This window comes from Ochlerotatus camptorhynchus, unplaced genomic scaffold, assembly GCF_037179485.1.
Source record: "Ochlerotatus camptorhynchus isolate MF236.1 unplaced genomic scaffold, CSIRO-AGI_Acam_v1.1 ptg000220l, whole genome shotgun sequence".
NCBI lineage: Eukaryota > Metazoa > Arthropoda > Insecta > Diptera > Culicidae > Ochlerotatus > Ochlerotatus camptorhynchus.
Window position 1 is genome coordinate 2,904,213 of NW_027040710.1, and position 121,896 is coordinate 3,026,108.

General features: G+C 39.5%; 3 protein-coding genes across 3 annotated transcripts in view; 2 read left to right on the plus strand and 1 right to left on the minus strand.

Moving 5' to 3' along the window:
* Nucleotides 1-663, minus strand: part of LOC135703651 (uncharacterized) — an 831-nt gene extending 168 nt beyond the window's left edge. The window contains exons 1-3 of the mRNA XM_065224931.1: nt 572-663; nt 298-517; nt 1-233 (exon numbers count right to left, since the gene is read on the minus strand). The exon at nt 1-233 is cut by the window's left edge and continues 168 nt beyond it. Coding sequence (XP_065081003.1) covers nt 1-233; nt 298-517; nt 572-646 — 528 coding nt within the window. The 5' untranslated portion in view covers nt 647-663. The remainder of the gene's footprint in view (nt 234-297; nt 518-571) is intronic.
* Nucleotides 664-35,656: 34,993 nt separating this feature from the next.
* Nucleotides 35,657-102,259, plus strand: LOC135703734 (short-chain dehydrogenase/reductase family 16C member 6). Its single transcript, XM_065225049.1, has 8 exons — nt 35,657-36,400; nt 64,293-64,446; nt 78,639-78,763; nt 91,465-91,575; nt 92,091-92,216; nt 92,287-92,408; nt 92,472-92,588; nt 101,662-102,259. Exons 1-8 carry the CDS (start codon nt 36,266-36,268, stop codon nt 101,870-101,872), a joined length of 1,101 nt encoding a protein of 366 aa, XP_065081121.1. The 5' UTR covers nt 35,657-36,265; the 3' UTR covers nt 101,873-102,259.
* A 500-nt stretch (nt 102,260-102,759) lies between these two features.
* On the plus strand, nt 102,760-116,305 carry Itgbn (Integrin betanu subunit). The gene is made up of 7 exons (XM_065225012.1): nt 102,760-102,868; nt 102,934-103,013; nt 113,756-113,954; nt 114,014-115,139; nt 115,206-115,397; nt 115,462-115,826; nt 115,890-116,305. Exons 1-7 carry the CDS (start codon nt 102,799-102,801, stop codon nt 116,237-116,239), a joined length of 2,382 nt encoding a protein of 793 aa, XP_065081084.1. The 5' UTR covers nt 102,760-102,798; the 3' UTR covers nt 116,240-116,305.
* The last annotated feature ends 5,591 nt before the right edge of the window (nt 116,306-121,896 follow it).

Consider the following 121,896-nt stretch of genomic DNA (forward strand, 5'->3'; position numbering starts at 1 on the left):
TGATTTACTGGTCAGCACAGTCATCGTTTTGCCCGAGGGAAGGTTGATGATCAACGAGTTGTACCCGTACCCATCGATGAGATCGCTCTTGGTGTAGTACGTGTCACCCGTCTGGAAGGAAAGATTATCCGTTGCATACCGGGAAACGCCTTCGACTGCACGCCCGATCGAGTCTATATACGGTCCAAAGCGGTCCGCGATCCACTGTTCGATCATCGGTTGCACCATTCGTCCTTTACGGGGATAACAACTTAATTAGTAACATGGTAGCTTCATTCTAATTTATACCGATCCCACCGATTGGCGTAAGAACAACTTTCAGCACTGGCATAACCGTTCCATAACGGATATAGGGAAGATCGTCGTCAAGCTCTGGCCGGATCTCCGCTAGGGCTGTCGTTAGTTCTCCATCTTCAGATTTTTCTTCCGGGCTCAAATATTTCATCAGTGGAAGAGCTGTGGATGTGTGCAGGACAATCGACACCAGCAGGAACATACTGAATGAGCTTGATGGTTGCTAGAAGATCACAAATAGTGATGCAGAAAATAAATGCTGTGTAAATTCCCTTACCATGATGGATGTTGTGGCAGCTTTCTTATGTCTATACTGTGCAACTATCGGTAAACTACTAACTGGTTCAATCATTCAAAGTGTTAGACTAGCCTGGAATTTCACTTTCTACCTGAAATTGAAAAGTTTATTAGGGAAGGGATAGAATTTTAATTGCCACTTGACGAAGCGAGTTGAATAACTGGTTAAGCTTGCTAGTAATAATGCGGGTGGGAAACCATCTTTTTGTGAGTCGATTCACAGGATTTGTAACTAAGACTTTGGGAAAGTCTTGAAACTGACTATGGCTTAGCAAATGCCACACGCTAAGGTAGACTTCAATACAAAAAATACAATGAGCCGTTCCGTATAAGTAAAATAATTGGATTGAATTTTTGATCAAATAAAATCGATTCAGGAAATGGATTCACAATGGATTTTATTCGGGCAAGTTGCCACAAAGATTTGTCTACACGGGGTGACATTTGCGCCAGTTTAATAAAGGTAGGGGAAGTGCGCCAGTTATGACCCAAATTGGCTTAATAATGTTCAAAATTAGTCTTCCCGCGATGTTCAATGTAGGCATGCAGAACAGCATAAATTCTTGTGGAAGAAATTATGAACCTGTTAAAAAAAATTGAGGTTTTACGTATGGCCAATTAGTTGACCACAAATGCTATAACTGATGCGCTTCCCCTATACTGATGGGCTAGAGGTCGACTGTAGAGGTTCAAACTATATCTGATTTCGGTTTATCAGTCAAATTCTCACGTTTGGTATTCGGTCCAACTTCTCAGCACTTCTTCAGAGGAAAATAGGATATATGTTTGACTTTCGTATAGTGACCGTTTTTAATCTGAACACGCTAATCTGCACGCCGTGGAAATTATAAATAGCTCAATAATTTTACACACAATAATATCACTGCTTCATTCCAATTTCAGATAGTAAAATGGGTGCGAAACTACTTTCGACTGACGAGGTTTTAAGTTTACATAGTATCTAGGTAAAGATTAAAAATAAGGCTTAAGACCAGTGTTGGCAAAATTATCAATCAATTCAATCAAAGTAACATAAAAAACACTTTGAATGTAACAACTCAAGGCGGGAGTAGCCGTCAACAATGCTGATGATGGTACAGCACGCAACAACCACCCTACTGCTTTCTCTCTGAGATGATCACGTTGGTCATGACGAGAGGAGCAACACAATAGTTGGGTAAAGAAGAACTGCATTATAACACACCATCGACTGGAAATGCTCTCGCAACGTGGGGCTTTAGGTAGTGATGAAAACGTCGCTAGAACTATTCCACAGCCGCAGTCAGTTTATGAGCAACAAGAGGGACGCACATTTTTGCCTGTGGACTTGGAGACATACTTCAAGTCCCCGCGTACATCGTACGGGCTAGGCAAAAATGTGCGTCTATCTTGAAAACTGTCGCTTTAATGGCCCTTCGCTCATTTTCAACTTCTATTCAATTTTCATACTGCCGTACTCTAACGGAACTATCCACCTACCCTCTTCTAAAGATCATTCTCTAGCTAATAAATCATCACACTAAAGCTTCATGTTAGCATTTCCAACGAACTCTCAATCAATTGATATTATTCCACTCTCATACGCTCTCAATATCACGCGTGATATTGGAACAAAATATCATGCTTGATTTTGATTTTACAAGCTCCTTTGATATTGCGAGACTATTCACAACATGCATAAATCAAGTTGAGAGTTGACTCGACACAAATTCCGTTGCACATCGTTTTCTTAGAAAGAGAAAGTATAGCTTACTATCTCTTTTAACTCTTCACCGATGGCAAAAACGAAGTGGCGTTCGAGTGTACAGCAAAAATCATGAAACTCAATCTCACCACAGTTTGTTGAGATTTGCAGCTGGTGAGTTAAGTTAGCTTGATTTTCCGAGCTGCGAAATCACAGCTGCCAAATCAACCGCAGTTGTATGCTTGTTGATTTTTGTTTACGAAAATCAAGCGTAATCTTGGGAATTGATGAGATTTGATTTTTTTGAAATTTTCCCAACACTGCTTAAGACAAAACATGTAAAAATATATGCATCTATAAAAATTGTTACTAGACATAAATTCCAATAAATGATTAATTAAAAAAAAATATCATTTGAAATTGAGACAAACATAAAAGAGAAATATGTCCAATCTTCTCGGTGTCAAAGGGTGACCTATAGGCAATTCTACGCATATCTTTTAAATTGTACCGCTGCAGATGAAGAATCTCTAGAAACTCATGAAATTGCATATTTTCGAGAACATTCCAATTTTCTAAACATTATTTTTACAATATATATAAAAAACGGCTACATTAAGGATGTTGGTCACCAAGATTATTTTTATTTGGTATGACCTAAAAAATCATATTCAATTATTATAATATTCTTATACATTCAAACTCATCAAATTAAAAAAAAAATAATGATAAGTTTTTCTTCCTGTCACTTTTTTATTTGAAATTGATTGATTTTGAATTAACCTTTATAAATTGTACGTTAAATTAAAAAAAAAATGGTATTTACACTTTATGCTTTTATTTTTATTTTTTGCAAAAATTCAACACTATTTTTCTTCAGTGTATATTTTTTTTTTTCCTATAAAATCGACAATTCTCTACAACTTCTTTCCAGACACAATTTCAAAACAATAAACGGTTTTATAGTTAGAGTTTTTTATTGAAAAATTGATTTGTGAAAACACGTAAGCCCTTTGTTGACACCATTGGGCTTCAGCTGTACTCGCGACCGGCCTGCCGTGAAGTGAGATGTGAGAAGCGAGATGTATGCGATGTATAGTTTCTTACTTTAGTGCTAATTATTCCGTGAGTAAACAAAATGAAATGCACTATACTTACTAGATGTGACATAACATATTTCAATATTAGGGTTGACTTTCTAAATCGGATGATTACCTGCCAGAAGCTGAAGATACTATCAGAATAGTTCCGTAAACAAGTTAAATTAATTGATTGATTGTGAGTACGTATAAATAATAAGATTAGAAGCAAAATAATTAGAAACTAAACTTACCTATTTAGAACTAGTGTTGGAACTGAAAACAGCAGCATAACCAGTGTCGTGGCACAAGGGATTAGAGGGGACTATTTCTTGTAAGTAATTTAGTAATTAATTCAAGGTGAAATAGTTCTTTATTAAAATATATATTACAGTTGAGCTGCTTGAAAAGTTGCTGCAAAAATTTAGTCAAATTCTATAATTGATCCGAACATCCTTTAAAAAATAGTCTTGAGTCAAAATAGTCTCGTGATCGGTGGAAAAATCTTAATCTCCAATGCTGAAAACATGTTGAAAGTTTCATTCAGATCGGAAAGAGTCGTGCCAGATTATGACTTTTGACGTAGAACTACGTCTGTGATTTCTAAATGGGGGTTCACTTTGTGAAAACCGAAAATGGAACATGTAACACAATTATGATAGATTTTTAACGTTAATAACTCAGCTGCTCCTGGACCAATTTCAATAATATTATCACCAATCGATCAGAAATATTTCCACGCATCGATAAAAATGGTTCTGATTGTCCAAATTAAAAGCCACTGGCCCCCAACGACCACACAAAATACTCTCCAGAGTTGTAATCTTGTTACCAAACTTGGAAGCATTCTAAAAAATTTTGTCCGAAACGAAGTCGTAAAAGAAATGCAAAAAAAAAAAATAAGTTTTGTGTTGATGTATTGAAAAGCTGGTTTTTTATTAGAATAAGGCTTCATAAATAAAGGTTTTCAAAGTTTTCATTTTTTTCACAATTTTTGCATTGAGAAGTCATGGTTGATTGAAGCATTAATTACAACAAATTAATAAATATTTTCTTTAATTCATCAGAGTGCCACCCCTACATTTATGCATAAAATTGTACAAAAATGTTATCCGCTTTGAATTGAAAAATACCGTTAAGTCAATATTTTAGTAGAATAAACAATAAAAGCAGTTGCTGGCATACTTAAGAATAGTAAATTGTTGTTTATAAATGAACATTTACCAGTTTCACTTCAATTTAAACCTATGGCCTTTTTGCCACATAAGAGTGGCCCTCTTGCCTCGTAGCGTTCTTAAGAGCAGGTACGACATGACATTTTGAAAAAAATCAGTAACATTTTTGATGGGGTTTAATTTTAATTTCAATTATCATACATGGAGAGAAGATTATAAACTTACAATTGCTGCATAAACTCCTATAAATATTCACGGAATCGCATATAACAACGCACTATCGTTAGGGGTATTCTTGCCCCTAGTTTCCCTAACTCGAATTTTAAGTTATAACATTAATTTAAAAAAAAATCCGTTAGATGTACCAACTAATTGTAATGCATGCCAGGCGCGTCACCCTCATTCCAAATAACATACAGCTCACCAGCCTCATCTGTCTTTAACACCCTAATAGCTCAGCATTACTCAACCATCACGACAAAACGGACCACAATTGATGAAAATTGTTCTCCAGTACACAACGAAAGGCTGCCTGTAAGCAGCGAGCTGCAGCCCACATGAGCATTAGGGTGCTTCATTCTGAAAAAAGTGATGAATTTCTGATGGGCCACCCTCCAGTTCGATTCATAGCCCCAAAATATGAACCTGTGCAAAAATTGGTAAAGATTGATGAAGGTTTAGAGGTCGCGCCAATGATTTGAAATTTGTATGGGAATTACTATGGAAGAATTTAAAAAATCGCTTATATCGCTATAACTTTGCTTCTACTTGTCCAAATGTCGAAAAAATTTAGTATGTTATTGCTATGGCAATAAACAAAAAGCCTACAGTTGCTACGCTCAGTTTTGCAGCGTATCAAGAATTATAAAAATGTGAAAAAATGGCAAAATAGGGTAAATTGACAGATGAATATGTACAAGGCAACAACGCCAATTTCATCGCAACAACAACAGGCTTGTTGATCATTGTCATGACAACCACATATTTTTTTTTCAACGTTTGGAAAACTACAACCAAAGTTAGAGCAATGTAAACGAAAATCAATAATTTCCCATACTAATTCACCAAAATCTCCATACAAAATCCAAATCATTGGCGCGACCTCTAAACCTTCATCAATCTTTACCATTTTTTGCACAGGTTCATATTTTGGGGCTATGAATCGAACTGGAGGGTGGCCTATCAAAAATTCATCACTTTTTTCAAAATGAAACACCCTAATGAGCATCCATAGAAGAAGGAAGAAGCCGCACCGCTATTGATCGGAATCATTAGCTCTTCGTGAGTCGCTGTGGGCCATCTATGGCTAGCGCGTCATACTAAAGAGTATAAACAGAGAGAACCCCGCTCAAATTCCTGTTCACAAAACACAAGCTCCTGCTGCAGTTAACAAATAACACTAAGTATATAAGACCACGTAGTCCTACGTCACCATTGTGTACAACCCCATGAGGCTGTCCCTTGTATTTTTTCTGGAAGATTTCACTTGGAAATGCTCATTTGGAAAGGGTGAATTTTATAAAGAAAATCGTAAATAGTGCATGATATTTAAGAGATATTTCACGAGAAATTTGAAATAAATAATTTATAACACAAAATGTTATGAAGCAGTTTGAGCAAAGATGAATACTAAGATGAAACTGTCGGAAGAAAAACTTTCTATTTTAGTGTCTTCTTTCACGGTCCCTTTCATCCAATGAGAACCCCCCGTATTCAAGGTAATTTTGTGGTTGTGCTGCCCCCTCGGAAGAGATGAAATTTTGCGCTCATTTTTATCAAAACAATTACACCAAAGTCAGAGATGTCCCATTTTTTAATTACTCGATTAACAACTAATCGATTATTTTTTGTTCGCTGTGCTGCCATTTTTATACCAATGAGAGTGCAGCACATGTTTGAAACGATCGGTGATGATCCTGCGGTGATGTTAATGCTTATATCGGCATGATGTAACCGATTATAAATAGTTTACTTTTCGGTTCGTTAATCGATTAATCGATTATTCGAATGAAAATCGGCCATCACTAGATGAATTTGAACCGTCATTTCAAATATATGGACCGTACATAAATAATGATACAATTTGAAAGGGACCGGGGCTAATCACAAATTACGTTCCCACGGTAACTGAAACAAACACGAGTGTTCACCGGTTGGTTTGAGTGTGTTGGTTTATTTTCTTTTAATTCCGTTATAGGGGAAATGGATGTAATGTTGGCCTAAATGCCCCTAATTTGGGCCCATACATGAATTCAACAATCGATTAAATTTTCAATAGCGACCAAAAATATCCATTAGTACCGTCCCAATGACGCGTTCATCTAGATAAAATGGAAAAATAGCAGATTTTTAGCGATGGGCCAAACTTAGATCCATAGGCCAACATAAGAGCCATTTCCCTTAATTGCTTATCTTTTGACAGATACGCGTATTTCGTCTACTAACGGGTGTTCAATAAAAAATGAGAATTTTTTCAGACCTATAGCTTGTAAAAAAAAATATTTTTGAACTTCAAATGTACTCAAAGTATATTTACGACGATCCACAATCAGATCATACTATTTAATTGAAACAGATTATTTTACAGATTTTTGTCAGCCAGCAACAGATTAAAAATATTTTTTACGGTGAAAATATAGATGGTACATGGAAATAATGTGGCAACACTGCGTCGTATTCGTATTGGTGCGATGCGTGCTGTTCCACTCAAACATCGTGTCCTACACCGTACCAAACCACCGCCCTCTGTTCGAATGAAACCTCAGACCATTCAAATCGAAACATCGAAATTGCCTTTCGAATGATAGCTGCAACCGAATGACGGTAGTTTTGAAATCAGATGGTTTTCTTCTCGAATACAGGATGAACATTGTTATGAAAAAGGATAGGGCCTTCAGTTGGAATACCTAATGCTCTCTGCAGAATGATAGTCATCTTAAATTGAAATGAATTTGGTATTGGTTCAGCCCCTTAGCGCAAATCATTCAAAACGATGATGTAAATAATTCTGTCGAACGTCATTTGCTGCTCTGAGTAGACAAACGAGGTAGAAGTATAGCCATCGGTATCAGAGGTGTTACGAACATTGGTAAAGCGTGGAAACCGTAAATTTTCTATTTTTTGATGGAGAAAGTTTCCTCTACCAACAATACATTTTTGTGTCCATGATGAATGGCTCTTCATTGCTATTCAATATGGAAATGTAAACAATCAAATTAAGAATCTAATCTAAAGCATTTGCGTGTCATCCTATGCTTGAATTGTTATCCTCTGAGCCCCGTATGTTGTACAGCCAATTTTCAAATAAATATCATTTTATATTTGGAGGACAGTCATAGGGATGCTCATCAGATGACGTATTCAATTATAAGGAAATCATCCGAAATTTGACAAAATATTGTTAAAGGGCTCGAGCAATACAGTAATCAGTCGAAGTATTGCGGATGCTTTAGTTCAGTGTACGCTTATCCGTCCGTTGCTCGAAAGAAAATGACGAAGAAAACTACTACTAAACTACTGAAATGTTTGTTCATTTACTTATTGTCTTGTGGTTTACAATTATTGTACATTATGTCTGTAACAAGTTACTGTTTTATTTTAGTTTGCTGTCGAGTGTTAGTTCGAGGTAGACTACCTCTTTGGACCACTTCACCACTGTGCCAGCAGATTTTGTTATTATCAGACGGAACAAGTCTGAGAGTGTGGAAAAATTATGACCTGGGTCATTGCCACGTTGATACGGATCTTCCAGCTGTTGAAATACTCAGACAGGACATCCAAGCCTCTCTGGAGTTTGGTAGTCAGAGCTCCGATGACCCTACCCTTACAGATGATGGATGTGTCGTCTGTGAACAAAGACAACGATCCACCATCAAGGAGAGCTGAAATATCGGAGGTGAATAGATTGAACAAGATGGGCCCAAGGATACTTCCTTGGGGCACACCTGCACCGATATTAAAGGCATCCGAAGTGATGCCATTCAGAGAGACCTGGAAAGTCCTGTCCGATAGTTAATTTTGTATGATCTTCATGAGGAACATCGAAAGACCGTATCGATGCAGCTTGTACACCAGGCCATCATGCCAGACATTGTCAAACGCTTTTTCAACGTCTGACAATGCCATAGCAGATGTTTTTGTTCCGTCGAAGAATGTGTGTTATTCGGGTCAGTTGGTGGACTGTTGATCGACCTTTTCGAAAACCAAACTGTAAGATGTTGTTTTCTTCGGCGGATGTTAGAAGCCGGCTGTAAACTGCCCTTTCGAAAAGCTTGGGTAACCCTGAGGGAAGGCTGATGGGTCGGCATGCTTGGCATACGCAGTTGTACACACCAACTGCTCATTTGTGAATAACTTTTTACTCAGTTGTTGAAATTTGTTTTTCTTTAAAGTAATTGATAGATTAGGATCATAGCTTACTATAGATATGCAAAAAAGTAGATAATTCTTAACATTTGAATCAACAGCAATGAATTTTTACTCTTAAAGTCCGAGATGTGCAGCGAGCATTTCTCACTTCATTCTTACAACGCAAAAGCAAATACTGTTTATTACTACAATTAAAATCTACTTTGTTTTATGTATCTACAACAAGCTTCAACTCTATTCTATCTACTGCTTCAAAAAGAACTATGTTTCGTCAACTCTGTGTAAAGTTATTAGCAAATGAGCAGTTCGTGACCAAAACTGTGTATGCCAAGCATGTGGGTCGGTAACTTGAAAGAGAGGAAGGATCCTTCCCAGGTTTCCGAATGGGGATGACTTTAGCTAACTTCCAGCACGAGGGCAAGTAGCCAAGTCGGAATGCCAAATGGCTGTAGAATCTGACGAAGAAAACAATTTGGCAAGCGTTTTTATTATCGCTGCCTTTCTCCTCCCTTCCTTCCATTGGTGAAATGGTGAGCGGTCAACCGAGCGGTCAGCTCGCTCATGTGAGCATGCGCAATGTGTCTTTTTTCAATTTGCGCTCTATCGTTGCGTCCGTGTTTGGGATTTTTCGTTACATATCTGAATTTTGTTTTTTTTTTAATGTGACTCATAGTATAGAAATTAAAGACGCAGTCCTACGTCAAAAAAGCCACGAATTACCCAAGAATGTCAACAGGGACGAATGACCGTTTACGGTTAAAGTCCCGTTAAAACAAAAACACACACACCAAGAATGTCAAAGTGACTATAATAAAAACAATCATCATGTTGAGAATTTATACAAAAATATTCAATCTGGAAAAACTTGCATGTACGCTACAATCCATTGTAAGAACTGTTATTACCTTTGTTGTAAGAAAAAATGCAGAAGATGTCAGGCATAACATTTGATAACGGCACAAAATCTTTTGTAAACAAACTTTTTAAGGCCCTTTACACGCGAACCGAAGTACGCTCACGCAAACCAACAACATCATCGGATAGGGGCAACTCTCACCTTTCCGAAAGTGGTATTGGTTTGCGTAGGCGTACTTTGGTTCGCGTGTAAAAGGCCTTAGAAAGTTTGTTTACAAAAGCTTTTATGCCGTTATCAAATCAGTGTCAACATTTCAAAGGGGCGTAATTGCATTTGTAAACAATGGCTTTAGCTTTCGATTTCTCGTGAATAAAAGCTCAATTATAAAGAATAATGACACCAGCAGATAGAGGAATGTTACCTTTAACCGCTAGCATTGTTAATTTGGAGAGGTGAACTTTTATTTGCGAGAAATGTCAACGGGATTCAAAGCATGATTCCAAAGAACCTTTGAAGGACATTGCTATGAAGATCTGGGAGCATTGCACGTTATTTTCGGGGTGAATGCAAAGTGAATTCTGATCAAAATTCAATGGGTGAATGTCTCCCATATATCTAGGTAAATATCTAAAAGTAGATTTGATTGGAAATGCTATCTAACATGGAGGTTTAGTGTGATAATTTATTAGCTAGATAAGGGTCTTAGAAGAGGGTAGGTAGATAGTTCCGTTAGAGTACGGCAGTATGAAAATTGAATATAAGTTGAAAATGAGCGAAGGGCCATTAATGCGAGCGACAGTGGAAGTCAAACGTACACTCTTTGCCTAACCCGTACGATGTACGTGGAGATTTTAAGTATGTCTTCAAATCTACAGGCCGAAGACATCCTACAAATTTCCGCGTACATTGTACGGGTTAGGCAAAGAGTGTACGTGTTACTTGCATTTCCGCATTAATGGCCCTTCGCTCATTTTCAACATCTATTCAATTTTCATACTGCCGTACTCTAACGGAACTATCTACCCACCCTCTTCGAAGACCATTCTCTAGCTAATAAATTATCACACTAAAGCTTCATGTTAGATAGCATTTCCAACCAATTCTGAAAATCGCAAATTTAGCGTATGAAGTAACATAAAAACACTTTGAATCTAATATTAGAAATTGTATTGAGATCTCTTCTTAAAACAGCTGTAATATATCACGATGTTGTAAGATGTAGATGTAGTGTTTGTTTAACTTTTCAATAGCCGTTGACTGATATGGTACCATTTGTCACCCCTAAACACACATACAGGCCTCCACTGTTCCTTAAATTTTGAACTATGGAACTGTTCGCTAAACCTTAAAAAATCCGAGGACAATTCAAAAATTAGAAAAAAATAGAATCCGAACAGACCAGTTAACCCCATTTAATGATAAAAAATAGAACTTGTCGATTTTATTGTTTTCTTACGTGTAACGGTCATTTTAAATTTCACTGACTTTTTCAGCTGTCAAATACCCGGTTAAATGTAACCGACTCCGGTGATCAAAATTCAGTTTGTATGATGTAGGTAAATTAAATAAAAGATCCCATTTTGATCAATAAGGCACAATATTTCCCAAAATACAAAGCATGTGTCCTTTTCAAAAATGTGTATTTTAGCAAGATAAAATACTCTTTTAACCTGCCTAATGCGTTCGGAAAAAATTACACAATGCTTTCAGGCCAAAAAAGATCCCAATACACTAGGAATGTTAAACATTCCAAACATCTTCAATATTTGATCACCGATGCATACGAAGATCTACCATCCCACAAATACTGGGAGAGAAATAAGATGCCAGCCAGATTCACGTTTAGTTTCTAAAAAAATCTCACGTTTCAAAATATGTCTAACCCAATGAGATCACCCTAATTTCGATGACACATCCAAAGAAACAATGCGCCCCTTGCTGGAACGTTTCTTATTAATCCAACGCATGCGCGGTACGTTTGTTTCGGTTGTCATCTGTTGTATACCACCGGCTTGTATATTGTTCTAGGCAAAAGTTAGCATACGTAGGGTGGGTGAGCCAGTAATGGAGGAACTTAGACAGTTGATTTATTATATTATTATTATATTATAAAATATAAATAAACGATATGCATATAATTTTCATACTTGAATCAATAGCATTGAAACCCTATTTTGCTACAAAAAATTTACATTAATAGGAACACTGTTCCAGTTGTTGTGGTAGTTGCTAACTTTGATTCCTATAATAGTAGAACGCGTTGGTTTCTAATGGATTCCACTATTATAGGAACACTACCGCAACCGCAAAGGAGTCAAAATCTCAAGAAAAATTAATTGTCTTCCGTCAATTTTGGCCCAAACTCATATTTCATGTGTGCAAATCTACTTTATTTTTGGGAGATTTACCTATGGAAAATAAATTCATCTGATCACGTCATACCGCAACTATAGGTACACCACTATTACTGGATAACCTACCCTATTAGGTACTCGTTCAAGCCTCCACCCAGTGCAGTGTCAGTGTTTTCAATAAATTGAAGAAGATATCAAACATTTTACGTGTTTAACGACCAATTAGTGAGTAGCATTCAAATCCGGTATTGGAAGATATCAACAAATATCAAGTTATAAGAAATGGTGTGATTTTGAGTAACCGTTTATACTCAAGGATCTTCCCTTTCTTCGTGAAAAGTGTACTATGATGAATCGCAAATATTGCAGCAATAATTTGCAGTTTGTTCGTATTTGTACCTGAAATCTAATAATGTCATGTGAAATAAGATAATGATTTCCCATCAGCCGGAATACGACGTATGCAAACGACCTTGAACCATTACGAAACGAATCCAAACGTGCAAGCAACAAGCACACTGGTCGATCAACCGGCTGCTGGGGTGGGTTGGGGACGGTTGGCCTTCCCCAGTGCCACGCGACAAACCGGAGCTAGCTTCTGACCAAACACAGAGACGGAATCTAATTGCACATAGCGATCCGCTTTGAAGAAGTGCAAACAAAAAAAGCGTTCAAGTGCTTCTCCGTTCAAAGCTCAAGCGCGTCCAGAAGATGTTCCTCGTGTGTGTTTTTTTTTGTTACTGGTGGCAGCAGTTATGTACACGGTCGGAATCTCTCCTCGACCTCTGCCAGCCATCCGTCGCGGACGGCAATGACTGAATGATCATAAATATACGATATGACACGGGTCGCGAAAGCATTTGGCATTCCGGCAGCATGTTCCTCCTAACAGAAAACAAAGTGGCACGGCGTGGCTTAGGATTTGCTTTGGTTGATCCGCACGTTCAGACGGCGACAGCGACGACGTCAGGCATACCTACCTGGCTTTTTACAATAGGGGTCCACGTAAATACAACCACAATTGTGTACCCAAGTCGTGCAGGCAATTATTACTGCTTGTTTCTCTTTCATTCACACTCCAATGCGAACCGAAATTTGCTATCTAAACGGTTTGTCTTTATTTTGGCTTTTACTTTCATCAGAAATCGTCTGATGAAGGGATGTTCCATTAAAAACAAATGTACGTCATACTCATTATTATGTTCCTTTGCTACGTTCTCCTCAATTTGCCTTAAATGTCTGGGTCTCAGTTTGTTGCAATCACATAATTCAAATCAACCGCAGGTTATGTTTGTTTTTCTTAACTTCCATAAGTTAGTGTAGGTAGGGTACGTACTCTTATTTAGAGGTGATGCATACATTATGTCATGCTCTAAGGGGGGAGGGGGTGTAAGATTTTTTTAAAAGCAATGCATTAGGTATAGGAAAAAAACGTGACAAAAGGAGGGGGTTAGATTTTCGTTAATTTAGCGTGACATAATTAAAGTATGGCCCCTAACTAGTACGTACCCGGTCGTATTACCTCTAAATCGCGTCTCATTTATTTTACACCCCAGCAGTTTTTTTTATTAGCTTACCTTGCAGATATTTCACAATCTCATACATCTTCGTTGGCGTGTAGTTTCGGTAAGTCTTGTGAAAAATCTTTTTGCTACTCCAAACAGTTGTAGACAAACACCAATGCAAACCAGTATCAACTGTGCGGCGTTCTTCTCACATTTCCATCCGAGTGTCCGTCCACCGTTGATCATATATCAAGATTATGATGTCAAATGTATCTGAAACGTGCAGGCTACTGTTTATTTTTCGGTCAATATTTGAATATTTTCGTCCAAGAAGTCTGCCGCAGTCACTATTGGACGACGAAAATTTAAGAAGATGCTTGAATTGTTATTATTTCGCACAAAATGACGAGAACTTTTTCCAATCTGAAGTGAACCAACCATTTTTGAAATTTGTTTGTACTAACTAGGTCACTTCGACAGTGAGCATGCATAAGGGCCTATACGCGATGATCGATTCTCTTCGTCGATTTTCTCTTTCGTTAATAACTCGCTAGATTGAACGTTTATCGGTGCGTTTGCTGTTGCTTTTGATATCCAATACAACCTGTTACTACTCTGCATTGAACAAATTCTAGAAAATTGTTTCGCTTAGCTGTAGCAATGCAAAGAGAAAATCGATGAAGAGAATAGATCACCGCGTATTCGCCCTTATGCATGCTCACTGTCGACTTTCATCTTAATATCGGATGTTTATTTTGCTCGAATTATTGTATCCGGATTCCTAGATGCTTGAGCATGGACAGTAAGAATACTGACCGCATATGTTTTCCTTATTAGCGACACAACGGTGTTCAGGAATCCGAAAAAAAAGAATACGGTCAAACATACCATCCGGAAATAAGGATTCCTCACTGTAGGTACTGAACTGGTTTAGGAATTATGCAATTTGAAAAGCTTGCGTTGTTACTGACATGGAATAAAAATCACCGATTCACAAATGATCAGTACTAACCAAATAATCATAACGAAAATTTCTAGCGGCGCCGGTGTTGTAGTGGTAAGCGTAACTGCCTCTCACTCCAGCAGACCTGGGTTCAATCCCAGTCGGTGCCACCGGGATGTTCTGAGGCATAACATCTCAGATCAAGGGAAGTAAAGCCGTTGGTCCACGGTTCATGAGTTGATGGGTCGATAGGTAGGATCCAGCCCAAGTAACAATTTCGGTTTTATAAGGGTTCTGTAGACCATGATTTAGCCTTGTAGCATGCTATAAAACCTCCATAAAACTTGCAATGTTACTTGGGAGGTGTGGGAGCTGCCTCCCTGGCGCCGGTAACATTGGTGCTCAGTACGGAAAACAACATCGGTTGAAAACAAATCAAGGAAAAAGAAACGGTAAATTATGTAAACGATAATGCGATGATCATTTTTGTTACGCATCATGATCAGAACCTGGAAGGGAGACACAGATAGCACATATGGCATTCATTTTATAGGTTTTCTGCATGTCATGAAAATTTGAGCTATTGCCTGTTTTACTTTGAGCGTGCAGTGCTTGTTTGACGTTGATAAGTGTGCATTGAGAAAATGTACTTTTCTGTTTTGTATTTTATTGCCACCAAATATTTTGACAAAAACCTTGGTTAATGGTATCATTCAATATGGATTGTAAGAGGGCGTTAACATCCATACCTCTCACGCCAAAGTCACGAGTCCAAATCTCACCCCCGAACAAGTCACGAATGACCCAAGAGTGTTAAAGTGACTATAATAAAAAAAAAATAAAAGAAATAAAAAATAAAAAAATATGGATTTAAGTATACATATGGCATATTCAATGAATGAATCTATAAAAATTGGTGGGGTTTTGTACAAGACATGACCGCATGGTTGACGTTGACTACGTTAAGCTGTGTAGTGAAATTCTAGTGCATTTGTCTAGATATTGATTTAAAATACAGTAGAAGTAACCTATGATTTCGGTCTTATGCACATATTTTGGATTTCCTACTTAGTAAAACTTGGTTAAATTCAGGACCTCATAAAAATGCGAATACATATTCTATTTTATTTGGTTCTAAATGTACAATCATATATGAGTAAGCCTTTCTTCAGGTGATTCATTGAAGCGTCCAACAATGACCGTCATGATGGCTGATATTCCCTATCACTTCAAGATTTCTAGGGCAAAAATATTTGGACGGTTGTGTTTGTGACATCACTGATGAAATTGAAACTTCTTGTGTACTGCACTGCAGCAAACGTGAAGTTCCAGTTTCTTTATTATAAGTTTTGTGATATTTGTACTCTTGAAATTTTTATGTGGTAATCAGATTGATAAGAAATAAGTTTTCCACAGCTATTCAAATTCTATGTTATGCAACATTTCGTAGTTGATCGGGAATATCTCGATTAGCCATAATCTCCAATAAGTTCTCGGTACATATTTTATCTGCCGATTGAGGAAAAAATACAAAATATTGCTGTTTTTTAAAGATTTCGTGCGTTTTGTAGACACACATGCATAATTTGGCAAAAGAACACTGGGCGTTTCTGTGATGGGAAAAAGTGACTTCCATATCTATCACAGATTAAAAATTCGACAGTGAGCATAAATAAGGACGTAACCGCGATGATCGATTTTCACTTTTGTTAATAACTCGCTTGGATTAACATTTCTCGGTACGTTAGCTGTTGCTTTTGATAACCAAAACAACCTGTTATAGCACTACATTGAAAAAAAAATTCAGATAATATTCAAACTGAACATTGCATTAGGTTCTATGTAACATTGATCGATTCTCTTCGTCGACCTTCTCTTTAGTTAATAACATGAACACATAACCGTTTCTTGTGTTTACATGGCCGAGGGGATACAAGGAGAAAGTCGACGAAGAGAATCTTGTCAATGTTAATTAGGACCTAATGTTATGTTCAGCTTGAATTGTTTCGCTTAGCTCGCTTAGCTGTAGCAATGAAAAGAGAAAATCAATGAAGAGAATCGATCATTGCAAGTAGGCCATTTTGAACGCTCACTGTCGAATTTCAGTACCTAGCACTGAAAAAAAAACTCGACGGTACCTCTATTTCTGCTAGGAGATATTGTCGTGCTTATGATAAATCTTCCAATCAACCAGTCGAAACCACCATTAGCGTTAAATTATCATTTGGTGACGGTCGAAGCGCGCCCCTCATAAGTGCGATGCAACCCCGCCCATAAGGACCATACACAGGCAGCGTTGCCAGGTTGCCAGATTTATCTGGCACAGCCAGAGAAATTTAAGCTCTGCCAGACAGATTTTTTGAGAAATCTGGCAGCTTCCTATGTTAATTTGATGTGTCAGATTTTTGCCAGATTTTTGCCAGACTTTTTTTTCGGGTTTTGCCAGATTTTTTTTAAATAAGCCTGGCATCTCTGTACACAGGTGTGTAACTTTCATAGTATTTTCTGACAGCGGCTTTAGGAGCGTATCCTGGATAAAGAGCCACCGTGTGTTAAATCAATGGGCGCAATCGTACGGCTATAAATAGAAAACAGATGATATAATCAGGCATGGAAAATCATTTGCATTGATTTCATACATTCATTTACATTCATTTGGCTCTAACTTTTTTCATCAACATCATTCCGCAAAATGATGTATTGAGCTTTTGTAGGTTTTGTTATTTGCTACAATTTTTGCTCATCATTTAAATCTGTATCTCTTATGCATCACGAACTAGAGCGGGCAGAACTTGTTACTGTTTTTCAGTGAATGTAAAATACATTCACTGAAAAACAGTAGTGGCTTCTGTTCGCCCTGGTTCATCGTGCATAAGAGATACGAATTTGACTTGTTGACAAAAGTTGTAGCTAATAACAAAACCTACAAAAGCTTTATACATCAATTCGCAGAATGTTGTTCGAAAAAAATTTAGAGGCAAATTAATGTAAATGAATGCACGAAATGAATGCAAATGATTTTCCATGCCTGGGTATAATGCCTTTTTGAGAAATTATCCTGCCACACACAATAAGCATTGTAAGTCCCTCCTACTCGGAGAATTTTACAATCGAACGGCTTGCTATGCCTCGTCCCCATCAGCAAACAATCTGGGATTTTATAATCCGTTCTATAGCATAATTTTCCAAGTAGGATGTACTTTCATAGCTTATCTAAAAGCATGAATACACAGCAAAAAAAAATGTAATATCGATCAATGTAATTCAAGTATGCAATAATGATGTAATAGCAAAAAGCAGATACAATATTACATCGATGGATGTAATTTTGTTTGCAAAATCGATGTACATCGTACAACGTTATATTACACAATCGATGGATTGACCTGGTTGCAGCAGTTTGGATGTAATATTCAATAACTTTTTTTTTCTATGTAGAGGTACCGTCTGATAATTGCAGTACTTGGTACAGAAATCTGTAATCTGTGTAGGAAAATCCTTTTTTTCACCACAGAAGCAGCAACCGGTGAACACTCGTGTTTGTTTCAGTTACCGTGGGGACGTAATTTGTGATTAGCCCCGGTCCCTTTCAAATTGTATCATTATTTATGTACGGTCCATATATTTGAAGTGATGGCCGATTTTCATTCGAATAATCGATTAATCGATTAACGAACCGAAAAGTAAAATATTTGTAATCCGTTATATAATGCCGATATAAGCATTAACTTCTCCAGAGGATCATCATCGATCGTTTCAAACATATGCTGCACTCTCATTGGTGAAAAAATGACAGCACAGCGAACTTAAAATGATCAGAGTTGGTTGGAATTGCTTACATGAAGCTATAGTGTGATGATTTATTAGCTGTTAATCGAGTAATTAAAAAATGGGACATCTCTGATTTTAGTGTGATTGTTTTGATAAAAAAAGAGCACAAAATTTCATCTCTACCGAGGGCGCAGCAAACCACAAAATTACTTTTCATATTCATTGGATGAAAGGGACCGTGGAAGAGGACACTAAAATAGAAAGTTTTTCTTCCGACAGTTTCATCTCGGTATTCTTCTTTGGAAACACCCCGTTTTTTAAGCGAAATCAGATGTGCGTTCACAAAACGCACGAAATCTTTAAAAAAAAAACAATATTTAGTATTTTTTTTATTCAATCAATAGATAAAAGATGTTGTTACGAGAATTATGTGGAGGGAATTCAAGCTAAAATGTTCTGATCGCGAGATATTCACGATCAATACCGAAATTTTCATAAATAATGTAGTAGTTGAGAGATATAGCAAAACACGCAACGAGGGGGAAGGGGGGTTAATTGGTCAAACAAATTCTACGTCATTTATGGATGGTGTCCCAAAGGGCGAGTTAAATTTAACTCGTGGTTAAAAGTGACGTTAAAAGTGATAGATGAGTTATCGAATAACCCTGCTATGGTTATTTTTGACCGACTATAAGTTAAATTTTTGCAACCCTGGCTGAGTTCTGTTTGAAAACCGGTCAATTTCCGGGATTTTCGAACATTGAAAATAACTTTCGAAATGTCACGTTTAACTACAAGTTAAATTTAACTCGGCAATTGGTACACAGCCCAAGAAGTATTTTTCATTTTTTTTTTCGAAGTGATATATCAGCTTTTGTAAACAACGTATGCGTTGGCGAGCTACCAGTTACGCCAAACCGACGATAAAATGCGTTATTTACAAAAGCGGATATGTCCTTTCGAAAAAGTAATCGAGATTTGTAGAACGCAGGATCGTTACCACTCAGGCAAGGAGGTGGATCCGCTAAGGAGCGCTTGCAACATTGAGGCGACGGCGCTGCCAGCAGCCAGTAATCTCGACGGGAACGACGCCCAAGGTTCGATGTGCAAAAAACTCGCCCTTGACAGGAACCGCTGCCTTCCTACTGCTGCTGCTACTGCTACGAAAATGGCACAAAAGCAGTGCTGTTTTTTAACTTTTCAGATTCAAGCAGCTCGATGTGCAACCAAATGGTACTCGATGACGACTGGGTTTGGGGATAACGTTTATTTCATGAAAACAGTAATAAAATGATCACTTTTCATTTGTACATTTTTCAGCAGTTAATGGAAAATTGGAAAAACATTCATTGTAGCAGAATTTGAGATTTATTTCCTATCGATTGGTGTATTTGTCATTTTTTAATTACATCTATAAATGACAAAGTTATAAGCGTTGAAAACCTTACACCTTTTCGTGACGGTCGCAATTTGAGATTTTTGATTTACCCCCAGTAGCTTCTCGTAAGATATAGTCTACGTCAAAACGGTGTCCTATTGAATAAGATAGCTAGAAACGACAGTTTGTCAGAAATAACTTTACGCAAGATTTCAAGAGATCGAAGTGTGCCCTGCTTCTGAAAGGTCGAAACAAATTTCAAGAGTCAAATTGTTCGTCAATGCGTTGTTTTCTTAAATTTTTAGTTGGAGGCACATTTTTTTCGAGAAAACTGTGCGAATATATGATCTAATGTTCAAACCAAGAATAGATGTGTTTGGTTTTCCACTGTTGTCGGTTCCGACGGAAGTTTAGTGTTTTCTACTACGGAAGCGGAAGAATCGGTCACCTTGTTTATGATGGAGTTTAAGATGATATTTAGTGTATGTTATGAAGAAGGAACGGTACTGCCTGTTGCCTGTTTAATGGAATTTCAATGACTACAACTTGTAATTGACAGGATGAGTTAATGTTTCCCTTTATATCAGTTCCATGAATAATTTTTACGGCAAATGCAACGCAGTAGGCCTGGGCGTTTGAATATTTGTGTCATGTCGCAGATATGCTGCAAATATCAATACTTACAACAACAAAATTATTTGTTTTTATCTAACTCAATCATTTTCCAGGATGCTTTCGTGTACTGGCTGCGTTTGTAGTAGATTGGATTAGATTAGATTAGACATCATGATCAGAACCATAATATCAGCCATTTAGAAAATAGTAGCACCGACAAACTGACATGAATGACCATAGCAAAAACAATAAAATTTCTAACCAAAGCACACTACGGACATCTGGCTCCGAGTTCGCGGGAAATATTTAGCTAAGTCATGAACCCGCCTCAGGCGGAAAAGACACAGCTACAAAGCAAGACCATGCTGGAGGTGGCTGGGTTCAATTCCCGGTCCGGTCTAGTAATTTTTCGGTTTGGAAAATTTCTCAACTTTCCTAGGCATAGAGTATGATTGTACTAATGCAAAAATGGTAAAGTCATCGAAAGCTCTCAATTAATAACTGTGGAAGTGCATCTAGAACACTAAGTTGAGAGCACGCAATAAGCAAATATGCCATACGCAATAAGCTTGAAATGCGAGGAAGAAGAAGAAGAAGAAGAAGAAGAAGAAGAAGAACCCGCATGCAAAAGTTATGAATCGGTTTGTGTCTGATCCATTTGGGACAAATTGTTTTTATCTAGATCAAAAAATCCTATGGTTTTGACAGTTTGGATCACTGCTCATTTAAATCGACCGGTTACGATTTTCGAGCATAAGTCAAGATTAAGTGTCATGTCGGTTTGTCGGTGGTCGTAGTCTTCGGCAAAGTTGTTCAGGTTGCTAATATTTACCGGATAGTGGAGATATTAGTTGAAAATTCATTCACTACGTAGCGCTTGTGTTTATGTAAATTTTTAGTATGCGCTGAATTTCGTAATCCTGACTGAACGGGAAGTAGCCATTTTCGGCAGGAAATTTAGATAAACAAAACCTTTCGAGTGGTGAGAAAATCAGTGTAGAATTTTGACACTAGTGTACATTTGTTATTTCAAAATGTGCTACATTTCGTGGTGTTTACTACCTGTGAGGCCTTCTACATGATGGACAGTGTGATAGTGATCTTTCAAAATGTGCTATATCTCGAGATTCTGATCACCTGGGTAATGTCGTCAAAATAGGTGTTCAAGTAACCAGAACCATTCAGAATGTTTAACTAATCTGTACTTTACGTAGAAGGCCTTGGTTTGCTGAACAACTTTTCAGAGGTCAGAAACTTTTGCTCTGAACATATCTTCTCATCATTCGCATGTCAGAATCTTAAGATATAACATATACTGGAATCATACATGCACATTAGTGCAGCATGTTGGCAGAATTCTGAACTAATCGGACCACCATTCGGAAGGCTTCGATTATCTGAACAACTTTACCAATTAGAACTTTACAACTTTAACAATTTCAAGATATATTACACAGTGATTGTTTTCATTTCAGTAGATTATAGTTTTGGTTGCTGATCATGATGTGGAACTGAAATGATAATCCATGATCTCAGTTCAATACTGATTATGATCCCGTTTACTAATTTTTATAATTGCAAAACATTGGAAACTACGATTTTTTTGGTTCTTATGTTCCTTATGTACTCCTTCTTGCTATTTAAAGTTCCGATAAAAATGCTCAAATATAATTTCAAGGTAGAGGAATCCAAACTATTTATGGATAATATCATCGTGGATATGGTTTTAAATAGTGGAGAATTTGATTTAAAATGTGTAGAATGTTGGATTTTACCGTATCCCTGGGGGTCTCTGGGACATGTGACCAAAGTGGTGCCGGACACTCAATACGACCTATATGACGATCTTCTTTCATCTTCCTCGCATTTAAAGCTTATTGCTTATCGCATATTAGCTTATTGCGTGCCCTCAACTTAGTGTTCTAGTTGCACTTCCACAGTTATTAATTGAGAACTTTCGATGCTTGTACCATTTTTGCATTAGTATAATTGTGTGGCAAGTACAATCATACTCTATGCCCAGGGAAGTCGAAAATTTTTCCAACCTGAAAAATTTCTAGACCGGATCGGGACAGAAATGAGTCTTGCTTTATTTCTGTGCCTTTACCGGCTGAGCTAAGGGAGGTCCGACCTATATGACGATACCTTGATCTTTAATTCTCATGTGAGTTGATGCGTTGTATGATAGAATGTAGCCCAATTCTGATGCTGGCCACTTCCACGGGGTACCCTGAACATACCTGGGTATGACTAATGGGGTATTGGGCACTCAATATGAGCACCACTGGTCTTGTTCTTGAATTCTCGTCGGATTGTATGTGTCAAAAGATAGGATTTTGCTCAACTCATAATTTCGTCAGTCGGGCAGTCAATGTAGCCAACAGTTATCTTGATTTGGAATGCTCATGTAGTTTGATGTATCGCACGATTGATGTTGGCTTGAATGTAGTCAGAATGTGGCCTTTCGCTTGGCGCTGGAATTCGAAGGTTGAGTCGGACTAGAAAGTTTTGAATTACCTGTGCCAACATGGCAAAAAAGGATTATTGTGATTCCATGTGCTGGGTGTATAAAAAAAATAAGAAAATGAATTCATAATCAATAAAAGAACAGTTCTAAAGGCCTTCCAACATGTTACAAGAACCAGGACCAACCTTCAACAATGAATACTATTCTCGCACTGAAACAATTTATCGATTTTCCAAATGGTTTTCAAGCATTATTGGTTCTGACGAGAATGTTAAACACACCTATAATTGACCCGCAAGCGCGAGGAAGTAAATCTAATGATAGTAATCCATCATCAGCAGCAGAATCAAGCCTTGCAAGCTATTACAGCCTCTATGCAATACCTCGTTCTTCGCAACTGAACGGTTGAAACCAAGCAGAAGCAGCACTTACCTACCACACCACCGACCGTCGCCACAACAGCAACAGCAACGATCGCTCCACCATCCAGCAGCCTGCCATGTGATAGCTAAGTGACGTATACGCCACCATGCACAATTTTCACGTTGTTGCATTTCCATATTCTGGTGAATTTTCACTTAAATTTGACACTTCGAAAATAAATTATAATCCCTCGATTTTTGGGAAAGTGTTTTTCAAAATTGATTGTTGGTCTGTCAGATATGAGTCTGGCACATTAGCAGGTTTGTTTGAAAATTTTCCATCTATCAAATTTAAGTGAAAAATCACCAAATGGAACACAGCCACAATGCATCAAACAGGACCTTATGGCGCCAAAACCTTTAATTTGGACCATTACTCAAACTAGGAAAGTTTGTTCTACGTTGCAGAATGTCCATTGGAGACAGCAAAATGACGTTCGTAGAAAAAAACTTTAAAAAAATTAAAGTCAATTTTTCCTGATGTCTTTTTGCGTGAGGATGTCAATTAGAGTTACAATTATTGATTGGAATCCAACTGCGGCTCAAATTGACCTATTTATTTATTTGCTTGAACTGAAAAAAGCACCTCCTGAACAATTTTGATTTTGGCGCTTACGTCACATTGCTGTCACACGGCAGCAGTAGCAGCAGCATTGCATTACGTGCTTGGTATGTAGGGGTACTACATATAGGAAGCCTCCAGTTCATAAGAGTTATATTCGGCTTGTGCAGCTATGGTAAGCAGCAATGGAGCAGTGAGAGCATAGCGCGTCTGTAGTTGCAGCCAGAAGAGCACACAGCTATAAAAAAAAATTGAAGCTCATTACCCGCTCTTTGCTCTGTCTGTACAGAGCACTTGCGGGCCGGCATGCAGTATTGATGCAGCTGCGGAGTAGAACAGCCGGGTTGGTTCGTCGTCGGTCGGTCGCCTGTTCGGTCTAGCAAAGTTCCGCGATTACAACCGCCGTGGTTCGTCGCTTGGAGGCGCGAGTTGTTCGAAGTGGATTCGATGTAGAAAGAGCTAGGATAGTCCGTGTGCGCCGCGTCGTGCAATTGTTCGTAAGATTGTGGAACCATTGCGGCTCCTTGGGATTACACACCAGGTATATTGGAGGCTTTGCTGCTGAGCGCTTGATCGAGGTTAGGGTAGAATGGAAAATTGCTTGTTTCCAAATACATATCTTGATTTGGTTGATCTAAATGAGCTAGCTTTCGGACTCAAAAGATATCATATCAATTTTCCATCCCATTTGAGGTGGTCGTCAAATCTCAACGTAAACTATGTACTATTTTTTTTTACAACAGCATGAAGCATGAACTCATCCCTGCGATTATTTTCTTGCTTCACCTTACCGACACCTTGTTGGTGGCTCTCAGAGTGCGCCAAGTGTGCGCGTGATTTGTACAAGCATCATTCTGATCTCGACAATTCATGACATCAATGTCATCTATCCAACACGATGGAAACCCGAAGGGTTGTCGTGAGGTTTCGCAAAAGGTTGTAGCACAGTTCTCGTACAGCTTCACGTGCGATTTATCAGTGATCGCCACATTGCTGTCTATTCACCTCAATTGATATCGGTAATAATTTGCTCACGTATGGACAGAGTATCACAAATCACCATACCATGTGGAGAAAGAGCAGCTATCATTTGCTCATTCCATTGCATTGTTAGGATGTGTGACCCCACCTGTCAGGGTCATCAAGATTTTCTCAAGCAGTAATAAAAGCTCTTGACTGGCTTATTTGCAGCATGCAACAAGTGCTTCTATTACTGTCATTGCAATGGCGTACAGGAAGACGTTGAGGAAGCGTAATAATCGTGCATGTTAGCTGAAAAGGTAAAAGATTATAACTCAACGCTGGACGGCAAGTACTTACTACGAAAGCAGTAGTGCAAAAAGTACTTGATTTTGTCGATGCTCTTTCGCCATTGCATTTATCATTTGGCACAGCCATATCGAAAAAAAGAAATCCAAAATAGTCGAAGATTTTAGTGAGTATTGATTATTAATTAGAATTTAACACTGGCTCTCTACTAACCGTTCTTTAAGCACATCCTCTGTTGTTTATTAGGATCATGCTAAGCCTATAACGTGGGTAGAGCACCTTTTCGTGGTACGCTACGGGATGTAAGATCTACCACCGATTCCTAGTCCTGACTACTTCAAACTGGGGGAACAGGATTTTTCAGTAATCAAAGGAGCACATCTTAGTCCTTGTTAATTGGTATGCATTGTCGATAGTGACATGACTCGGTTTTTTCCACAGAGGATGATCTTGAAACAAAGAAAAAATGAGTTAGTTAGTCTTCATCTATGTGATTCCTAATCTTCTATTCGTTGTTCCCTAGTTTTAAGTGGTTAAACTAGGGCTCTGATGCATGGTCATTATCGGTGTCATTCCTTAATTTTGTTGCTAAGGAATTCAATTTTGACTGACAAAGGGGCGCGCCTTTGGAGGGTGTTTCAACACTCCGAAGCGTATAAAGAGCGGGATCTTTCAATTAGAGGCTCGATTCCCGGTCTGGTCTGAAACATTTTCGGGTTGGTAAATTTCTCGACTTCCCTGGACGTAGAGTATGATTGTATTTGCATACAATTATACTAATGCAAAAATGATACAGGCATCGAAGGTTCTTAATTAATAACTGTGGAAGTATATCTAGAACAATATTTAAGTTGAGAGCACGCAATAAGCTAAATAAATATGTGATAATAAATAAGCTTGAAATACAAAGAAGAAGAGGAATTTATCAAAGAACCTAAACAACAAACAAGAAACCTCATAAATGCATTGATAACTTGAAAGTTGTTCAGGGAATCTCATCAAAATTTAAGGAATCTCAAGGAAATATAAGGCATTTCGTGAGAGTTCAGGAAATTCTGCACATGTTCATAAAAGGTTCTTGAAAATTTGTAGCCTAGATTAGATGATTTCACTCATAAAATCTGTTCCTAGGATGGGATTTGCTACTAAAAGTAACAAACCAGGTAACCTAGAAGACGCTACTTTTTTCATGCGGACACGACTCAGTGTGAAATTTGGGCTAATCTCTCTCTTCATTCTTTCATAAAACAATGTATTCCTTAAAATGTTTCGCTTCCGTCTATTAGTATGAACAAAAAAATCGTGCGATCGCAAGGATTTCGTGCAATGTTGATGCAAGATTGGCGCGAATTTTTTTTTTTAAATCAAATTTCGTTAAGAACTTTTGAAATGGTAGCAATTTTAACATTTTAGGTCAAACAACGCTAGGCACTTAGGTCACAGAGAAACGAACATAATCTTTCTCTTTAATCGTCGTACACGCATTTAACGATCAATTCATACATTATTTGTTGCGCGAATCTCTCACCACAGCGCTGTCATCGGATCAGTTTGACGTTGCTATATATTCTATCTTACTTGCATGCAAAATTGTTTGAGACATTAGTATGTAAGATTTTAGTGATTCCGTGACGGTATTTTAAGGGAAAATTTATTTTAAAAGTTACGTCGATTGTCTGTGCTTGCGCTGCCCTGGTGTCTGGATCGCAGTAATAATATCATTCTAGTTCAATTGTATTCATCATTATGATTTGTTCCCAGAATGAATGAGAAATAAGCAAAATGCAGCTATTATGTTCGATGAACATGTGTCACATCGAACATAAATACAACCATTTAAAATAGGAAGTGGAGAAAGGTAGATCAGGCCTGATTTAGATATTTCAATGCATTATTTTGCAATTATGATTTTAATATTGACTTTAGGGCTCTCAATATTTTGGCATTTGACAAAGCTATTGTTTTACGATAAAATTATAGATTGGGGATTTTTTGCGATTAAAATACATTCTGGCGTTTCAAATGCGATTTATGGCGCTTTTTTGGACCTTGTTCATTATTTGCAAATACAATTATCAATATTTATTTCAAATCCGAGTTAGGGCCTAGGGCCAAAAACTGAAGCACTAGTATGAAAACAGGCCATTATGTATTTGGAAGGCATTGTTGACATTTAAAAAATATTTAATAGAATTTAGGTCATTTTCTTTTAAATATCAGTTTTAGATTCTTTAATAACGATTAAAAAATAAAGATCAGTTTTGCCTAACAATACCCAAGTAACAATTTTGGTTTTATGAGGGTTCTGTAGACCATGATTAGGATTTCAATCATTGGTGACCAAAACACTGGCTGGTCCCTATAACCATTCCAATCATGTCCCAGAGGCCTTCGAGGGCATTCTCTGGCTTCTCCTGGCTAAAGACTATGACTTCCAGGAAGTTATTTTTTTTTTCATTTCCCCTCGTAATTTGCTTTTGTCAGATTTTCCTTTTTATTCTAGGAAACTTCTTCCAACTTACAACTCTTTCAGGTGTCGCCAGGCAGTGGCTACCTTCTAATATCCTTGCAAAAGATTCTTCTGGCTCCTCCTAGAAGTTTCTTCTAGGGGCCTCAAATCTATTCCAAATTTCTACGGAAGCTTCCATTAACTTTCTTAAGAGGAAGCTTTTTCAACTTCTACTGGAATTTTCCCAGAATTTTTCGTTCTCCCAGAAGTTGTTTTAGACTTCCTCTGAAAGTTTCTCCAGACTTGCCCGAAGATTTATCTCAACTGATACTGGAAGCTTCATCAGAGGTTCGTCTGGTTCTCCTGTAATTATCTTCCGACTTTCCGAGAAGTTGTAGCCCACTTTTGGAGGTGTCTTCCCACTTTTTTCCGGAATTTTTGTTTTTTCGACTTTTCCTGGAATTTTATTTTAATTTCCAAGGGAAGTTCCTTCCGACTTTAATTGTATTCCTCTTTATAAATACTTCTCACTCTCAATATCCCCATTGGTATAGCTAATGTCTGGTCACCTCCAGAAGTATCCAAGCCCCCTCCAGATTTTGTTTGGTGATTCTAATACCGACAATTTAAATTATATAAATCTTCATAAAAATCTCGAGGGTGCCTAAATCATTCTGGAGGGGGTCAGGCATCCTAGGCACCCCTGCGCTATGAATTTCATTAAGCAAATTTCCCAGAAGCATTTTCCCGTCAAAAATATATATTTCTGGACAATCAGGCAATCTCGGGGAATTTCATTCAAACTCAGGGAAATATTACTTAATCACAGAAACGTATTAATAGTTTTGACTGACTTCGCTAGTTAGCTGTGTAGCTTGAGGATGTTTGTTCATTTCAAACTTTAAACAAAGTTGCGAACTTGTGGTTGCTTTATGCTTGTGTTGCATTTTTGCAAGATGAGCAAAAATTACTCAAATAAAAGGGTATTTCGATGATTTAGGGCCTATAATGAATTCAGCTCCCACTGGTTGTTGGCACATTTCTGAGTTGAATTGAGATCCAGAGGGTTGATCAAATCCATTTCCGTTGACGCTAGACGTTGTTAGTTGTTGCAAGCAGGGGTAACATTTTTTACTACACTCGCTTCGTTGTCGTGTTAGACAGTCTGTTTGTATTCTTACTCTCATGCTCTGTCGTCGTCTCTCTTACACAACACAAACGGTAGAACAACATTCGAGTGTAACAATCAACGATTTTATGATTCCTGAGCGTTCACTCAGAGTGAGCGCTCGCGAGTCGTAACATTGCTAATTGTGACTATCTGAAAGCGAATTTGACAGGGTTAATGAGTCAAACACTTGCCATTGAACATCTTCTTGTGTCTAACAAGCACAAAATATCATTTTAACATCTAATGATTTCAAAATATCGAAAATCATTTTTATAGCAAGTGAGTGGAAGCAAGGCTGTTCACGGTGAAGTTTTATTATTGTGATCTTTCTTATTTCCGATTGAGATGGAATTTACTTACAGAATTTTGGCCACATTTTGCATTTGGTTAAGCGTATTCTCCGGAACAATTGTCTGATGGAGCTAGGTCTCAAAATGTGCTCAAGGAAAAAAAATACAATGGAATTAAAAACAAGCGTTTCATATGTAAGTTGTAGAAGAGCTGTGTGAATTTCAGCCCCAAGCGTTGAGTTCAGAAACATTCCAAAAAGAACTTCTAAGGCTGAGAAAATTGTCATGCGAAGGACGTCTCTCGTATCATAGAGTATATCGAAGTACGAAACGGATCATGAACTTGGTGAAAACTTTAAGCGACGAAGCAAGCCTTTTTTGTAGATTTATATCGAGTTGGATGCAGTTTCCTGCACAAATCGAAATCAATCAAAGTAACATCATAGAAGTAACTCTAAGACTAGTACTGCCCATAATCGCAAGTCAGTCCCATCTGTAAAAAACTGGAAATGGGAAAACGGTGTTCAAAGATTTTACAAGTTTTCTGTTTTGACACTTATTTTGGAGGGATAAATTTAAAAATAAACGTACAATGTGATATAATGAATCTATGTTTACCTAAAAGTATTGGAAAAATATCGTGAAATTTTTATTTCATGGTCAAAATCTGAGTGAGACTGACTTGCGATTACATTTAAGGTCAATGAGAAAAGTAACCGCAAGTCAGTCACAATTCCATGACGATGCTGCATTAGTTTAGCACATTATTGAACAGTAGAAAGATATCGTGGTCCCATAGAACGTTATTGAATGTTTCTGGATTTGTTCCGCTGGTTTCAGAGCAATGGCCGGAACATGTTCCGGTGAGTATGGCTCTTCATCAGACCAGAGCTTTTCATAAACGTGCCAAAACCACCATGCGATAAATCAATTCACATGAGAATTCAAAAACTAGACCAGTAAGAGTCATGGTGAGTTACCAGCATCATGTTGGTCACACCGGACATGTTCCGGGTATCCCCGAAGAAGTAGTAAATCCTTTTTAGATCAAAATCCATCTAGCGATACATAAAATCACATGAGAATTCAAAGCCATATTCCATTCGATACCGTCAAACTGAGTATCGTAAGAACTATATTGGCCACATCTGAACATGTGCCAGATACCCTTGGTGAAGTGGACAACATCTGTCTTGAGACAAATCTCATGATGCGATGTGTTGTTTAATATTTCTAACATATGTTTTTCTAATGGGACTTACTTGCGGTTACTTTTCGCTGTGGGACAATTTGACTTGGTATTGTTTTTCATTTTTCTTGAACAAACCACCTTTTTTCAATAGCACATCTCAAAAAACATAGAAAGATAAACTGAATAACGATGCTAACTCAAAATTGATAAAAATGCAGATGGGACTGACTTGCGATTACCAGCAGAGTAGGTCTCGAAGAAACGTGCTCAACTTTTTGGCTCAGCTCTGGTACTATCTTCGGTCCCAAGCTAATCGATTCACTCCTCGAAACATAATCCACTAACCCCTCAACACAAACGTTGTGTAGTACTAGAATTTCGACTACCGTATGCGTGATAATGTTTACATCATTGAGCAAGGTCAAAATTTTAAAAAAATCTCAAAAATTTCGTGTTCGAGTTTTTTTATTTATTCAAAGGGGGATGTTTCTCAGAGTCTTAAACTATGTTAATCGTCGATCGAGTTTCCACTTGCTGCAATCACGGCCTCCACACGCTTCCGGAATGCACGGCAGGTTCTAATAATGTAGTCTGGATCCATTTCTCTCCAGGTGCGGGTCAATGTTTGTCTGAGGCTTGCTGTACTCGGGTGGCGTTTAGAACAGACCTTGGCCTTCATGACGCGCCATATTGAGTAATCCAGAGGATTAAGATCGGGGTTGTATGGCGGCCACATATCCTTCGCCCAGAACGGAAGATGTTCCTGCAACCACTTCTGAGTGCGGTTCGAGGTATGGCACGGAGCCCCATCTTTTTGAAATACAACATTTGGCTTCAGCGCCGCCGGTGGTGTAGTGGTAAGCGTGATTACCTCTCACCCCAGCAGGCCTGGGTTCAATCCCAGTCGGCGCCGCCGAGATGTTCTGAGACATAATATCGCTGGTCACGCCGTTGGTCCCCGGTTCATGAGTTGATGGGTCGATAGGTAGGGTCCAGGTGTGGGAGCTGCCTCCCTAGCGTCGGTAGCATTGGTGCTCAGCACGGAAAACAAGATCGATGGAAAACAAATCAGGCCGGCGCCGGTGGTGTAGTGGTAAGCGTGACTGCTTTCTCACCCCAATGCGTCTGGGTTCAATCCCAGCCGAGGTCGGTGGGATTTTTCTGAGGCATAAAAATCTATGGTCACGTCTTCCTTCGGAAGGGAAGTAAAGCCGTTGGTCCCGGCCCATGTGTATATTGTGAATGGGTGCGATATTCTACGCAGGTGTGGAAGCTGCCTTCCTGCACATTCGATTGCCGTCAATGAATGGCAATCGATGTCCGTCGGTGATTGGCACTGCATTGCGGAACAGAGACCGACGTTAAATAATGGAAAGGAAAACAAATCAAAGGAAAAAAAAAACATTTGGCTTCGGACCGTACTGTTCTTTGATCCACGGAAGAACATACTTACTTAAAATCCCGATGTAGACCTCCGGGCTGACCTTGTCGCCTTCTGGAATGAACACCGGGTCCATTTTTTGCCATCGGAAGCCACCAATCCAAACACCATAACGCTATCAAGATGCTTGGTCAGATACACGTTCTTGTGCTCGTCGGCCATGTCTTTTACCGGAAGAGAACTAACATACCGGTCGGTTCAGGAATTTGATACGGGATCGACGGTAAACATGCTCTCGTCGGTGAACAGGATTACCGGATATTTTCGCTTAAAGAAGTTCAAGATTTTCTTGCATCGTTCAACTCGTAGCTCCCGGATGCGGTTGGTAATCATGTGAGTTTTTTTTCCGTGCCCTCGATTTTGCCTCACAATCTCCCTTTACGATCTTCCGTGCCGTAAAGTCACTGATCCCGTGTTCCTTTGCCATTTTCCTTATTGAACGCACTGGATTCACCCAAATCTTCCTTTTGATAGCAACGATAACCCTCGGAACACGAGCTGACCTCGGACGACCTGTGGCCACCTTCGCGGATAGTTGTCCTTTCTTTTCTCGGTCTAAAACCCTTTTGACGGTCCACCGGGACACTCCCATGGCGATTGAAATGTCTTTTTGCGACAAATGCGCGTGGGACAAATCACGAATACGCTGCCACTTCGTCATGGTGCAATTGTCAAACTAAGTAAATCATTTTCATTTATACACAGCCTACTACGGTATGAGCTATAGGTTACGTGCATGCTAAGAAAACCAAGGCATTATATGCACAGGTAAAACGGAAACCTTATTTGTACGATGGTGCAAACATTATCACGCATACGGTAGAATGGGGAACGTTAATCGATTTGCTTGGGACCAATAGGCTAGTCAAGTAGTAAGCCAATTTAAAATCGATAGTTTCGCATTGATTGTTGGTAACATCCCGGTTACTGGCGCTAACTCCGTTTAAAATTTGTTAATTTAGAAAAATGCGGTGCCTTCTGTCTTTATTTAATGTATGGATTAGAGTTCCGTGTGTTTTTTTTTCCTTGATTTGTTTTCCGTCGATCTTGTATTCCGTGCTGAGCACCAATGCTACCGACGCCAGGGGGGTAGCTCCCACACTTGGACCCTACCTATCGAACCATGAACTCATGAACCGGAGAACAATGACTTTACTTCCCTTCCGAAGGAAGGCGTGATCAGAGATGTTATGTCTCGGAACATCCCGGTAGCGCCGACTGGAATTGAATCCAGGCCTGCTGAGGTGAGAGATAATCACGCTTACTCCTACACCACCAGCGCTGCTAGAGTTCCATGTGGTATTTCATAAAAATAATCCAGAAAGCACTAGTACATATCATTCCTCAGATATGTACTAGTGCTTTCTGGATTTAATAGCTGAAAATTGGAAGCTAAACTAATCCAAAAAATGAATGAAATCTGATTCGCAATGTGCTTACGAATTATGACATGAACCAGCTACATTTTAGTCTACAGAAAATTCACAAACTTAAAAATTACTCAGTTGTATTAATTAAAAATTATATCATGCATCCAGCCATGAAAAGCTATGTCGGGATGGATACACTCAGTGAAATGAACAATTGAAATATATATGTTTTGCATTATGGTGAATGAATTTCATAAATATGTCTAGTGAGCGCTTCTCAAATGCCTTTAGCATCCTTTAGCCTCTTTTTTTACGCTTTTTAAGAATTCCAGAAGGCTCGATTGTTATACGCCTATAGCCATTAAATTTTCCCAAGCGTTGAAAGACGAGTGGTCAACACACAGGCTTCGTAATTTCAACGTCCATGGTTCGGTTCCAGTATGCTCCGTTTTATTATTTTTTTTTTGTCAACATTAATTTTCATAAGGCAAATCAGTGGAATTCATACTGATTTCTTGTGGCTAAAATTCATAAGTGTATCATTTGTCTCAGTGTACTAGAGGCGTTCAATCCTCTACCATTTATGATAGCGATGACTATTTATTCACCTCGTAAATGCGCCGACTCAGATCATTTTTTTTTTAATTTGCCATTGACGTACGAATGAGTTGTTTCCATCATTATTTTGAATGATTTGCGTTAAGGGGTTGAACCAATACCATTTGCATTTAAATTTGCGATGACAATCATTCTTGCAGCTAGCATTACGTATTTCAACTGAAGATCGAAAACTGATTTCAAAAAAATAATATCCATTCGCAAAAGCGATTCCGTTGTTTCTAAGTGCATGGTTTGATGATTCATGCGAATAGAGGATGATGTTTTGTTACAGTGTTCGCTCAAAAACTGTTCAAATCTAAATAGATTAAAAGTTATTGACGCATAACCTGGTATAAAGAGAACTGAACAAGAGCTACATTAGAATTTTATTCAATCCCTTAAAAAGCTTAATACATTAGAATTGTTGTTAAGCTATACACTGGTTTTAATCATCAATATTATATGCTTAAGAGGTTAACACTCTGAACACGATGGCTCTAGTAAAATGTGCAACGGTAAATGGGAAATGTTTGAAAAATCAATGCTCAATAATTAACCACTAGATTTTAAATTTATTGGCACCAAACAAAGTATAAAGTTTCAAATGGCACTAACAGATTTGAAATTCGTAAATAAATGGCTGAGCTATGATTGTTCACACATTGCAAGTTTGCTGTTACACATGTTAACAGAAGCATCGCGTTCGGAGTGTTATTAAAGGTTTACCGGGTTTAAGTACAACAGTTTTTCAGTTCAGTTATTGAAATCGTCAATATAACACTAGCTTAGCATTACATTATTACCTGTGTAGTCGAAATATAGATCTATTAAATGCTACAAATGTTACAAACAATTCAGCCACTGCAAAAAAGAATACCTACAACAGTCAGTTAAAAAATGACACGGTTAATAATCTTTTGACTGTTTTGAGATTTTCCTTTGCAGCCAAAAGTGTATATCCCAATATTTACTGCTGTTTGTGAAAAGGACTCAAACCGCGTTAACCTGAACCATTTTTTTCACCAATGGTTCTTTGTTGAGGACTATTCGATCGAAGTCTTTCCAACGAAAACTGCTGAGCTATGCCATCCACTTTTCTTAAGTTTTCAGTAGCCTACCAGCATATTTTTTATATACCTGTGTCTTTACTAACTAGGCATAGTAAATGTTGAATTTTGGTGAATCAGTCACATCTCACCTTAGTTGGATTAACTTATGTTTGTTAATATTTTTTTTATTTTTTTCAAAATTCATTTGTGCCTAAAATATTAAATATATAACTTCCAACTTACATAAATTACAAACGATCTTCAAAGTTCAACTATCCTTTCAAAGCCGATTTAAAGTAGTCAAATTACAATCATTATAAATCACGAATTTAAATTTACATCATTAAAAAGATAAGGCTATTACAGTTTACGGCCACATGAAAGTTCACCCATAGCAAAAGAAAATTCAAGGTTTCCGAGGCCTGTCCTTCTCGAGACTTTTTATCGGACCCTTGAAGAGTAAATTGCGACTCATTACGCACAAGATTCTAATAATTGGAATCTAATTGTACCAATTACTCACGAATATCATTAAATTGTCTCAGTTCACTTGTGTAACATGTCATTGCCTAAATGACTACTAGCTACATATTTTTTCACGATCCATCTCATAAAAGACCCCCTCAGTCCCAGCGCCGCAGCACTACTGTTTGTAGTCGATTTTGGAACAAGTGCCATTTGCAGTTCGCGAGTACGCATGTGCCATTGTGTAGAACTAGGTACTACTAGCAGTAACAGCACCAGCAGCAGCAGCAGCAGAAGCAACAACAGCAACAGCGCGCAATGAGAGCTTTTTATTCTCAATCTTCATGCCGCGGTTCATCAAGCTCATTCGAATCCTGAACGCGGACGTGAACGCACGTGGTCCTCCGTTCTTGGGCGGTCATCGGTCTTCGCTTATTGGATGAGCAAAATAGGAAACACAGTGCCTTCGATCGGTTACCTAATTCTTTCTCCGCCGAATCGAAGCAAACAGGAAGTTGCAGAAGAAGAAGGCAGCCAAGTGTAAAAGTGTGCAAATTTATAAAGAAAATATAAAGTAAGTACTGAGAGAGGCTTGACGACGACGGTTGAAAACAGTAAAGGTAACGACTTGTGCATGCACACCTTGAAGAAAGAAGAAATGAGCGCATAAAAGTGAAATGTGGAAACGAATGCTACATTAACATATATAACTATACTAAGCGCCCTCGTAGATGCGGTGAGGCAGATTGCAGTCAGCTGCTGCTGTTGTTGTTGTTGTTAATGTAGTTTATGCCGTGTGTCTCAAGAAGAAAAACTTCAAGTGGTGCCCACAGGCCTTCGAAGCCCGAGCCCAGAGCTGTAACCGAGAGTTTGCAAGCGCGGTGGTAGTTCAAGTGTTTTCAAAGTGTGCTCTTGCAGGAAATTTCAACGGTCGACGTTCGGTTAGAGAGGAAAACTAGTTTTTCCTAACCGCTTGCAGCACGTACACACACACATACACACATACATACTCACACACACAGAAAGAAGAAAAAAGTGCAATCGAAAAAAAAAATAGCGATCTACGTAACATCTAATGTCGAAGGCATTCCAACTGGCCTAAAGCCTTGTGTAGGAGTGCTGCTACTTGGTGCAATACACAAAATACACATCGAGTGATTTTCACGATTTGGTGGCAAGGAAAAACAGCAACCAGCAAGATGATGGCCACCAATGGGAAATTGTTTTCGTTCGACAAAACCGAGATCAACCCGGCCCGGAAAAAGGTCTCCATCAAGCATACCATACTGGATGTGGTGATGTTTCTGCTCACGTCATTAGGCTACATTATACAGGTGAGTGAATATGTGATTGCCGTTGGTGAGTGAGCTCGTGCGGAAAATTTACTGGGATGACTTTTTCAATTTTGGTGTAATCATTCTCGTAACATTTGACAGCCGGTGAAGTTATTATTATTTAATAACGTTGCATAATGTGCATGGATGGGTGTGAATCAGTCGGAAGATTGTTAATGAACTGTATTAGACTTAACCATCTCCTTCCCATGGTAGCATGGTTGTAAAACTACCATTAAATAGTCAGTTCTTATTTATGCTTCTCCATGTGTCCATTAATCTCGTCCATATCTATTCTTGAGGATATATCTGAAAACACAATTTGGGTTGTTTAATCTCGAAAAATATACCGATTGCTATATGTCATCTGATAGAGCTTCGTTTTCTGAGCACAACGATATTTCTATCGATCCCGAGACATTCATCTCGATTTTTAAATCAAGATTTAAATTTTTGGTCGTTGACACTAAATCTATTTGTTGACAGCTCGCTCCCATACAAAGTTCCACCAAGGGGCGCTAAGATGGTGATTTTTTGGTAATGCAATCGTACTTATTTAAAATAGTTCCAGTGTGCCAAAATTGATGAAATTTTGGATTTCGGTTCCATTTTTAATGCAAATAATGAATATGTATTTACCTCAATACCGCTATATAATCCAATTGGGATGCTATTGATTTGAAACATACACTTTTTCTGATGGATTCTTTAATTTTAGGCTGATGTAGCACTTTGTCCAAAAATACATTTTTGCATTTCAAAACAACCAAAAGCCTTATAGAAAATAAAAGGTTAAGGATGATGAATCCTTTACAAAAATCAAATGACAATGATTCCATAGAGGTACCCCAAGTAACACATAAAACATCTTTTTTGAATTAGAACGGCTTGTTTTATAAATGTATTATAAGTGATACAGAAAACATCCCACGTTATATATGAAGTTTAAAGATGTTTTAATGTTTTGATTTAAAAATCGAGGCGAAATTTTACGGTATCGAAAAAGAAAAAATATCGTTGTGCTCAAAAAACGAAGCTCTTTCAGATGAGTTTTTAAGCAGCGTAAATACAAATATTTGTAGTGGTTGTACCACTAATCTCACTAAAAAATGGTGTTCAAATAATCCAAAGCAAACTTTATCACTTTTAATTTGGCGTTAAAATAATTAATATATATATATATATATATATATAAGCATTACAGTCGGAGACAATGTCGGAGGACATTTTTTATTATCCATATCTTGAAAACTACCCTACTGAGATTTGTTTCGACTAGCTAGCTAGCGTTATGTCACGCCAAATTATCCTGAAATTTACCCTTTCCCCTCCTCCCTCTGTCATATATAGTTACAATTTCTCAACCACCTCCTTGAAAATTACGTCACGTTATCATTCCCTTCCCCCGCAATTGTTTTGAAATTTATTGTCAACGAGTGATCTCTTATTTATTTCTATAAAAGAGGCTTAATGGGGTACTTAATTCCTCCTCCTTTCTGAGCCGGATTTATGCTTCGCCTTTAGACAACTCTGCTTGGAGAGTGAAACTAAATTCGTCTATTTAAGAGCTACCTTACCTTACCAATCAAACTAAGACCTTGTTGTCCTCCGCTGTCCGAAGAAGTCAACTCCACTCTACTCAATCCATGGCCACACTTCGCCAGCCTCGTAGTCTGCGAAGGGTCCGCAGGTCACCTTCTACTTGGTCGATCCACCTTGCCCGCTGTGCGCCTCGTCTTCTTGTACCTGTTGGGTCGCTTTCGAGAACCATTTTCACTGGGTCGTCGTGCGGCATTCTTACGACGTGCCCAGCCCACCGTAGTCGCCCAGTTTTTGCAATGTGGACGATGGATGGCTCTCCCAGCAGCTGGTGCAATTCGTGGTTCATTAGCCTCCTCCACGTTCCGTCATCCATCTGCAATCCACCGTAGATGGTACGCAACACCTTCCGTTCGAAAACACCAAGGGCGCGTTGGTCCTCCACGAGCACTGCTGTAATCAGCGTCTTGTAGATAGTTAACTTCGTGCGACGGCGAATTTTATTCCTTTTATTTCGGAGTCCAATGTACACTGAAAATTAAATTTAGTTTATATAACGAAATCGTTCGTTTGTTTCATGAATACATTCGTTGTTATCTGCAACGAAATAGATTCGTACTATTTGCGAAGCTTGTTTCGTTTAAATTCATAAAATCGTTTGATTCGTAACTTTCGTGTATTTTACGAAGCGTTATCTCATTAGTTACGAATGTTTCATAAAACATACTTAAAGGGCGAACACGAAATTATTGCGACACATTCAACAGGGCATAACTTTTTTACCATTGGGTAAAAATCAACCAAATTTTGCACACTTTCTCATTGATGTGTATTGTGTACATGCTGTCAAACTCCAAGTCGTGTTTTTCGATTCAACGAAAATGGAGGTGAACCAACGCGAGTTGAGAGAACAAATTCTTTCCAAACACCTGGAATTTCCTGACCTGTCGCACCGGCAGTTGGGAAAAATGTTGAACATTCACCATTCAACCGTCTCCAGAGTGTTGAAGCGGTTCCAGGAGCGGTTGACGTTGGACCACGGCAAAGGAGCTGGAAGAAAACCGGGACCGGAGAACAAAAAGACGGAGGGAAAGGTGAAGCGGATGATTAAAGCAAATCCCAACGTCTCAAGCCGTGATTTGGCTAAAAAGATCGGCATGTCGCAGAGCTACGTCCAGAATGCAAAGAAGAGAGCTGGACTACATACATACAAGGTACAGAACTTCCCAAACCGCGATGAGCGGCAACAATCGACGGCTAAAACTCGGGCACGGAAGCTCTACGAGAAGATGCTGACAAAATATGGCTGCTGTGTGATGGACGACGAAACGTATATAAAAGCCGATTTTAAGCAAATTCCGGGGTTGGAGTTTTTCACCGGCAAGAGCAAGTTCGATGTGGACGACAAATTTAAGAAGAAGAAAATGTCGAAGTTCGCCTCCAAATATCTCATTTGGCAGGCCATCTGCTCTTGCGGACTGAGGAGTGAGCCTTTCGTGACAAAGGGCACAGTAAATGGCGAGATCTACAAATCTGAGTGCCTCGAGAAGCACCTTTTGCCGTTCTTGCAGCAGCACGACGAAGCTCCGCTATTTTGGCCAGATTTGGCATCATGCCACTATTGTTAAAGTGTCCTGGAGTGGTATGAGGCCAATTCTGTCCATTTTGTTTCAAAGGACATGAATCCGCCAAACTGTCCGGAGCTGCGCCCGGTGGAGCAGTACTGGGCAATAATGAAGCGGGAACTTCCTTTTGGTTTGTTTTTTCCGTCGATCTTGTTTTCCGTGCTGAGCACCAATGCTACCGACGTGCCAGGAAGGCAGCTCCCACACCTGGACCCTACCTATCGACCCATCAACTCATGAACCGGGGACCAACGGCTTTACTTCCCATCCGAAGGAAGGCGTGATCAGAGAGGTTATGCCTCAGAACATCCCGGCGGCGCCGACTGGGATTGAACCCAGGCCTGCTGGGGTGAGAGGTAATCACGCTTACCACTACACCACCGGCGCCGTTGAAGCGGGAACTTCGGAAGAGCAAGAAGACAGTCAAAGACGAGAAGGACATGTTAAGAAAATGGAAAAAAAAACGGAGAAACTGGTACCGGATGACACTGTAAAGACTTTGATGGAGGGCATCAAGCGAAAATGCGTTCAATTTTACACTCAAGGCTCCATCGATTAACTTTTCTTTTGATTTTTGAAGTAAATATATGTATAAAACTACCCTAAAATTTTGGTTTGATTCTAAACATTATAAGAAAATTGGCATGACATTTTCGGTGTCGCAATAATTTCGTGTTCGCCCTTTATTATTCATTTACTTCAAATAGTACGAAACATTCGTAGACTCAGAACACAACATATACATTGTACGAAATAGAACGCGAAGGCACACGAAACATTTGAGGGTAAATAAAATTGTCTATTTAGGAAATCAATAAAACTTTTTTTGAATATCTTCATCATTTTTATCGAGTGGAAGATAATTCAAATCAAAGATGGCTTGAGCTTTACCAGCATTGCCGAAAACCTTGCTTGAAATTTGATAATGTTTCTCATCCTACGAGAATGATGTAGCCGGCAGCCTTCAGAATGCCCGAACCTTCTTCAAGTGCGCCATCATTTTATGTCAAAATCCATCGCACCTTCGCAGGGGCAATTGAACTCCATATACCTTGTAGTTGGAAATCACGCAAACGTATTGTTTCGTCTGGGAAACGATCTTCAGACAGCGTCGGGGAAACAGAAAAGAAAATTAGCTCGGCGAGCTTTTTATCACACTGCAGGTGCTGTGTATGTAGATGATGCTCGATGCCGGGGATCGTGTCCAAGAAATTCCACAGTCACAATCCGACATGGTCTCTCACAAATCTATAAACATTCGCTTTTCTTAACGATATTAAAAATCTCACTCACAAATAATAACAAGTTCTACTGACTGTCATTCTCATATTGTACCTACCACAAACGAATCCAGTTCGTCAAATCAAAGAATAGTTTCATAATATTCACGAATGTCGCGCGTGCAATAGCTTGTATGCACAAATGTTTTTCGTAGGTGCACAAATTGTTGCACGAATTATATTCGTATACATTGCATACGTCCGTACGAAATACCGTTCTTGTATTGTACGAATCATGCGTAATGTTGGCATTGAACCTAGTGACATGGAATACGAATGTTTCACACAATTAACGAAAAATTTGTTTCATCAACGAAATCAGTTCTTACGAAATGAGTGTGAATAAATTAACGAAAATATATTTTCAGTGTAGGCACGATTCCCTGCCACAATGCGTCTTTGAAATTCTCTGCTGGTATCATTTTCGGCGGTCACCAGAGAGCCCAAATACACGAACTCGTCGACCACTTCGATTTCGTCACCGTCAATCTGAACTCGAGGTGGGAGGCTAACATTGTCTTCCCTAATCCTCTCCCTCTCATATTTTTCGTCTTTGATGCGTTGATGGCAAGTCCAATCCGCCTAGCTTCCGCCTTCTGATATACGTTTCCGCCATCATTTCACAGTTCCGTGCCATGATGTCGATGCCATCGGCGAAGCCAAGAAGCTGGATGGACTTCCTGAAGATCGTGCCACTCGTGTCTACCCCAGCTCTTCCTATCACACCTTCTAACGCGTTGTTAAATAGCAGACACGAAAGTTCATCACCTTGCCGTAGCCCCCTTTGAGATTCAAAAGGACTCGAGAGTGTCCCCGATACTCGAAAAACGAACATCTCGCGAGCCATCGTCGCCTTGACCAATAGCGTCAGTTTGTCCAGAAATCCATACTCGTGCATAATCTGCCATAGCTGATCTCGACCGATTGTGTCGTATGCGGATTTGAAATCGATGAACAAATGATGTGTGGGCACAATACTGAACCGCGAAAATTTGCTTTGTAGTAGCGCGGGCATCCGCCTGGTATTGCCCCACGAACTCTCTTGCGAATGTCAAAACCTCAGCATTTTCATTGATCCGTTGCAACAATCCAACTTGTTGCCCTTTTTGTAGATTTGGCTTACGACACCTTCCATCCATCCCAAATCTTGCAAATTACCCAGTGCAGCGCTCTAGCCAGTGCTTCACCACCGTATTTTAATAGCTCACTTGATAGTTGACCTATACCAGTTGCATTGTTGTTCTTCAACCGACCGATCTCCTCTACTAATTTTAGTATGACAGAAATTACAGGTTGACCAGCAGGATGTCAACGAAAACAAAATTGAATGCGACCATTTACAAAATTTTCATTGTCTCGAAAAAGACCCTTTGCAAAATTTGGGCTCAATCGGACATGATTGAGCGTGGTGCAAAATTGTCAAAGTTTTAATTTCTTTCATCTGAAAAATCTCCCAAAATGACTTACAAATGGGTGAAACGTCGAGACCTACTGCTAACTCGAAAAAAAAACTGTTTTGTCGAAAATCGGCACACTGCAATGCATGAAACGTCTGAAAAAAAAACTCTGTTGTCGTAAATTGACTTTCTGTGACTTATATTTTCTTCCTGAAATTCTGGAAAATGTCACTGAAAGCGGATTTACGACAAACAAAAAAAACGTGATAACACTAGATCTCGATTTCCTAAATTTAACTAAGTCACAGGAAGTAAATTTTTAGCAAAACAATTTTTCCAAACTAACACTCTCTTGATGTTTCACGCATTTTAAAATCATTTGGAATTAAAACAAAATTTTAGATTTCCGAAATTTCCTGTGTACATGTCCGATTTTGCTCAAATTTGGCAGTGGCAAATGGTCTTTTTTCGTGGTAATGAATATTTTGTATATCCCTGGGCTTTGGCAAAACCTTGAGGTAGTTTAATTAGGCTACCAGGTCCCAGGGCTGATCGGGATCTTTACCACATTGGAAAGATGCACACTAGTATTGCCAGATCAGAGTTGATGCTTACCAAAAGTGCATATGAACCAGTGATGGGCAACTGAACCAACCGGTGCGCACCGTGTGCTGGTTCGTGTTCAAAAAATACTCCTGTGTTTATGTAAGCGTGTACCCTGGTTCGGTTGAGTTTTAGTGTACCAGTGTGTTCTAAATCAAAACCGTGTGCCGGTTTTCGAGTTGATGTTCAGAACCGCAGCTTGAAAACCGAAAACCGGTGTGCTAGAATTTTGGTTTTGGTACACGAGATATAAACCGTGTGCAGGGTTCAATTATATGTTACCAAAACCGGGTATACCGTTCTTGGTTCGGAACATTGGCAAGAATTAAATAGCAGTGCTCCCAAAAAGGTGAGTACCAAGCGACAGTTATTAATTCAATCGCCAAATATTTTGATAGACAATATTGGTAGCGAAGGAACTAGAAATCATTTTGAAGTCTGACAAATACCCTTCGATATGAGTATTTTTGGAGTCCGCGTGACGCCTATAGTCTGGAAATCGATAACCGATACCTTCTTGAAATCCAGAAGGCGGCATCCTGTTGCAGATAAACTGAGAAATCCTGTCAAATACCCTTCGATATGGGTATTTCTGGAATCGGGGTGACGTATAAATACCGGAAATCAATGTCTGACGCCATTTTGAAATCCAAGATGGCGGCTTCTGGTTATTTAAAAACGGGGAAATAATGTCAAATATCCTTCAATATGGGTAGTTTTGGTATCGGGATGACGTATAAAGACCGAAAATCAATGTCTGACGCCATCTTTAAATCCAAGATGGCGGCTTCCGGTTGCATAAAAACTGGGAAATAATGTCAAATATCCTTCAATATGGGTATTTTTGGAATCGGGATGACATATAGAGACTGGAAATCAATGTCTGATGCCATCTTGAAATCCAAGATGGTGGCTTCTGGTTGTAGAAAAACTGGGAAATACTAGCAAATACCCTTCAATATGGGTGTTTTTGGAATCGGGATGACGTATAAAGACCGGAAATCAATGTCTGACGCCATTTTGAAATCCAATATGGCAGCTTCCGCTTGTAGAAAAACTGGGAAATAATATCAAATATCCTTCAATATGGGTAGTTTTGGTATCGAGATGACGTATAAAGACCGAAAATCAATGTCTGGCGCCATCTTGAAATCCAATATGGCGGCTTCCGGTTGTATAAAAACTGGGAAATAATCCTTCAATATGAGTATTTTTGTTATCGAGATGACGTGTAAAGATCGAAAATCAATGTCTGACGCCATCTTGAAATCCAATATGGCGGCTTCCGGTTATATAAAAACTGGGATATAATGTCAAATATCCTTCAATATAGGTATTTTTGGAATCGGGATGACGTGTAGAGACTGGAAATCAATGTCTGACGCCATTTTGAAATCCAAGATGGTGGCTTCTGGTTGTAGAAAAACTGGGAAATACTAGCAAATACCCTTCAATATGGGTATTTTTGGAATCGGGATGACGTATAAAGACCGGAAATCAATGTCTTTGGTTTGTTTTTTACGTCGATCTTGTTTTCCGTGCTCAGCACCAATACTACCGACGTGCCAGGAAGGCAGCTCCCACACCTGACCCTACCTATCGCCCCATCAACTCATGAACCGGGGACCAACGGCTTTACTTCCCATCCGAAGGAAGGCGTGATCAGAGATGTTATGCCTCAGAACATCCCGGCGGCGCCGACTGGGATTGAACCCAGGCCTGCTGGGGTGAGAGGTAATCACGCTTACCACTATACCACCGGCGCCGTTGGTAATCAATGTCTGACACCATCTTGAAATTCAAGATGGCAGCTTCCGGTTGTAGTAAAACTGGGAAATACTAGCAAATTCCCTTCAATATGGGTCAAATACCCTACAATTTAGGTATTTTTGGAACCAAGAAGACGTGTAGATGCCGAAAATCAATGTCCGTTGCCGTTTTGGAATCTAATATGGTGGCCATTGGGTTAAAAAAAAGTGTCAAAAACCCTACAATATGGGTATTTTTGAAATAGGGACTACGCGTAGATGCCGAAAATTGATGTCCGAAGCCATTATGGAATCCCCGATGCCGACCATATCGTATAATATTTTACACTTTTTTCTAAAACAGGTGGTCACCATCTTGCATTCAAAAATGGCGTTGTACATCGATATTCGGCCTACACGCGTCATTTCCGAGGTGATAATACCCATATTGAAGGATATTTGGCATTATTGCACAGTTTTCCTACAACCGGAAGCCGGCATCTTGGATTTCAAAATGGCGTCAGATTTTGATATCCGGTATATATACGTCATCCTGATTTCAAAAATACCCATAGTGAAGGATATTTGGCATTATTTCCCAGTTTTTCTAAAATCGGAAGCCACCATATTGGATTTCAAAATGGCGGCAGACATTGATTTCTGGTCTCAAGATGTCACCCTGATTCCGGAAATACCCATTTTGAAAGGTATTTGACAGGTGTTTGAAGGTGTTTAATTTTTTTCTATAACCGGAAGCCGCTATCTTGGATTTCAAGGTGGCGTTGGTTGATGATTTCCGATCTCCACGTCACACTGATTCTGGAAATACCCACATTGCGTAATGCATCATTTGAATTCACAGTTTTTCTGTATTCAAAAACCGCTATTTCGACTTGACACCGCATAATATTATTCATCAAATACAATTTCTGTTTAGTTATCTGCCATCACTGGCAATTCTGAATAATGCGCACCACGCACATAAACACACAACAGTACCGGATCGGTTCTTGAATTCAAAGCATCATCCTTGTGAACACAGAACACCGGTACTGGAAAATCAGAACCGCACCGTGTGCAGCGAACTGGTGAACACGGTGCGGTGTTACTTGCAACTACCAAATCGAACCGACAGCAGCACCATACACTCGGTACAACAGATCAGCACATTGGTTATGCTTTAGAAAACCGTACCGGTGCTGTACCGGTGTTTTGCCCATCACTGATATGAACCCGCTTATAAAAGCATATTAACAGATTTATCATCACCGTACACTGTTTTTTGCTCTGTACTATTAATAAATGGTTAAGCACAGTAATTGATATTTTAGTAGGAATGCTGGATTTAGTCACAGTAGTCACAGTAGAAATCATCTGATTTTTTTAGTAAATCCTTTATTGAATTAGATTTATTTCTATGGATATGAACGTTTGGAAAGTATCATCACAAAGATTCTGTACTCGGTCTACAACTTGTGGGCGGGAAACGTTGTTTTTTTGTATCTATTTATAGAGTCAATTCTTAGAAATATGAAGCGAAAAACAAATCAAGCATTAAGCATTAAGCGAAAAACAAATCAAGCATCAAGAAAGCTTCAAACCATCAAGTATTTCAAGAATATCTTGTGTCAATCTAATGGTGTTTAATCTTATTTTTGTGTAGTAGGATCAGTGTTGGCAAAATGATCTATCAAATAATATTTTTCCGCGCTCATACGCTCTCAATATCACGCGTGATATTGGAACAAAATTTCATGCTTGATATTGATTTTATAAGCTCCTTTGATATTGCGAGACTATTCACAACGTGCAACAATCAAGCTGAGAGCTGACTCGACACAAAAATGATTCCGTTCCACACCGTTTTCTTTGAAAGAGAAAGTAAAGTTTGCTATCTCTTTTTACTCTTCACCGATGGCAGACACGAAGGGCCTGCTGCCAGCCGTTTTGGAAGTTTCGGTTGCTTTCGGGTGTAAAGCAAAAATCATTAAACTCAATCTCACCACAGTTTGGTAAGATTTGCAGTTGGTGAGTTTTGTTAGCTTGATATTCCGAGCTTCGATATCACAGCTTGCAAAATCAACCGCAGATGTTTGTTGATTTTTGTCTACGAAAATCAAGCGTTATCTCGGGCATTGATGAGATTTGATTTTTTGATATTTTTCCAATTCAACCACTCCGGGTTATTATAATGCTGTTTAATCTTTTAAGCATTTTCCTAAATTTGGGGATACAAGGGTTTAAAAATTATGGATTATTGTTCTTTTTTGTATTTGGTGTTTAGAATCTAGGCGAGCACACTAAGAGAAGTATCGTCAGTTTTAAGGGGGTAGTACACTTTGAACGTCCAAAAAGTAAGGCATTTTCGTTAATTTTTTAAGCAATAAAACACTCAGGGAGGGCAAATATGTTACAACCCATTTATTAGTCATCCTTCGAACTACAGTTTGTATTTTTTTGAACTCGATTGGCGTCTCCCCGTGGCCGGTGCACGAGGTCGCGCGGGCGTTCTCGCGCGGAAGTCGGAAAACGGTGCGGGAAAATACTCCTTTCCATGTGATCCTGGAACATAAATCGAACAAAAATCCTGATTAGAAATAAAATTTCGGTTAGAAATACGTCTTCCATTTTTTTCAAAAGTTGTGGCCTTAGAAAAAAAAAAGTCAATTTTTTCACCCTAAAAATGCTTACAAAATCGTGGATTAAAAATCCATTTTTAACTAAATCGAAAATGTGGATACGTCGTTCTAAGCATAATTTAATTCTGAACAAGAAAACCTAGGCGATATACAAATTTGATGATAACTGGTTAGAGTTAATTCCCACGCCAGTTTGAAAAACCCCGTTTCGAGATAAACGCGTTTAAAGATTTCAATGCTCTCTCAGCGCGCCGGTACATGTTTTAGGAAATCGCTTCGTAAAGCGGTAAGGAATATTCTGGCGGACTTGGAGTCTTTTAAAAATTAAAGTATACATCCCAAGAAACATTTTAAGCCAAAAAAAAAATGCATTTTTTTGAAAAATCAAAGTGTACTCCCCCTTAAGTAACATAAATTTGATTCAAAGCAGAGCAAAACTCTCAGTCATGAATTGATGCTTAATTAAATAACTCATTCAAATTTCAAATTAATTCCAGCTTACACATTCCATATAATTATGCAGCATCGTAGCTAACTAAATCCAAAAAACATCCAACCACCTACCTCAATCTAATCATTATCCCTTCCCATGGCGATTATGTAGGCTGCATTTGGCGAGTCAGCCATTATCTCTCCTTTACTATTATCGGCCTTGGATTGACTTGCGCTCTTACTGCCCCACCCTGCGCTGCAAAATGGAAATGAAAATGAAGGAATATTTTGTATATGGTCGGTTTGAAAAATTCGATGGTCCCTTTTTCCCATACATTACATTGTCACCCTGTTGACAATCGGGAAAAAGCCGGAAATTCGAAATCCCCGAGCCCATAAACTCCGATGAAAAACGGGAAAAAATAAGGCTCTGGACCTTGAAAAAATTCCGTGACCTTTGGGCTGGACTAGATTTTTAGCATAAATCCCTTTGAAGTATTTTTAAGAGAATTTTGATAAAAATTCCATGGGAATTTTGATAAAATTGCCATCGGAATTTTAATATTTAACATGTCCATAGGAGTTTTGAGAACATTTCAGAATGAATTCATGAAGTGGTTCAGAAAAAAAAATCCAATGGAGTTTTGGGAAAGACTCTAAGAGAGTTTTAACAAGAACGGGAAGGCAATTGTGTGAGTTACTGAGAGCCTGAGATCAAATTGAAAACTAAATTTGATGTTGTGATGTTGCTTTTTTTTCCTCTGTTCGGGACCTTACACCACTGAGACCAGTAATTTGATCTATTGTAGTATATCCCGTGTCCTTAGTTTAGCGCATGTCGTATTACTCCATCACTATTGAGAAATGATAAAGTATTCGATTTTTTTACAGTTGTCATTCATGCATTTATCGCAAGGATCCGACTCTAATTGAAAGGTTCCGCTATTTAAACCCTTCGCAGTGTTGAAAGTTGAAACACCCTCCAAAGGCGCGCCCCTCTGTCAGTCAAAATTGGATTCCTTAGCAACAAAATTTAGAAATGACACCGATAATAACCATGCATCAGAACCCAAGTCTTGACCACTTCAAACTAGAGATCAACGAATAGAAGATTAGGAATCACATAGGGTTTTTGATCTAATTTCCGTCCTACTAAGCACAACCCGCGCTTTACCTCTCTTTGCTGGACGAGTTTAAACAGTAAATGGAATATTTCTGTCAAAGATAACTTATAAATTTATTCACCTTTCCATACGTACCGTTGGATTCGATAAAGAGTCACAAATTGTTGAGATATTATTTAAAATCTACTACTGCTTCTTGATTCTAAATTCGTTCTACGAATTTCAATTCCGTCCTAACGCATTGAAACGCCATTAGATTTTCTTCGTCCTACGGATAAACGTAGAAAAAGGGGATTCGCTAGGAGCGTTTCTTTTGTTTTGAGAACAATGAGCGTAAATGTTCATGTAATGCGCTCTAACAGGATTTATGTTTTAGCTAATGAACTAACGCATCGGAACAAACCTATTATTGATTTGTGCACGGTGAAATCATTGATATTATTGATCTTTTCTGATCGATAGAACGCAAATGGGCGATTACGACGAACTAGCGCTCTACCCTAGATGAAGACTAACTAACTCATTTTTTCCTTGTTTCAAGATCATCCTTGGTGGGCAAAGCCGAGTCGTGTCACTATCAACTAGGCATAAAAAGTAACAAGGACTAAGATGTGTTCCTTGAATTACTGAAAAATCCTGTTCCTCTAGTTTGAAGTATTCAGGACTAGGAATCGGTGGTAGATCTTACATCCCGTAACGTACCACGAAAATGTGATCTACCCACGTTACGGGGCGATGTCGCTGTTAATGATTACTCAGGTTACTGTCGTTTTGGTCGTTTTAACAGTTAAAATATCTAAATTGAATAACTTCCTATTCCTATAACTTCAAATAGAAAACTAATTCTGCTATTTGTTAGAGCAAACTGAAAACTCTATTTGATGTAAATTTTTCCTGTTGATAACAAAACGAGTATTCAATTTGATATGCTGCCAAGACAATGAAAAGAAAACTGCAACAGCATATTTTTGAAGAGCAAATATACAGCAAAAAATTTTATCATGTTTGTTACGCTCGTAAATTGAAATCAAATTATGATTTCGGTTTGATGTTGATATCAAAACTTAATTTTGACGCTCGCCTTTGCTCGGATAGTTAATGAAGCCCCTAAGGCAATTAAAACATAACTGCAACTACATATTTTTGAATAGCAAACCTACAACAAAACTGAAAACAAAATTTGCTATCCAATTTGTCAATCACGTGAACTGAAATCGAATTCTGATTTCAGTTAGATATTAATATCAAAATTTGCTGCACACAATAGTTGGGCAAAGAAGAATAACACACCATCTGGAAATGCTCTTGCAACGTGGGGCTTTAGGTAGTGATGAAACGTCGCTAGAACTATTCCAAAGCCGCAGACAGTAATGAGCAAAGGCGGGCGCACACTTTTTGCCTGTAGATTTGAAGACATACTTCAAATCTCCGCGTACATCGTACGGGTTAGGCAAAAGGTGTGCGTTCGACTTTGTACTGTCGCATTAATGGCCCTTCGCTTATTTTCGACTTCTATTCAATTTGCACACTGCCGTACTCTACCGGAACTATCCATCTACCCTCTTCTAAAGATCATTCTCTAGCTAATAAATTAACAAACTAAAGCTTCATATTAGATAGCATTTCCAAAAAACTCCATCAAAATCTAATTTCAATTTGCTGTCATTTTGATGCTGGACATTGCTCGGGAAGTGGATTTCAGCATCCGCGATAGGGGGTTCGGCAAGGAAAGGGAATCGAACGGACATTTCCAGAGGAGTTCTCAGAAGAGTTTTATAGAATTTAGCACATAGTCGAGCAGTTTTGGGACGACCTTCTACCGAATATTATAAAAAATAGCCAACTCATAGCTGATACTTTAGGGAGAGCTTAAATAAGATCTTATTTTCACGAGGTTCTAGAAGCCAAAATCTCAAAATAATGTTGTAAGGCAATGTTCGAATAGCTTGAAACGGCATGAATGTGATCGCAGCACCGGTAAGCTTGACTGCTTTCTCACCCCAATAAGACTGGGTTTAATCCCGGCCAGGTGTGTAAGCTGCCTTCCTGCACATTCGATTGCCGACAATGGATGACAATCGATGTCCGTCGGTGATTGGCACTAGATTGCGGAACAGAAGTCGACGTTAAATAAAGGAATGGAGAAGAAGAAGAAGTCAAACATATAGGATTGATATAGGGATGCCAGTTCCCTGGTTCTATCAGTCTCTAGAATCATCATTATTCAAAAGTCAAGCATAATTTATTGGTATGTAATGACAATATAATTACTGTTTGTTCACCAACAAAAAGCATCAAAGGTCAGTGCCATAATTGAGTACAGAAAATGTCATGAATCAATAACATGAATAACTGCTCGCACAGACCGAGTGGGAAGCGAGCCTCACCCTAAATTATCTCAAGAAAGTCATCTCGGAATCTGCCGTCTTTCCCCGAGTTTACCGGTAAATTTGTCAACGTCCATGGCCAAGGTGATTGGTGTGCTATGTTTATCCGTTACCGAATGTGTTCAAACAATCTTCAGCCAAGTTGACTAATAAATTGTTTGTCAAACATCAACAACAATCATTGTTTAGAGCATCCAGCGGCATGTGCACTGCACTGTGAGAGTGTGATACCTCCACAGGTATATGAATTGCTGCGCTACGGTGACGACTACGCCGCCGACGACGAGATCTCGCTGAAGATGTGACGACGGGCAAGGTCGACTTGCAACGAACAAAAACTGGAATACACAGCATTACGTGTCATTGATATGATTCTGTTCGCTGTAAGCCTGTCACTGCCATATTCTGACGACAAAATCCTGTTTTCAGCGAAATCCAGTATTGACAAAGTTGCAAACCTCCCCCATGGGCTCGTCTAAATGATGTTGTTTGTAGGATCGCACTTTAAAAGTATATATAACATGCAATTTGTAAAGCAGTTTGAAGTATTTAGCAGATATTTACTACTGGATGGAATATTGCCAATGAGCAAACGTACTGCTGAAGGCATTGCGGGGTGCATCTCGTGTTCTGCTGTGTGTACTTTAGTGTTGATATATGAGTAAATGGCAATTATTACAGGTTTTACTACTGCTGGAAAAACTGGTTGGCTGAGTACTTTATCGAGCTGCGTATGTACATAAAGATGACGGTAGATGAAGTAAGACTATACCAGCTGATTGCCATCTAGAAATGATGCAACCATATAGGTCACGGGGTCAAAATTCTCTTCACACTAGGGTTCCTCCAACCTGGAAAATATGAACCTGTACAAAATTCGAACAGTGTTGATTGAAATTGTGTGGTTGCGAAAACGGTTTGAAGTTTGTACTCGCTACAAAATCTGTTGATCGTGGACCGTCTTGCATGTTTGAAACTATCAAGCTGCAATTATCTTAAAGATACATGGGATAATTTATCCAATGCCAAAAATTAAGCATGAAACATAAAGCATTACCACTTTAATTTCTACAACCTCAAGGGTAACCATCCATTTTTTTTAAACATAATATTTTTTTTGTCTTCGCCAACATCAACGCGACTGCTTCCGAATGTGTAACGAACTTCCAGTCACTAAAAAAAACTATCCGCCATTCGCTTTAACACGATCGTAATTGCATACTCTGATCCGATATAATTTTCAAGTACATCATAACATATATTATCTCCCATCAGTCAGTAGTCTGTCGTGCGATAAAAATTCCACGGCGAAGGTCATCCTCATGGCGAGCACAATTTTTTGTTGACAAACAAAGTTAGTGAAAACAGTTTGGAGTGAACTTTTTCTGTCAACAAATACGACGACGAAAAAGTGCAACGGCCTATTGACCAATATATCTCGCCAGCCGTTTATGTATGTGAACAACGAGGCCGGTTTCTGTTGACGTGTTTTGTCGGACCTTCCAATCAAGAAAGAAAGTCACGAGACCAGGACACTGCACTTCCACCTACAACCGCACATGTGCCATAGTTTTAACATGGTTACATGCAAAGTAAACGACAAAAAAAGAGAGGAATGTTCTCCGAGAGCCGACGAACGTTCGCACACGTTTGGTACGCTCGACTTCCTCAAGTTACGTAACGCTCAATACTTGCATGCTTGCATGCAAATCATGTGGATATTTGTGTTTACATAGGCTCACGAACTTAAACATGTGTACTTAATGCTAGTACATTGTAACAAACGCGACGAACTTGCTGAAACACCAAGGTACAACACGCAACGATGAAGAGTTCGCAAGTTGTAGTAATGAGTCGACATAGATTTGTTTTTATCATAAAAGTAAACTAAATAGATCATCTAACGCCGCTGCCATAGGGAAATCCAATGAAAAGAATAATTTCAAAAATGGGAATTGTTTTGTATTTCACACTTAGCGCGTCGCAACGTTCTTACTATGGCAGCGACCTAAGATAGGGCCTTTGAAATGTTATGCGGGAGTTGCTCTGAAAGCTTCCCTGAACGAATACCAGATTAACGATTCTAATTTCCATTTAGAAAGCAAATTCCTATGAACGATAACTTATGTAAACATGCGCTAGTTAAACTCAAGTGCATGATTGCATGATAAATTGTTCCTAGAAACTATCTTTCTAAATGCAAATAATAGTTGTATAGGTAAATGGAATCATTATTTTCTTCTTCATCGAATTTCAAGCTTATTGCGTGCTCTCAACTTGGTGTTCTGGATGCAGTTACACTCTTATTAATTGAGGGCTTTTGATGCCTGTTCTATTTTTGCATAAGTATAATTGTGTGGCAAGTACAATCATACTCTATGCCCAGGGAAGTCGATAAATTTTCCAACCCGAAAAATTCCTAGACCGGACTGGTAATCGAACCCAGCAACCTCCAGCATGGTCTTGCTTTGTAGCTGCGCCTCTACCGCCTAAGCTAAGGAAGGCTCCAAATTGGAATTGGAAAAATTACTCTGGGCAATTTCTAAGTTGCATGTCAAATAAGCCTATCTTCGAAGATCGCTGATTTCTATCGGTGGTTTGCCATGATAATATGAACAAATTGCTTATAATTAAACTGGTTCACGCCATTCATTTTGTTTCACTCTTCGCGTTCGATTCTCAGTCAGTTCCTAATTTTTTTTTCCAAAATTGGAACTCATTTGGAAATTGCGCTGACCCTTTGCCCTTTTAAAATAATATTGAAATCACGATGTGAATGAAAAAGACGATAATTCAACTGATTTCGACAGCTCGAGCAATTTTACGGACTATCAACTCAACATCCTGCTTAAAATAGGAGTTTCGAATCTAACAATCTAATTGGGAAGCTCTTAAATCAATCAAAACGATGTAATACACCATGTGTAAGAATGCAGGAAAGCATGAAAAAAGGAAATTTGACTGGTCTACTGACCAGACCAGCGATGAAAAATGTAATTTTCAAAGACAAATCTCACGCGATATTTACAGAGATACTTCTGTCACTATCATCTGATGAGAAAACGATGATAGAGATTTTCATCCAAATCCCATCGATTTTTTTGTCATGACAGAACATGACAGTGTTGATCATTGCAATTACTAGCTCATTTATTGATTTAGTGTTACATGAACCGCGACAATATTAAGAATATATTCACTCTACAGATTACATACAGTTGCTTGCCTAAATTAATCTAAACCGTATGAGAATTATTCTCATGAGTGCATGATCATTGAAAAATGACAAGAAGGCTAATCATAGGTTGTTTCATCTCGTGATAGTGAGAGGACCTGTTTTCTCATTGTCACATAACGTTCGTGATATTTACCAGCTCTGGACCAGACACTGTCCGAGAAAATATCACTTTAAACTCTCGAATTAATAGACATACCTATGGCGATATCTAAACCATCTAACTTACTTCAATTCCTATCAAAATGCTCTAATCTGCAGTCGGGATAAGTTGTCAGAATATTTCAGAAAGATATCATCGTAGATTTCAGTGTTTACTCGGCATCAGCAGTTCTTTCAGTCGATGCGTCGTCGACTTTGGAAAACAACCATTTCGTGATGAACGTTTTGCGTCCATTGCTGCAATGGAAGCGCTTTGACCTCCGTTGGCGAATCTGCCATACAATGAAACCACTGGATGCGGCTCCTGTTCTGGTGGAGGAGGCTTATTGGATAGCGGAAGATAAAATGTTTATTGTGTTGTACCTTTTGACTATAATTTTTTCAGATGTATTGTATAGTGAACAAGAATCATTGGCTATGTAAAGTTAATTCGGTTGGGCCTTATCAAATAAATTAATAAACAAAACAAAAAAATCATCGTAGATTTGTATATTCAATATTCAATACCGTGGACCCCTGTTAATTTGAACTTCTAGTAACCTAATGAGCATCAGAAAATCGTGTTTCTGATATCATTATTTGCTGCGTGTGTTGATTCTCCATTCCGCAACGCATTGTTCCATCTCACTTTTCTCCATTCCATGTGCTAAATGACGTTCGAGCGATTTTAAGATTAAATGGCGTGCAGACTAGCGGTGTTCAAATTAAAAAGCGTAGAGATTTAAAGCATTTAGGTTACCATTCTTTGCAAAGTACAGTGCCTTCCCGTTTTTGGCAACATTACATCATCAGTCATTTTTTCTCCAATGTTGTGTCAGTCGTCTTTGATTACTAAAAAACCGTCTAGTAATGTCTAGTAAATTGAGAGATGGTTACTAGCTGAATTTTTATATGTACGCCTCTGATCGTTTTTAATCTGATTGTTTTTAATCTGATCGTTTTTAATCTGAACACTTTTTAGTTTGAACCCTGCTAATCTGCACGCCGTGCAAATAAAAAAATGCTCAAACGCAATTTAGCAAATGGAATGGATACAAGCGAAATGGAAAGATCCAAAACGGAATGCAGATTCAAAACAAAATAGCAGTGGTTGAGCCAATCAATCGTTTCAGCATAGAAATGTTTTACTGTTGGAAGGAGGATTCGAGCAGTTTCGAACTACAGAAGAATAATACTCAATTGCAACAGCCTCAGAAGACTGCAAAAAGTCAATACTGACCCAGACTGTTTAGCACATACATTTCAGCCTATAGACATAAACTATTAGTCTTTAGGCTTTAGTCTTAAGTTATCCGTGCTGTAACTACACACTTAGAAATTATTACCGACTTCGGTAATTTTGTACCGAACTTTCAACAGCTGAACGTTCGGTTAAACTTTGACCCTAATTTCAAAAGCTGTTTCACTAACTTTTAATTTCAAAACACTGTGCTCTGTGCTTGTTTTGAAGCTTTAAAACTAATAAATTATGCTTGATTTTTACCGATCAGTTGAGCTGTTGAAAGTTCGGTAAAAATTACCGATGTCCGTAATCATTTCTAGGTGTGTACCCTAATTACAATTAAACGTACTGTGCCCTAGCAAAGAAACAGTGGAAGATTCTAGTATTTCGTTTCCATGTCTTAAAGTGTATCCGCCAAGAACAGACCAAGATTCACGGCACCGACACAACAAACGTTTCAATGTGCGTCAACAAACTCGATTTGAATCCAGATCCTAACCTTGATAAGCCAAACCCTCATCCACCGTTCTATCCTGTCATAGTTTTTTTACTTGGCCAGATTCGTCTTAAACCAAAATCCTTACATAACACGTCAAATCACATACCCATGGGTGAGAATTTTCCTAAAGTTGTCGGAACTTCTCTGGAATATCCTAACCAGTGTTGGCAAAATCAGAAATCAATTGATATTGTTCCGCTCTCATGCGCTCGCAATATTACGCGTGATATTGGAACAAAATATCATGCTTGATATTGATTTTACAAGCTCCTTTGATATTGCGAGACTATTCACAACGTGCAAAAATCTAGCTGAAAGTTGACTCGACACAAAAATGATTTCATTTCACATCGTTTTCTTAGAAAGAGAAAGCATAGTTTGCTATCTCTTTTTAATCTTCACCGATGGCAGACGCGAAGAGACTGCTGCAAGCCGTTATGGATGGTTCGGTTGCATTCGGGTGTAAAGCAAAAATCATTAAACTCAATCTCACCACAGTTTGGTGAGATTTGCAGTTGGTTAGTTTTGTTAGCTTGATATTCCGAGCTGCGATATCACAGATTGCAAAATCAACCGCAGTTGTTTGCTTGTTGATTTTTGTCTACGAACATAAAGCGTGATCTTGGGCGTTGGTAAGATTTGATTTTTTGATATTTTCCCAACACTGATCCTTACTCTTCCAGATGTTAATTGATCGGACTTAAAGATCTCATAATTTTCTTGGTATTCTTGGAACTTCCCCGAACTTCACCTAACTTCTGTAAAAATTGTGAAGCTTTTGGGATTTTTTACAAAATTTTTGGTGCTATCTGAATTTCTCTGAAATTCTTTTATCTTCCCTGAAGTTCTCTGGACTTCCCAGAAGTTTTCTGGACTTTCAGTAATTCCCTGGACTTCCGTGAATCGCACAGAATTCCTTAAAAGCTTTCACAATTTCCAATTAATGGACCTGTCTAGAAGTCCTGAGGTTTTCTAACGGAATCTCCCTTGAAATCTCCAAATTTGATTGAACTCCCAAAATTAATCAATGCTGCACATTGTGCCGAAACATCGTGACACACTGATCGGCGGGTCATGGCACACGATGACAAGTATGACACAAAAGATAATATAAAAAGGCATCACTGTTTTGTGTTGACATTTTGCCAATCGTTGCTAAGGTTTACTTCTTCGTTTATTTCAAAGTAAGGGGAAATGTCAGTGCCATTTTCCAGCAAAATTGTGTCCAATCATAATAAGAGATTGTATAATTGATGAGACGCTCTTTGTCCTTATGCCTTCAGGGGGATGAACCTCTACAGAAAGTCCACGCGACTATTGAGAGATATCCATAGTTTCACGGAAGTCCAAACGAACTAGTCAGAGTTAGCACGCCCTACAGAATACGTCAGAATTAACTAGAATTAAGTATTAACTAGATGGCCCGAGAGTCAATTGTATGGGTAAGGAGCATTGCAGCGATAATGTTTGGTATCATCAACACCCTGGTGCCGAACGATCCTACCAATCTTCAGATGTATCTGCAATCGCTATTTCTCCCGCAGAACACCCCGGTACGATTGATGGTTCACCAATCAGTCAGCCGTACAGCTCATTCAGCTATTAAGAAAGATGCTTCATATAGAATTGTGAAGGTAACCACGAGTGTACCCCATTAGGCATAAATACGTTAGGCATACGGACGTTAGGCATACGGACGCTAGGCATAATGGACGTTAGGCATAAAGTCATTAGGCATAATGGACGTTAGGCATAATATACGTTAGGCATAATGGACGTTAGGCATAAAATACCTTGCTGCTGTGCAACTCTAGAAACCTGTTTCGAGCATGGTGAACAATGCTTAAATAAGGCTAAGCGTTGAATAAAAAATGATACAAGTTAAACAAGCACAGTTTCTTTAATAAGCACAGTATGGAATCCATTATTTATCATATCATAAGTGACGTAGCTACATATTTACTTAGATCCAAGATTAGTAGCGATAGCGGTTAAGTAATCTGGCAATGAAAACTCAGCATAGTTTTGAACTATAACTTGAAATCAATCGCATCTAGAAATAAAACAAAAATCACACATTTGATGTAATATATTCTTACACACATATTACAATTGTCGAAGAAGAAAAGATTTTCCTCAAAGAACAGCTCATGAAATGAAGAAAGGTGAATTCTGTGATTTTTCATTCAATAACAAAAAACAGCTAAGGTTGAATAAAATATGATGCAAAAGAACAGCTCATGAAATGAAGAATGGTGAATTCTGTGGTTTTTCATTCAATAACAAAAAAACATACCAGCTGCTGCTATACGTTTCGATACAACGATTCTGTTTTTGTTGTCATCAGAATGAAAACTAGCGGAACCGTCTGCTGATGATGTGATGTGAGCGATACTTCCATGAACAGTGACGAGTTGCTGAAACAAACAAGGAACTGTGGCAAACGTACCATCTGTAACCCAATACTTTGCCTGCCCAAGACGTCGCAAGTTTTCATGAGTTCCAAAAATTAAGGCTCTGTCATTATTGTCACCGAAGTCAGCAATCAAAGACGGTCCCCATTATCATCCTTCTGGAATTCATCGGGTAGATTATGCCTAACGTCCATTATGCCTAACGTCCATTATGCCTAACGTCCATTATGCCTAACGTCCTTTATGCCTATCGCACATTATGCCTAACTTCCGTATGCCTAACGACCGTATGCCTAACGTCCGTATGCCTAACGACCGTATGCCTAACGTCGTGTACCCGGTAACCGATACAAGGAGGAGATAGTTATCAAACGACTGCAACCAGAATCGAGATTCTAGACCGACATTTGGGTAAACCATGGACGGGGCAGTCAGACGAATTTAGTACCTAACCACGACTGTTGACACTGGAAAGCTACTGCAGGTCTATTGCTGCTACTACTACCGCCGGTGGGCATTTTAGGTCGAGTCCTTCCTATTTTTCAGATTGTAGCATTGCCCGAGTAGCATGATAATATTGCAGACAAGATTCATCTTCCACTTGTCGGTTGGTTACTTGGTTTCGGCAAACGTCTGCCAGAATGACGCACGGCAGAGAACTATCTTCTGCCATCAGTCACCCTTCTCCTTCTCGCAGAGGGGCTAATCTTCGAGTGCCATTTTCTTGAAGCGGATGACCGGCAACTAGCTCGTTGAATATTATATTGGACATAAGTTTCACGACTTGTTGCCGTCCTTGACTTGAAAATGTAAACACAATTTCAAAAGTCATAAGTGCAGGGTTGCCAAACTCTTGGGTTACTGGGACTGATAGCTTGATTGCCACACTTCGGCACGTTTGGCACAACACTTCACCAAATTTTCGGCACAGATAGAGTACTCGGCATAGATTGGGATGTGCAGAGTTAACAGTTCAATGTACAGCATTACAAGGTATTATGTTTATAGACCATTATTTCAGTCTTCCTTCGTATCAAAGGTCATTGCTCAAACTTTTCTTGATACACGGCCCATCATTTTTTTTTTGCACGAGCCCTGTTCCCACTTGTTTGGCTGCCAAATTCAATTTCCGATTGAAATCCTTTAGGTCAATTGCAGTTCCACCCATTTTCTTCAGTATGTGCTTCACAATTGAACAACATTCCTCAATTGGCCTTAGTTCCAGAGTATTGGCCGGATTTATCTCCTTGGGAACCACTGTGGCGCCATTTTCGTTGTACCACTGTTTGGTGGCTTTGAGTAGTGGCAGCATGGTAAGTCCGCCCAGAATAGGCAAATGCTGCTCCAGAAAAGGTCTCTTCCATAGGCACTTCTCCTTTGCTGGTTCACTGTCGCAAGTACACAGCAAAAAATAAATTTTAATATTACATCCAAGAGGATGCACTTCAATCATGTCGAAAATCTCATGTAATTTTTATGGCCACAACAATAAACAAATGCAGTGAAAGCAGCGTAATGTCAGTTCATGTACTGTATTAATGATAATTTTGTCCTTTTTGGCAAGTAATATTACACCATATTTTCGACACGATTAAAGTGCATTCAGTTTGATGTGATATTAAAATTAATTTTTTGCTGTGTAACGAAAGTTTCGTAGACTTTCAACTTCTTTTTGATTTTACATCCTTCCGGGGCACTCTTCCGCTCAACCGAGGTATAAAATTTCTGCCCAGGAATTTGATCGGAAACTGCCAGGAGTGGATAGCCCGGGATTTTCGTTTCGAGCGTGCAGGATGAAATCGCAACGTGCTTGCTCCAATGAAGCCATGATGTAAACAAATGATCTTATCCCGACAACCAATGCCTATTGTGATTCCATACACTCTCAGCTTTATTCGGTGAAATTTTGAAAAAATTTACTCAAAAATGCCTTGGATTTTTTCGTGTTCAACCTTTAGATGTTCTCGGAACTTCTCTTGAGGGAGCATACATTAAGTGCGTCACGAGCGTCATGTTTTTCCTATTCTTAATGCATTGCTAGTCACAGATCTGTTACACTCCCCTCCCCGCCCTTCCCCCTTAAAGCGTGACGTACTTAATGGATGCTCCCAAATATGCCGCTAAGTTCTTAATAGTCAGACGTTCCTGTTATTTTTCTGGAATTCTCGGAATTTCTTTGAACTTCTTTGGACTTCTGTGAAGTTCCTAATCTTTTCTGAAGTTGTATTGACTACTTTGGTTTTCTTTGGATTATGCTGAAATTGTCAGAACTTTTCAGATTACTTCTACTTACTTTTCCTACAAATTTTAATCAAAATAATATTACGGTGAAGTTCTAGAAATAGTATAGGAACAAATTCTTCAAGACCTTTAAACTAACCTGAAAGAATAGACTTTCCAAAAAAAAATCGGAGCTTCCCTGAAGTTATTGTAGCGACCGTAAAGTTCTGAACTTTCCTCTCTTCTTTCTTCAAAATCACTAAACTTCCCTGAACTTCTCTGGGATTTCCTGAACGTACCTATTGTCCCAGCAATAATTTTATGGAACTTTCCTTAAAAATCTTAAAACTTCCCTTTAGTTTCCTGTTCTTCCGATACATGTCTGATATATTGCTGAAATTTTCTAAAATTCTCAACTTATCCTTATAGGCTACAAGTCTGGACTTTCCTTACGTTCTCGGAATTTCCTTGAAGTTATCGAAACTGCCCTAATGATCTGTAAACGTCCTAAAACTCTTGGAACTTTTTTTTTCAAATTTCCCACAATTTTGAACAAGTTCTTTGGACTCCTGCGAAGTTGTCTGGACTTCCTTTAAATTATTTTGATATCCCTGAAATTCTCTAAATTTCATGAAAGTTCCTGTATTTTCTCTGAAGTTAACAAAACCACCTTGAATTTTCTGAAACTTTTAGGTAGTTCCTAAAGCATTGCAGAAGTTTTCCAATGTTCCAGAAGTCTGAATGCTGATGTATAAAACTTCTATGAATTTCTCGGAATTTGTTAATAATTCTCGTAACTTCTAATAGGTTCCTACATTTTTTGTAAAGTTAGTCCTACAAGCTTCACAGTACACCTGAAATTAATGGAATTGTAATAAAGAATCCCGAACTACCGTGAATTTCTTGGAACTAGTGTTTCCTACCCGGGACATCCCGGCAAATTTATCATAAATCACGTTTCCCGATTCCCGGGAATTTGAAAACAATTTTAGATGTATGTTTGGGTGAAAAATGTAAGAGTTGTCCCAGAAGAGCCATAAGAAACATCTAAGGAGGATTGCTACGACGTTTAACGGCTTTTTCAGTCTTAAACACTCTAACGACTACAATTCAATCTACGTTTCGGACATGGTCGGGCAGATTACATCGTAGTCGTTAGAGTGTTTAAGGCTGAGAAAGCCGTTAAACTAAGCAATTCCCCTTAAGCCCCAATCGTCATCATCATTAATCTAAGCAGAATGTTTGCAGAAACATCCAGAGGTAGTCAATATCTTCTAACAGAAATCGGAAGAATGCTCTAGGCGAAGTCAGAGGAATTTTCTAAGGCAAGCTAGAAGATATATAAGGGTGAGTCCACGAAAAACTTCCGAGGAAATCAGACGACAATTTCATGCGAAGCCAAAAAGACATATCAAGGAAGTTGGGAGAAGCTTCCGGAGATATCTAAAAACATTCTGGGGCTGTTAAAAATGATTGAACTGGAACTTCCAATGGCATTTAAGAAACTTGCTGAAGAAATTGGATGATCCTTTAAGCGGAAGTCAATAAAAGCTATCGCGGAAGCCAAAAGGAGTTCTGGAAGAAGCTTCCGATGAAATCAGATGATTATTTCTAGGAAAATTGGAAGAGACTTCTGGGTCAAAAAACTCCTAAGAGTGTTTTTATTCTTCTTTCTCGTATTTCAAGCACAATGCTTATCGCATATTAGCTTATTGCGTGCTCTCAACTAGACGTACTTCCACAGTTTTTAATAGAGAGCTTTCGATGCCTGTACTATTTTTGGATTAGTATAATTGTGGCAAGTGCAACCATACTCTATGCCCAGAGAAGTCGAAAAATTGTCCAACCTGAAAAAAGACCTGGACCAAAATTCCTAGTCGTAAAAAAAAATTCCAGAAGAATTCGGATGAAAAATCGTTGGCAGCTCGGGAAAATTGACTGATGGCAATAAAAAATGCAAAAATTAAGAGGTAAAACTATTTTCTATATTATAAATCGCAATACCGAAGTTCATCATCATCATCATTATGATGGATAAATGCCATGAATTCAAATTATTATTTTCCTGGACTTCACAAAAATATTTCGGATTCCCGGGAATTTCTGGTAAAGACCATCTGCCAAAAATGGCCGGGAAATGGAAACACTACTTGGATCTTCTGAGATGCTTCGATTTTTGTTTTATTTCTCTAAACTTTCCTGAACTTCTTGAGTTTTTGTTGAATTTTCAACACTTTTTGATGGCTTTCACTATTTTCCTAAAATTTTGGCAGAAATTCAGGAAACTTTGTAGAACTTCAGGGAACTTCTCAGCAAACCAACGAGAAAGTTGAGGGAACTTTGCATGCAGTGAATTTCATTTCGAAGAACATCGAAAAACTTAATAGAAGTGCTGCGGTTTGTTTGTGAAGTTATAGAAATTCAGCAAAACTTGTAGAACCTAAGAAAACTTCGTAAAAGTTCAGGCAATTTTGTAGAAGCTCAGGGAGTAAAATTTCAGCAAACTTCTTAGAACTTCAGGGTTTTATTTGGGAACTTACTGGAAGTTTAGGGAACTTTGTTTCGCCCGGGTGTTTAGGGAAATTAGTAGAAAATGTTCAAGGTCTTTGCTGAAGTTTACAGAAGGTCATGGATATCCTGAGATCTTGGTCGAATCGAGAGAACTTGGAAAGACGTTAATGGAAATTTTCAAGAAGTAAAGATTAGGCAACTTTGTAGATGTCCAAAGATCACTGGAGCAATTTTTCCGTCCTTCAGGATTTCTTTTGGTGGAAAATTCCACCTTCGTCACCTGTTGAGTACGGAGCTGTTTATTGACCGAGTTTGAGGGACTACGCCTAGTTTACATCCCATAGCACCATTTAGCTAAAAGTAGAATTTAATGGTAAACACACGCCCTTTTTGCTCTTCATGATTTATAATACTGTACTTAGATGTTTCTCAAAATTCTAGTACCTGGATATAATTCTTCATAGCATGTTAACGTTCTATGGGTATGACCAGTTTTTCGAGTTATACATCATGCCTCAGCATTCGACGACCTTGCGGACTTCGGGCTACTAGCCCGTCCAACCAATAACAAAAAAAAATTCCATCATCTAATGCCTAAGTTCCATGCACACAAGATGCTAAAAGGTTACACAAATATTCATCTTGAAAGACCTTCCAAATGCGATAAGTTGTTGACATTTTTACATACCTGTGTGCAGGCATGCATTCCAATCCATATATATAGTTTCGATATAGGTATTTGCAACAGACACTCGACTGGAATGTATGATTTATTACTACAATATACCCACAAACATTGGTCAGCAGAGGAAAAATCTAATAAATATCAACATTTCCTTTTCTATTTTCGCACAGTCAATCTACTTCGCACTATTCGGCAAACCACGGAAAGACCTTGTTGGAGAGCTGGCGCTGGTCACTGGTGGTGGTGGAGGTCTCGGTCGGCTGCTGTCGTTACGGTTGACTAAACTCGGTGCCAAGGTGATCGTGTGGGACATCAATCAGGAAGGTGAGCACTTATCCTACCGAATATTCATCATTTTAACATTAATCTTGGGATGAGAAGCTTTAGATACCTACCACCTGGTAAGTGTTATTTTTCCAATGATTTATTGAACAACAGTGTGCTACACTACGAGTACCCATCACTTTACCTTGATTTATTTAGATGAAAAACACTCATACGATGCTTGAGATTTGAAGATTCCGAGATGGGGGGGTTAAGACGATTGTGTAAGACGATTTGCCTTCTATTCTACTTATGACCCTAAACCTGTAAAGGTAATAGATGTTTTCACAACAATTTCATACCGTGCGGCTGCTAATGCTAATGCTGCGCGATATATTAGACGTGCTGTCTCATGCAACAAACAACCATGAGCCAACGATCTAGCAGAAACGAATTACGAGCACAGCACGACACCGGCGGCGCGCGTTGGAAAAGTGTAAGTGTTGCAACAAAGTCAAATTCAATTATTCTTCACCTGAAGGTCGGCTAAAGTATGGAAGCAGTTGTTGAACGGTACTTGCCCTTGTTACTGCTTATAGCTGCCATACGTCCCCGCGGCAGCAGCAACAGTAAATGATCAGCTATAGATCAGACCAAACAGATCAAGTACCTGTCCGTCACCGAGCACATGCGGTTAATGCTCAAGCGAAGTGGAAAACCGCGCGGAGGTGTCCAAATCACTTGCACTCGAGAGTGAAGAATTTGAGCGAGTAGTAAGGATTAGACAGCAAGATATGGAGAGCTCGGCTCATGGACGCTCATTTCGCCATCAAGTGCTAATGGAGAGTAGCATTGTAAAAAAAAACTTTGTCAGTCATTCGTTGAAAGATCATTTCACGGCGAATGATAAATTTCAATCACGCTAGGGAGATGAACTCCAGAGAAGGGTAATTAGTTGGTAGTGATTATTCGAATAATGGGAATTTCCGTCAGGGCAGACGCTGCAAATGGGCCCGTGGTCGAAACTAATGGTTGTACAATTACCCAGTAAGTATTAGAGAATGACTGGTGAAATATGATTTTGTGGGAAGATTTGTATCAGGCTGTGTAAACCGAAAGCATTGCAAATGAAAGAGATGTTAGTGTCACGCAAAGACGGAACAACTCTGAACTCAAGGATGCTTTCTCCGGGCTAAATACTAATCTATGCTTGTCATAGGAGGCGACCCCGGGCTTAGTGGTTAGCATCCATACCTCTCACGCCAAAGTCACGATTTCAAACCTCACCCCCGGACAAGTCTCGAATGACCTAAGAGTGTTAAAGTGACTAGCAAAAAAAATACTTGCAATTGAGTATTAACAGTGCACGAATGTGGCCTCGTAATGGATAATGACAATCTTGATAGATACTATCCTCCATAAATAATTCCGTTTCCGTGCCATGTATTATTTTTATACGTCATACCAAACCCAAGAGAGAGCTGATATCTTGCGTTCAGATTCTAATAGGAACATGCTTTACCATATACGTAATGGTATCAGCTATGGCACTACTCCGCATGAACTACACAGACCATAGCCGGTTCATGCCATAAGTGGTATTTTATTTCAAGTAATGCCATAAGTGGTACACCTATCCTATAGCTTAACGGATAATAATAGTAACGAAGTCTCCTGAATCCTCAATGTCGTCTCATCATGCTCTTATAGCTATTAGGATTTTCCCCGTTGGTATTAATCTCGAACTTTCCCAACTACTAAAAATCAACTACTAAAAATCTCAACACTTGTCAACGGAGTTGTCAAAACTTGTCCTAGACTGAAGACTTGTTTCGGAAAACATGCCATGCTCTCCGTTTGTGCCAATATTATTATTTTATAATAAGCGCAGGAAAACTCTATTGTTCAGAACATACTTTGAACTGTCCCGAACTGCTCAGAAACAAACCATATGGTTGCTTAAGCAAAAGTGAATAAGGGCCATTTTATGAATGTTCGTCCCACTATCGGCTCTCCCGCCTTATAAGACAATCTTGGGAGACTATAAAATGCCAACTCAGTTCCATAAACAGTCTTACTTAGACATTAGTCGACGAACAAAAAGCTAAGTGTTCCGTGATCCGTGTAATAAACTCAAGTCCCAGTGGAATCCTCCCGTGTTTTCCGTTTGTGTACCAGAATAGAAATTCGGTGGACTACCTATCTAGCTGTGCCCTCTAGTGATCCTTCCCACCAGACCAGAATTCACGGCACCGACCCAACAGATGCTGGAATGTGCGTGCACGTTTTTGGTCCTTCAAGTCGGATTTTTCAATGCCGTGCCTCGAAGCATATTTGTCGTCCATTATGAATATGTGAAACTGTAAATTTTGTTGGAAAAATTGAGATCAAAAACCATCGTTCAATTTCCATTGTACGAAACGTAAGATCTACATTTGTACGAATTTCACTTCGACTGCACCAGACACCATGGGGTGTAGGAATGCTGGTCAATCTACTTGGCAATCATATTGAATCAATCGACTTGGCAAACTACGACGAGGAGCGTGGCTTGCTAGGTGTGAGGATTAAGCGAAACATTATTTCAAAGATGAATTTTCAAATAGACTCAATCTTTGTTTACAAATGCAGATACGTCTTTTTGAAAATTCAAAAAGCGTTGCCATAACATAAATCCCACTAAGAGCGTGGATTCGATCTACGCGGTTTACATTTATGTTGTTTTCGTGTGGTTTCATTTATAATTTGGTTAAATTGGCTCCAACATGGAATATCTCGTGATCCAGGGCTTAGAGAAGGTTAGTATCTTCAGCTAAGAGGTTCATAGGGGTCACCCCATTTATTTGCAGTTAATCATTTTCTCACTACGTGGCGCTAGTGTGCATGCGAAGTTCCTGTATAAACTATACATGACAACCTAGTTATACACAGTTTCATGCAAATCGGCGAAGGTCGAGTGAGAAATTAAATTTTTTGTTTGCTGGAATTGCTCTAATTATTCCTGTTGCTAAGAAAATTGGGCTAAAATTTCTTCATTATTGAAACTGATCTAATTATTCCTATTACTGAAGAAAATTGGGCTGCAGTGTTTAAGGAAAAAAAAAAGCCAAAAGACGAAAGTACGAAAGACAAAAGGTCGAAGGACAAAAGTTCAAATGGGCAATAGGTCGAAGGGACAAAAGTTCTAAAGGACAAACAATTAAACGGATGAAAGCGTGAATGGACAAAAGGTCGAATGGCCAAAGCGTCAAATGGATAGAAGATGGAAAAGGACAGAAGATGTAGATAGACAAATGATGAAAGTTTAAAATAAACAAAATGTTAAATTGACAAAAGGTTTAATGGACAAATGGTCGATAATGGGACAAATGGTTGAATAGTAGGATGGTTGAATTTCCTTCGGTCGTTAACATCGCTTGAATTTTTCATTCTACTTCGTCTACTCTTCGAGATTTCCTTGTCATAAATATTGCTTTTATTCACTATGAGGATCCAACTTTTGAGTTCAATTTGGAAACATAGTAATTGGGGATTTTATGGTACACTTTAACAAGTCTAAACAACAACAATATATGCTTTTTGCTCTCATTTAAAACCTAATTGTTTTATGGTTGCTTTTATAATGACAGACCAATTTTATTGAGTATTTTATTAAGGCATTAATAAACAATAGCTAATGAATTTTATGATTGATTTACAGAACAGTTTTATGGAGGTATTGAGAGCTGCTTTAAATTTATTTTTTAAACAACTTTCTCGACAGACTATAAAAGGTTTTTAAAACAGTAATAAGCTGAATTACTAACCAGAAATGTTTTACGCTTTGAAATGCTGTATTTAAACTAAATGGATTGTTTATTTCCGTTATAAAACCATCATAAATCAGAGTGGATGCCAAGTAGCTGCTGAATTGTTACTTGGGAAGGGACTCAGGTATGGAAAATCATTTGCATTCATTTCGTGCATTCATTTACATTCATTTCCTCTAATTTTTTTTTTTTTCTTAAACAGCATTCCGCAAAAATGACGTATAGAGCTTTTGTAGGGTTTGTAATTAGCTACAACTTTTGTTAACAATCAAATCCGTATCTCTTATGCATGACGAACCAGAGCGAACAGAAGCCACTACTGTTTTTCAGTGAATGTATTTTACATTCACTGAAAAACAGTAACAAGTTCTGCCCGCTTTTAGATCGTGAGGCATAAGAGATACAGATTTGAGTTATGAGCAAAAGTTGTAGCTAATAACCTACAAACCTAATAAACCTACAAAAGCTCTATACATCATTTTGCGGAATGCTGTTGATGAAAAAAGTTAGAGGCAATGTAAATGAATGTATGAAATGAATGCAAATGATTGCACTATCATAAGTGAATACGGACTTAGTAAATATGTCCTTCACAGTATGAACGAAACGTGTAATTTTCTGTTTAACTACATGTAACAAAAAGGTTCCATGATATGGGAAATGGCTCCATAGGCCAGGATCTAAAATTGGGCCCATCGCTAAAAATCTGCTATTTATCGATTTTATCTAGATGAACGCGTCATTGGAAAGGTTCTAATGGATATTTTTGGTCGCTATTGAAAATTTAGTTGATTACTGAATTTACGTATGGGCCTAAATAAGGGGCATTTAGGCCGAAATTACATCCATTTCCCCTAAATAACATATTTTTATGTTAGTTCTTTGAAATTACATGTTGTGTTTTGTCACGATGTAAAATTCAATGTCATGTAATTTTTTCACATACATATATGGTTTTTTGAGGTTATGGATAATATTTTCGGGAGTCGTTTTCTTCGGATAATTTTGAATTACCTTATCGATATTTTTTTATGTTATAGATATATTTCCATACACTAAACTAGATTATAAAATAATTTAGACGACAATAACTCCAAAGCCCAATCTCCTTGAATGCATAATGACAGATCTCACGAACAGCTGCTGTTCCCAAACGATGACTTTGAGGCTTCTTCATTCTTCCGGTGGCCGGATCACACTTATGTGAGTTTATCACTATTTGTGGGGTACATTGCATCTCGTTGCTTTCCAAGTGGGTCGCATCGTATACAGATTTGAAAAAAAAAATCGCGCTGAAGAAATCGATTAAATTAGTGTTATAGATAAAATTCTAAAAAAGCTGATATTTTCAACCGTGTACTTACCAGATCCACTTAAATTCTATAGAAAGCATATTCATGAAAATCCATGAAGAAAGAGCTGTCGCACGGCATACTTTTGAGTAAAAACGCAATTGTTCCCTACTACAGGTTCCCCCGGGGGTATCCAGTGGTTCTGAAAGCGGCCAATGTGGTCAATGATTCACTTTAAGTCTATAGAAAGAATATTCATGAAAATCCATGAAGAAAGAGCTGTCGCACGATACGTTTTTGAGTTAAAACGAAATTTTCCCCTGCTACAGGTTCTCTCGGGGCATCCCAGAGGTTCCGAGAGCGGCCAATGTGGTCACTGATCCATTTGAAGTTTAATGAATGAGCTATCGCACGGCATGTTTTGGTGTAAAAATGCAATTGTCACTTTATGTCTATAGAAAGAATATTCATGAAAATCGATGAAGAAAGAGCTGTCACAAGGCACGTTTTTGAGTTAAAACGAAATTGTCCCCTGCTACAGGTTCTCTCGGGGCAACCAAGTGGTTCCAAGAGCGGCCAATGTGGTAAATGATTCACTTTAAGTCTAAAGAAATAATATTCATGAAAATATATGAGGAAAGAGCTGTCGCACGGCATGTTTTTGAGTAAAAACGCAATTGCCCCCTACTACAGGTTCCCCCGGGTGTATCCTAGTTATTTTGAGTAACCCCTGTATTTGAAATGTAGGTACATATTAACACATGTAAAATTGTGTGCGATATTGTATTACGTTAGTTATTATTCAGTTACTTCTCAAATCATGTGACAATTAATTTTCATTTATTTTTGCTGTGTTCTGTGGATAACTGAGCAATATGGACCGGAGCAGAATGTCTTTCAGCGAGACGGGGCACCATGACATATCTCGAACCACACGTAGAATTTGCTGAAGAAACATCTGTCATCCTCGCCGAAAGATATGTGGCCATCCAGCCCCGACCAATCCTCTGCCATGGTTGACGATTAAAATAGGTTTAAGATCTTACAATCATAGGGTTTTTGGTCTAATTTCCGTCCTACTAAGCACAACCCGCGCTTTACCTCTCTTTTCTGAACGGGTTTGAACAAACAATTGAATATTTCTGTTAAATATGACTTCTAAATTTATTCACTTTTCCATACGTGTACCGAAGAAATAAATACGGATCGGAACAATCGGCACAGACCTACGCGACGAAATAAGGACTACGATTGGAAACTCGGAACATGGAACTGCAAATCGCTCGGCTTCCCGGGTTGCGATAGGTTAATCTATGACGAACTTCAACCACGCAACTTCGAAGTCGTAGCACTGCAGGAACTTTGCTGAACGGGACAAAAGGTATGGAAAAGCGGGCATCGAGCGGCTACTTTCTACCAGAGCTGTGGCACCACCAACGAGCTGGGAACCGGCTTTGTAGTGCTGGGTAAGATGCGCCAACGCGTGATTGGTTGGCAGCCGATCAACGCGAGGATGTGCAAGTTGAGGATTATGGGCCGTTTCTTCAACTACAGCATCATCAACGTGCACTGCCCACACGAAGGGAGACCCGACGACGAGAAAGAAGCGTTCTATGCGCAGCTGGAGCAGGTGTACGACGGCTGTTCGCAACGGGACGTCAAAATCGTCATTGGCGACATGAACGCTCAGGTAGGACGGGAGGCAATGTATAGACCGGCAATCGGGCCAAACAGCCTGCATGCCGTATCGAACGACAACGGCCAACGATGCGTGAACTTTGCAGCCTCCCGGGGTATGGTAGTTCGAAGTACCTTTTTCCCCCGCAAGGATATCCACAAAGCCACCTGGAGATCACCTGACCAACACACAGAAAACCAAATCGATCACGTTCTAATCGACGGGAAATTCTTCTCCGACATTATCAACGTCCGCACGTACCGCAGTGCGAACATAGATTCGGACCACTACCTAGTTGCAGTATGCATGCGCTCAAAACTCTCGACGGTGCATAACACACGTCGAAGTCAAACGCCACGACCCAACATTGAGCAACTATGGGACACCGGAGTTGCCCAGGACTACGCGCAGCAGCTGGAAGTTGCACTACCCACGGAAGAGCAGCTTGGCGCAGCTTCTCTTGAAGATGGCTGGAGGGACATCCGTTCAGCCATAGGTAGTACTGCTGCAGCGGCACTAGGTACTGCAATCCCGGACCGAAGAAATGACTGGTTTGACGGCGAATGCAAACTGTTAGTAGAGGAGAAGAATGCAGCACGGGCGAGAATGCTGCAACACCGCACGAGATTGAATGTGGAGCGATACAGACAAGCGCGGAACAGACAAAACTCGGTTTTCCGAAGGAAGAAGCGTCAGCAGGAAGACCGAGATCGCGAGGCGATGGAAAATCTGTACCGTGTAAACGACACACGGAAGTTCTACGAGAAGCTAAATAGTTCGCGCAAAGTACGTGCCGCAAGCCGATATGTGCAAGGACTTGGACGGTAACCTTCTCACGAACGAGTGTGAGGTGATTGAGAGGTGGAAGCAGTACTATGACGAGCACCTCATCGGTGAAGCAGCAGAAAACGAAGGTGGCACGGCAACAGACCTTGGAGCACGCGCAGAAGACGACAGGCTACCGGCCCCTGATCTTCAAGAAGTTGAGGAGGAGATCGGTCGGCTGAAGAACAACAAAGCAACTGGTGTAGATCAACTACCAAGTGAGCTATTGAAATACGGTGGTGAAGCACTGGCTAGAGCGCTGCACTGGGTAATTGCCAAGATTTGGGAGGAGGAGATATTACCGGAGGAGTGGATGGAAGGTGTCGTATGCCCAATCTACAAAAAGGGCGACAAGTTGGATTGCTGCAACTACCGCGCGATCACACTGCTGAGCGCCGCCTACAAGGTACTCTCCCAAATTCTATGCCGCCGTCTGTCACCATATGCAAGAGAGTTCGTGGGGCAATACCAGGCGGGATTCATGGGTGCCCGCGCTACCACGGACCAAATTTTCGCGATTCGGCAGGTTCTGCAGAAATGCCGCGAATACAACGTGCCCACACATCATTTGTTCATCGATTTCAAATCCGCATACGACACAATCGATCGAGATCAGCTATGGCAGATTATGCACGAGTACGGATTTCCGGACAAACTGACGCGATTGGTCAAGGCGACGATGGATCGAGTGGTGTGCGTTGTTCGAGTATCGGGGACACTCTCAAGTCCCTTTGAATCTTGAAGGGGGCTACGGCAAGGTGATGGACTTTCGTGTCTGCTGTTCAACATCGCGTTAGAAGGTGTGATCAGAAGAGCTGGGATAGACACGAGTGGCACGATCTTCAGGAAGTCCATCCAGCTCCTTGGTTTCGCCGATGACATTGACGTTATGGCACGGAACTTTGAGATGATGGCGGAAACGTACATCAGACTGAAGGCTGAAGCTAGACGGATTGGACTTGCCATCAACGCATCAAAGACAAAATACATGAAAGCAAGAGGTTCTAGGGAAGACAATGTTAGCCTCCCACCCCGAGTTCAGATTGACGGTGACGAAATCGAGGTGGTCGATGAGTTCGTGTATTTGGGCTCACTGGTGACCGCCAAAAATGATACCAGCAGAGAAATTCAAAGACGCATTATGGCAGGGAATCGTGCCTACTTTGGACTCCGGAGGACGCTCCGGTCGAATAAAATTCGCCGCCGCACGAAGTTGACTGTCTACAAGACGCTGATTAGACCGGTGGTCCTTTACGGCCACGAGACCTGGACTATGCTCGTGGAGGACCAACGCGCCCTTGGTGTTTTCGAACGGAAGGTGTTGCGTACCATCTACGGTGGAGTGCAGATGGATGACGGAACGTGGAGGAGGTGAATGAACCACGAATTGCACCAGCTGCTGGGAGAACCATCCATCGTCCACATTGCAAAAATTGGGCGACTACGGTGGGCTGGGCACGTCGTAAGAATGCCGCACGACGACCCAGTGAAAATGGTTCTAGAAAGCGACCCAACAGGAACAAGAAGAAGAGGCGCGCAGCGGGCAAGGTGGATCGACCAAGTAGAAGGTGACCTGCGGACCCTTCGCAGACTACGAGGCTGGCGAACTGTGGCCATGGATCGAGTAGAGTGGAGACGACTTCTTCGGACAGCAGAGGACAACAAGGCCTTAGCCTGATTGGTAAGTAAGGTAACCGTTGGATTTGATAAAGAGTCACAAATTGTTGAGATATTGTTCAAAATCTGATACTTGATTCTAAATTCGTCCTACGAGTTTCAATTCCTTCCTAACGCATTGAAATGCTATTAGATTTTCATCATCTTACGGATAAACGTGGAAAAAGGGGATTCGCTAGGAGCGCTTCTTTTGTTTTGAGAATAAAGAGCGTAAATATTCATACAATGCGCTCTAATAGAGTTTATGTTGTAGCTAATGAACTAACGCATCGGAACAAACCTTAGATTGATTTGTGCACGGTGAAACCATTGATATTATTGATCTTCTCTGATCGATAGAACGGAAATGGGCGATTACGACGAAGTAGCGCTCTACCATATCTCTTTTAAATATATTTTTTACCACTCCGAAAATTTTCAGATTTTGTTTTGTTTTCTTTGTGTTGAAAGATGCATACATTATCACAAATATGTTAAATAAATGTTACATACTGACCTTATTAATGAGAAGTTTACCACCCGAAAATATATTTTTTCGGTGCGTTTTTATTTTTCTAAAAGTATTGGGAAAATTTGACAAAAATCCAAAAAAATCAATTTTTTCCATACATTTCTGAGAAAATTTAAAAGTAAAAATATTTTTTTATCTCATCATTAACAAAAATTGAACCCTCATCAAAAACGACAGGTCAATGGTTTATGGTTTTTCGAGTCCAACTTTATGTCATGATGACTTACAAAAACAAAAGTTTTTCAAAAATGTGATGTGTTTTGATTTTTTCAATATTTCTATAAAAATCAAATCGTAGTTATTTTTTTTCTTTTTTTTTAGCCGTCAACTTCCTCTTAACACTTGGATTTTGAGCTGTAGTAGCACATCAAACAAGGAGTAGAAATTTCACATTTAAATTTAAACATTTAAGGTTAAACAGTATACGTGTGAAACATAAAACCCGTAAATGCTTTCTATGAGTCACAATCAGCGATTTGCTGATCTCTGAGTGAGTGAGTGAGTGAGTGAGTGAGTGAGTGAGTGAGTGAGTGAGTGAGTGAGTGAGTATGTGAAAAATCGTTGATTTTGACTCTCGTGAAGTGAAATAAACAAGTTTAATATATCAAACACATTCTTTGTAACCTCTTCTTGTATCTTACCAATTCAAAATATGATCATAGCATCTAATTATTTCATAATTAAAAAAAACATTGATTTAGCTGAAATGAGTATTTGCAACCTTGCGTGGTTGTCCTGGACTGTCCTGCTTGTTTCTACCTCTTTTACTCTTTTGAGTTAATACACATTAAACATCTAGCAAAACTATTGATTCATTTGATCCAGCAAAAAATATTAATAATTAAAACGAGCCATACTTGAGAGTCAAAGAGAACTCTTTAATGCCATTTGGATTACTTCAATCGACTTTGAAGCATATTTAACTGTAATTGTTCAATCTGTAATAGTTTTGCATCGTAAATAGTCCCTATACGCCTTCATAAACGGCTAAGTAAACTTCAAAACACTTTTTCTCAAAAAAAAAAACCCCAAGATGAAATATTTTTAAACATTCACAGATTTGATAGTTAAGATTAATACTAACTTCCTGTGAAGAAAAAACTTAGGTAGGGTAGAGCGCTACTTCGTCGTAATTGCCTATTTCCGTTCTATCTATCAAAAAAGATCAATAATACCAATGATTTCACCGTGCACAAATCAATAATAGGTTTGTTCAGATGCGTTAGTTCATTAGCTACAGCATAACTCCTATTAGAGCGCATTGTATGAATATTTACGCTCATTGTTTTCAAAACAAAGGAAACGCTTCTAGCGAATCCCCTTTTTCTACGTTTATCCGTAGGACGAAGAAAATCTAATGGCGTTTCAATGCGTTAGGAAGGAATTGAAACTCGTAGGACGAATTTAGAATCAAGAAGCAGTATTAGATTATAAACAACGTTTCGGAAAGGTGAATAAATTTAAAAGTCATCTTTGACATAAATATTCCATTTCTTGTTCAAACGCGTTCAGAAAAGAGAGGTAAAGCGCAGGTTGTGTTTAGTAGGACGGAAATTAGATCAAAACCCTACAAGAAAGTTGCAAAAAAGTGCCTTCAGACATAGCGTGCGTTATTTCAATCTGAAGTACCATTTTCGTGCTAAAAAAAATTCCAAAAACTCCAAAGGCCTATTTTTTTAAATTTTACAGTATCCGAAATTGCCGAATTCAAGCAAAATTGTGCATCATTGCCCATATCAAACAACTATGCAAAGTTTCAAGCAAAACATTTTTTTTTCTCTACAACTTTGTCTCGCACGTCATTTCGATCAGAAGTGACGTTTTCGTACTATAATTTATTGAAAAATGACAAAGGCACCATTTTGAAAAAAAAATATATATGATTCAAAATGGCCGAATTTTTGCAAAAATATGAATGACCCATAATTGTGTGTTATGGGTCATTCACATTTTGCCAAGTGTTATGCATTTTGCATTTGCCAAGTGTTATGCAAATCGGAGAAAATCGAGATTTCCGATGCGTCATTTGGCTCGGAACTGCTCAAGGGATTCAGATTGCAACAAAATTCTATTTGTTTTGACATCATTTGTCATAATATTAGGAATAGAGACAGTAAATTTAGAAATCTATTTCCCGACTACAATGTACAACAAGATTCAGCAGTATATGCACCGTCATACTTGACCATAAAAGGAAACCGCTAGTACCATGATTAATACGCTAACGGCTGCTGAGCACTGTTGATGTTTACCGGTCGTCCAAGGATGAAGTAGGGGAAATAGCTCTAATGTTGGCCTATGGATCTTAATATTGGGCCCATCTCCTGTTCTTCAATTTTTCGTAGAACAGTGCATCATCTGGACAGTACCAAATTATAGTTTATGTATGGGCCCAATATTAGGATCACTCAGCTCGACATTAGAGACATTAACCCTATCACTATTTCACAACCCTCTATCCTCCATCTGTTAATGATTCTCAAAACGCTTATACCGTAATCAACAAGAGCTTTTGCTGTTCAACCCACCAGGTGCTTAAAACTTCGCAATTAATGTGGCGTTTTTATTCATCGACCCTGATCTTTGTGCCATCTTAAACACCGCAGCCGCCATCATAAACAAGTCAAGAACTCGAGCTTACTCAGGAACTAGCATAGGAGGCATATTTGGTTGACCTTCCAGCATGTATGTACGCGGCGCAAGTTTATTGTAATGTAAATCGGTGTCCACCCAGGTCATCTTGAACCTCAACCACCATGACCAATCGCACACCGACCTTCGAACGAACCCACTAATTTTCACAGCAATCCGACTGGGTAAGGTAGTGCAACAGAAAACGCCCATAAAAGTCAGCATCGGAGGTCTAGCCGCAGAATCGTCCGGACAGAAAATCAACCACATGTGGCGACAATGATAAATAATAAAAAAAAGAAAATTATATTACCGACAGAGGAGCATGCATAAATTTCTTCGAATGACCTTCCTGCAGCAGCGGCGGCGACTCTGTGTGTGGCTGCAAAACTGGTCAGGTCAGACAGAGAAATGTTTTGCTCTTTTTAGTGCTTGTCAGAACGTGGATGTCGTCGCGGGGTTTGTTTTTTTTTCTTATTCTGCAGCGAGGATACCTTCTTGTCAGTTCACAGAAATGCCACGAGTGTCTTGCAGTATGAACTTATGACCGTGATTATTATAGACATTAATTGATAGCTTATCGCGGTGCAGCAGGGCTACAGCGATCGCCCTGATCTGGTCGGGTGTCATCCTTGAATCTGTTAATCGCAATTGCTCTGTTTTCTCTAGCTGTGGCAACTATCATAGGCTATAGGCTATCAGCTAGACCTTGTCATCTGGCCGTCGTCCAGCATGCATCTTACGAAACGATGCAATCGATTACAGTTGTGCAGTAGGTGCCTAGAGCACGTATGCTAAAATGGGAATCTCCACGGCGTACCCTCGAAGCAGGCGATGACGATGACGGTCAGAGGTTACACTCACTCGTGCGTTGGCTGACAGAGAGGCAGGGCGTGGATCATTAAAAGTAATGGAATGAAGGTAAAGGTGCACTCTTTTTTATGCAGTTAAATACTGCACAGCATCGCTGTTGATTGGTGGTGGGACAAACAGGACCGGTATGTGTAACGTTGTCGTTTAACTTGTACCAAGGTCACTGTCATATCAACGCTGACAAGGCAACAGAAAGGGAATGCATAAATCATTCTGGATGTTGTTTAGCCGGTTTATCACTAGTTTATAACCATGACGTATAAAGTCCGTTTTGTATATTCTACTGTAGCTACATTTCTACAGTTCCAACAGTTCGTAAACCACGTGTTTGAGAAGACGAATGAGCATTTCCAATTCAAAACGACAAAAATAAAGTCACTTTTGCACATATTTTTAAAAATTTGAAAATTTTTCCAGGATAATTTTTCTATAAGGGCGTTTGTAAAAGAATAAGTTTTAACATTAGTATAGCAGATATTTTGCTTTCTATGTAAGATTTTAGATAAAATTCAATTCTTTCTTAAAATATGTATAGAACAAAATCGTCCTAAAATGGTTAAGGTGACTGAATAGAACGGTAAGGGTATCCTGTTATACTTCAAAATGTTAGTAACAGAACTCAAAAAGTACCAGCCCGATTCGTGCCTTCCTCAAAATTGACCTTTGCTCGCTTTCTACTCTCTCTATATACAATTTTCACACTGCCCCACTGTGACGGAACTTTTAACTCTATACTTTCATCTCCTCATCTATCATATAAAATTACCATTTTAAGTCTGATATTTGTCGTTAAGATCACCCACTAAACTTTAAACTGTTTTAACGGTTTCGTACTGAAGAAAAAAGTAGTTTTATAAACTTTATAGGAACGAAAATAAATAGTACATAACTCTGATTAGAAACTCAAGTGTCCGTAAATTGTGTAAAACAAGCATCAATTTTCTTTTTACTTGCAGGAATCGACGAAACAGTCAAAATAGTCCAATCCATGGGTGGTTTCTGCAAAGGATATCAGGTGGATATTTCCAACAAAGAGCAGGTGTACAAATCTGCCGAGCTGATGCGCGATGAAGTGGGTGATGTAAGTACAATTTTTTAACTTGAATTCCTAGTTTTAGAATCACGTTGTTTCATATATTTTATTGCATAGCAAACTCTAAATAACCTGATAAGAATTAAGCTATTATTAGACGCATTCATACCTAGCGAAGTAATGACACGCGTGAGAACATCGTGTAAAATAGTTTGATCATATGTGTTTTGTTCGGATTCGTTTTATTACGTTAATCCATAGATGACGACTATAATTTGCCTTACGTTCTCAGTAGCATTAAGTAGAACAATGGTGTTCTCCTTTCTTCCTCATTATGTACTGTAGCTGTTTATATTTTTTCTTTTTACATAAGGTCGATGGCATGCCGTCTGGTCAGCCAAGAGCATTGCACTACTAACGAAAATCAATACATTGGTATGCGATTGCTAGAGCTGTGGCGCAAAGCGAAAACTTACACGATTTAACAGACAATTGGTATTCATGTAAGCGACAGACTCATAAATTCAATAATTCTAGACGATTCGTTTCGTTTTCGTTCTGGTGAACTTATCAGCGATCAACAAAAGTAACGATTTAGATATCCACGTGAGTGGGCTTTCGGTTCGTTAATTTGTATTCAACTATTGATTAAGGCGTTTCCGTCCGCCTGGAGCTGGTCAGGGCAGTCATCTTGGCGATCGAGTCGTCGTTAAATCGAATTTGAGCCAGAGAATTCAATTACACACATCGGCATACCGGCCCAAGCCGCCAGAAGTATGCATGTGGAAGATAACGTAATTGTTCGCTCACACGGGGTTATAAGCGATGTTAATTGCTTGTTTCAAGCCAGTTTTCCGACTGATCGATCAGCCGCGAAGTGAGTCGGAGTGCGAAATTTGTTTGGCAACACACGAAGTGTAGGGTGCTGTGGTAAACGGAAGTGAACATCGTTGCTTTATTATGATTTGTAGGTCAGTGATTGCAACCTCACCTCTCGTTAGAATGAAAATTTTATGGTTTATGCGGCTTATCTTTTGGATTCAATTCAGCAATAAAACTTCATCTGATAGCGACTTCAAAAGTAGTGAGTTCCCCTCTCCATGGTTCGATTTTATCGGCAATTGACGTCTTGCACGTTCACCTCCGAACCATTCGAACCTGATCACGGGGGGGGTGGGGGTGACATTGAACAAAAAAAAACATAGTGTTGCAAATATCTTGAGAGTACAGAAAATTATGACTTAAATTTAATATGGTGTAGAGGCAAACCAGCCTTAAGGCTGAAAACCTCCTAAATAAAGAAAAAAAAAATATTATGGTGTAAAGATGACATGTTTCGTCATCTCCTGTTTGATTTAAATAGAGTTTTAAAGTTATGTATTATAAATACTAGACGCTAAAAGTTGCCGAAAAATGCCCTCTATAAACCCACTCAAATAACACATTTTACGTGGATAGTCGACGGGCAACACGTGATCCCCAGTCATATATATGAAATACACTATGATCATATACAAGTGTACTCCTAATTTAAAAACAAAGGTCCTGGTGCCCTACACGGCTGCTCCCCGTGGACGATGTTCTAAAAAACGCTTTTTGCGGTGCCAACTGCGGTTTGTGATGCAATCATCTGAAATAAAAAAAAAAACATGCCAAATCGTTAAGCATGTGTTAAACTAGTCCTTGATCGTTCGGTTTTTTTTTTAATTTTTTTGACAAAATGGCGGCCTTGCAAAGACAGCCGATCAAAGACAAATTTTAAGGATCAACAATCGGCACTTCATGTTGATCCTTAAAATTTGTCTTTGATCGGCTGTAAAAAATCGAAATTAAATGATAGACGAAATCCGAACGATCGTGGACTGCAGAAAATAGTACTGAACAGAAATCAAAATGAATCGGACGAATCGAACACACTTAGAGATAACTAATTTTACAAGTGACGGAATCCGTCTTTGACGTAACAGATGAGACGTAAACAAACATGTCATGTAATATTAAATGCTCCGAGACTGAAAATTTCGTTGCTCGTCGAAAAGTACGTAGGATTGAGTTATATTTCGCGTCTGTTATGACTCAAATTTATGTCAAAATTGACGCTCGTATATGTCACTCTCAGAGCATCTAAATTTATATGATTTTTTCTAAGTGTGAATGTATACATTTCGAGAAATTTTTGGCACCGGTTTTGAAAATATGATTCCGAGATAATCGCGTTTAAAGTTTCAAGTTGGGATTAGTCCACTATAAGTGAATATTTTTGTACGTCGCATAACTTTCACAATTTTCATCGGATCAACTTGATCTTTTGAGGAAATATTCTTGACTTTATATACTTTCGATTAGGACAATAAAAAAAAATCGATTTTTTGAAAGTTTGCAGGTAGGCGTAACCCCTTAATTATTGTTGCGACAGGTGATGAGGTTTCGGGCCATCCAGTTAGCGAAACTTCGGAGTTTGCTTTTAGCTGCAATTCAATTTTTAATTCAATTAGTGTTCGTAATTCATTAGTTTTAGATTAGTTTTAGCTAGTTACGTAAGTTAAGAACAAATAGCTTTAATATAGTTTATAAATCCTACATTTTAGTCCCTTTTTTCCCTTGTCCTGTGTAACAATTATTTAATAAACTTGTGCCTAGTGTAATTATTTTCACGTGTGTGTCAGCCGACTGATCGTGAGTCGATCGTTTTGACACTCCGCAGTTGGTAATATCTGCCCCACTGTTAATTATTCGGCCAGTTGAGCACCGTCCTGAACATTCCCCGACCCGTATTGCTCTGATTTCCCTAGATATGTATCAGCCACTTCCAGAACGGCCAGCTTTGCCACCGGACGCCGAAATAATCCAGTAGATGTTTTGACATCCGCGCTACGACACCTGCCATCACGCCTCAAGAATACGCGCAGCACTTGTCCTCCGCTCCGGCCGTTCCGGAGATGATCGTCTACGATGATCGCTAAGTCACCGGTCTCTACCGGTTTGGTATCAACGAACCACTTCGTTCGTTTGGTGATGGTGGGAAGGTAATCCTTGATCCAGAAGGACCACAATTGATCCAGCAGCCGCTGGTACAAATTCCAGCTGGATCGAAGGGCAGATTTATTTCCATAAAATTATGTTGGACGTTGATTGACCCCACTTGGTAGTGCTCAACATCAAAAAGCAGTTTGGAGTTAGGGCTTCGTGCTCTGCCGTTTCGAGTGGCATATATGTCAATGGTCTCGAATTCACCAGTGATTCGGCCTCGACCAGTAAAGCGACTAAAGTTTCTTCATCGGGCTTACGTTACGTTAGACAGCGATGCTAACGCACACTTCACCGACCGAACCATGCGTTCCCAAGACCTCCCCATGTGTGGTTTTTTTTTTTTTTTATTAATTACTTTATTTGTACAGGCTCAATCGAATAAACTTTACAGAGCCGAGTTATCATTTTTGTTATACATTATTGATTTCTTATATTTAAAGTTAAAGGAGCTGGACCGGATACTCGCGGTTGTCTCGAGGTTAGTGGGGATTTACAATTTTTTTTGTATGGGAAAAGGGAGAGGGAGGTTTGAAATGTGGTTTACGATACAAATATTTAATTAATCCTAAAACATGAACTAATTTCTATTCATCTTGAAAACAAACATAAAAAAAAACCCACACGTACAAAATACAAACTAAACACAAGGTTAATAAAACTTACAATTCAATGTTAATATTCTTAAAGTAAACATATATGAGTTTCATAAACTCCAGATCGCGTCTAGCCAAAATATCCCGAACTGGAACATTAGGTTGTCTACCTCGAGCCCGAAGGGAATCGTACAGTTCAGATCTGACTCCGCGATGCTCAGCACAAGACCAAATAATGTGATCTGCGTCCTGGTAACCTTGTCCACATTCACAGAGATTGCTGTCCTTCAGCCCAACACGGAACAAGTGAGCGTTTAACGAATAGTGATTGGACATGAGGCGAGACATCATACGAATGAAGTCTCGACCCACATCCAACCCCTTGAACCAAGAACTCTTCGACACCTTAGGGATGATCGAATATAGCCATCGTCCCAAACTCCCTTCACTCCACTTATTCTGCCAGCTGACGAGTGACTGTTGACGATAAATGAAGAAAAATTCATCGTAGGCGATTTGTCGATCGTAAATATCGCCTTCCATAGCGCCCACCTTAGCAAGTGAGTCAGCCATCTCATTGCCCGGAATCGAGCAATGAGATGGGACCCATGCAAAGGTGATGACAAAAGATCTTAAAGATAAAGCACTTAAAAGCTCTCGTATTTTCATGAGAAAATACGAGGAGTGCTTTACCGGCCTCATAGAGCGAATAGCCTCGACAGAACTGAGACTATCCGTAAAAATAAAATAATGATCTGGTGCAAGTGAGGCGATCGTTTCTAGCGTATAATGTATTGCCGCCAGCTCAGCAACATATACGGAACAAGGAGCTTGAAGCATTCGAGAGGCGCTATGAAATTCGTTAAAAATACCAAAACCAGCGGACGACTCTATTAGTGATCCATCTGTGAAGAACGATCTTGCGGAATCAACTTGGCCAAACTTTGCAGCGTAAATTGACGGAACAATCATGGAACGATGATGTTCGGGGATCCCACGAATCTCCCGCGTCATAGATAAATCAAAACTAACTGAATTGCCGAAGTCGGAGAAGCATACACGATGAGGATTATGCTGTGAAGGGCTGACATCCTGTGTTATGTACACGTAGTACAATGATATAAAACGAGTTTGAGGGTTCAGCTCAAGAAGCTTTTCAAAGTTTTCGATTACCAGTGGGTTCATAACTTCGCAACGGGTGAGGAGCCTGAGGGACAATTCCGAGAACCGATCCGATAGTGGCAACATGCCCGCCAACACTTCTAGACTCATCGTATGAGTCGAGTGCATGCATCCTAACGCGATACGAAGACAACGATACTGGATACGTTCCAGTTTGATGATGTGAGTTTTAGCCGCCGACTGGAAACAAAAACTACCGTATTCTAAAACCGATAAAATCGTTGTCCGGTACAACGTTAGAAGATCTTGCGGATGGGCTCCCCACCACGTTCCGGTAATTGTTCGGAGAAAATTGATCCTTTGTTGGCATTTTCGTCTCAGATACTCAATGTGGGATCTCCAGGTGCATTTTGCATCGAACCAGACCCCAAGATATTTGAAGGACATAGAATGAGTGATCGGTTTACCCAAAAGTTGAAGCTTTGGTTGTGCTGGGCTATGCTTCCTAGAAAAAACGACCAACTCAGTTTTCTCCGTGGAGAATTCGATACCTAGCTGAATAGCCCAAGTAGACAAATTGTCTAAGGTATCCTGTATCCTTGCAGGTCGACCCCTTTGGGCCCTGTCATAGACACTACGCCGTCATCTGCAAGTTGTCTCAACGTGCAGTTGTCACTTAGACAATTGTCAATTTCTCTGACGTAGAAATTATACAAAAGGGGGCTTAAACATGAGCCCTGGGGGAGACCCATGTAACTAAATCGAGAAGTTGTAGAGTTTCCATGAGAAAAGCTCATATGTTTCTCTGACAGCAAATTGTACAAAAAGTTATTTATTAATGGAGAAAGGCCACAAGCGTGGAGTTTGTCTGAAAGGACTTCAACGGATACTGAATCAAAAGCCCCCTTGATATCCAAGAATACAGAAGCCATTTGCTCTTTTTTAGCAAAAGCCAACTGAATTTCTGTGGAAAGCAACGCGAGACAGTCGTTCGTTCCCTTGCCCCTACGGAATCCAAATTGAGTATCTGAGAGTAGGTGGTTCGTCTCAACCCATTTGTCCAAGCGAAAAAGGATCATTTTCTCCAACAATTTTCGAATGCACGATAACATCGCGATGGGACGATACGAGTTATGATCTGAAGCGGGTTTTCCAGGCTTTTTAATGGCTATAACTCTCACTTGCCTCCAATCATCCGGAACAATATTGAGCTCCAGGAACTGACAAAACAAGTTCAACATGCGCCTCTTAGCGACGTCTGGGAGGTTCTTCAACAAGTTGAACTTGATTCTATCAGCCCCCAGAGCCGAATTTCCACACGAAAGGAGCGCGAGTGAGAGCTCCAGCATTGAAAAAGGCTGGCTGATCTCGTCTGCAGAATTCGTCGTTTCGCGAGGAATCATCTGTGCCGGCACGGAATCAGGACATACTTTTCGCGCGAACTTGAGAATCCAACGATCTGAGTACTCCTCGCTCTCGTTGTTCGAAGACCGGTTACGCATCCTTCGCGCCGCGTTCCAAAGCGTATTCATCGACGTTTCGCGCGATAATCCGTCCACGAATTGCCGCCAGTATCCGCGTTTCTTGGCTTTGATGAGGCTCTTGAGTTCGCGTTCAAAAGCCGAGTACGCTTCGAAATACACGGATGTTCCACGTTTCCGGAAAAGCTTAAACGCGTCGGACTTTTTACGATAAACCTCAGTGCATTGGTGGTCCCACCAAGGGGAAGGAGGTTTCCTACGCAAAGACGTTCCAGGAACCGGCCGAGTTTGAGCTCGAAGCGCGCTGTCCAAGATCAGATTGGAGAGGAAGTTATATTCCTCCAACGGTGGAAGCTCTTCTACCGACGACACGGCTTCCTCTATCGCGGTCTTGAACGTTGTCCAATCGATATTACGGGTGAGGTCGTACGTGACGTTAACGGATTCCGACGGATTGAACCCACTGGCAATCGAAATTTTGATCGGCAAGTGATCACTACCGTGGGGATCCTGAATCACATTCCACGTGCAATCCAACGATAATGAGTTAGAGCAAAGTGTGAGGTCTAATTTACTTCCATTCGAAGATGGTCCAGCCAAACGTGTTACTTCTCCATTGTTAAGAATTGTCATATTGAAGTTATCACAGAGGTCATATATAAAAGTAGAACGGTTGTCATCATACAGTTCCCCCCAGCCTGTACCGTGGGAATTAAAATCTCCCATAATCAACCATGGAGCAGGAAGTACTGAACATATATCTGAAAGTTGTGTTCGATTAACAACGGCTCTAGGAGGAATATAAACAGAAGCAATACAAAGGCTCTTACCTTTAATAATAACCTGACATGCGACAACTTCAATACCTGTAAATTGTGGAAGATTCACTCTATAGAAAGAATGGCACTTTTTGATCCCCAAAAGTACCCCGCCTCCACGCGAATCCTCACGATCCAGTCGAATAATGTTAAAATCATAAAAAGGAAGATCAATATCTGAAGAGAGCCAAGTTTCACAAAGAGCAAATGTATCACAATCATTATTGTGAACTAAAAACTTAAAAGAGTCTAATTTAGGAATAAGGCTTCGACAATTCCACTGTAGAATAGTGATCAAATCCCCGACCTCGTTTGGAAAATTATCCATCGAAGGAAATGATTGCTGCAATGAGGGGCCACTTCAATGTCAATTGCTTCAAGAGGGTCTTCACAGTAGGAAGCATTGCCAGAACAATGCTTTTGAGAGGATCAGAAATATTCAGGTACTTGAGAATATCGTCCACAATTTTATCAAATGAGAACAACCCAGATGAAGAAGGGGCTTCTGTTCTTAAAAATGGGACATCAGGGGTTTTGGATGTCCCCGGGAGAGGTGGAAAATCCTGGGTATAGTCAGTTCTTCTGAATCCAGGAGGAGTAGAAACTTCCTTTTTTCCACCACTCCTTGATTTGGGCAAGCTGATTTGGGGTTCTTCATTCTCAACTTTCCGCGAACGGATGCGTTTTCGTTTCCGTGCTGAAAAACAGAAAGAAGTTCCCTCCTCAGCCAAGTCAGAGTCAGTCTCGTCATCTGACAAAAGAGAAAAGGGATTTTTGTCGATGGTCGATGGCGTGGCCGTCTTAAGCATTTCTGCAAAAGACTGCCGGGAACGTTCCTTAAGTGAGCGTTGTAATTTCTCCCCGCGTTGTTTGTACACCGGGCATGACGAGATACCATGAGGAGTTCCCTTACAGTACACGCATTTTGGTGCGGTAGCTGCACAGGTGTCATCCTCATGCTTCTCTCCGCATTTGGAACAGCGTGCCTTGCTGCCACAGTGGGAGGCCGTATGTCCCAACTGCTTACAGTTTTGGCAGTTTATGACCCGGGGAACGAACAAACGCACAGGTAGTCGAAGTTTTCCCAGCTCGATGTAGTGAGGAAGGGCTGAACCAGAAAAGGTCACACGGAACGAGTCTGTGGGGGTAAAACTCTTTTTACCCTCGCTGACAGATACTGAGCCCAGTTTTTGGACATCCAGTATCTTCACCGGAGGAAGCAAACGGTTCTTGAAACGGCCAACCGCCTGCTTCTCCAAGATCTCGGGAGTCAGACTCGCTTCGGTGACCACACCTTCGATCTCCACATCACGAGCTGGGATGTAAACTCTGTACTCGAGCGTGAAGAGCTGGGAGGCAGCAATCTCGTTAGCCTGCTTCAGGTTAGAGACGGAGACACGAAGTTTATTGTGCCTAACCTTCGTGATTTCAGTCACGGCCGAGTATCGCTTCGTCAGATCATTAGTAATTTGCATTACATTCAAAGGTTTGTTTCTGGGCTGAAAGTAGACAACCCATGGGCCAGTCGAGTCATCTGGATAGGCTCGCGATCGGGGGTTTATCTGAGCCTGTCCTTTGCCAGACTGAGACGATGAACCAGGGAGAGATAACGTACGTTTTCGACCCTTCTTGCCATCGCGTGGCAAAGTGATGTCATCTTCCGACAAAACGTCCATTTCGTCTTGCGACAAAATGTCCATTTTGCCGTACTAGTGGGAGCGAAAAACGCTCTACCACTGAAACGATAATCACTCGGACACAATACACAAAAAAAAAACTACAAACACAGAACACAAACTTAAAATTTAACTGTGGGCGAAAGAGAGAAACAAGAACAAAAACTTATCTGATAATCCTATACTTCTACCACCGAGCGTTTAAACTGCAGCAGCGGAGCGACGCGCAGCTTTGATGATCTTCGATCAGCGTGTGCGGGTGGTCTTCGTTGGTGTGTGCTTATGTGAGGGTCGGCACTCAGCTGAACACACGATGATAGATGAGCGGTGTAAATGCGGAGGCAGATGCTGACACTCGATGACGATGATCCGTGTGCAGGTATGCGTTACCACGCACCGATGGTGCGCAAAATGGTTGGCGAATTGGCAATCGTAAAAACAATTTTCCTTCCGATGATGCCGAAAACACACTTCCTTCTCAGAAAAAAACTCACTTTTAGTTAATTATTTAGCTGGGAACTCTAAGCGAGAAAAAACTGACAATTTAAATCAAGCGAATAGCGAGAAAACTTCCAAAATAGCGGAGCGCGAACTAAGTCGACCGTACTTCTTGCTAGGACGCAGTGGGATGAGGTTCCCATGTGTGGTGCAGATGGGGGATTGAAGCGCCATTGGGTAGCATTGTTTGTGAACGTTGTTGCCAAGTTCATGCTGATTCCGCGTATTTGCTCTCGTAACTCGCGGCTGACTCCAACAAAGTTCGTCCCTCAATCGCTGTAAATTTCCGACGGCGTCCCCCTCTGTGCTATAAATCGTCGTATTGCCATTTGATAGCACTCCATCGACAGATTGGATACTAGCTCAAGATGGATCGCCCGGATGGGCAAGCAGGTGAAGAGTGCGACCCATCTCTTTACTACGCGTCGACCCTGTGTAACCTGTAGCGGGCCGAAGTAGTCAACTCCAACGAAACTGAACGGCCTCACGTACGGAGTGAACCTTGCCTCTAGTAACGGTGTCATTCTAGGAGTTCGTTGTGGTGCCTTGTACACCTTGCACCACGTACAAAACTTTCCAGCCCTCCGAAATGCCACTCTCATCTCCGACAAGTGAAATTTCTGCCGCATTTCATTCACGGCTGTCTCTCCATTGTAATGCTTGTACTACCGATGATACCAGTCAACGATAAGTTGTGTTACGTAGTGGTTCTTAGGTAGCACGATGGGACACTTGATGTCGTAGGGACCGTCCGAAAATCCAGCGATTCTGCCCTCCATTCTCACTACGCCTTGTTCATCCAGGAAAGCAGATAACTTGAAGATCTTGCTGGATTTATCCAGCCGATGTTGTTCCGCCGTCGCTCAGCTCGCTGAAGTTCTCCTCGTGTCAGCAACTCCAAAACATTGGGTGCTTCTCTGCGTCGTTTTCGTTGTAGCTGATCGATAAAACGATGGACGTAAGCGACGGTTCGCCTGCATCGTTCCCACTTTGAGAATCGCCTGAAGTTTACGAACTGTTCGACCACGTTCTCTCGATGAATGTGCACCGGCTGCAGCTCCTCGGCCGTCTCTGTGGGAAGAGGTTGCTGTTGTGGCCACATATCTGGAGGATTCTGCAAGAAATCAGGTCCGTTGAACCAACGGTGACCGTTGTCGAGCCGTAATACATCCTTCCATTTAGTGGCGTCATTAGCAACATTCCACCGTGATGGGACATGTCGCCATTGACTCGTTGTCGTAGTATCGAGTATATCTGCCACACGAAATGCCACGAATTGTCGGTGTTTACGTTGGTTCGACTTCAATAAAACCAGAACAGTTCTTGAATCGTTCCAAAAGGACCGCGGCTTGATACGCAATGAATGGTTCTCCTTCACTGACTTTGCTAATCTGGCACCGAGAAGAGCAGCCTGCTGCTTTAATCGAGGGACAGAGAGTGACTTTAGTGGGGCAACTTTTGTTTGAACGCAGCGAACGAAGCGTAGCTTTCAGGGCTATAGCCCGGGAAATAGCACCTTGGAATCCGGATGGTTTCGAGATGTCCCAGGAATCCAATCCATCGCCGCCATTCACGGAACAGTTCGTTGTTGATTTCTCCATCTCATCCGATGTTGGACCGCCATACCGCCGTGGACTACGAATATTGACACAAGACCAAGCGGATCGAAGACACTCATTACCACCTGTAGCAGCTGCCTTTTTGTTGGAACGGTATCTCCTTGTAGAATTGGTACTAATTCTTCTCGAAACAGTCCAGTAAAGACAAATTTGTCCGTATCTGGTAACCAGCTCATTCCCAGCACGCGTTCGGATGTCGAAGAAATTGTGAGCTTTGAAGCATTTCACTGGTTCTCCTTTTTTTCAACTAGTTCGTTTATTTGGAAGGTTCAATCGCGTTAGCTTTACGGAGTCGAAAGCTATTTGTTCTTTGTGTGTAATAAAATTCACTTAATTCTATGTTTAGCAGGAGTTGGGTACATTGTCGAAGGATAGGATCAGGGGAGGAGCTTGGGGGTAAGGTTTCGTTGTCTCATCAGAGCGTTGTCACCAGTATGAACGGTAGTGCGGTTCTAGTTTCGTCTGGTGTTCGACCAGTGGGCGACGATGAGACTCATCAAGAGGGGGGGACAAGACAAACAAAAACTAATAAAGAGAGACAAATACTGGTTCTGCTACCGAGTCTCCAACCCGTGCAAGAACATCTTTAGAGCTGGACATCCAGTTGCGAATGTGAAATCCTGCCTTTGCGTGAACAGTCCGCACTTGCAGCGCTAGCTCTACTGCTTCCTCGGACTTTTATTCTTGAATGGTCCATATTCAAATCAATTTACATTCATGTTTTAGCCTTGGTGCTCCTGCTACTACAGTAGCTAAGCAACCGTATTTGTTATGATATATACATATAAAGTCAAGACCAACAATTGAAATGGCCTTAACTCCATTTTGTAAACAAACATTGTAAGGCCATTTTCTCGCGAACCAAAATCCACCAACGCAAACCGACAAAATGAACAGGTAGGGGAAATTCTCCTCTACCCGATTGTGTGTAAGGTTTGCGAATGTAGTTTTCGGTTCGCGAGAAAATGGCCTTACAATGGTTTGTTTACAAAATGGAGTTAAGGCCATTTCAATTGTTGGTCTTGAAGTGTTCTTGTTTTTGCCTTCGCAGGTCAGTGCTAAGAGGAAGAGGAGACAATATGAACCAATTTTCTGTCAAACGCAAACCAGCGCCAGATTAGTCGGGCGAACGTATAGAAACGCGAGAATTTTAACAACAGGGAATCTTTTTGCTTGTATTTTGACAGTCGACTGCGTGGCCCATAGTGAAATAGTTTTGGCACGGTCGTTTGCGCGAGAGAAGAAGAACACGTAACAGACAAAAAGAAGTCAGTTGTTTCCTTTTCCTCTTAGGGTCAGTGTTTAAACAGTTTTTTTATATAGGTATACCTGCGAGTCAGTATGACAATATTGTCATCTTAAATCTAAACACATAAACTAAATCTGATCTAAATGTAAAATAAAATTGATGTTTGCCTGAAATTATAAAATTATTTCGTATAAATTTTTTCAAAAGTCTCAGCATTCGAAATTATATTTCGATACAATAAAGAATTAAACAAATTTTATAAAACTGATATTTAGTCACGACATGACGGGTGGTTATAATAATTCTCTTATATAATTTTTTTCTTTTTGCAACTATTAAAAAGGGTAAAATTTTGCCCGTGCATTATATGCATTTAAATTACATGATCAGTTTGTACTGTTTTCGTAACTAATGACAGGAAAGCGATTTCCTCATACGTTTTACGTCATACGAAGCATTCGATGCATTAAACTAAAAAAAAAACAATTTCATCGATCATACCAGATCGATTAATTCTCGATCTTTTTCGTAATTTCTATGCGTCATTTGACTGTAATTAACCTTTCTGCACACATTCATTCTGCTTTATTCGTACTGATCTTAACCAAAAATTATGACCTTGAAACTCATACTAACATCGATTTGATCTCTATCCAACCACAGGTATCGCTGCTGTTCAACAACGCTGGCGTTGTTTCGGGCAGAGCTCTTCTCGACACTCCCGATCACCTGATCGAGCGCTCCTTCAACGTGAATATTCTTGCACACTTTTGGGTACGTACATCTCGAACATGAGCAAAAACCGTGTAATAATAATAAATACCGACAAATTGCGGCTCGGTCTTCATGGCAGATATTCCTGATTGGATTTTTTTTCCCTGTCCTGCTCAAGTGTTTGATCAACAATGGCATGGTCATGACTGGATGCTTCCGGCTAATGCGATTCTCACTTTTGTCCTATGAACAGTGATGAACATTGTCTTGCTTTTGCTCGGTCATTGTGCTTGACACGTCCAAACGACGTCGACGTCGTCGTCACCGTCGTTGTCTTCCAATTGGGAATGAAATCTAGTTGAGATTCCTCCCGCGAAAGCTCAAACCGCGTCTGAATAGAAGACGCGTCGCTGGTACGTGATCGGCATCGGTACCCATCCGATCCGATTTGCGACTTCAAGAATATCAATCAGAGGTTTATCGTCAAGAAGTCCGAACCCACTGTTGTTATTATTAATTGCCCTTCTGATTTGAACGAACCATGCGGCTTTCTTCCTCCTATTCGATTTCTGTAGACTACCAAAGCCTTCCTGCCGTCGATGTTGGAGCGTGACCACGGTCACATTGTGACGATTGCTTCCCTTGCAGGTCACGTCGGAATCTCCAAACTGGTAGACTACTGTTCGAGCAAATTCGCTGCGGTAGGTGTCACTTATATGTTTGGGCAAATCGAATGCTAATCACTGAATAATTGGTATGCAACTCCCCCAGGTTGGTTTCGACGAAGCACTGAGGATAGAGTTGGAGTGCATGGGAGCTCATGGAGTCTTCACGACGGTGATCTGTCCGTACTTCATCCAGGCAACCGGCATGTTTGACGATGTGAACTCCAGGTTAGTAGCTGATCGGAGAGTCAAGGTTAGTGAATGATTAATTGGTTGAGTGTGTTATTCTAGGTGGGTTCCCACTTTGGATTCCAACAACGTGGCTGATCGGATTATTGATGCCGTCCGAAAGAACGATAAGTACGCCATCATTCCGGGATATCTGAGAGCTATGCTGGCAGTTAAGTGGTAAGTTTTTGGTTGAAATTAGCTGCAAACAAATACGATTTTAGGTATAGTCCTGCTGATCCTGTCCTTTTCCCACTTGAATTTCATTCCACGATTCTAAAATGATGTGTTGATTGTCGAGTTGAAGAAATATTTCTTCGATGATATCGGATGAAAATCATTGATTCAAGAAGACCAGGGCTGTGGAACAGGCTCGGTGTCAAGAGAAATTGCATACTCTGAGAGGTGGAAGTCAGGATCGTTGTAATTATATCAACTCCGAGTCCATAATCAGAAGATTGTACTGTGACAGTAAAACTGACTGTGACACTCTAAAAATGTTTAATTTATGTGCTAAATCAATGAGGTTCTGCCAAAGAAGGGTAACTCATTCTGAAAAAAACCGCAGTCTTCTAGCATGCTATTCATATCTTTCGCAATTACTCATAAAAATCGCTAACTTTCTAAATTTTGTGAAAATCTCAACTTACCAGGCTACGGAGAAACGGCGCAACTTATGTATTATTAATTTTTCACTGTAGTCAAAATTAATTAACGTTTTGTTGGGATTTGTCGCCTCCCTTAGCTCATTCGGTAAAGGCTCAGGAATTTTACGGGTTGGAACATTTTTATAGAGTATGATTGTACTTGCTAACACAATAATACCAATGCAAAAATGACTTGTATGGTTTTGTTTTTGAAAACATTATTTTTTTTGGTAATTACTTTATTCGTACAGGCTCAATCGAATAAACTTTACAGAGCCAAGTTATCATTTTCTTTGTTTGGATAGGGAGAGGGAAAAGGAGATTTGGAATATGATTTATGACTCAAAAATTTCACTATTTCTAAAACATATATTTAATCCTATCGACGTTATATCAACTCTGTAAATATACAATTATTGCAGAAACAAATATACAGAAAAACACACACACAAAATACAAACTAAACACAAGGTTAATCAAACTTACAATCTATGGTTAATATTCTTAAAGAAAACATATATGAGTTGCATAAACTCCAGATCGCGTCTAGCCAAAATATTCCTGGGACATTAGGTTGTCTACCTCGAGCCCGAAGGGAATCGTACAGCTCAGATCTGACTCCGCGATGCACAAGACCAAATAATGTGATCTGCGTCCTGGTAACCTTGTCTACATTCACAGAGATTACTGTCCCCCAGCCCAATACGGGACAAGTGAGCGCTTAACGAATAGTGATTGGACATGAGGCGAGACATCACACGAATGAAGTCTCGACCCACCTCCAAACCTTTGAATCAAGGACACTTCGACACCTTAGGGATGATTGAATATAACCATCGTCCCAAACTCCCTTCACTCCATTTATTTTGCCAGCTGGCGAGTGACTGTTGACGATAAATGATTTGTCGATCGTAAAAATCGCCTTCCATAGCGCCCACTTCTGCAAGCGAGTCCGCCTTCTAATTGCTCGGAATCGAGCAATGAGTTTGAAAACATTTGAAAGAGTAAACATGATAAATGACCGTTAGACAAAAGACTTTTCCACAGCATCCATTTTTTCCCCTATTTCATGTTCCATGTTTGCCAAGAAACTTGTTGGCTATTTGGGATGGATTATGCTTCTACTATGTTCATCTAGTCGGAATTGCTGTGAATTTCTAGTAGGAAGTTCTCGGAATTTCTTGTCAGTAGTTCTCAGAATTTCTCGTTAGAAGTTCTTTGCATTTCTCAGCGGAGGTTCTCTGGATTTCTCATCGGAGATTCTGTGAATTTCTCCTCGGAAGCTCTATGAACTTCTCGTCGGAAATTTTGTGAAGTCCTCATCGGCTGTTCTCAGAACTTCTCCTCGAGTGTTCTCTGAATTTCTCCTCGGTAGCTTTGAATTTCTCGTCGGAAGCTTTGAACTTATCCTCGGAAGCATTGTACTTCTCCTCGAAAGCTCTGTACTTCTCATCGGAAGATCTTTGAACTTCTCGCCAGAAGATCTCTAATTTTCTCCTCGGAAGATCTGTGAACCTCTCCTTGATAGTTCTCTGAACTTTTCCTCGGCAGTCCTCTGGACTTCTCGTCGGAAGTTCTGTGAACTTCTCCTCGGAAGATTTGTGAACTTCTCTTAGGAAGTTCTCCGAACTTCTTTTCAGAAGTACTGCGAACTTCTTCTCGGAAGGTCTCTGAATTTCTCGTCGGACGTACTGTGAACATCTGAACGTCTTGTCAGAAGTTCTCTAAACTTTACGTCAGATGGTCTCTGAACTTCAGAGAACTTCAATGAAGTTTTCTGAACCTCTTGTTGGAAATTCTCTTAACTTCTTGTCAGAACTTTTCGTCAAACTTCAGGGAACTTTGATTGTGAACTTCAGGGAAGTTTGGTGAACTTTTTAAATACTCTGAACTTCAGTTCTGTAAACTTTACGTCACAAGTCCTGTGATTGTGAACACAACAAACATTCGCCTATTAAATAAACGACTTCTTGGCGATTTTATACAAGTGCATAACTTAATAAAACTTGTACTATTTATAAGAATAACTACTGTTCAGGCTTTGTTCACACAAATCTGGAGAATTTATTCAACTACAAAATTGAACTACCTGGTGTTTTAGTATAAGATACGTCGAGAAGCTTTTATTCGAATTACATGAGTTGTAACAGAGCATATACGATCATTTATTTTTTTTTTTGATTATTCAGCTTCCTTAAACAGTTATGGTATAAAGGTGTAATAAGGTAGAGCGCTACTTCGTCGTAATCGTCCATTTTCGTTCTATCGAGCAGAAAACATCAGTATAATCAAGAGATGAACTAGCCTCAGGCTAAAAATCTCTAAAATAAAGACAAAAAAAAAAAAAAAAAAAAAATCAGTATAATCAATTATTTGACCGTGCACAAATCAGTAATACGTTTGTACTGATGCGTTAGTTTACAAGCTACAACGCAAAGCCTATTTGAGCGTATTGGGTGAATATTTACACTCATTGTTCTCAAAACAAAAGAAGCGCTCCTAGCAAACTCGCTTTTTCTACCTTCATCCGTAGGACGAAGAAAATCCAATAGCGTTTCAATGCGTTTGGACGGAATTGAAACTCGTAGGACGAATTTGAAATCAAGAAGCAGTGTTAGATTTGTAACAATATCTCAACAATGTGTGCCTCTTTATCAAATTCCGCGGTACTTATGGAAAGGGGAATAAATTTAGAAGCCATATTTGAATGAAACATTTCATGTTTTGTTTAAATCCGTTGAAGAAAGAGCTTGGGTTGTGCTTAGTAAGACGGAAATTAGATCAAAAACCCTACGCTTAGTTTTCATGTGAAGTAACGTTTAATTAGACACTATTATCCATTTTTTAAACGATTATTTAACTCCTGGATAATTAATCCGAAAATAAGAACGGAAGAACAGGGTTGATTCTCGTTAGTGATTATTGTCATTATTTCTGTCGAAGCACGGCACCCACACAGAATTAGGAAATTTTTGTTACATACATACACATATCCCATGCAAGGGATTCGAATCATGACCTTCCGATCAGCCGCTTGCCATGTCATCTATCATAGAATACATCATATGGGCAGCTAAATAATCAATAAAAGCTTGAACCTGAATACCTATCGGCACTGCCGATCGTAATTCTAGCTACTTCAAGGAGTTGTCATTCATCGTTGTTTTATATGAGACCAATGTTACCTCTCCAATTTCCATGGAAATGAAGCTGGGCTATTCTTTTCATTAGATCGTTGAATTCGTTGTCGTGAGTGATGTGATCGATGATTACTATTTAAGCTAATTATGCGTTGAACACAAATAAAAAAAAGGGTTGAGGTTAGAATTGAACTCGCGATCTTCTACTTGGAAGGCGGAAACGGTAACCACTATGCTACCAATTTCGTTTTGTTGTTAGCCTGAAGCAGTGTTGTGGAATAATGAATGAATTCGCCGTTTGTAAAGCATTTACAAAGCATGCAATTAAAACATGGACGCATAGTGGTATAAGAGCTATTATGCTGACTGTATTCACCTTTATTCAGCAATATTGTTAAAAAATGCAATGGAATCTAATAATGAGCTAGAACACCTTTATTAGACGTCTAATTAAGCATTTTATTAAATCAATTGAAAACAGTCGAATTAAAACGTCAATGCATGTGCAAATTACACTTATTCAGTTTGATATTAGATCAAACTTCTGGTATTGAATCAGGAAGACAGTCAACATTTATATAGCTTTTAATAAGTAAATTAATCAGATCAGAGCAAACAGCGGAATAAAGGAGCTTCTGTCGATCTCAATGAGGTTTTTAAAGCACATAATTCGACAACCCGTTTTATTCAGCATTGTACACTGTTATACAGCATTTATTCCAAATACTATATATGCTTATTTGTGACTCTGAATTGTTTGTTGGGAGCTTCTTTGTACTTCCCTATAAGTTCAGATAATTTCGCCTGTAGTTCAGATAATTTCGCCTGAAGTTCAGAGAATTTCGCCTGAAGTTCAGAAAACTTCCTTTTAAGATCAGAGAACTTCTCTTGATGTTATCAGATCATTTATTAATTGCATAGGAACTCTTTAAAGCTCCTTCGTCGTAGTTAACTGAAGCTCACAGAACGTCTCTAAAGTTATCTGAACTTGATGTATGCAGAACAGTTTTGAGATGTTTAGAGTAATTTAGAGAACTGCACTGAAGCTATTTGATGTTTGTTGAGCTCATCTGAGATTTCCATAGCTACAATAAGATATGTCATATTTTTCTGCTTATTGCAGATTGGGAAATAATGAGAAGCTAGAGAATGTGACGGACTTCATGTGAACTGGATTGAACGATTGAACTTATAAAAGAAGTAGGTTTTGCTACTCGGTATGCAGAGGAAATTTGGTGAATAGTTGGGGAAGCTTGGAAAGTACGAGCTATGGGTGAATATGAATATGTTGGAAAATATGATACACCGCTGGCTTGCGACGATGAATAGCTTGGAGACGATGAGGAGTCGTTGGATGATATCGGACTTGTTAGTGATTGAGTGGTGAGTGTTTTGGACTGGTTGGCAAATCGCTGAGACTCGTTGAAGAGTACACACCAAGATTATTTCACCGAAATCTGTGAAATTTTACCGACATCTCAACAGCTGAACTATCGGTAAACAGTTCGGTGATTTTTCACAGATTTCCTGTAATTTTTCACCTAATATCTATGAAAAAATACAGGAAATCTGTGAAAAATCACCGAACTGTTTACCGAACCTTCAGCTGTTGAGATTTCGGTAAATTTCACAGATTTCGATAAAATAATCTTAGAGAGAGGCAAGAGAGGCGCCACCTGAAAATGTAAGCTTGTTCTATTAAGGGTGGGCGTATGGTTAGCGGCGTCACCCGTTGGTCAGGCGTATTGTGAGTTCCACGAGGGGAGGGTTCGATTCCCACTCCAGCTGGTGGAACTTTGCGCAACTCGAAAATTTCCTAACTGGTCTATTGGGTTTTGTTAGCGTTGCCAGGTCATTTTCAGAAAAAAAAATCTGGACCAGGTAAAATATAAAATCTGGATAAATCTGGAATGCTCCAAAAAATCCTCTTTTTAACATAACGATATTGAAATCTCCTGTAAAAATAGGTCAGTATGATCATCTGGAATTTAATTAAAGTTCTAGAATGGTTAAAAATTACATGCTTAAATAAATTATATAAAGCAAATAACTTGTTAGCAAACGTTGATAAGTATTGAAACACGGTGTGCCCAAAAAGTTCAAATATCCATTACGCAGCATTTCAAAAATTGAGTTAAATGTGGTTAAAAAAACAGCAGAAAATATGGTTAGAATTGTTTTTAAACTGTATTTTTTTTAAAGAATGAGTAGCAAAGAATCAAGGAAATTTTTTGGGATGGATTTTTGGAACTAATAGTCGATGCAGTACCAGAATTTACCTAAACTACGGGTAAATCCACTATTCGCATGACCATTACGAATAATTTTATTATATTACTAAAATGAAGGTCTGATAGCTTCATTTTTGAAGTCTCAGGATCTTGCAAAGATTCTAAATTCCGGAGTTTATATTTTTCCTGCGTCCTAGATCATGATTTTTTTTTGTTAGTCTGAATTTACTTGGAACTCTCCACAAGATATCTTTGCCTTTTTTAAGTTCAATTTGAATCATCCCAAAATTCTATCATATTTCTTTTCTATATTCCCCTAAAATAATCTTGAAAATATCTAAACTTTTCCAGTAATATTCTAAGAGTTCTTTGCATTACCTCTTGTAATCCCTTATAAATCACTCTCTAATTTCACAACTCCCTCAAACTGGCAAGATTTGGCTCAATTTTGTGTCCATTTTTCTCTATGAAATTCTTAAAATATTTTTAACAATTTCCCTGATACACTCTTCAGAATGACCGTCACACTCTTTTCAAACTTATCCGATAATTCCCTTTGATCTGCTTTGTAGGGAAGGTCAGAATTGTTTTGAAATCCTTTTCAGTATTACCTAGGTACTCAAGTACTTTGTCAAAATGATATTGAAAGTTTTCCAGAAATTGCGCTTAAAATTTTATTAAAATTAATCTCCATACGAACAATGGACACAATTTCATTGATATTATTCTAATGATTATAATCAGCATACTCCTTAAGTTTCATCATAAGAATTTTCTACGATTTCTCTTTCGGATTGTATTTCCTTTATTGACAAAATCTCCATGCAATTGTCATCAGAGTTGACAAGACAATTGACACCGTCTTAAACCAGAGGTTGCACAGACTGAATATTTAACACTAAACAACGGACAACACACCACACCGATTAGACCAGTAGGAAAATTTTCAGGTTGCCAAAATTTGCACCGGCTAGAGCGGGAATCGAACCTTCACTTCGTGGCGCTCACAATACGTCTGAATGATGGATGACGCCACACGACCCTGAATCCCACAAAGATGGATGTAATTCTACTTAGAATTAGCATGAAATTCTCTTTTGCTTTCATAAAGAATTCGCCTCACATTTCACTGCGAAATATTTTCAGAACTCCCTTAAAAATCCAATGATGTTGGCCTTTAATTATTAAAGTAGCAAGTTTGGCTTTTTATTTTTTATTAGAGGGAAAATCGATTGCAGTGATATTTAAAAAAAATCCAGATGAATCTGGAATACTGGCAACGCTGGTTGTGTGTGTTGTCCGTTGTCTCCCGAGCGGAAACGAATATAATGATAACTAAAATTGGTATGGATGAGCCTGACATAAGAGATAAAATACCAAAAATAATAGGAAAAAAGTGTTTTCACAATACCATTCCAATACCAAATTATGCAAAAGCAATACCAAAACAATACAACACCGGTATTCTTTTGGTATCCAAATATCAAATTTTGTTATTTACAAGTATTTTGCATGCAATTTTCTGGTATTATTCTTGGGTATTTTACCTCCTATGTCATGCTGATTAACACCAAATTTAGGTATCAGATCAGAATTAGGCATTCATTAGTTATTTTCTCCTGCTCGGGCTAGCGTTAAGTGTTCAGTCTGGGCAACCTCTGATTGAAGACGGTATCAAATGTCATTTTTTACTCTTCAACAATACCCAGCGATTTGCTGACCAGTCCAAAATACTAATCCTCAAGTCCACGGAAAACACGAACAAGTCCGATATCACATTCGCGATTCTACGGATTATGCTGACGATGAGAAGCGTGACGCTTGATCAATCCGCAGTACAGCATCTTTGAAATAATCTTCTTACCAAGGTTGCAAAGACTCATTTCAGCTAAAATAATGTTTTCGGAATAATAAAACCAAAAGATGGTATGATGGCATGTTTTACTTGTAACTTACAAGAAGAGGTTACAAAGTATGCGTTGGAAACATAAAACCTGTAAATTTTGCTTTCTATGAGTCACAATCAGCGATTTGCTGATCGCTGAGTGAGTGAGTGAGTGAGTGAGTGAGTTTGTGAAAAATCGCTGATTGTGACTCTCATGAAGTGAAATAAACAGGTTTAATATGTCAAACACATTCTTTGCAACCTCTTCTTGTATCCTACCAATGCAAAATTTGATCATGGCATCTAATTATTTCATAATTTAGAAAAACATTGTTTTAGCTGAAATGAGTCTTTCCAACCTTGCTTCTTACACGACGATAAATTATCCAGCTGCCTAAGAAATGCCTTCTCGCATACCTACAACACATCGGCATGATCAAAGTAAATCACGCCTGCCGGATCGTCACCAATCACTCCAGAGTTTTATCAACCGGTGAAAACTAACGATTTTAAACTGGCTCACTATTTGACTAGCCTATTGATCCCAAGCAAATCGATTAACGTACCCCATTCTAGTTGAAATTCTAGTACTACACTATGTTTGTTTTGATTAGCTATAAAAGTTTGACAGATATTATGAGGGGTTCGGGGATTTTCCTATGTTTCGAAGAGTGCATCGATTAGCTTGGGACCGAAGAGAGTACCAGAACTGACCCAAAAAGTTGAGCACGTTTCTTCGGGACCTTCTGGCCTTAGAGTTACCTCTTCTTCTTCTTCTTCTTCTTCACATTTCAAGCTTATTGCATATCGCATATTAGCTTATTGCGTGCTCTCAACCTAGTGTTCTAGATGCACTTCCACAGTTATTAATTGAGAGCTTTCGATGCCTGTACCATTTTTGCATTGATATAATTGTGTGGCAAGTCCAATCATACTTCTATGCCCAGGGAAGTCGAGAAATTTTCCAACCCGAAAAATTCCTAGACCGGACCGGGAATTGAACCCAGACACCTCCATCCAGCATGGTCTTGCTTTGTAGCTGCGCCTTTACCGACTGAGCTAAGGGAGGCCCCTTAGAGTTACCTCTATGGTATTACAATTTAATCTAGATTTATGAAATTCTGGATTAAATCGCGTATTATACTCGATGGAACTTACCGCCATAAAAAAAGCTAGAAAAACAGAAGAGATAAAAATTTACATCTTAGGGTAAAATTTAAACTGGTAGATCAAATCAACCATTTTTGGATCCCAATTCATGACAATGATTATCCATGTGCAAAATTAAAAATAAATCTGTCCCAACGTAGATCAACATTTCATCAAACAAAAACCTTACGTCTTTTCCAGGATCTTCCCATGGGGATGTAACTCGGGCTTCCTGCGACGACTCGTTCCGGACGCTACACCCCAGCACACCGTAACCCCTGTCCAGACACCGAATGGAGTCAAAATGAACGGTCACGCAGATCCTATGTCTTCGGAGGAGATGGATAACAACAATACGAAAGCATCTCCCCTGCTGGTACATCGATTGTCCACCGGAGAACGGGTACTGTAGAAAACAGCATGCCACCCGGACCATTGTCGCAATGTCAGCTTTTCTGCTCATACACAATCACACACTCTGTACTAAATAGATTATTGTGCATCCACACAGGACTGAAAGATTTTAACCTAACATAACAGAAGAAAAATCACGGTGGAAAACTGGTTTTCCTTAAAAGATAATGTGTCCAGAATAAACGTTTTAAATTTCCTTAGTTAGTAAGCGAGTGTCGAGGGAGGAAAACTGATACAAATATGTGATTTGCCTTGTTTTAGGAAACGACGATGAAATGTGATTAAGACAGGCTAGGCATTAAGGCTGGATCATTCCTAATTGTGGGGAAAGTAGTTGTTTAAGGTGTCACCTAGTTGTTAGTGAATAAGAAAACCCTAGAATCCATACTGAAGTCTGTTTTCAATTTCTTCCCCTTTTAAAACCCTGGTATCTACATTCCACTTCTAATGCGTACAATGAAGCGCTGCTTTCTTTTGTCTTCCATGGATTGAAGACAAACACGAGAGATAGATGTGTCCGAACCAACATCCTAAAACGTTCCTTGAAGAAATCCCCTTTCGGTTAGAACACACTTTTAGTACACTAAAGAGCAGTGTTCGAATTGCAGCCATGCATGAACCAACCCTATTGAATTGGATTGTGTTTTCCTTCCATCCGATAACTGTCATTCTACGACACATTGCGTTGGTAACCACCAACACCTATACCTATGATGGGCAATCGCCCTGTCCGGAAGGCCGTTATCTTATCACCTTTCACACTCCTAACGCGCGCGGTGGCTTCGGATATTGATAAGTATGTCCAACTTATCAGAAGCATTAGGTGATTCGGTTCTGTTGCGGCGAGACGGTTGATCCAGTTTTAATAAATTATTCGAAATGCGTAAAATCTCATTCCTTTAAGTCAGTTTAGTGTTTTCAAATATGTTTAAAGAACTAATTTTTGTATTTCTGGTGCTATACGTGACGGTTATCCGCGATGTGAACGGTCAAAGTGAGTGATGATTCATAGCAGTTATTAGGCCGGAATGCATCATCCACCGTACTTTTTCATTGCAGATCCCTCCAAGTGCCTATTTCAGAAAACGTGCATCGAGTGTTTGGATGCTGACCGCTCCTGTGCTTGGTGCACGGATGAGGTTAGTATTTCCGTCGGTTGTAATAATTATGCAATGTATTAGTTAAATACGAAATAGAACAGACTTCGAAGAGGCGTTTAACAGCTGCAAAGAATGCAATCATATCAGTTTACAAATGGCGGTGAAAGTAGATAAGGGGCGGCTGATAAGGGTATCGATGCCGGCAGGGTTGCTCTTAGATAACCGAGTTACATATATGTGGGGGAAAACATTCTGTGCGAAATGCCGGTTTGTTGGTAAACAAACGGTGATGATGGTGATAAGAATGTGGTTCACACAGTTCATTGGGTAATTTTATTTATGCGACAAATCCAGTGCTGATGATAAAAATCAAATTTTTGCGGCATAACATATATTTGAAAATATAGATATAACTTTCGCAATAGCATCATGTACACACTTAGTTTTTTCTACCGAACTCGGCTGTGCAAATCTCGGCAAAAAAAGTTTCACTGAGATCTCAGCAAACATTTCATTTGTTTGCTGAAATTCAGCTAAGCATTATCCGAGACTCAGCAATCAAATGTCACTTTTGCTGAGATCTCAGTGAAACTTTTTTTGCCGAGATTTGCACAGCCGAGTTCGGTAGAAAAAACTAAGTGTGTAGGAGATTAGCGGGGTGGTGGTAAATCATAAAGCACTAGAAAACTTTAAGTTCAAGGTTGAGGTATTGATTTTTATATCCAGAATTTTGTATGAGTTTATGTCTCCGAATCGTTAACATTTTTAATAAATGGGGAGCTAAAAAATGTCCAAGCATACGAACTAAATTTCTGGATCATTAACTACTTTCGTACACGGAATCTTGAAAAAATGTCGTTGGACACATAATTTAATTTCAACATAATTGGCAATCCATCCATGTACTGAATGGAAATTGTGGGTTCGAGTCCCACCGGTGCCTTTATTTTTTTCGCAAATTTTCTCACACACACGTCTCTTACTGATGATATGTGCTTGCCTCTCAGTATCACCTAGCTTTCTCATAAACAATTATGGGGTGTTTACACTTATGCTATTTCACTAGAGCTAGCTGCTAGCAAAAAAGCTCACTAGCATAATGTAAACAGGGCATCAGCGTCTACCAGCATGAGATTTCAGGAGCAACTGAAATTCGTGCTAGTTGACTAGTACATTCGCGCTAGCAAATCTGCCTCGAAATCTGCACAGATGTAAACACCCCATTAACATGGGCTGCAAACTCGCTAACCGTAATTAAAAGTAAAATATTCATACTTAAAACATCACTACGGCCCGGGGGTCGGAGGTGAGGCCGGCAGCTCAATACTTTATTTATACTATGCATTGGACAGCCCTACCCGAGCAGGAACCGATAGCTAGTCGATAACAAATGAATATCTTAATTATGTATGACAGCAGATTTTGGTATGCTTGTGGTATAAAACCTTGTTTTGATATAATTCAGTTACCGAAATATTTTGTAAAATATCAAATGAATACCAAAATAACAAAATGTGATCTTTCAGTTTTTAGACAATAAAAACTAAAAGAGTTATTGAATTGGTATTAGAAGACCTTCAAAATAACAAACTATGGTATTCTGGCATCTTAAAAAGCGTCTGTTATCCGTTTGTTATTGTAATAACTAAATTACTTATTAGTTCGTTATTCCTAGAATGTTTTTTTGGTGTTATTTTTGGTATTTTACCTCTTATGTAAGCCTCACTAATACCATATTTAGGTTGCCAGTTATGCTATTTTCATACCTGAATTTGGTATCAATAAGTTATTTTTTCCTGCTCGGGTAATTCAACATGTGTGATCGATTTGATCACACGGTAGGCTTTCAAATCATCAGCATATAACAACTTACAGGAACTTAAGGTTCTGCAATGGGTAAATAAATTTGTTTTTTCTTCTTTTTGAAATATTCTTCGATCATCATTTTCTAAATGTAAAATTCAGTCCAGTGCATTTCACCACGCCAAAACACACAAATATCAACTGGTATGTTGAGGAAAGTTTAACCATCTCTTTTCTTCCTTCATTTCAATACAACAGCAAATGTGACGTCACACTACTTAGTGCATAAGGATGTTATAGGCCAAACATTGACATTTCCAGACCGCGCAGTGAGAAATTGCGAGTACACTCCTGATGGTGGTAACCCGAGCAGGAGAAAGTAACTAATGAATACCTAATTCTGATCTGATACCAAAATTTGGTATTGATCAGCATGACATAAGAGGTAAAATACCAAAGAATAATACCAAACAATTACATGCAAAATACCAAACATTGATATTTGGATACCAAAAGAATACCTGGGTGGTATTTTTTTGGTATTGCATTATCATAATTTGGTATTGGAATGGTATTGTGGGAACATTTTTTTGGTATTATTTTTTGGTCTTATGTCAGGCTCATCCATACCAATTTAAGGTATCGAGATATTCGTTCCTGCTCGGGAAGCTCCAACCCGTATTATCCTCTGATTAAACCCTGAACCCGAATGTCAGGTTGTTGTGATGTCGATGTTAATCAATACGATCCCTAATAAACATTTGGCCAGATCCTTCAATCAGGGCCGGTATTGAAAGTTGATCCGAGTTGGAGATTACCGCCATGAGAGGGAAAGGGAATGATACGTTGTGTGCACTGCTGTCAACTTTCCTGTTAGTGTTCAATTCAATCTTCTGTGACTTTTTTAATTGGACCGGTAAAATGCCTAAAATGCTCGTTTTGGATTATTTATTCAGTTTCTCATATTTATTCACCATAAAATACATCCACGCATCTATGCTAATGAGTCAACGTTCACAAGTACTTGTTTTTAATAAACTTAAATTTATTGCTAGAGGAAATACATCTGGCAACGCTTTTTCATTGATACTTTCACGATTTCTAGCAACGCAGTAAAGTTGAAGTGGTTTTCTAGGTGATCAATTTTGTTCACCAAGAGTATCTTGAAGCAGTTGTTTTGAGTTCGATTGTTCGTGTATTCAATTGCGTGTAATTTTGCTATGCTTCGAAGTATACAAGTTAGTAAATACAGTGAATGTGTTTTATCCAGGAAATGTTCTTTCTAAAAACATGAAATACATGTCGTAAATTTTCGGTACTAGACTGATGCATAACTTAAATTTTTTAAACCATTTCAAATCGGGTCCTGATTAGCCTCCGAAAGTTTAAACTCATTTGATAAGAAACTGACTTGGCACAAACATATTTGATGTTTATATGGAAATTACTACGGGAAAACCAAACATTTTGTTCATTGTCTTCTAGCTTTTTTACATATTGTACTATTAACAAATTCTATTGCTATTCGTATGGGAATTTTTATCAGCAACAACTTTGCAGAAAATCGTTTTTCAACCAAACGTCAAATTAAATAGTTATTAATTGTTTAAGAGGTTGCTAATCTTATGGCAAGATTAAGCAACTGTATTGTAGGCAACACTGTATTCTGCAGTGTGACATAGTATCCATGATTTTGTCCTCTATTCTACGCGCCATAAACACCAATGTTGCCTACTGAACAGTTGAGTGAGCATAATCATAAGACACCAGTGATTTGAATCATTACTTATTTTTGTTCCTTACATTTGATCGAAAACTAGTCTTCAACAAAGTTGTAGCTGAGAAAATTCTCAACAAGGTCAGCTTTAATTTTATAAAGTAGAGTGAACTGGTGAATTTTGAGATAGATATTAACCGAAATGATGGTTTCCCTATAGTAATTTCCATATTGTGTAAGTAAGGTTCTTACTAAAGGAGTTCAAATTTCGGGAGGATAATCAGGACACAATTTGAAACCGTTTGAGCACTGTGGACCAGTGCTGAGGTTTGTCATTGTCATTGACAGACTTTTGCGCGATATTGACAAAATTGTTCGTCACATAGTCACTGACAGACTTAATCCTCAAAAAAAACCTTCGTCAAAATCTCATTCATTTTTTCGTCAATGACAAAGATTCACCTGGTAACAAAAAGTGTAATTTAGTACATTCTGTGTCACATTATTGTTATCAAAGTAGCTCAGGACGTAGATACTTGTTCATTAAAATGGTTCCATGTAATTGTTTTGCTCAAGTTATTTAATTTCGTTACAAATTTAGCTAATAAACAAATCTGCACATGTTCGTCATTGACACCATTGTCATTGACAATTGACATGGTTTGCCTTGACTATGACTGTTAGCTCAAATGAGTGACCAAAGCAGAATTGTCAATATCACCGTGTACTGTCGAGATTTTGCAGCACTGCTGTGGACTGAAAATTACAAAATTTGCATCAGCACTAATGATAATGATTGAATGATATTTCAAAAAGAAGAATGATACAAATTTTCTTACACTTTGTAGAACCTTAAGTGGCCACACACGTCGTTAATAAATAAAACGAAAATAAGATGTCCTAAGTGGCTCCCTACTGAAACTCCCGATGGTTTGATACACATCGAATCTAGCATCATGAACCTTAACGAAGGCCTTCCTGGAGGATATATATGATTTTACAAACGAACAACCCACGTCGGAAGACCAAGGCGGCTCAGCTATGCAATAGCGAGGACATGAGGGACTTTGTCGAAAACCTTAGAGAAGTCAACGGCGTCTACTTGCTGACGCTTTTCTATGCTACCAATAAGAGTGTTGGTGTAGGACATCAAGTTGGAGATCGTCGAGCGCTTTTTCATGAATGGAACTCCAAGATTATAGATTGCACAGCTGGATACAACTTGTCATGCAGAAGACTTTCGATAACTTTGGCCAAACAACTAAGGATCGAGATAGGTCGGTAGTTTCCCACGCTGTGAATGTTTCCTGGCTTAAAGATCGGTGTGATTGATGCAAGCTTCCAGCAATCTGGTAAAACGCCATCCAGGAGTGAACGATTGAAGATGCCAACGATGCTGCACAATTCTGGATGAAAGACAGTGGAATATGATCTGGATTTGGGCCTTTTGATGCAAAAGGCTTTGAAAATAGCGTCATGGCTGAAGTTAAGCTGCTGCAGACGGATGTTGTACAGTCAACTTTCGCTCGTTGGGCTAAACCTGTAGCCCACTTAGTGAAAGGCTTTCGTTCGTTGGGCTGAGCTGTCAAGCTGAAAATTGTTTGAGGGATACACCGATTGTATATTATCATCACAATCTTTTAGCAACTATCCAAATTGTTTATACATGTGCCCCTCGAAAAAGAAATAGCACTGTCAAAATGACGTTTGACGATTTAGGTGGGTTACAGCTCAACTAACGGGAGCCCAACTAAAACGTAGCCCACCTAAACATAGCCCAACGAGCAAAATTTGGCTGTAGTTCGGTAACTGGTTGATGTACTGCTGCTGCGGAATAGTTTAATCGAGTTCGAAAACGCTTCGGAAGAAATCAGCGAAGAGGTTTGCAGAAGTGGCGTCGGTGGAGGAGCTTCGATTACAGTAGGTGACGTCTGCCGGAATACCAGCTGATCTTCATGCAAAAGGTTGTAGCTGCGCACCATACTTGTTTTTAGCAGTCCTGGAGCGAAAGTAACGTTTACGGGCTTTACGCAGACGGTTACGTAGATTACGCAATTCCGGATTCCACCACAGTTGTTGGAAATGCATAGAATGTCTAAGAGCCTTTACCGGAACAGTATCATGGATTACTTGATAAATATTGTCACATAATAAGGACACGGCGGCATCAATGGTAGGTAAGTTAAGTGATTGCACCCAATCCAACGCTGAGATCCTCTCATTAATAGCATCGAAATCACACCGTGCGAAATTGTACTCACTGCGTGCTACTGGATACGATGACCGATGGTCGATCGAACGGATATCAACTTTCAAAACTAACGACTTATGATGGCGATCAACTTTCAAAATGGCAGATGGTGGTTCAAACAGCTCAATAGGATCTGAATCATTGACGAGCAGCAGGTCGAGAAGTTTACCATTCGCGTTGACCAGATTTGCTCAAGTCCTGCAGCCAGTAAGGGCTCGACTTCAGCATGTTCCTGTTCAGATGAAGTATTGAGAGGTCCTTGGACATCCTAATACAAGTCGCAAGCTAGGTTCCGCAGGTTGTAATCACCCATAGCTATAGTCGTATCATGAGGGCTAACCATTTCAAGAAGCTGTTGTACGGAGTCGGCGTGCTTGGTATAAGTGTCGAGTTGGCTACTGGGACGAATGTAAATGCAACACAGGAAAAGCGATTGATGTGATAATATAACTTGTATAGCAATTTGTTCGAGATTCGCATGGCTTTAAAATTCAGCACTGAATTCACGGCAATTAAGACACCACCACCACTTCGTAGTACACTGTTGCGGGAATTCCGGTCACAGCGGTAGATAGTGTAGTTTCTTGACAGTTGAGCATTCGCTATGTCAGTAAGAAGCCACGTTTCTGTGAAAAACACAACGTTAAAATCGCAAGAAAGCAGCGAATAGAGCAGAGAATTCTTCTTGAGAATTGCATTAGAATTCGGTTCAGCCACAATTCTTCTTAGAATTCCCATGTCATTTTCCAGAGAATTCATTTAGAACTGTATACAGACTTCGATTCCTTGGAACACTTTTCGAACTGGATTACATCGTTTGAGCTGTTCAAAATGATTTTTTCTACTACTCAAACTTTGCCGTGGAACAATATTGTGATATATTTTGATTCTCCTGATTATAATTAAACTGCTTTGAATTGTCAGAACTTCCCGAAGCTACGTAACTTCCCTTAAGATCTTTAAACTCAACTGAAGTTTTTGCAGCGGAAGCTGCTGGAGTATGAGCAATTTTCTTGTATTTAATAGAAATGCTCTGAAGCTCTTGGATCTTCACACTCTTTCCTGAAATCTATGGAACTGCCCTGAAGTAACCGGAATCTACCCTAAAGATCTTAAAACATCCATGTTGTTCTGAACGTTCTGGACGGTCTTGATGTTTACGGGATTTCATTTAAATTCTTGGAATTTCAATGAAATTCTCTGATCTTCCTGAAGGTTGTCGCAATTTTTCTGATGTTAATGGAATTAACATAAAGTTCTCAAAATTTTCCAAAACATTTCATTTAAGTTCCCGCAGTTTTTCTGACGTTCATGTCTTAAGTTCTATAAAATAATCTGTACTTTGTTCTTGGAACATCTGTAAAGTTCTTGCAATTATTATGAAGTTAATCGAACTGGTGCTGAAGTTCTCAGAACTTTACCGAAGTGTTTGTAACTTCCCTCAAGTTTTCACAATTTTATGGATGTTCGTGAAATTGTCATGAAATTCACAAAACCTTCCCCCAAGCACTCTAAATTGTCCTAAAGATCTTTGAACTTAGGGACGATTCCAATATGACGACCACTCGGTAGTAGGTATGGGAAAAAACGTAGGGAGGGGGAAGGGATACAAAATAGAAGTGGATGTCATATTTGAATCGCCCCTATTCTGAAGTTTTTTTTTAAGGTCTTGTAAAGTTCCTGGAATTTTCTTGAAGTTGATGGAACAGTCGTGATGTTCTCTAATCTTCATCTAAGTTCATGAAAATTTCCTAAATCATAGATCTGAATTTCTCGGAACCATCCCTTAAAGATCTTTAATCTTTCACAGTAGTTCTTGGAACTATCTTGAAGGTTTTGAAACTTCTCTGAACGTTTTAGTTATTCACTAAAGTACTTGGAACATCACTGAAGAATTCTAGATTAATCTAAACAGCTCGGAACTTTCTTGATTTTGTTTGGAGTTCGCTGAATGATTAAAACTTCTATGAATTTCCTGATATTTTCTGTCAAGGCTAAGGAACAAGTGCTCCGAAGGCACCAAAAATATTTAACGTAAACTCGTAGTTTTGTAAGCATTTTCGCACAACTTATAAATGACAAATTTCTTGAAATGCGCAATAATTCTGTGAAATTTGTGTCTAGCGTTTGTTTTATCACCAAGGGCGTAGCAATATTTCTCCACTTCAAGAGCACCCAGTGGAAATTGGAATGCTAAAATACCTTACCTTTGGCGGATCATGTCAATATGTTGATGGCTGGTTGGTCATTGAAACTTTAAGAACTTGTTTAAAGTGCTCAAACAAAAGTTTAAGATGGTCGGTAAGCAACTTCCCAGTCGTGTTTATCCTTGCTCCACTCAAGCGTTATGAGATATCGTAGAGGAGACGGATATCCCAAGATGATTCAGTTTTCTCCCATTCCTCGACCATTGTGCTTACTCATGGTGACTCTATGAGTAACCAGCTCCGAAAACCGATTATTTTGTTTATTTTATCAAAACTAAATGGTTGCAGAAATACAGATCTAGTGTCCCCCGGTCCGTAATGATTATATAGAACATGTGACAATTATGCGTATAACGGCAGTATATGAAAGTCCAGAACCTTGGGGAAATTTTAGGATATTTATGGGTTAGTTCCGACAACTTCAGGACAGTTCCGAAATACTCCAGATAACTTTAGGGTAGTTCCATGAACATCTGAAAAATTGTGGAAACTTTAGGGAAGACTGAAAACTTCTGGAAATGTTTGATAACTTCAGAGTCGTTTGATTAACTTATAAAAATTTCAGGAAATTTACACGATTTATTTCCATATAAGTTTAATACATATATTTTACCATACGCAAATAAATCCATGAAGAATTATTTAAAATATCATTTAGGCCCAGGGGCCATAAATTGGAGCACACTTTCCCTAGTTGCATTAACATCAGAAAAATTATCTTCAAGAAGTTCTGAGAACTTCATGAAAATCCAAGAATTTCAAGGAAGTTACGAAAACTTCAGGGTTGTTCTGAACTTCAGGGAAGTCTGAAGATCCTTTATGTTAGGTTCCATGGATTTCAGGAAAATTTGGAGAACATTAGTAAAGATTAAAGAGCTTCATAACAGTTGCATGCAATTCAGGAAAACTGCAGAAAATTTACAGAGATTGTGAAAACCTTCGTTGAGTTTAACGATCTTAATGGAAGTTACACGAACGTTGGGGCTGTTCTGAGAACTTCATAGTAGTTCCGGGGGAATCAGGAATAGTTAGGAAACTTTAGGGAAGTTCTGAGTGCTTCAGATACATTTCGAGAATCTTAAGACATTTCCACTAAGCCCTTTAAAATAGAAGCTCCAAATATTAAATACAGTCCAGAAAGCATCAGGAAACTTTAGAGAACAAGGTATTGAAAAATCGGAAACGTCACAAGATAAAGATGTTGAGCATTTCAGGGAAGCTTCATGAACAGACTGCGAAATCATAATAGAGGCTCTGATCCCTTCTTAAAAATTAGCACACTTCAGAGAAGCTTCAAGAACTTCTTAGTTTGTTTATTTCGTCAAGCAAAAGTAGACTACATTCAATGGTTACAATGTTTTACTTACATGCTATGCATTATTTCCAATTAGTTTTAATCGGATTTTAATTTATTCTTTTTACATAGTGATGCTAATGACTTCGCAGTGTAGATTAAACTGTCGCATTATTCGATTGATGGGGCAATTTTTTGCGTAATTTGTTCTGTGTGATTTTTTAAGGATAATTTCCTTGTTTTGTAAGATGCCGACAGGGTATGTAAAAGTTTAATTTTGAGAGTAATTCTGATGATTCTATGCGATGTGAAATAGTGTCATTGATGAAGAAAATCAAATGAGCTTTTGTAAAACTGCAGGAAATTTGAAAAGGTCTAATAGTCTCAGGGATATCCAGAGACATTAAGGAAAGTCAAGAACCTCAGAGAAGCTACGTCTTAAGATTTTCAGAATTGCTCAAGGGCAGTCCCAATAGTTTCATCAGGAAATGTCCATACTTTTGGGGAAGTTTATAGACGTGTGAAGTTTCGATAAATGCAAGACAAGGCAACTTTTCATAATTCCAGATATTTTCAGGGAAGTTTTAAGATTTTTAGAACAGTTCCATTTGTTTCAGGACAGTAGAAAAAACTTCAAGTGAATTGCGAGAGCTTCAGGGTAGTTTTAAGAACATTAGGGAAAATCAGTGAACCTCAAGGTGTTCAATTAACTTCATGGAAATTACTTTAAAACACGGAGTATTTACGAAAACTTTATTATTTTTTCCGTGATTTGTTTTCCGTCGATCTTGTTCTCCGTTCTGAGTACCGATACTACTGACGCCAGGGAGGCAGCTCCCACTCCTGGACACTACCTATCGACCCATCAACTCATGAACCGAGAATCAACGGCTTCACTTCCCTTCCGAAGGAAACCGTGATCAGATATTTTATGCCTCAGAAAATCCCGATGGCGCCGGCTGGGATTGAAACAAGGCCTTTTGGAGTGAGAAGCAGTCACGCTTACCGCTACACCACCGCTTGAGAGAAATCTTCAGGGAATCCCTAAGAACTTCAGAGAAGTTTTGACATTTATGGGTAATTTCATTATTTTCAGGCCTTAAGTAAAGTAAAGCACTTAAAGGAAGATCTCAGAACTTCAGAGCAGCTCCATTAATGAATTGCAAGACTGGCTAATACAGAAGACAACAAATCAAGAAGACTGGCAACTCTTCCATTTTCTCATACGAACGCTATGCGACAGGTACAATCGCGTCATCTGCCGCTCAAAGGTAAATGTTTCGAACGAATTTGATAGCAAAGATTACATCCTCATAAGAAGGGTTTGTGTATTTGCTCATTTGTCTATGCGTTGCTTCCACCTTCACTCAAGCGCAGCGCCATTGTATCTGTCGCTTGGATTCTGGCAAAGTTGCCAGTCTTCTTGATTTGTTGTCTTCGCTGTTCCTTTCTGTACCAAACTCTATGCGTAATTATAAACTAATCTGATTGCAACTATTTCTACCCTAGAATTACGGCATGTACAAGTACCGCTGCATGACATTCGATGAACTGAAAACGTCCAATTGCAGTGAGAGCAAAATCGAAACAAACACCAACTTCAACCGGCTGTTGGTTGTCCAAAATCGACCCCTCCGGGACTATGATCGAGAAAAGCTCGAGGTGACCCAAATCAGTCCACAGCGCATCAGGATTGAACTCGAAAAGCGTAATCTTTTGATTGAGGATTTTATCCTCACGTTTTTAAAATTTTCCTCAACATTTCAGTGGAACCTCAAACGTTCAAGTTCACCTACAAACCGGCCAAGAACTATCCCCTGGATCTGTACTACCTGATGGACCTGACCTGGTCCATGAAGGACGATCGTGACACCTTGATCAACATGGGTGATCAGCTGGCGAAAGCCTTGGCTAACTTGACGGAAAATTATCGCTTGGGATTTGGAAGTTTCATCGACAAACCCATCATGCCGTTCATCCAGACCGAAGAGGATCGAGTGCAGAACCCCTGCAGTACGGAGCGAGAGGTTTGTGAACCAACGTACGGTTTTCGGCATCGTCTTGAGATCACGCAGAACATCGATGGGTTCATTGAAAAGTTGAAAACCAGCAGCGTTTCGGCAAATTTGGACAATCTGGAGGGAGGTTTGGATGCCCTGATGCAGGTGCTGGTTTGTGACGATCGAATCGGATGGGGAGTGAACACCAGGAAGATTGTCGTTTTGGCTACGAATGGGTTTATGCACATGGCTGGGGATGGACTGTTAGCTGGGATAACAGAGAGAAACGATAAGCAGTGTCATCTGTCCGAGGATGGGGAGTACACGGGGTCGTTGGAGTATGATTATCCTTCACTGGAGGAAATATACAGAGTACTGGGGAAATCGAAAACGGCGGTGATCTTTGCTGTGACCGATGAACTGACCGACTACTATAGGTCGATGAGGGAACTGATGTCGGAGTTCACCAGCGTTGGGCTGTTGCAGGATGATTCGTCGAATATCTTGCAGCTGGTCAATACGGGTTACAGGGACTTTGTGAGGAGGGTTGAATTCACGGATAATGCTCCTAGCTATATTCAGATTTCCTATACAACCGATTGCGGTGGGATCTACAAGACACCGCAGCCGACGAGCAAGTGCGACAATATTGAAATAGGGAAGAAGTACGACTTCTTCGTGGAGGTGCGGCTATTGAACTATCCGGTTGGGTTGGTGTCGAATCTGACGGTTAAGATTGAGGAAACGTTGATCAGCAATGAGGGCGTTGAATTGGAGATCAACATAAGGCAGGCTTGCCAGTGCGAGCTGGAGAACACACCGATTCCGAATAGTGAAGTTTGCTTCGGAAATGGAGAATACTCGTGTGGCACGTGCCAGTGTCGGCCGGGATGGTACATTAATTTAGTGGTGGTGTCAAAATGAAACAGAAATTGAACCTGAATCTTAATACTTTACAGGATTGGTAAAGCATGCGAGTGTAACCTTCAGAATTTCGAGAGCAGCACCGATCTGTTGAATCAATGTCGAGCGGAAAATGAACTCGATGAAGTGGGAGCCATATGCTCTGACAGAGGAGAATGCATGTGTGGACAGTGTCTTTGCAATCCTGGATACGATGGGCCGCACTGCGAGTGCACGGAATGTATTCCGTATGATTTATTATGGCTAAATTAGCAAATGACAGATGAAAATTATTACATTTCTAAATTCCAGATTGTTTGGCATGCTCTGCACCAATCACGGAGAATGCGACTGCGGTGCCTGCAAATGTCACCCGGGATGGTCCGGGGACGATTGTGACTGTTCGACGGATCAAACCACTTGCCAAGCTCCGCTCAACAATGAACTCTGCTCGGGCCGAGGTGAATGCACTTGTGGAAAATGCAGCTGCAGCGAGTCGTACTTTGGCCCCTACTGTGAAGTAACGGCCGGATCCGAGTCGGAACTTTGCTCGTTCTACGAAGAGTGCGCCCGCTGTGCCATTCACAAAAAGCTAGGCAAAGAATGCGATTCCATCGAGGATCAATGCAAATCAAAGCTGGGACTCTACACAGTAAAATTTTATGAAACATTGGATGGCAAGTCTCCATAAATGACCGCACATAATGGCCACCATTTGCGAATAATCACTTTGTTTTCAGATTCCCTCAACTGTACGACCCGTATAACGAACGACGGTATGACCTGCGATTTCAAGTACACCTACGAGCTGGAAGATCGCCAAACCTTGCTGAAAATCATAACTCAGGACTGTACTCGGGTCAACATGACGGCTGCATTTATGTACATAGCAGGACTGACCCTGTTGCTGGGACTGGTGATTTTGGCCGTTTTCAAAGTGAAAATCTTTCTCGAAGATCAACGGATGTACCAGCAGTTTGAAAAGGAGCAACAGAACGAAACCGCCTACGAAATGACGAGTCCCCTGTACAAGTCGCCCATAACCAAGTTTGAAGTTCCTGAAGAGATGGCCGACTGTGAGTTGAAGTGAATAAACATCGGGATGCGCCTTTCGGTAGGCCACCAGAAGCCAAGTTGATGGTTGTTTACAGTGAGACCGCGGTCAGTAAAGTTAATTTAAGTTTGTTCATTCATTTCATGTTTTAATTTCAGGATCAGTAGTGTGAATTATAAAAGTATAACAAAGTAATTCATTTATTAAACTCCGAAATGTCCTGGCGAATTTGAAATCAATCATTGTCCACTAAATATATACTTCACTTCTGTTTGTTTGTTTTTTTTTTCGATAAGAACAACCTTGATAGGGAAACCGGCAAGCGCATACAAATAAAAAAAATCTCAAAATACTATCTCTACTATGATGATTCATGCTTCGGTTGGTGTATATCGATGTAGCCACCATGTCGAGGTGATGTTAGTTTTACTCTCGTTCTCTCAGAGAACGAGTAATGTTTTGTGTTCTATATCACTGTATACCATGATGCTATTCAAAAATATTTGGTACAAGAGAGAGGGAGAGAGAGTTGTGTGAGCATTCCTTTCGGTGTGTCCATAATGATTTTCTTTTATTTTTATTAATAAATTAACGAATGATAGCAATGTAACTTAAGGGGAAGCTGGCAGCCTAATAAAAAAAACTAGCACGATTTAATTATTCTTAAAATATCAAAAATCAAAAAAAAATGGGTTTTCTCTTAGATTCATGAGAAAATTAACGTGCAAAAATATGTTTTTTTATCTCATCATGAAAAAAAAATCAACCATAAACAAAATCTAAAGGTCAGTTTTACAGATTTTTGAAGTTTTTTGAGTCCAACTTTGTGACATGATGACATAGAACAACTGTTTTTAAATTAGATTTTTTTTTTTCAGAAAGAAATATATCTTTTTTGGGAGGTGAGCTTTCCCTTAAGATGATTTTTTTCCTCTGTACGGAACATAAAACCACTGCGGCCAGTAATTTGATCTATTGTAGTATATACCGTGTCCTTAGTGCATCACTATTGAGAAATGCTGAAGTATTCGAATTTGATACAGTTGTCCTTCTAGCCTTCATCACAAGGAATCGATTCTAATTGAAAGGTCCCGCTATTTAAACCCTTCAAAGAGTGAGAGCACCCTTCAAAGGCACGCCCCTTTGTGAGTCAAAATTGGATTGTTTAGCAACACAATTATTCAATAACACCGATAATAACCATGCATCATATCCCTAGTCTTAACCACTTCAAACTGCAGAACAACGAATAGAAGATTAGGAATGACATAGATTAAGACTAACTAACTAATGTTTTCCTTGTTTCAAGATCATCCTCGATGGCCAAAGCCGAGTCTTGTCACTTACATAAGGCAAACAAATAAAAAAGGACTAAAGGGTGATACGGTCAAAATTTGGTCAAGGGAAAACGCGTGTAAATCGGTGAAATCGTTTATTTAAAAAATCAAATTAAATTTCTTTTTCAAGTTCAATTAGTATAAAATTCAGGAAAAATATTCAGTCAGGCTTCCGCTTTTCCAAATCCGAATTGCCGGGCCTTACGCTTGACCCCTGCCATCAGATTTTGTACAGCCACCTTGTCCACCTTCTTCGCCGCAGAAAGCCAGTTTGCCTTGAACTGCTGCTCGCCCTTAGCAGTTTTTTTGGTCTTCTTTAGGTTCCGCTTGACAATAGCCCAGTATTTCTCAATTGGGCGGAGCTCTGGCGTGTTGGGAGGGTTCTTGTCCTTGGGAACCACCTGCACGTTGTTGGCGGCGTACCACTCCATGGCCTTTTTACCGTAATGGCAAGATGCCAAATCCGGCCAAAACAGTACGGAACAACCGTGTTTCTTCAGGAAAGGCAGCAGACGTTTATTCAAACACTCTTTCACGTAAATTTCTTGGTTGACAGTCCCGGAAGCTATGAAAATGCTGCTTTTCAAGCCACAGGTACAGATGGCTTGCCAAACCAGATATTTCTTTGCGAACTTTGACAGTTTCATGTGCTTGAAAACATCTGCTACCTTTCCCCTTCCTTTTGCCGTATAAAACTCCTGTCCCGGAAGCTGCTTGTAGTCGGCTTTGACGTAGGTTTCGTCGTCCATTACCACGCAGTCAAACTTCGTCAGCATCGTCGTGTACAGCCTCCGGGATCGCGCTTTGGCCGTCGTATTTTGTTTATCATCGCGATTTGGAGTCACTACCTTCTTGTAAGTCGATAGTCCGGCTCGTTTTTTGGCTCGATGCACGGTTGTAGACGATACACCCAGCTTATTTGCGGCATCTCGGAGAGAGAGGTTAGGGTTTCGCTTGAAACTACCGGCAACTCTCTTTGTCGTCTCAGTGGCTTCCGGTTTTCGATTTCCCCCCGATCCAGACTTCCTGGCTGTCGACAAACGTTCCCCAAACACTTTAATTACATTTGTAACGGTTGATTTGGCAATTTTTAGCGATTTTGCCAACTTTGCGTGCGAGTAGCTCGGATTTTCGCGATGCGCGAGCAACATTTTGATACGCTGCTCTTCTTGCTTGGACGGCATTTTGACAACTGAAGAGTGAATTCCAAAATCAAAATAGGAGCAACATTCTACACACACACACACCTTCAAAATGAGGGGTGTTCAGGTTTTTTAAATGCAAAATTGAAAGGAATACGTCAAGTTGATATTGACCAAATTTTGACCGTATCACCCTTTAAGACGTGTTCCTTTGATTACTGAAAAATCCTGTTCCCGTAGTTTGATGTTTTCAGGACTAGGGATCGGTGGTAGATCTTACATTCAAAAAATACCACGTAAAGGTGATCTACCCACGTAACGGGACCCCTTAAGGTGATACTCATGGATGCAACCAGGTCACGTGATCGCACTGTATCGCTTGAGGAGCCATGTCGGAGTAAGGCGAGAACCATCGGTTGGAATGATTTCGCATCAACCCATATCACTACTGATGAAGAAGAGAACCGAGAACCAACGACACGATCAACACGGAAAATTCAGCCTGCTTCTAACACAGCTAGCAAACGGTCAACGGAGGGTGAAACTCCGCACGTATCTCGTTGAATAAATGTTCGATGTGAAATTGTTTAAACTAAGTATGTCTTGTAACTTCGTTTAAATAAAGTGTAGTCAATTGTAACTCATATGTAAATGTGAATTGTGTCCCCAAGAAGTTCCAAGAGCGATGTAATCCAGAATTCCAAGTGATTGCTCAGCCAGTGCCAGCGAAGTACACCCAACAGCAAACGGCTGGTTCGGCGATGCGACAAGGTCACCCAAGGACGACGAACTACATGATCGAAGGTATCCCAACCCAAGAAGGTTTTATGACAGGTGGGCAGGAGCTCACGGTCTCCCAGTGTTGGTGAGTTCTTTGCCGTTAATGTTCACGAAAAGTTCACTATTTTGCCATACACAAATTAAAAAAAAAATATGGGCGTATTTGGACAGTTTTTTACCTGTTTCATACGACCGGAAGGTGTATGCTGGTCACAAATGCCGTGCCAAACTGATTTCCTACCCAAATAAATCAATCTTTGATGTGAATTTGCTAATAAATACGAGGAGCATTTCTTATAGCAAAACTTGCCATAACAAAATGGGCATAGTTCATTTTAGTAAACAAACTAACACTACTTCCTTGTGTGTCACCTTTGTATTAAGCGCCTAGATCCCAATCATTTCATCTACAATCTACACGCTGAAAATGAAGACAACCTTAACAGATAGACCAACTACCTGCATGAATTAGAATTTTGACTTGCATGAATTAGAATTTTGACATAACATAACATAACTAAAGATCCTGAATTTATAAATTTTAGGCTCTTTAGACATAACAGCATTCCCTTGATCAAGGCAAACTCTGAGTATCGAAGTCAACATTTGCTTTTCTTTATTCGTGGCTGCATGTTCATTAATATTTGTCTTCATCTTGGCAGGGATGATTTTGAGTATCAAATGCAAAATGATTATTTTCATTTTACACAAATATAGCGCTGAATAGAAACACTGGAATAAGAGACCAGCGGAGACACTGTTATTTATTTTTTTTTTCTTTGGTTTGTTTTTTTCCGTCGATCTTGTTTTCCGTGCTGAGCACCAATGCTACCGACGTGCCAGGAAGGCAGCTCCCACACCTGGACCCTACCTATCGACCCATCAACTCATGAACCGGGGACCAACGGCTTTACTTCCCATCCGAAGGAAGGCGTGATCAGAGATGTTATGCCTCAGAACATCCCGGCGGCGCCGAGTGGGATTGAACCCAGGCCTGCTGGGGTGAGAGGTAATCACGCAAACAGTTAAACCCCCCGTAAGTCGATTTCGACTTTGAGTAAAGCCCAAACTCAATGCGTAATTTTCGAGATTAGTGGACTTCATTGATTGAATTTCCTCAACCAACGGCTCAGGATCACTACGCATAACCTCGTCGGCATTGCACACCTCCGTAAAATTCCACCGTTGGATTTCAAGTATCTGTACTTCGTTTCTGTCCTCAACAGGATCACTCGTTGCACTTTTGGACATCGAACCAGCAATTTGAACGACGTAAATGAACGATATTACTGCAACAACGAAAGAAGATTGTACTATTTTTTTTTCATTGGAGGCAAAATGTTTCAAAATCGTTGCTATAGGAAATCCTATTTCGACGATTTCTGCGCGTTTTGTTTCAAATTAAACAAGCATTATTTTCACGATTAGACAGACTACTATCGTAACTTTCTTCAGAATTAAGTCGCACTATATCAGTCATTTGCACAACGAACGGGTGACCAGGAACCGCTGACGGCTACTTGAGAACTTTACCTCCAATTTTTGAAAAATATAGATCATTGTGATCAAAATGGAGCTGAAATTTATATTAGTAATTAGACTCGTAATTAGAGCCAATCCCAGATACATAATTTAAAAAAAACTTACACTACACAGCCGTATTGTTTCCGCCACTTGAAAATCCATCGGCAAGTTGCAAAAGCTCAGCTATTCGCCTTTCAAATCCCGTTTCTTCGGGAACCGGAAAAATCTAGGATGGGAAAATCCCACTTTCTGCTGCTTCCTTTACGGAGTTCGAGCATAACTTATGGAAACACCTCATTTTCAAACAAAAAACTTCAAATTTTATGAATGGCAAGACGTAAACAAACTCGCTCGTCGGTGCATTGGCGAAGTCACTCGCAAGCAGTTACAAATGCCAGGATTGCTTTGATGTTTATCTTGTTGCCGAATTCATGTTTTTTTTCTCCGCTGGTCTCTTATTCCAGTGTTTCTAGCGCTGAAGATCGTGTCGTGTTGGGTAGAGTCGGTGTATAATGCGTCACGCCAAGAGAAAAACAGTTGAACTCGCATCACGGTTTTCGAAAGATTCCCTTTCTTTTCACTTGGCAACAGAGGACTGCTACATCAACTTCAAATGACTTTTAGCGAGCAAAAAAAAAAATGCGGCTGTTGTAAATCATTAAATCAGTGATTTTGTCCAATCATCTTAACAAAAAATAGTAGAAATTCTCATTACTGATCGTTACCAAACGTATCATATGAAAATTTAATGCTCACTGGGTGTATATGATCATTTCTTCGATCATATTTTATATATTATTGCAATACCTTTCGTGGACCTTTCATAGCATCGTAATGTTTGATTACTTTGCACGATAGGTAGCCGGTTTGACAGTTCAATAGGTAGACTTGGCTTCACTCTTGGCGTGAC

What these genes read in the sequence shown, in the direction of transcription:
- LOC135703734 (XM_065225049.1), top strand. Translation starts at nt 36,266, where the DNA reads ATGATGGCCACCAATGGGAAATTGTTTTCGTTCGACAAAACCGAGATC. An exon ending in GTGGGACATCAATCAGGAAG is followed by an intron (nt 64,447 to 78,638) that starts GTGAGCACTTAT and finishes TTTTACTTGCAG; the next exon opens with GAATCGACGAAACAGTCAAA. An exon ending in TGCGCGATGAAGTGGGTGAT is followed by an intron (nt 78,764 to 91,464) that starts GTAAGTACAATT and finishes ATCCAACCACAG; the next exon opens with GTATCGCTGCTGTTCAACAA.
- Itgbn (XM_065225012.1), top strand. Translation starts at nt 102,799, where the DNA reads ATGTTTAAAGAACTAATTTTTGTATTTCTGGTGCTATACGTGACGGTT. An exon ending in GAGTGCACGGAATGTATTCC is followed by an intron (nt 115,398 to 115,461) that starts GTATGATTTATT and finishes TCTAAATTCCAG; the next exon opens with ATTGTTTGGCATGCTCTGCA. An exon ending in ATTTTATGAAACATTGGATG is followed by an intron (nt 115,827 to 115,889) that starts GCAAGTCTCCAT and finishes CTTTGTTTTCAG; the next exon opens with ATTCCCTCAACTGTACGACC.